Source organism: Panicum virgatum, chromosome 6K (assembly GCF_016808335.1).
Source record: "Panicum virgatum strain AP13 chromosome 6K, P.virgatum_v5, whole genome shotgun sequence".
Taxonomy (NCBI): domain Eukaryota; kingdom Viridiplantae; phylum Streptophyta; class Magnoliopsida; order Poales; family Poaceae; genus Panicum; species Panicum virgatum.
In genome coordinates, this window is record NC_053141.1 from 8,665,779 (window position 1) to 8,793,617 (window position 127,839).

The window sequence follows — 127,839 nt, forward strand, 5'->3', positions numbered from 1 at the left end:
GTTGATAAAGCTGTGGGTGCTCCCACTGTCTAACAGTGCAAAGATAGCTTTATTAGCTACTACTTCCCCTTTCAATTTCATTGTAGAAAGATTAGGATTAGATGAGGTTGCACACATGGACACAATGGCCTCATCAGCTTCAACTTCTTCTACTTGCACTGTATTCACATCCACACCCTCTACAACTGGTTCACTACTGTCACATACCTCAACTATGAAGTGGTACTGTCTACTAGCTCTATAATGACTTTCCGGTAGCATAGACCCTAAAGTAGTTACCGTTCACTTGATTTTATTCTTCTACTTGTGGAGTCCAAGATTATCTATTACCTACTGTTTTCATATTCTACTTAGTTAGTTCTAATGATCTGGTCTTCTCACCGGACAGAGTCACATGCTTAGTATGAAAGTCTTACGGTACAAGGAAGAAGTCAAGTCAACCACACATCAAGTTCAAGTCCAGTCGATTTCAATGAACAAATGGAGTTGGCGATGCCTAAGCCTTGCTTATCTGAAGCAGAGTAGTATAAGAACTTGGCTCTGTCTGTCATCCCTCTTCGAACTTTCTGTCAAATCAAGCAATTCAAAAGCAAGTGTCTTACAAATAGAGTAGTGAATCGGGTACATCTGCGCTAGGGTCAATCTTCTTGAGCCTTGAGTCATTCTACTACTATCGGGAAGGAGAAGGGTAAATAAGTTTTGGAGCTTGGCGCTTGGGAATTCATTGTAGAAGAAAGTCAATGACAAAGTACTCTACGAAACTCCGTGAACCTAACTCAATTCTGAATAATGAAGAAGAACCACTTTATTGACTCCAGCCGACTGAGACAGTCAAAGCGTAAACTCATGGGGAAGTAAACTTCTACTACTAGAGAAAAGAGGATAGCCATCTGAAACACTCTTCTTTGTTCAGTGCTTGACTTGAAACTACTGCTCTTGGGAAGATATTCAACTATTGGTTGTTCTACACTGCTTGACCAGAGAAGGTGAGTCCTTCAGGCAGAATTGTCCCCGTCAAACTCTTATCAATATTGGCTGTCAACTAGACTATATAGCAATAGCAGGATTTTATTGTTCTTACTCATTGTCTACAGAACTGATCTTTCTCATCATAGGACATCTAGAGCATCAGAACCAAGTCATACCAACTTGAAGGAGGGATTCTTTTTACTGCACATAGGCGACGTAGCCATAGATGCTAAGCATTTCTTCTCCTATATGTCTCCAAAATAGACAACTTCTACTTGATCAGATAGAAAGCACCCGCTTCCACAACCAGCTTGCACCAGATCATCCTATCAACTAGACACAAGGAAGATTCTGACTAGGAAGTTTCATTCTACTTCTCACATGTGCACCGGACGATTGTCATTCCTCTCTATCAATCTAGTTGAAAACTTGACTTCTTGCCTATTAGGACAGAAATAGCTGAATCAGTGAAATCAGTATTTCTAAGCCCTAGTTCAATCTAGAGGCCGTCACGAAGGGATCCCTCGGGTCAACAAGCAAGGGATGAGGCTAAAGCGCATACGTTTTCTTGCTGGGTAATTATTAAGAAAGTTTTTGTGTTGTTGATTCCTATTCCTAGGTGTTGTGCTTTTTCCCCTATGCCGCCTATTGGTACTAGTGGAGTAGGATTGGCCTGTAATACAGAACCTATAGGTGGTGTAACCTTTCGCTCAATACTAAAATCTACAATTGAAGCATCTGAGGCTGCATCAATCGAGGATACACGACATAAGGAATTGTTAGTTCACCTCACCTTCCCCAAGCGTGGCGTGGGTTTCCTTTACTAATTTGGTTCTCTCTATGCGAACCCCCTCTCTTTCTCGTAAGAATGAGGTGTAGGGCTAAAAAAAGAGACAAGAAAAAAGAGTCAAATCGCACCATCTCTAAATGCCCTTTTTTCTCCAGAGGTTGTCGGAATTATTCGAAAAAAATATTGGCTACGAAGAGGTCTTATCAAGAAAATTTCCATTTCTACGGGATCTAGGCATAATTAGCAACCCATTCTATATAGAATGATTGATTTTCATTACTTCACAAAATAACATAAAAACAAACAAATTCGATTCTTATAAATAGATCCATATGTTCTAAATGGATAAGAGAGATATGGGCTTTCCGCCCAGCTCAAATTGTCTCCTTTTCCTTCTGTTTGGACAAGGAGAGATATGAAATATTTGACTAAGATTGGATTTCATTCCACTTTCCTATTTCTCAACAACAACTTCTCTCATCAGCTATTTCGCGTTTTCAAAGTCATTAATTGTCCCATACCCTATTTTCTATTTCGATTGTATGGCGTAGCGTACGTTATGCAAACAGAATTCTAGGGTTATTATGGAATAAGAAGAATTCTTCCATTCTTTTTCTCTTTGGAGAAAAACCAAACTCAAACTTTTCGAGTTAGCGGAATTCCTAGTAAAAAAAAGAATCCTGGATTCTTCCACTTAGATGAAATAGCTTAGATGAAATAGTAAGTAATAGTTCCGCTCGTATCCATGGAAATGGGAAAGGAATTATTCCAATAGAACCATGGAACCCCCGAGCGGTTGTGGTTGTACCTGTACTTGCAGGGATACGAAAACTCGCTATTCACTCAGTTTCTGGTCAATAATAAGATTATGTAGGAGAGATGGCCGAGTGGTTCAAGGCGTAGCATTGGAACTGCTATGTAGGCTTTTGTTTACCGAGGGTTCGAATCCCTCTCTTTCCGTTTCTGTTAATTCACCAACGTTACCGACCACAATGTATCAAATCAAATAGATTTCCGCAATAATACCTTTATTTGATAGAAATTCATTATTCTAAATTAATTACTTGGGTACGTAAAATACAAATGAGCAAAAAATCCAAAAATCCTTCCTACTGTAGATAGATCCATTTGTGATACATGAATGAGAAAATACGGATTAAGGCCCTTCCGCGAAAAGGGGATAAAATTCTATGAACCTTTCTTATTTTCGTTAGGTTCAAGTCTTACGAGAATAAAGAGAGAATCCCATTCTACATGTCAATACCGACAACAATGAAATTTAGAGTATTCACTAAGGTTGATCCGTCGACTTTCTAAATTGTGAGGGTTCAAGTCAAGTCCCTCTATCCCCAATAAAAAGCCCATTTCACTTCCTAACTACTGTACCAACCTCTATTTTTCATTAATGGTTCAAACAAGATTCACTATCTTTCTTATTCTACTCTTTCACAAACGGATCCGAACTTACTTCTTTGGATCTTATCCCATTCATACAAATGAACATATTATAGTATAGGCAAGTAATCCCTATTATTAAGTAAGTCATTCACAATCCATATCATTATTCTGACATTTACTAAGTCCAATTTGAGAATACTTTTTTCTTTTTTAGTCCCTTTAATTGACATAGATACAAGTACTCTACTAGGATGATGCACAAGAAATGGTCAGGATAGCTCAGTTGGTAGAGCAGAGGACTGAAAATCCTCGTGTCACCAGTTCAAATCTGGTTCCTGGCACAGAAAAAAGGATCTACCGAATAGGTATTGATACAAATTACTCGAGATGGATTGGGATACATATTATAGAATAATATAGAAGGAGTATGATTTTTGCATCTAAGTAGAGAAATCTCTAAATAGAGAGACTTCTTTTTCTTTAGGGTCAAAATCTCGGGTTCTTTTCTTTATGGTACAGAAGGAGGTGAGATTAGGTTCCCTTTTCTTCATTTTTGCATTTCTTATTCTGCTATTCCGAATATTTTTATATTCTTGCTTATCTTACTTTCCTAGTTGTTCTAAGTAATGCGCGCGGTACAAAGTTCGTGGTAGGGAACTTCTTTGAGTCATCGTATTTTTCTGTTTATACGAAGGAAATGAATATGTGATTTTCCAAATTGGAGAATCGAAATGAAGCCCTTTTTTGCTCAGTCTATCTGGACCCTTTTGTATAATAGGAATTCATTCTAATGAAAATATAGTAGGTATTCCGTTTCGTCTAGGAACAGAACGTAAAAATATTCCTTGACTTGAATAAAATCTGGAGTTGTGTTGTATAAGTGAGCATGAATTTCTTATCATTCAATGAGCATCTTGTATTTCATAGAAATTGGGGGTTATATAGTCCTTACGTAAGGGCCAGCCTATCCAACTTTCAGGCATTGGGATACGTTTAAGGCGTGGATGATTATCATAAGAGATTCCCACCATATCATAAGATTCGCGTTCTTGAAAATCGGCACTTCTCCAAATCCAGAAGACAGACGGGATTCTAGGATTATCCTTTTGGGCAAAGACTTTTATGCTGCATACTTCTTCTTTTCTATCGGTACCATACTGTATTCTCGTAAGATGATACAAGCTAGCTAAAGATCCACCAGGTGCTACGTCATAAGCACATTGGGAACGTAAATAATTGTAACCATATACATATAAAATGACAGCAATGGAATCCCAATCCCCTGCTTTTATTTGTAAAGTCTCTATTCCTCGGTGATCGAAGCCCAAAGATCTATGAACCACCTCATGTTTGACTAGCCAATTAGATAACCAACCCTGCTGCATTGTCTTGATCTCTCCCCCTTTGTATAAATATTTCACATTTCGAATGCAAGTTTGAAAGATTGCCCTGCTCTTTCTTTTTCTGCACAAAAGAGCCCTTCCTAATTCACTAATTTGTAGGAAGATACTGGACTTTTGGATTTGAAAAAAGTTTCAGAAGATATGTCTAAAGTAGACGGTGATTGATAGAGCAATTCTTGCTCGTAAGTTCCAGTATGAGTACAGCGCCGAACATAAAGCTTGTGACTGGTAGATCGATTTCTCTTTTGAGATAGAGTTCGATCCTCAACTATTTCTCGCGATATCTTCTTACGAAGTTTTGTTAGAGCATCTATAACCGCCTCCGGTTTAGGTGGACAGCCCGGCAAGTAGACATCCACAGGAATTAACTTATCGACTCCCCGAACAGTACTATAGGAATCCGTACTGAACATTCCCCCAGTAATACTACAAGCTCCCATAGCAATGACGTATTTTGATTCAGGCATTTGCTCATATAATCTCACTAAAGAAGGAGCCATTTTCATTGTTACCGTACCGGCTGTGAAAATTTGGTCCGCTTGCCTAGGACTTGATCTTCTTGGTACCAATCCATAATGATCAAAGTAGAATCGCGAGCCTGAAGCAAATTCAATGAAACAACAACAGGTACCATATAGAATAGAAGGGGCCATAAACTGGAGAGTCTTGACCAATTCGAAAGATCATTTGGTGTAGTTGAAATAACGGAATTGGAATCGGTCAAGTATAGGAAATTAATATAAGAATGAATAACTTTCTTAATGGTTTATTTTTTTGCTTTTATTTATCTTAATATTCATTCCATTCAGGCCATTCCAATGCTCGCAAGCAAGCACGAAAAAGCTTCTATTTCTAAACGGAAACGCCCAATACATCGAAACTCATTACCCATGGATAAAGCCAGTCGAGAAAAAAAAAGAAAACAAACATGGTTTAGCGGATTCGGAATTGTAACCAAGCATCCTGGGTTCTATACCCGATTCAACACTAGAGCATGCAGCCGATCCTGGATACAGAACTATAGAAAGTGTGCAGTGAGGGATCTTTATTGGTAGCCAGTCTTTCACTTCCGCCTCTCCACTCCCATGCCTTTCTTGGTCGGACCAACCCAACCGGCGATTTCCGACAAGTCTTTCTGCTTAGAGCAAGAAGCGGAACAAAAATCAAGCTTTCTTTATTTTCATTTATGGATAACCAATCCATTTTCCAATATAGTTGGGAGATTTTACCCAAGAAATGGGTACATAAAATGAAAAGATCGGAACATGGGAATAGATCTTATACCAATACTGACTACCCATTTCCATTGTTGTGCTTTCTAAAATGGCATACCTATACAAGGGTTCAAGTTTCGATCGATATTTGCGGAGTGGATCATCCCTCTCGAAAACGAAGATTTGAAGTTGTCCATAATTTACTGAGTACTCGGTATAACTCACGCATTCGTGTACAAACAAGTGCGGACGAAGTAACACGAATATCTCCGGTAGTCAGTCTATTTCCATCAGCCGGCCGGTGGGAGCGAGAAGTATGGGATATGTCTGGTGTTTCTTCCATCAATCATCCGGATTTACGCCGTATATCAACTGATTATGGTTTCGAGGGTCATCCATTACGAAAAGACTTTCCTCTGAGTGGATATGTGGAAGTACGCTATGATGATCCAGAGAAACGTGTGGTTTCTGAACCCATTGAGATGACCCAAGAATTTCGCTATTTCGATTTTGCTAGTCCTTGGGAACAGCGTAGCGACGGATAATTCCGAATCTACATAGGTCTAGTCCAGGGGACAAATCAATAGGAAATGCTATTTGCTTCTTAAGAGCTTGCACGTCTTATATTAACTGATTAATTATAGTACTAGAGCTCAACCGCTCAGACTTCTTACATGCCATGTCTAGAGGGAATGCCTCAAAGAGCGAGCGGTGTTGTCCATGGTAGATACTGAGAGGATGTTTTGGCTCTAGGTTGCAAAACTTTTTGTTAAATAGGTGTGTGCAAACAGTACCTTAGTTGCACATCTAAATAAGGCTGTGTTTGGGAGCGCTCCGGCTCCGGCTCCGCACGTCACTTCGGCACCGGAGAAGCCGGAGCCGCTCCTGGGCATCTGCAGGAGGAGCTGGAGCCGTTTTTAGGCTGCATCGGTGGAGCTGCAAATAGTAGCTCAGCGGCTCCGGCTCCGCACGCGGAGCCCTCAGTGAGTAGCCCTCCCAAACACGGCCTAAATATGTTTGAGTCTCTTGAACAGGCTCTAGTGGTAGCGGTAGGGTTAGTTACTTAGTTTTAAGTAGTCCTAATTCACCCCCTCTCGTCCTTTTAGAACTTTGGATACCGATTCCTTTCGTACGGTAAGTAGTGCATGAATAATTTAGTTGATCGTCGAAAGCTGTTATGCCAATGGATTATGGCGCGAGTTTCCCATTTAGGGCTAGTTTGGAAGCCCCAAATCCCGTTGTGTTTCCCGTGATTTCCCCGGGCGAGAAATCCGCGGGACAAGCTCCCCCGGGCAAATTTATTGCGACATTTGGGAGCCTGCGAGACGTGGAATTGCAGCCCGCATCCCTGCGTTTTCCACGGGGAAAAAATCCGCGAGGCATGAGGCCGGGAGCGCTTCCCCGTCCCTCGGCTCTCGAGTCCCGACGCCGCGATATCTTCGGCTCTTCGCTCGCGAGTCGCGACGCATGGGCGAGACCGCCGCCGCCGCCTCCCATGCGACCTCCCTCTCCGCCACCATGTCTCCATATGAGACCGCCACCATGACGCCAGCACCCGCGCCTTCGCAGGTTAGTCCACCTCTGCCCGCATCTCCTCCCCCAAGTCCGCCACGAATGAGATACCTGCCGCTGCCGTGGATCCACCCCCGCCCCCTGCCGCCCTGCGTCGTCACATCTGTTGCGCCTCCTTCGCGAGCCAAGACCTCCGCCTCTGCTTGGGGACTCCAGCACCTTTGCTTCCGCCAGCATCACCTTGCCTACTAGGGTTTCTCCTCACCTCACACCAGTTCTTGTAGGTATTGAGGAGGAAGATTTGCAGGCCTGCAGCCACAAGCGGAGGACGACCAAAAAGATTTGGTCCTGGGCGTGGGCATTGACTTGGTACTGTGGTAGTGACGAGTCACTATCCGTGCCATGGCAAAGATGCCTTCAAGTTTGAATTTTATTGTCTTGTTTGCTTTTTACTGCGGCTGTGCTGATGGTTCGTCTTTTTGATTCCTGAATCTGATTGGATTTAATTTTTGCATTCATGTTCATGAGTAGTATCAGCAACTGTTGTATCAGTCAGTACCTAATTATTTTTCTAATTTTCTTGTCTTTTGGTTCCAACACACATTATGATGAAGTTCCTTTCATTAGGCTTGCTCTTATTGAGCCATTAACTTACAAGTTCATGTTATTCTCCTAGAATATGAATATTATATTATCCTCATAGTGATATGTAATCCTATTGTTTCTTTATAGATATCATTGTTTGAGGAATGTGGGATGCTAGACAGAGCACTTGAGGAAATGCAGAAGAAGGAGAGCAAGATTGTGAGTCCTAGCCTAAGGCTGCTAGACCAGTTGGTCGACACACGCCGGTGGCACCCTCGCAACCGGAGTTCGAGTCCCCGTTGGCTCAGCTCGGCGTGGTTTCCGGGATTTTCCCAGGCGCGAGGTAAAAAACCCTCCTCTCTGTGCTCGCCCGCAAGGGCTTGGCCCAAGTGGGCATGGGCCAGGGTTGGGGGGGTTTCTCAGTCGGGTGCCGAAAGGCTTCCTCTTAATGAAGAACGGGTGGGGCCGTTTCTCCCACCTCCGGCCAAGTTTTAAGATTGTGAGTCCTATCCTTTTGTATTTGCTTGTATGTGATGGTTCTTAGGAGTTTCTGAACAAGATATCTGATTACATCTTTTGTGCTTGTTCATGTTAACTTTGTGTGCCAAATCACCCGCGTCGCCCCCGCGCTGGGCGGCTCGAGCGGACGCCCCCCAACGCCGCCGCCGGTCCTCTCTTCCTCTCCCCGTCGCCGCGCCGCCACCGGAGCCGGCCGCCGGAAGCCCGTGCGGCTCGCGAGGACGGCGGCGGCGGGGCCACCCTTTCTCCTCCTCCTCGCCTGGCGGGCGCGGCCGTGCGGCGTCGGAGGATCCCACCGTGCGTGGGGCTGCTGCGGCACCGGCGGGAGTGTCAAGTTGTAGAGTTCCCCGTGTTGACGTCCCAATCCAACCGGGTGTATCTTTTTTTTCGTTTCTTTCTTTTTCCTGCCTATAGTCTCCCAAGACTGTAGTCTTGTATTCTTCTACTATATCAATAGAAACTCGCACTATCTTGTGCGGTTCGTTCAAAAATGTTAACTTTGTGTGCTAGGTTGACAAGCTATCATTTAAAGAACAAATGGCATCTATTTTGTTCAAACTTGGCTGCTTTGATGAATCTGAGAGCATTTATAGATCACTGCATTTCATGAAACCCTGATAACTACAAGTGATCACTGGCGCCCTTTTTTCATACATACATTCAGCCTTAATTTTGGGCCACAGGCCACTGCATATAAATGGGTATCAGATGACTCGTGTTGTTTCCTTGAGTATGTTCTGTACTTTGGTTTATGCAACCAATCTTGCCAGAAGTACAGAGCATTTGCTATGAAATTTTTTGTACAATGTTACCCATAGTTGGCCTAGAGTTGACTTGAAGAAAATGCATAGGGTCTGACAGAAGGACTATAGCATTACCAAAATTAGTAAGGCTGTTTTAAGCACGAACCAAACACTACCCTCTAATGGCATGTTTGTTCTTAACTTCTTATCAACTTGGATGTGTTCTTCAGCACTACTTCTTCCACCTGGTTAGTGTTCTCTGACCAATACAGCTATAGCAACTATGGATAAGACAAAACCCTTGTTGTGTGATAACTTTCTTATTTCTTGATAATTTACCAGCTACCAGCAATGAGACTTCTTCAGAGGCTGATTGCTCTAATTGTGTGAATTGTTGTTATTGCTATCTGAAAACATTGGATTGTGCAGGCTGCATACTCTGCTAGGATGCATCTTTATTTCTAGCAAATAATACTATTAGACTTATATAGATTTGTGTGCAGCTTGTTTTGCAGAACTCACCATTAAATTCTGTTGGTACAATGGCGGGAAGTGGTAACACGTTGATTTGACAAAAGGTATCACCACTATCTTGGATATAGGACAAAATTATCATGGATACATGAACACTTTGGTTAAAGATGTGTTTGTAACTCATATCTCTTCTGCTTCAGCTCATCTTCCTTTTGTTGCTATATAAAGAAACATGCTTGGTATGGACTAGTAATGTGACATAGATTGAGCAGTATGTTAATTGATTATTGGTTGAGCTAAGCACGTCAGCAGAGTCTCTTTAGTTAACTCTGCTATTCATCGAAAGTATACTAGAACAATGTTTTGTGTGTGCATAATTGTTTACATGTTGGCTTGGCTGTCATCCTTGCACTGTACAATCGCAGTTTCCTTGACAAATTGTTTCATCTGCTAATCATTGTACTCCCTAGTGGGACACAAACAGTCGATCCATTTTACTAAGTACTAAATCCATGCTTTCTTTATTAACTGTCAAGTTATTTCTCACTGCGCATGTTTATACAGAACAATGACCTACAAGGAACAATCCCAGGCAGCATCAAAAACAAAGTGATGGTGGGCATCAGGCTCAAGTGACTGTACTTTGTGCTTGTGATTAGTTCCTAGTATTCTGCATAGAATGACCAGCTGGAGGACTAAATGGAGGGTTGGTAGTTGGTAGACTTCAAATTGGTTTATATCTCAATTCCTGGATGTATGCTGCAATAGAGTGACTTGTTTTGGCTTGATATGTAGCAAGAGGAATACTTGTTTGTTTATGATTACGAGATGTCATTCAGATCTGTAATAGCTTTAGACTATTTTCGTTCTCTGGTGTTTCTAACCATCTTGTGGTTTCCAAATAGCGATGGCAAAATATTTTCTCTGATTTTTTTGAGACTATTTTCGTTCTATGGTGTTTCTAACCTCCTTGTGGTTTCCAAACAACGATGGGGGAAATAAAACCCCAGCGGGGTGGGCAGCCCAGGGAAATTAATTGCCACAAAAATCCCCGTAGGGGCATCTCTTTCCTGGGTTTGCCTCCCCGCACTTCCAAACTAGCCCTACTTTTTGAACGTTCCGGCCTTTTATTACCTGAAGTGTTTCCAAATTAACGTTAGCTTAAGTGCAGACAAGGCTTTATTACCCTATGTATATATATACATACATATAAATGGACGCCGCAGGAAGAAAATTTCCAATTAATCCCAATTGCCACCAAATTAAACTCTCGGAGCAAGACGTATGAGGGGCGGAGTCGATCGGCTTGACCATCTTATTATATATATATGATATCCCGCGCGTTGCTGCGGGATCTTAAACAAAAATTTCAGGTGAAATTTGAAAGTAGAAACACTAAGGTGACTGCATAGCAACATTCTTTTACATGGATACTATTAGTCACAAAATTTTGCATAGAAAAAATTCAGAGAAGGAATGACTGTGGTGTATAGAAACTACTACTAACCTGAGGCTTCACAATCACGAAGAGGTAGTAGGCCTGTTCCAAATGAGATCTGGAATGCAACAGTAAACTAAATTAGAATTCAATTAGAAATAATCACAGAAATCATCGGCACTAACCTCAATATGGTAGATGGAGGAAAAATTGGTAGGATGTCGGTGACAAATCAGGGTTGGTAGATGTACAAGACCATTCCAAAGGGAAAAAATCATGGGAATTATAACATGGTTAGAAATATCACGGAAGAATCATTAGCACTTACCTCAGCACAGTAGATGGGGGAGAAATTGGTAGACTGCCTATGCCAAATCAGAATACGTAGATGTAGGTGGCCATTCCAAAGGGTAAAGAAATAAGGGGATGGGGAAGATGGAGGAGAAATTGATAGACTTCCGGTGCCAAATCAGAATACGTAGATGTAGAGGGCCATTCCAAAGGGAAAAATTAGGCGAAGGGAAATGATCGAGATGCATTGGGGAAGAAAATAGAAGAATGGTTTTGGGAAGACAAACGAAGGGGATTGGGCGGAGAAAATCGAGGAATTAAGAAGCAAAATGAAATGGCCACATAAATAAAAAGATCATGCCGTCAATCATGACAGAGGAAGGCTGCTGAGACGTTGTGGAAATGAAGAGCTGCATTAATTTTTTTGGAAACTATTGTGGCCAATGGGATGGGAGCCTACATGAATGCTGGACATGAATGCCAAGAACGGCTCCACCACGCACGGGCGGAACGGCAATAGAGCGCAGAACCGCAGAGACAGTCAAGGAGGCATCACATGAGGTTTATGCCGTTGGATCAAAGATTGGGTGGCTAAAAAATATTAAGGTGACATGGCTGCACCACATGCTAGAGTAATAGCAATTAATGGATTGTAGTGGGGAGCTTTTTTATAACTGTTATAGATACTCATGTTTGCAGGCAGCCCACTGCCCTGCCTGCGATCCCAAATGCGAGTTGCAGTCACCAGCTGAATCTTCAGTGATGGAAGATCGCTCCTCAAATGTAATAACTGCCAACGGTACCTTAATTTAAATGAGCTATTGAGGTTGTGTTGAGGAAACAATGTGATGATGGAAAATAGGAAGGGTGGGTGGGGGTGCACATTCGGCCCAATGATGATTGTTGATGGATGATGGCAGAGCCCAGCAAGGGCGACACCCGTCAATATCGGTCATATGGCTCTAGATGCTTGTGTTGGAGTAGGGTCCGGCCAATGACTTTTGATTGAAGTGTGTGGAAAAAAATTGTTTGATTTGTGTGTGGATGCATGGATTACTCGGAGGCCCAGCTTATGAATGCTATCTTGTGATGCGAATGCTATGGAATCTGGGGTCTTTACAGTAAAATCAGTGCGAATTTTCTCTGATCTAAATATGAATATAAGTCTACTAAATGACCCGCACAATGAGATTCGTCTATATAACCTCCTGAACTATATGTGAAACTAGGCCTGCTAATGGGTTGGGTTGAAATGGGTTTTATGGGGTGGGTTTTGAAATGGAGTGTGTTTGGATGATTTAAAATGAGTTGTATTAGTTAATGGGGTGGGTCGGGGCGGGTTCTATATAAATACGGGTTGAGGCGGGTTGGGGTGGGTTGAAATGTATATTTTTTACAAAATAGTATAACTATATATAAATGTGGGTCCCACGTGAGAACGGGACTCTGAAATTAAAACCACGTGTTTATACCAGAAAATTTTATCGAAATTGACTGAATTTTGTTGGAGATGACTCAGTACGACTGGCAGCTATTTTGTGCAAAGCAGTGTGACTAGAACTACCTGTGGGCCCCACATGAAGAGCCGGACCCTGGAATTAAAACCTCGCGTTCACACTATAAAATTTTATCGAAATTGACTGAAATTTGTTGGAGATGACTCAGTACGACTGGCAGCTACTCTGTGCAAAGCAGCGTGGCTAGAACTACACGTGGGCTCAACATCAAGAGCCGGACCCTAGAATTAAAACCTCGCGTTCACACTATAAAATTTTATCGAAATTGACTGAAATTTGTTGGAGATGACTCAGTACCACTGGCAGCTACTCTGTGCAAAGCAGCGTGGCTAGAACTACACGTGGGCTCCACATCAAGAGCCGGACCCTAGAATTAAAATCTCGCGTTCACACTATAAAATTTTATCAAAATTAACTGAAATTTGTTGGAGATGACTCAGTACGACTGACAGCTACTCTGTGCAAAGTAGCGTGGCTAGAACTACACGTGGGCTCCACATCAAGAGCCGGACCCTGGAATTAAAACCTCGCGTTCACACTATAAAATTTTATCGAAATTGACTGAAATTTTTAAAGATGAGTCAATATGACTGACAGATACTCTGTGCAAAATAGTGTGGTTAGACATATATGTGGTCCCCACATTAAGTGTAGAACCACTAAATTCCTCTGCATAGTAGAACACATGGGTTTTTATGGGTTACCCGCTTATAATGGGGCGGGTTGGTTAGAGTTGAGAAATTAACTAATTGGGTTGGGTGGGGTTGGGTATCTAAATATGTTAATTTTGGGTGGGGTTGGGTATGGGGCGGGTTCCTACCCATTAGCAGGGCTATGTGAAACTTGGTATTGGCATGGTACATTACATAAATGTTGACATAGCAACAAAAAGTGACATGTGAATAATCCTCCGTATTGCTAGCTCTACCTTGTGTCGTGGTGATTATCAGTGGTGGAGAACAAACATTGATGTGCGGAGCGGTGTTGTAAGCCAACATGAGTATCTTTGTCCATGTCATCGTACCACATCAGCAAAACCACCAACAGAAACCACATGGACGGTCTTACACTACACGGTGAAGATATGTATTAGCAAATTTCTTATAGTGACTTGATGTTGACATGCTCGTGAGTATATTGACATGCCCATAGGTGGTGTCTTCGGGTAGTTGGTTTGGGTGGCATTTCTTACTTACGATGGATGTTTTTTTTAGCGACCGTGCCTAGACATATTTTTCATTGAGATGGAACTTGTGATGCATGATTTGTAAGGCACGTGGGCATAGGATATAATACTCTATACCCACAGGTATTGTGTCCATCCTGTTGTCATTTATATTTTGCACTATATCAAGTAGTAAATATATATTATACTTTTGCACTCCTATTTTATCCAAAATATTCATTCTTTTGAGCATTCTCACTATACACCAATTCAAATAGTTCAACATAATCTGGACCTATTTTTTGAGGCATTTTTTCATCATATTACCTATTTTGATCCTACTAATATTGGATTAGTAAATTACTTCTTTTGCTAAAATTTGTATGCTCCATGACTTCCACACACCAACTCCAGTTAAATGCCTAGGTGTCAAATACATCAAGGAAGCCTGGTCATTTATTTTACACACTCCATTTGCTTATTCATGTCTAAAACAACTTTATATTGGGAATGAAGAGAATAACTCGATATTGTTGGCATTGTATGGGCACATCAATCCATAGGAGTGAGCATATTTTTTTCCCGAAAACCTATGACCGAATTGAACTGAACTGGATTGCATTGTTAGTTGTTAGGTTTTTTCAGTCGGTCTTGGTTTGCAATTTTTTTTTTCAAACTTGGTGGTCAGTTTCAAGATTGGATTGGCATTACACCAAACTGAACCAGACGAAAAAAAATGAATGCCAACAAAGGGCGACAATCCAACTTTGAACGTGCACCTCGGCGCAGGACTGTTTGTTTCAATCAGCCAATAATATTTTTCTTTCACACCAAACCAGCACCAGCCACCAGCTACCAGCCAGTCAGCAGTGCTTTTCTCTCACAACAAATCAGCACCAGCCACCAGCCACAGCCAGCCGAACACACCCTACAAACTATCAACTTATTCTCCCACCAACACCCCCTATCTCGGGCTGGAGACTCCAAGCACTCTCACATCACACGCCACCTTCAGCATTACACATGGGTGCAAGCGGGCTGCGGGCGCCGGCGTGCACGAGAGAGTGGTAGCACATGGTGTAGGCGTGCGCTAGTGGCGGCATGCATAGTGAGCACGCATAGCAAGAGCACTGAGCAGCACCATGGCACACCGAGGATGTCTGAAATGAACTTAGGTTATGTTCGGTTCCACTGAAAAACTGAACCGGAAGTGTTGGTTTTTCGGTTTCTAGAGCACCGATCGGTTCTTGATTCTAGAAAATTGAGATTTCCCGAGACAGTAAAACTCAACTGAATTGTCATTTTAAACCGAATTCCCTAGTCCTATTAATCCATTATATTTAAACCATGTGTTGGGGATCGCCCCCTCCTGAAGGTGGTGTGACCCGAAGGATTGCCGAAGGTACCCGAAGGTCCCCCAAGGGTATGCCGAAGGTTTAGCGAAGATGACGAAGCATCAACCCAAAGGTTCTTCGAAGATGACGAAGCATCGAAGAGTTCGTCGAGGTCCGGCGCCAGAAGGCGGTGCCCTGAATCGCCGGGAAGCTTCGGGCAGCGCAGAAGCGAAAGATGATGAAGGTGAAGTCCCTCGAAGCTTGTCGAAGGTCGTCGCTAAGGGTCGTCGAACATCACGGAACCCGGAGGTTCCGAGGACCGTTCAAAGCCACACTCTCGAATGTTATGACAAGAACCTTCGGGTGCGGTGGGCGACTCAAGAGTGGCGAACGATGAAGGCGATGCCACACGAAGCTTGTCAAAGACCACTACCGAAGGTTCCCGAAGGGCAAAAAACACGTGATTCGGGTAGGAGTATCCAAGTCGGACTGTCCAACCTAGAGAAATTACCAAATACCCCTATTGTAACCTCTTGACCTTCGTGGGGACTGGAGGGGCATTTCTGGAAAGATGTAATAAGATTGGGTGTATAAATACCCCCTCCCACCCAACGTTGTACGGGTGGGGAACATTTCGTACGAACTATAGTGCAATTTCTATTGTGCAATTCGTGTTCTAGTGTTCTAACCTTCGTCTGAAGTGTACTTTCTCTGTCTGGTGATCGGGCCGAAATCCCAACAGACGCGCCCACCCGTGTTCTTAGCTCGAAAATCACCTTACGATGGCCCCACAAAGAAAGAAAACCACCAACCAGGGCATTTCTAACGCCGAAGGTTCAAACCTTCACGAAGTCCCCATCGGACAATCTCCTCCAATCGAACCAACCCCCGCCCAGCTGGCTGAGAAAGAAAAGCGTGTCCAAGCAGAACGTGCTATTGAGGCAAAAAAGGCCGCGGCAGCAGGCAAAAAAGCAGCAGCAGCAACAACAACAACAACCGAAACTGAAACACTAAACAACCTCTACCAGCTTGAAGATGACCAGCTTGAACAAAACGCGCACCATGAGCTCAACCTTCAGCTTCGCGCACTAGAAATGAAGAAAGCTCACCTGGCCAGTCAACTGGCGACCAAAAAGAGAGCAGCCGAGCAAGCTCAGAGGCTGGCTGAAGCAAAACGCAGAGTTGCAGAAATGCAAGCAGAAATCCAGAAAATGCAGGAAGAAGTTGGGCAACCGCAAGAGCCCCCAAACACCCACGCAGTTGCTGGACATTCCAGACATCACGAAGGTCAAGACCTTTGCCAGGCAACTCAAATATATCAAGATCAACATTTCCAACCAAGCCCTCCATTCGACTCAACATCACCGCTGTCAATTGCCTTGCAGCGAACATCCTGGCCATACGGCTACAAGCCAGTTCAACTCCCAAAATATGATGGATCAGTCGACCCTTCACAATTCATAATGACTTACGAAGCTACAATCGCCTCAGCTGGCGGAGATGATCCCATCATGGCAAAGTCCTTTGTCATGGCATGCGAAGGCCCGATCGCAAATTGGTACTCCTACTTTCAACCCCTCTCAATTCAATGTTGGGTGCAGCTCAAGGAAAAACTCAAGCAAGACTTTCAAGTCTTCAAAAAATTATCCATCAACACCTTGCAACAATTCAGCTGCATACAGATGGACAGAGAGCCACTACACGAGTACCTTCGGAGATTTGTGCAGAAAAAAGCGCAGACTCCAAACTTCTCTGAGAAAGACGCAATAGCAAAATTCATCGAAGGTCTCCTCTCAAGCCAATTGGCATCCCACCTCGACAGAGAGCCACCAAGAAGTCTGTCAGAATTGTATGCGGAGGTAGAGAAATACGCAAAGTCCGAAGCAGACCACAAGCGAAGGGTCGAACAAAGAAAGTTAATGAGGCAACAGCTGAGCTGGCAACAAAACAATCAAACAAACACCAATCAGCAAAATCAGTACATACTCCCTGTTGAACCTTCGCAAGATATGGATCAACCAGAAGAATTCGATCCTTACATAACCCCACCACCCACACAACCCCCGAAGGAGCAAGACAACAACAACTCCAAAGAACACCATCAAAGGGGCAGGTCCAACAGGGGCCCAGGGAAAGGAAGAGGCCGAGGCCGAGGCCGCCGACCTTCACAGGGCCCGCAGAAATTGTTCTGTCACTTTCATGGGGAAGATGCTGGCCACAGAACTAACCAGTGTCCTGAAAAGAAAATGACACTTGAAAGAATGGAAGCTGAAAAGAATGCCAAACTCGTAGCGCAAACCAGCTAGCCTGCTCAGCAAACACTGCAATTCCAACCTCCGCAACCAACTTTTAATCCTCCTTTCCAAACAGTGCCAACCTTCGGCTATAACTCATATCCCATCAACTGGCAACCCCCGCAGCAAAACCAACCAAGGCTGCCTCCCCCGCCCACAGCTCAAGCAACTCAAGAAGAGCTGCCCCCACCTCCGCCAGGCCCCCCACTCAAGCAAGAAAACCAAACTAACCAAAATGCGCAGCCTACAGCACTACCAACCTTCGGCAGGATAATGCCAATATCCGGAGGGTCATCCCTAGAATTCGAGAACAAAAAACAAAGAAGAAACTACTTTCGACAAGTTCATTCCATCATGGTGGATGGACCCGTCCAGAAAACACAATGGTCTCACATGCCCATAGTGTTTTCTGAAGAAGATGTAAACCTGCTCAGCTTTCCCCACACAGATGCACTAGTCATCGAAGCCAATATACAAGGCTGGACCATCAGAAAAATTCTGGTCGACACGGGAAGCTCCGCAGACATCATCTTTTCAAGTACCTTCGACCGCATGAACATCGACCGCAACCTTCTGCAGCCAGCGGACATCCCGTTCATTGGCTTCGGGGGCAAACGAGTTAACGCCCTTGGAAAGATAACCCTTCTAGTATCCTTCGGGGATCTCTCAAACCCAAGGACCGAATCTATCACCTTCGATGTCGTGGAAATGAATTACCCATACAATGCAATCTTCGGCCGTGGCCTCATCAACAAATTTGAGGCAATTGTCCATCAGCTCTATCTGTGCATGAAAATGCCTGCAATCAAAGGAGTAATCACAGTCCGAGGCAACCAACAATTGGCCAGAGATATCGAGCGGGGTGTCGCTCCCGGACAAAGAAACGTCCATTTGGTCGAAGCTGACAAAAAAACCCCGCCACTCAAAGAGCCAAAAAGGGACAAAGAAGAAACATTCCAACAAGAGTGCAAAGTAAAAAAAGTACCACTTGACAAGCTCTTGCCGGACCGGCAAGTAACAATCAGTGCGGCCCTCGAGCCAGAAGAAGAGTGCGAACTCTTGGAGTTCCTAAACAAAAACAAGGATGTCTTTGCTTGGTCAGCAAACGACCTTCGCGGCGTCAGCCGAGACATCATAGAACACAAACTGGACATTGACCCGAAGATAAAGCCCAAAAAGCAGAAGCTTCGCAAGATGTCTGACGACAAAGTCGCAGCAGTTAAAGCAGAAGTCCAAAGGCTTCTTGATGCGAAGGTCATAAGAGAAGTAAAGTATCCCACTTGTATGGCCAACGCTGTGCCAATAAAAAAGAAAAATGGTAAATGGAGAATGTGCATAGATTTCACTGATCTAAACAAAGCCTGTCCGAAGGACGACTTTCCCTTACCAAGGATCGACAAAGTTGTCAATGATGCATCAAACAACCAACTGATGTCACTCTTAGACTGCTTCTCTGGATACCATCAAATCTGGATGAAAAGAGAAGACGAAGAAAAAACTAGTTTCACAACCCCTTTCGGAACATACTGTTTCGTCAGGATGCCCGAAGGTTTGAAAAATGCTGGACAGTCATTCTCACGAATGTCCTCAAAATTTCTGGGCCCTCAACTCAGAAAAAATGTGTTGACCTATGTCGACGACATAGTGGTCACTAGTGCAGAAAGAAAGAAACATATGGCAGATCTGGCCGAAACCTTCGCGAACCTTCGGAAGGCAAAGCTAAGTTTGAATCCTGAAAAATGCGTCTTTGGAATAGACAAAGGCAAAGTCCTCGGATGCCTTGTTTCAACAAAAGGCATAGAGGCAAACCCAGACAAAGTCAGAGCACTTCAAAACATGGAAGAACCACAATCCGTAAGAGATGTGCAGAAACTGACAGGCAGAATCGCAGCATTGAATAGATTCATCCCTCGATCAGCAAACCGAAGCTCTTCATTCTTTAAAACTCTCCGAAGCTCCAGTAAGTTTGAGTGGGGAGAAGAACAGAAGAAAGCATTCAGAGAATTAAAGGACTACTTAGAAAACTGGACCAAGATGACCTCACCCAACCCCGAGGAAACTCTTCTGCTCTATACGTCCGCTTCACAAACAGTTGTTAGTGCAGCCCTGGTGGTGGAAAGAACAATCGAAGGTCGGCAAAAACAACTGCATGTATACTTCGCCTCAGAGGCACTCTCCGGTTCAAAGTTATTCTATTCTGAGCTAGAGAAAATTGCCTATGCCGTTGTCATGGCATCAAGAAAATTGAGACACTACTTCAAAGGTCATAAAATAGTAGCAATTACTGACCAACCACTGCATGACCTCTTCCATAACAGAGAAGCTTCGGCAAGAATAAGCAAGTGGGCTTCAAAACTTTCGGAGCACTACATTGACTTCGAGAAAAGAACAGCCATTAAATCCCAGGTCCTGGCAGACTTCGTGGTGGATTGGACCTCGCCAACCTTTGATACAGAAGCACCAATTGAACCTTGGACAGTACGCTGTGATGGTGCATGGTGTAACGAAGGAGTTAGCATTGCGGCAATCATTTAGTCACCTTCGGGTGCGAAGCTAAGATACGCCGCGCGCCTCGAATTCAGTGATCCAGACCCCTACACAAACAACACCACAGAGTACAAAGCACTGCTGCTAGGCCTCAGGAAAATGAAGGCCTTGGGTCATCCAAACTTCGTCATCAAATCAGATTCAAAGGTCATCACCGACCATGTGGAAAAAGAGTCAGAACTCAGAAGCTAAGAAGCCAGAAATGAAAATGTACTTAGATGCAGTAAGAGCTATGGAGAAATATTTCAAAGGCTTCACTGCCATTCACATACCAAGAAGCCAGAACGACGAAGCTGACAAGCTAGCAAAAGCTGCTGCTCGCAAAGAACCACTACCTCCGGACGTTTTCTACGAGAAAATCACAAAACCTTCCACAAAACAAGAAAAAGCAAAACAAGTCAACGTCATAGCAAGCAAAGATTGGCTATCACCAATCATGGCATACCTTCGGGGACACTTCGAGCCTGTGGATGAAAAGGAAGGAAAAAGAATGTTCCAAAGGGCAAGAAGCTACACCTTGTCCGAAGGTGAACTCTACAAGTCTGGAGTGGTTGCCCCCTGGCTCAAGTGCATAACGACGGCCGAAGGCCAGGAACTACCGAAGGAAATACATTCCGGACTTTGCGGATCACACATTGGCATAAGACCTCTGGTCGCCAAAGCCTTCAAGCAAGGATTCTTTTGGCCATCTGCATTGAAAGATGCTGAGAAGATAGTCAAAACCTACGAAAGATGCCAAATGATGGCACCTAAATCAAACAGACCTTCGCAACCAATACAACTCATACCTCCGGCGTGGCCACTTCAAAGATGGGGCATGGACTTGGTCGGTCCACTACCAACAGCTCAAGGCAACTACAAATACGTTGTGGTTGCAGTGGAGTACTTCACAAAATGGATAGAGGCAAAACCACTAGTGACCATCACTTCCGAAGCAGTCAGAAAATTCTTCTGGTAAAACATAATCTGCAGGTTCGGAGTGCCAAAAGAACTAACCGTTGATAACGGGAAGTAATTCGATTCTCAACTGTTCAGAGAATTCTGCCACTCGGTAGGAACAAAGGTCATGTTCGCATCAGTTTATCACCCTCAGTCCAATGGTGCCGTGGAAAGAGCCAACGGCCTAATTTTCAACGCCATCAAAAAATGCCTGTTCGGACTGAAAAAGGGAAAATGGGTAGACGAACTACCGAAGGTCATCTGGTCCCACAACACAACTGAATGCAGAGCAACAAAATTTACCCCATTCAGATTGTTGTATGGAGACGAGGCTATGAGCCCAGAAGAACTCAAACACAAAAGTACCAGAGTTCTAAACAATATCGAACCTTCAATAGAAGCAGATCTCACAGAACTCGACATCTTGCAAGCTTCGGAAAATTTAGAAGCATACCAAGAAGAAACAAGGAAGTGGCGAAACAAAAAAGTAGCCAACAGAGAAATTGCCGAAGGAGACTGGGTTCTAAGAAGAAAGCCAAACGCCGAAACCATCGGCAAGCTTCAATCCAAGTGGGATGGACCATACATTGTGTTATACTCCAACAGGCCAGGATCTTACCACTTGGCGGACATTGAAGGAAACGAGCTGCAGCATTCCTGGAATGCTGACAGTCTCAAAAAGTACCATGTCTAGGGTAAAAGTTGTAAAAGGATGAGCGGCAAGAAAGCACGCTCATACCTTCGCGTCATTTTCCCTTTCTTTTGAGTCTAGGACCGTACTCTTTTCCTCACAGAAGGGAACTCCAATTCGGAGGTGAAGTTTTTAATGAGGCGGTTCCTATGTAAATTCCCCAAATTATATGAACAAATCCCTTTAGGAAAATGTCTCTTGTCGAAGCAATCACAGGGTCGCAAACATCGACCTTCGCATTTGCACCAAGGCTGAAAATAACTAAGTCAGTACAACTCGTAACCGTAACAAGTTGTACATACTTATCTTAAAGTGTATGCTATACACTAAGAAAGCCAAGGGGTCGTCGACTCGAAACACGAGTCGAAGCCAAGAAACCTTCGACTAAAAATAAAAGTATATGCTATACACTAAGAAAGCCAAGGGGCTGTCGACTCGAAACACGAGTCGAAGCCAAGAAACCTTCGGCCAAAAATTAAAGTGTATACTACACAATAAGAAAGCCAAGGGGCTGCCGACTCGAAACATGAGTCGAAGCTAAGAAACCTTCGGCTAAAAATTAAAGTGTATGCTACACACTAAGAAAGCCAAGGGGCTGTCGACTCGAAACACGAGTCGAAGCCAAGAAACCTTCGGCTAAAAATTAAAGTGTATACTACACAATAAGAAAGCCAAGGGGCTGCCGACTCAAAATACGAGTCGAAGCCAAGAAACGTTCGGCTAAAAATTAAAGTGTATACTACACACTAAGAAAGCCAAGGGGCTGCCGACTCGAAACACGAGTCGAAGCCAAGAAACCTTCGGCCAAAAATTAAAGTGTGTACTACACAATAAGAAAGCCAAGGGGCTGTCGACTCGAAACACGAGTCGAAGCCAAGAAACCTTCGGCTAAAAATAAAAGTGTATGCTACACACTAAGAAAGCCAAGGGACTATCGACTCGAAACACGAGTCGAAGCCATGAAACCTTCCGCTACAAATTAAAGTGTATGCTATACACCAAGAAAGCCAAGGGGCTGTCGACTCGAAACACGAGTCGAAGCCAAGAAACCTTTGGCTAAAAATCAAAATGCATAATAAACAAGCCAAGAAGCCTTCGGCTAAAATGAAGTACAAACTACCAAAGTCTTTAGAGCAAGACTGCAAGGGAGGGGGGAGACGCTTCCGCACAATATTGCAGCCTTCCTCCCAAAGACTTCATCACATCAAAACAATGAAACCCCGGAGAAACAAGAGCTTGGGAGGCCTCCGGGAAAGGCGAGGGCTCAGCACCGAAAGACGCCAAAGCCTTGCGGTATTCCTCGCGGATGGCCGCGCTCTTGTTTAAGATGTCCTGCGAGGCGGACTCCCACATCACGCAGTCCTCCTCAACCTCCTTCTCAAGCACTAAGATCTTGACATTCTTTCTCTCGACATCGGCTTTGAGTAGGCGAACCTCCGTTTGAAGGTTAACAACCTTCGCAGCATATTTCTCTACCACACTTCGAAGATTCTCAAGAATACCTTCGTCTAGGCTTATTTTCTCATGCATCTTCGAAATGGTCTCTTCTTGTTCAGATACCCTCCCCTTCAGGAGCTCATTCTCCGACGTCAAAGAACCGCGAAGGTTCTCCAAGGCCTCGTTTTCCTTCTACAAAGTGCTAATCCGCTCCAACAGGCGAGCCTTCTCAGCAGAGTGAGCCAGAAAATCATGCTCATCCTTCCTCGCGCTACCCACAACTGCATGGCTGGCAAGCAAAGCCTGAAAAAGAAAACCAGGCTTAAAACCAACACCGCCATTCAAAGAAAGCTTAACAACACACGGCACAAACCTTCGTGCACAATGACGCCGTGATTCGGCCAAGACTTCCGGTCCCGTAAACTCCCAAACCCTTCATAAAACCTACACACGCCAAAACACATGACAAAACTGCACAAAACACAAGACCTAAAAGAAGACAAGGCCAGAGCGCCATACCCTCAGCATCAAAACTCTCGACATCCCCGGGGAGAGCTGGCTGGTCCCTCGACGCGACCCCAGCAGCCTCATCCTCCGAAGGTTTCAGCTCCAGCAAATCCCCGAGCTCCTTCATCACGCTTGCAACATCTACTTGAAGGGAGTACCGAAGATAAGGGTCAATGTCAGGCCCTTGGAAAGCAAGGCGCCTAGAGATCGAGAAGGTACCTAGTTCAGAAAACCGATCTTTCACTTCAATCAAATGGCCGTCAGCCCCCGCGGTCCCTTGGGATTTGTCGTCTTCGCCGGCCTGAAAAGCAATCGAATCCTTCGGGGCTTCCATGAGATCATCCTTCCCGTCAGCACCCTGGGATCCTCCAGTGGGAACCTCCTTCCCCCCTCCCTATCATCATCCTTCTCTGGGGATGACTTCTCTTCAAGCAAGAGCTGGGGGGTGCTCCACAACTCTCTTAGGCTGAACCTTCACGAGAACCGAAGGTGCCTCCTCGTCACTTTCCTCGTCCAGAAGATTCACAACCCGAAGGGAAGATTTGACCCCCTTTTGCACTGCCGTCAAGACAGCACCTACAGTGTCTGACTCTGCATGGAACGAACCAAATTGATCAAGATAAAGGTGAACCCTTTCACCAGTGCGCGAGCGCCAGGGAACGCTACTCTCCGTAGTGCGAAGCTCCCGCATAAAAGCATCGCTACCCAAATCCTCCCTAGCAATATGAAAAGAGTAATCACAAGGAAAGATACCTTTCCCCTTGAATCTTTCGCCGCGCCCGACGCAGGCCTGATCCTGGAGGTGCCCGAAGGTCTCTCAGTGACTACTTTCGGAGCCCTCGCAGACTAAGCAACAACGGGCTCGGCCTTCTTGGCCTTCTTGTCGGTCGGACCTTCGGATAACCTCGCGGAGGGCGCAGAAGTATTTGCCCCCCTTTTCCTCTCACGAGGAGCCTCGCGGGGGCTATACACAATGCCCATCTTCAGAAAACTCCGGTTCACCCTAACCTTCTCGGAGCAAATAGCTTCAAATGAGTCACGCTCCTTCGACAAAAAAGGACCGGCAATAGCAACTGCCTCCTGCTCGATCTCTTCGACGATCATATCATCAGAAACACCTTCGGGTTTCCGCAAGCCAAAATCTGGGAAAGGAAGCTTATCTTTCAAGCCAGCAACTCGAACCTTCGAAAAGGCCCCTAGTAACCAATCCCTCGTCAACGGCCAGACCTTCGCGGCCAGATATTCTTCGATCAGATCCCGACCGCTCACGACACGCGCCGCAGAAGCAAACGCGGAGCAGCACTCCTTGTAGCTGGCCGCTGTCCTCCGGAAGTCTGCCTTGGTAGTGTGCTTGAACTCCGCAACCTTTGAGGCAAGGGGATAGGAGACTCCTTCCGAAGAATCAACACTAGGAAAACCAATCTTGGCATAAAACTAGTACTGCTCCCAATCATCTTCCCACTTGTTCTTCTGGCAATAAGATAGCTCTATCCTGTCGATTCCTTGGGTCTTGTTGGTCCTCCTTGGGTGGAAAGAACAACACCCACTCTGAGCAGAATATACTTGTGGATCTTCGCCAAAAGATACCTTCCGCGTCTGTGGATGCATCTCGTAGAGTCTACAGAAAGCATCCACGTTAATCGGCCCATCGAAGGTTTTGACCGCCCAAAAAAACTTCGACAGCTGCACGATGGCGTTGGGGGTAAGATGGTGCATCCGAAGACCAAACCGGGCCAGAATCTTCGGAAAAACGGGGTCCAGCGGAAAACATAGACCGACAGCAAAGAAGTCCCGAAACACAACACACTCTCCATCGTGAGGGTCCGGTGTAATCTCATCACTAGGGGCACGGCAAACTCCGGGGCCAAAATACCCTTTCTGCACATAACTCTCGACCAACTCCCGGGTCACCCACAACTGACCAAAAATGAGAGTAGCAGGAGGCTTCTCCCGGGACCCCATCAGCTCCGAAGGATCAGCGTCCACGTTGGTCAAATCTTCCTCTCCCTCAGACAACTGCCTTCTCTCCTCTTCCGAAGGCTCGATGTCCTCGGATCCAATGGGCCTTGCAGTAACCTTCAATCGAGCCATCCCTAAACAAACCAAATGTTCAGAATCGTAATGAACAAATCTCGAAGACCCCAGCAAAAAAGTTGAAGCAAAAACTCACAAAGACTTAGCAGAACAATCCTTCCCTTTCCACAACCGCCGCGAAGAATGGGACGGAACAGGTCGCTTTCACAACCCGAAGAATGGGGCGAATCGGAAAGCGCCGCGTGTCAAAATTCGACAAGCGGGCGAAAGTTCGTAAGGAATGAGAGCGTGAAAACGACCTTTCCTTCCTGCCCCCTTTTATAGGGGGTAACTTCGCACTGTTCACACAACGGTAAAAACGAGGAGAAGTCAGAACGACGGCAAATCATACCGCGACACGTGTAACAACATACCTTCGGGTCTCGCCCACCTCCGACCTTCAGGGGAGACGCTTTCACATAAATGTCTTGACCGATCTTTGTTTTTTCGAGGGTTCGGCCGGCCAGAGTCGGACCTCGCCCACGAGGGGCTACTGTTGGGGATCGCCCCCTCCCGAAGGTGGCATGACCCGAAGGATTGACGAAGGTACCCGAAGGTCCCCCAAGGGTATGCCGAAGGTTAAGCGAAGATGACAAAGCATCAACCCAAAGGTTCTTCGAAGATGACGAAGCATCGAAGAGTTCGTCGAGGTCTGGCGCCAGAAGGTGGTGCCCTGAATCGCCAGGATGCTTCGGGCAGCGCGGAGGCGAAAGATGATGAAGGTGAAGTCCCTCGAAGCTTGTCGAAGGTCGTCGCTAAGGGTCGTCGAACATCACGGAACCCGGAGGTTCCGAGAACCGTTTGAAGCCACACTCTCGAAGGTTATGACAAGAACCTTCGGGTGCGGCGGGCGACTCAAGAGTGGCGAACGATGAAGGCGACGCCACACGAAGCTTGTCAAAGACCACTACCGAAGGTTCCCGAAGGGCAAAAAACACGTGATCCGGGTAGGAGTATCCAAGTAGGACTGTCCAACCTAGGGAAATTACCAAATACCCCTATTGTAACCTCTTGACCTTCGTGGGGACCGGAGGGACATTTCTGGAAAGATGTAATAAGGTTGGGGGTATAAATACCCCCTCCCACCCAACGTTGTACGGGTGGGGAACATTTCGTACGAACTATAGTGCAATTTCTATTGTGCAATTCGTGTTCTAGTGTTCTAACCTTCGTGTGAAGTGTACTTTCTCTGTCTGGTGATCGTGCCGAAGATCCCAACACCATGATTTAATAAATTATATGCCAACATCAGCTAGTAATAAGGTTCCTTGTGGTGGAACCTGCCCACCAGAATTTGAGTCCTCGACTCGGCGCTAGTGCTCGCATATTTTTTGAATTTATTCCAAGATTTAACTGGCGTTATTCTTTCAGTGGTAGGCGACGTACCCATCCGGGGTGCTCATTGCTCATAGTCATAGGGGTACGATTGCATGAGTGTATTTATAGAGATGAATGTGAGTGCGTTTGTGAGCGTCTGCGTATATATGTAATGTGTTTCACAAAAAAAAGACTTAATAAACTATATTTAAAAATAGAGTAAGGATATATGAAAGTAGCCCATATTACTTGACTGTGTGCCACTTGATTATTAAGAAGATAACATACGATCAGTTACACTTTGATTGCCAAGTTAGATATATCTGACACCTTATTCTCTGATGAACCTGAAGAATGAATCGAAGTCTTCAAGGGTCCATTCCAGATATTCAGCTACATATACATAATACTTCAGTAATGGAGTGCTATATATGCTCACTAGTAATTGTGAGTTAGGATTTCATTAGTAGAACTATCAGTAAGAGTTCCTGGATCATCATCATATATTCATATATACGATGTCTGCTACCGGAAGGCTGCACCAAATGGTGACCAGAAGTCGACCGGGGTTTCGTTGGCCACTCCGAAGGTGCTCGATATAGGCACCAGGCACAGCCCTCGGCCGGTGAGGTCCCCCTTCGCCGCCGCCGCCGCCTCCTCTCCGCCATCCCTCGAGACCTGACCGCCGAAGGAAGGCACATGGTTGCATATATGTTAGTTCACAAGCATCCAGAGTATGTATGAGGCTATTGGCAGTGCATGTGTACAGTATCAGTATGTACCTTCAAATGGGGCACTTGCTGCCTGTTCTTCAGGTAAGGAGCACTGAGTGACTGCACATACAAGCGCCCATTCAATTATGAGCAAAATGCAAGTTGGTAGATCAAAGTTTCTGTATGTATATGATTAAAGGATCGACGATCAGGGCTGCAGCTAGATGCATGCGCACTTACACCAACTTGCTGATGCAGGAACCTGATGTACTCGATGGTCTCATGGAGCACCGATGCCGTATCAGTCTGCGCAGCACGCACGCCGAGGTTGATCCATCATTGTTTTTTTTTTTTGCAAAGAGAATTTGTTAAAAAGGTGTGGGCCTTTGCAGCGAGACTTGGGGTATATATACTGGACTCTGAAGTTTCAGCTTCCAGAATAATATGTAGTGCGTGTAAGTGCAGGACCCTTAACCAAGTTAAGACCTTGATCACTCACCTTTCCAAAAGGGGAGACTAGTTGTTGAAGTGCTGTGATTCTGTCACCTAGCTTCTCTTTCCTCACCTGAAACATATAAAAAAATCAGTGTGGAGCGTACCTGAATACTACTTTATGAAAGAGAAATCCATATTCACTTCATTATCATTCCGGCCGGCTTATTTTGGAGCACAAGGATTTCAAAAATTCAGAGGAAACAAATGCCAGATTTCCAAAGTACTTTCAGAGACGAACAATTCAAATACCTTGAAGGTCGGCAGTGGTGATGGTGTCCCTGTTCTCGCTTTCTTGAGCGGCGTTGGATCGGTGTTGGCCTTCTTCGTGATGATAGAGCTAGAGTCCCCAGCACCTTCTAGTGCACTCTGCATGTATGCGAGATCAAATTAAAGGCTACTACAGCTCGATCAGGACTTATAAAGGAATTGGAAATTTCCAGGCATGCAATTATTATCGTAAATTGGCAAAGCTCTGCGTGCAACTGACAAAAAGATAGAAGTTTTCAGACAACTGAAAGTTAGGAAAACTGCAATATCATCGATGTATGTAATAATACTGTCTTTGCTATATATGTGAACCTTGGCTGCAAGACTTGCCGGCCTAGATTGCCCCGGCGACGGTGGTCCGGCGGCACTCCCTAAGCTTGCCGCCCCCTCCGCCGCCGCAAACCCGGCGGAAGGGTTCCAGAACGGCGTGCTGTTGGTGAACTGCAGAGCCTCCCTGATGGTGCTTGGCGCCTGGTTCATCGTCTGCTGGTGATACTGCTGGAACCCCAGCGACGGCTTCGCCGCCGCCGCCGCCGGCTCCGTGAGGCTTCTCAGCAGCGACGAGGACCGGAAACCGCCGGACGGTGAGGTCGGCGACGAGAGCAGCTCCAGTCCAAGGTTGGACAGGAACTGGTGGTTCGGGTCATGGGGATCTTGAAGCATTAGGCTGTTATTATTCGATGAAGGGCTCCTCAGGCCGAGGTGAACCTGATCGCCTCTTGATGAGCTCATGTAGCCATGGAAACCAGATCCGTCCCTAATTATCAGAATTTCAGACATACATATGATCACAAATCCATCAGAGAAGTACTTGATTTTCTTATATAAACAAACAAAAAGAAGAAGACATGAGTAGAATTTCTTACAAGTAGTAAGGCTGGTTCCAGCCGCCGGCGAGACCGGTCGCGACGGCGCCCGGATCGGCGACGCCCGCGGGCTCTTGGAAGGTTATGGAGCTTCCGCCGGTGGCGAGCGAGTTGGACCCCGGCGACTCCGAGGAGGCCGCGTTGCCGGACCTCGACCTGTTGCTGCCGTCAGCCGGCGCCGCAGGGGACAAGCCGGAGCCGAACCCGGGCAGCTGGTCCGGCGAGCACGACACGGCCGTGCTCCACCAGTCCCCGCCTCCGTGTCCGTGGCTCGCTCCGCCCGCGCCGGCGGCCGCAGCTGGATGGATCACCTCCTGGTGATCCGCCATATCTATCTATAGCTACAAACAAAGATCTGGTCAGATCGTAATAATGATGGCCTCTGTTTATATGGGAATTGGGATTGATCTCCCTGTGGCTGTATTCTTGGCGGTTTTGCTGTTAGGTATGTGTAGCTAGAGCTAGCTAGATAGCTGTGGAAGAGATCAGGGCGGCGCCGGGCATGCGATGCAACACAAGAGTGGTGTGGTGGCGATCAATGAGTGTGGCTTGTGTGGTAGTGCGCGGCTAGACAGCTATGTAGTGTGGTGGACTACTGGTGGGCAAGTAGGGATTGAAGTCTAACTAATTAATCGAATGTGGATTATATTCAGAGCTGAGTGCAAATAATGGTGGCGCGACATATGGTTTTATGTAAACCGTCGGAATTAAAGAGGAGGAAGAAGAGAAGATGGCGACGGCGGCGGACACAATCTGAGGTGAAGATCAAGGAGGAGAATTCAGGGGTTTTCTGAATGGTCTGAGATGGTGACCATGCATTATCGCATGCTATGTGTAGCGCAGCTGAGTGTTATAATCAACAGTTAGTTGATCACTGATCGGTCTCTCATGGGAGCTTGACCCAGCAGGTAGATCCACGTGTGTATGGAACACGCTTATGTTCCCTGGGCTGCTGTTCAATTCCTCAAAATGCACTTAATGTTCAATTAACATGGTAAATGATCTGCATGCATGTTTTTCATTGGATTTGAACAAGCGAGAGAAAGGATCTGCATGCATGATGGTGAATTATATTGGAGGTAGTGGTAGTAGTATTGCACCTAACGCTATTATTAGATGTTTGTGTGCTGTGGTCCTCTCTAATCTAATCTAACGGAGAGGTGTAACCCTAGCTACTTACCTCCGGAGAGAGTCATGTAATAACCCTACCCCTCCATCTATGTGCATATGGACTTGATCATGTATTCTTTTCCTAGTGTTGCATATCTCCAACCTAGATATAGCTAGGGTTTTAAACCCATTAGTGGATCGATACACAAATTACTGCATAACTTAGATTAATCGCGACAGTTGCGCAATTGATTCTTTTTTAGCAAATTAACCAGCCAAATGTACATAGTAAATAATATATTTTCACTGGTGTAAAAACTAATTCGATGGATAGTATATAGCTAGGTATTTCCCAAACAATTATACGGTATATGAAATTAATAGAAATAAACCAAGCGAGCACTATATGCCAAGCAACTATTTCTCCCAGCATGTGCTTTACTCTGCCACGGCAATCTAAGAATGTAAACCTCAATAAAAGAAACCCAAAAAAATAAACTTATGGCCATACTACCTCTCATGGATCTAGCTCACCTATATCAGTGACGACTTTCTCCTTGTCAAGTCTCCGAATGTGTACAGTGTACCACATGTACACAAAATTATGATAAACCGTGTACCTTTTTTTATAGGAAAAACCGTGTACCTTTATCCGTCCATATCCATCGCACATCCAAGGGGCCCGGCCTATATATCTTTGGCGCCACGTATACCACCAAAAAGAGTTGTTCAATTGCTGTATCCCTAACCGGCCCACTACAATCTCACTTCAGGTCTCCCTGTCATACCCTATTATGGTCGAGCTAGTTTTTATCAAAATCACAATATATATCCGCTCTAATATTAAATAATACAAACTTCGATATATTTAGAGCATAAGGGTGGCATCTCACACTGCTAATGGTTTGGAAACCAAACCAAAACCACACCAAACTATTTCATTATTAATATACTTTAGAAACTAAACTAACTCCATCCACTTGCTATTCCACCCAAAACAACCCAAACTACTTGCTCTCTTCCTCCAAAGCAAACCAAACCAATAATTTCAACCCAAACAAACGGGTTTCAAATTACCACGTCAAATTCTCTCCAACTGGTTTAGTGGCTCCGCTCTTGACGTGGGGTCCACATATAGTTCAATTGCTTTATTTGCCTTTAAATAATTCTACAACTACAATACATTCATGTTATTTGAGTTCATGTAAATATCATGCATAAATGAATGCTCTCGTATTTTTCAATGCAAGTGAAGATGTACGTGCCACAGGCACACGTATTTAATTTTCTTTTCATCAAGCAACGATGTCATTTTTTTCTTCCAAAAATAATACACGTCTTTTTTTACTTTCATAAAACAATGATGCCAATTATTATATCTTTCCAAAATAAATAACGAAGCGAATTATGGGTGAGTGCATGTGCAAAGAGAAGTAGAGTGCGCTAAAGAAAAGTAATATACGGGTACAAGAGGTGGGTAGATGAATGCTTGGTGTAAAAAGTATTAGAATTTTGGTGGAAATATTTTCCTTCTATCAATTTCATGAGTCTACACCATTTTTCGTCAAACCTTTGGCCTGACAAGTGAGACCTCCACTACTAGAGAATAGGGCTTTTGTCCCGGTCTACAACTGCTTTTTATCCCGGTTTCTTAACCGAGATTGGGCGTCCGGGATAAATGGGTGCATCTCTTTTGTCCCGGAAGCTATCGAACCGGGACAAATGCTAATTTTTGCGAACAAAAACAATTAGGTTGCTAGCGCCCGCGGACGGGAGCCAGCTTCTCCAAATTCAAAATCAATTACAATCACAAATCAATTATCACAACTACAAACGTATTTTTCACAAATTAATCCATTCACATATACATATTTGACAAAAAAAACAAGAACAACAGCGCCGCCCGCCTGGATCTGGCGGCGCCATCCCCGCCGGCGCGACCGAGCAGAGCTGCTGCCACTACGAGGGCCTGGCCGGGGCGCGAACCCAAGCCGACCCCGCCGGGGCCTGGACGCGCCGGCAACCGCCCCCGCCGGACCGAGCTTGTGCCCGCCGCCGGGGCCTGGCCACGGCGCGGACCCGCGCTGGCGACCGCCCCCGCCGGGCCGAGTTGTTCCGCCGCCGGGGCCTGGCCGCGGCGCGGACCCGCGCCGACGACGCCACCGGGTTGGAGGCGCTCCAACGGGCCCGAGCCACCCTGGCCGGTGCCCGCGCCTTGGCCGCGCCCTGCCTGCGGCTCACCGGCCCCGCCCGCATCGGGGAGGGAGCTGAGGGCCAGAGGGAGGGAGGAAAGAAGGCAGCTGAGGAAGGGGGCGGGACTGCGGGAGGAAGAAGATAAGGCAGAGGGAGAGAAATGAGAGGAGAGGAACCAGCGACTTGGAAAATATCAGGAGGGAGACGTCGGTCGCTTTTTTGTCCCGGGTGCTGGCTCCACCCGGGACAAAAAAGGCTTCCTTTTTTCCCGGTTGGAGCCACCACCCGGGACAAATGGCCCATTTTTTTGTTTCGGTTGGTGTCTCCAACCGGGACAAAAGGCCCCTGTCCCCCGCTGGCCCGGTTAGCCATTGGACCCGGGACAAAAGCCACCTATTGTCCCGGGTCCAAAAACAGTCGGGACAAATGGCCTGGAACAAAGGCCTATTCTGTAGTAGTGCTCCGTGAGGGATACGGTGGGCCTAATCTTGGTGATAAAGGGTTTTAATTGTTTCAACTTTTATAGTATAGATATATATACACATAGTCACACACAACATTTAACATGTTGTTTTAGACGTACGTGTTGTACAGCTCGTTCTTTTTTCTTATCATTGACGAGTTATTTCCTCGATTAGTAGAGATAGTAGTAATAGAGGGAGGGAGGGAGAGAGACTTAGGCCGGGTGACGTCACGCTGACGAGCGGCTAGCCTACTCCTCCGGGGGGCCAGGTGGGAGATGCGTCGACGTCACGGCCGCGGGCCCCGCCCAGGGGTCGTCTCGTCTGGCACGCACGGGCGTGCCCGCGGAAAGCGAGCGGCGCACTCACAAGTCACACGGAGTTCGAAAAAAGAAAAAAAGTCACAAGCGTGCTACGCGTACTGCAATGCCAATGCCTGCGTGGACCTGACATCCAGCAGCAACAATGCCACGGCAAGCAAACCTAACTTGCTACATACTAGTAGTCTGCCCTTGAGAGAGCAAATTCATAATTCTCATAAAAACTTTTGCTCGCAAAAAAAGGTATTAATTCACATAAACTTTGGTCAAAGGGTCAGATACTTAATTCTCTGCCCCATCAAAACAAAAAACAAGATTATTATAGCCAGGGCCGAAGCTAGAGCTGAATCGAGGGGGTGCCCTGTCCACGGTTCTGCTATTGGCTCTCCAATTTATGAAGTGAAAATTTAATAATTAGCACTGAGTTTTCATTTCGGCGTGGGTGCCTGGGCACCCCAACGTAGCTCCGCCCCTGATTATAGCAAATGCCATCAAAACAAAACACAAGATAATGAGTGGTGCCATGTGCTCTCGCTGGGCTCAACGTAGGTCCGCCTCCGGATACATGAACCATGGTCGCCACGTTTGTAGGATAAAACTTTTTGGGACTTTTTTTTTCTTTTTTAGTTTTTCAAAGCCACGATTGAGCTTCTTTCTAAATTTGCGGTCTTATTTTGATCAAGAAGTCCAAATTAATGAATGACCATTGGATATTGAATTTAATTTGGTTAAGCCCGGTTCTCCTTTTTAATTACATGCATGGTGTCTCCCGCTATGTCTTCGGTTGCCTAAAGTTTAACCAATTATTGCAGGTTTTGACATTTCCAAATAACATGTACTCCTTCATCCTAAATTATTAGTCGTTTTGGTTTTTTTAGGTACATAGAGAGTCGGATTGGGTGCGCTGACATAGGTTCTTTCTAAATCTCATGTTCCAGTTGTCTGCTTAGAGTTCAATAATAATAATGCTCCTCAGGTTTAGTCATAGCATGCACGATCTCAGTGTTTGCTGTGCATATTTGGCAACAAATTAAAGTGGGAGAGAAGGATGCATGCACCAAAAAATCTCATAATGCAAAAGGTCGAGAGAGAGAGAGACGGTAGGTCCGTCCGGCCAACGTTGACACGACGCAATCTAGGAGAGTGTCAGGCCGACGACTTGGTTGGCCATTATTGCCCCGTGGACTAGCAGCATTGGTCAGCACGCGGATCCAACCTTTTGATCACCGTCTTTTGCGGTTTTGCTGTGTTCATCGTGACACCTGTCCGGCGTCGGGAAGAAATGTTGACTTGCTTGATTAATTCCTTTTTGGACTCTAGTGCTGTCTGTCAATCCGTGGTACCTTTCTATACCCTAGTAGTACTCAAGTCACCGCGTGTTGAGAAGTCAACTTCTCGGAGTTTCTTGATGAAAATTCAGTTGTAGTCGTCTTTAGAATTTGTTTTGTTGCTAGTCTACGGAGTATCTTCTAATATCGAAAACTGGGTCGATTCCGCGGGTAGGTAGCGGGTCCACGTCGCCCGTTAGCCCACGAGCCGTCGGATTCGCCCAGCTCGTGATGTCGACCGTTCGATCGTGTCAGTCCGAGCCTCTCTGTCCGTTAAGCGGCGGATCCGAACACTCGTGAACCCACTCGTCCCCTCCTCTCGGCGCCCACGAGCAGCACTCACCTCCACCACCGGCGCCGCCGCGATGTCATGGCCGGAGGTGCTCATGCCTCTCCCGCCTTCGCGCCATGCTCTCCTCCCACTCACGCACCCCCCATTGTCTGACCCTCCTCCTCGCGCTCCCACTCTCTCCGGCAACGTCCCTACTCCTCCTCGATTGGTACGCGTCCTCCTGCCCTGCGCTCTTGTTGTCCTCCCTCTCGCTTCGCCCCACCCTCGCCACCGCCGATACGGACCGCGCGCGAGGCCTCCTCGACTTCCTCCCGCCCTGCTCCGTGAGTCCTTCCTGGTGTCGTTCCTCCGCTCCCTGTCCCCCCGGGGCGCCCTCCACCTACTCGACTAAATGGTCTTTAGACCTCGCAGGATACAGAGCTCACCCTGGACATCCAGCGCGGGTGGACGGGCGGCTTAACCGGCGACATGGCGGAGCTCAGTGCCAGCTCTAAAAAATTGTCCTTGACGTTTCCTCTTCCGCTTCACTCCCAATTCTCATCCAGTAAAAATCACCATAGCCCCTTGCACTCATCCTTTCAATCTGGATTGGATTGAGGGATCCATGGCGCCCGGCAATCATCGGAGAGACGCGACCACACGACAGCAACGGTGGCCCTATTGCCCTTCTGCTCTCTGACCGTGGGCAAGCACCTGGTGCTCACGCGTGCATCTGTGCCTGCAAGCTCGGAGATGCTTGAGTGCAGGTGCACAGGTTGAATTGATGTCAATACAGGAGATGCACAAGATGTGCTCGATGAATTGATTATGAGAGATGACGCCTAGGTTCTCCTCCCCATGTCCCTTACAGTGTAAGTGTATTAATCGAATTATTTGTAATTTACTGTATGCAGTGACAAATATAGCAGCAAGTGCCGATGAGACTGATTATGTGCTACATGAAAATCCAGGTCGAGTGCCACCAGGTTCAAGCAAAGCTACAGGGCGTTCAGCTGTCTTCTTCCTCAAGATAATGGCAAAGAAGTTCTGATGATCCCCTGCCAATTCATTTGTTCAAGGTTGATTTCTGCTTCTGCATCTCGTCCATTTCACTTGTCTCTGCTAACAAGTTCAACTCGTGTGCCCAAATAGGAGACTTAGAGAGAAGCGATTGGTTTGGCTCTCACCTCCTTTGGTGCTCTCTCCTTGAAATGTGTTTGGTTTTAAGTTGGTGGAAGCAAAAGAAAATTAGATAGCAAAGAAAAACTCTGTATGGCATATGAAATCGATTTGAGTAATTATCTGTCCTGCTTAGCGTCGTGAACTCGTGATAGTAAGAAATGCACTGATTATAATGGATTTTGTTTCCAAGATGAATCAGAGGGTAGCTAAAACTATAAGCATACTGAAGTTAGTCCAAGGATGCAAGTACATAGTTGTTCCATGGATAAATATGATCTATGTTTGGTATTTTCCATACATAAATAGATTGTTCTTTACCTCATCACTAACTTAGATCACTAGAGCTCCAGCACAATGTATTAAAAGCTTTTACTAATAGTTTAATACTCAGTTTGCTTCAAAAACAGCAATCCAAGACGCAAAGAAGAACATAACAAAAGGTGCTAGGAATCACCACCAAGTTTACTGACGTCTGCATTGTGTGACAATATCTATTGCAACTTAATTGGCAAACAATTCAAGTCTGCTCCGTGTGCACAAAGCCATATACGTAGATGTATTTTCAGTCTAAAATGGAAGTAATTATAGATTCAAATCCAAAGAGATTGTTCAGTTAAAATTTCCCGGTCTTCAGATTTGAAGCTGCGCGCGAACACCGGTCTTCCCGCAGCAGTGGTGGCCGAGTTCCGCGCTGAGCTCCAGCGCGCCCTCCCCACGGCGATGACCGATTGCGCATCGTCCGCGGCAGCATCCAAGCTCCACACGCCCTTTCTGTCACGACCACGGTGGTGGTGCCAAGGCTGGCGGTTCCGGCAGCTACCGCCGCCGATACAGGGGCGACAATTTTGAGACAACTATAGATGCAGAGTAGTAAAAGGTTTAATTTGATTGGGTTCAGTTTTTGGCTATAAATCCTAATTTATTGCTGCATTTTCCTTTAGTTGATTCAGTATTATGATTCATGCCATTCTTTTTTTTTCATTCCAGCGTTTGTCCATGTGCAGACTTGGATTAGGCTTCCAACTGGTGCACAGATGCAGTATACATCACGTTGCTTCTTCTATCAACAACAAAGACTGACTATTTTGTAATTGCAGCTCTGCATCCTACGGTGCTTGCTGATGCTGAGGTCCTCTGCAAACATATAATGGAAAGATCATCACCAGATACGGTCAATGCAATATGCACAGGTGGTTATCAACGGTTCCTCCTCCTCCTGGTAATTTGTTGAAGCTAACCGGCAGAATGATTTTTTTTGGTTATTGAGACAAATGTGACTGGATTAAGTTTGTAGCTGTAAATGTAGAGCGCATCTGGCTACCTGCATGGGCCAAGATCACACTCCAAGATATGGTCGCATGAAAGTACTGGCAACATATCTGTTTGGTAGAATGGCACTATATAAGCATTTCCTACCATATCTGTATGGTCCTAAAATCTCATAACAATACGCATCATTACGCATTTACGCTCTTGATTGCTTTGCTAAACTTCAATGTCTCCAACTCTTGGGTATTCAGACACCTGTAGGTAAAATAGATGAAGAAGATCTGACGTACCAAAACAAATGGACCAGAAAATGGCCCAGCGCGGCAACGCCGCACGTTCTTTCTAGTGCGGACCGGAATCTCGGTCTAGTAGTCTAGACGTCTAGTAGTAGTTTGTAGATTTTTTGTTCTAAGCATACATACGGATGAGAGGTATCTCCGGTTAATATTCCGTCCCATTTCACTATGTAATCATGCATGTTCATGTGTGATGTGTATGTGTTCCCCAATGTACAGAGATCAGCGACAAACTTCATTTATATTGATATAAAAGGAACAATAAAGCAACCTAAAACTAGGTGTTCAACACCGAAACATGGAAATGAACTTAAAAAGCTCTGCTTGTGCATTTGCTATTCCTTCTCCAAAAGTCGCAATTTACAGTTTGTGTGTGTAATTTGGCCACACGAGTTCAGTGATCTAACCTTGTTTGCATAGTGCTGTTAATAAAGCAATCCAAGGAACAGCAAATGGTACTTGTACACCATTCGTCAGACAGTCGTCAGACCTTGGCTCTGTCCTCTCTTCTGTTCACGTTCTTGTCTGCGTGCACATCCACAAAAGACAGCGATGAACTCCAACTTCAGCTTCGGATGGCACCAGCAGTTTCAGCAACAGACAGAAAGGGAGACAAAGACGAGCTGCAGCATGTACGCATGTGGATTCAGTTTCTTCAGTGTGCAGTAGATAGGCATTGCAATTTTCTCCCCTCCCTTGGACAAGTATCTCTGTATCTGCTTCTGAAGTTGAGTCCGAAACATATTGCATGACAGTGTAACACTTGGACTAGGTGCTGTAATGTTGCTTACCAGGCAGTATGTGCAAACAGAAAAAAAAAGTGCAAAAAGGGTAAGGGTGACAAAAAAAAAAGGACGTGTAGTCTGTCAGAAAACTTCTGAACCACCCTGACTAGGACAAGCCAGCCAAGCAGGAACGATCCTCTACAGCTGGAGAATGGCACCGACCGGAGCATCCTAGCCGTTAATCACGCTCTGGCCCAGAGGTTCTGGCTCATCAACCAGACTTGAGTGCTTGCCTCCTTTTTGGTAAAGGATGAAGCGGTACGAGACTATAGAACAGTGTAACACTTGGACTAGGTGCTGTAATGTTGCTTACCAGGCAGTATGTGCAAACAGAAAAAAAAAGTGCAAAAAGGGTAAGGGTGACAAAAAAAAAATAGGACTTGTAGTCTGTCAGAAAACCTCTGAACCACCCTGACTAGGACAAGCCAGCCAAGCAAGAACGATCCTCTACAGCTGGAGAATGGCACCGACCGGAGCATCCTAAAGCCAGCCAAGCAGGAACGATCCTCTACAGCTGGAGAATGGCACCGACCGGAGCATCCTAGCCGTTAATCACGCTCTGGCCCAGAGGTTCTGGCTCATCAACCAGACTTGAGTGCTTGCCTCCTTTTTGGTAAAGGATGAAGCGGTACGAGACTATAGAACAGATCCTGTTCAAGTAAGGTCGTGCCGCGTCGGCCAAGCTCCTGGGTTATAAGCTGTGCCATCGTGTTCTAAACGGGCGAGGTGGTGCTAAAGCATCGGTTGGTTACTTCAGTCCTCAGCCTTTCGTTTTGCCAGAAGTGGGCCGGCCCATGCAAGCTGCCGTGGAACGGAATGGGCCAGTTCATTCTTTGCCACGGCGCAAGTTTATATAAGAGGAAATGTTATGCGAAACGAAATTTGCAAATGTTATGCAATTCAGACTATTGTCCAGCAACTGAGTGTAGCAGAGATGCGGATGTTACGATGGTTTTGCGGGCACACAAGGAGGGATAGAGTCCGGAACGAAGTTATTCGGGATAGGGTCGGGGTGGCACCAATTGAGGAGAAACTTACCCAGCATCGGCTGAGATGGTTTGGACATGTCCAACGAAGGTCTCCTGAGGCGCCGGTGCGTAATGGGGTTCTTAAGTGGGTCGATAATGTAAAGAGAGGTAGAGGTAGACCTAAACTGACGTGGGATGAGTCGGTTAAGAGAGAACTTAAGAATTGGAATATCTCTAAAAAGATAGTTTTGGATATGAGCGCTTGAAGACTAGTTATCAATGTGGCTGAATCTTGAACTCTTTCGGGTTTCATCTCTAATCTACTCCAATTTATTTGGGAAAAAAACTATGTTGTTGTTGTATGCAATTCAGACTATTCCGAATGCAAAGAGTACTGCGCAAAGAGTACTGCTACATGCTTGCTCAGGCTGAGTCGCGGCGTGTCTGCATGATGGGTTCAGTTCCAGACTTGAGTGTAGACAGGGAAGCTGCCAAGAGGCCGGACAGTTGTCTGCCGCTGCCCAGTCTGGAACGAGGGGACCTGAATGCTGAACGTACACAGTGCAAGGTTCACGCCTGTTTCTTCCTCTGCAGAGTATCTCCTGCTAAAGTTCAGAACCAACCGGGAGGAACAGTGATGTATTCTGAACATTTGGCTAAGGTCTTGTTTAGATCCCAAAACACAAAATATAAATTTTTTATAAATTATTTGTATGGTATACTAAATGTAATAAAAAAATAAATCGCATTATACAAATGGACTGTAAATCGCGAGACGAATCTAATGAGCCTAATTATGACGTGATTAGATACTAAATTGCTACATTAATGCTATAGTGAATATTCTCTAATTATGAATTAATTAGGCTCATTAGATTCGTCTCGTAGTTTACAGACAAGATATGTAATTAGTTTTGTGATTAATCTACATTTAATACTTCAAATATTAAAGATTCCCTTCTAAAAACACAAAATGCAAAGTGATCTAAACACACCCTAATAATGCAAGCATGTAACTGAACTGCCTGAAGACGTTGCGAGACAAGTTGTGCAAAAAAAATAAAGTACAAAAAATGTTAGGCTCATTAGGCTCATTAGATTCGTCTCGTAGTTTACAGACAAGATATGTAATTAGTTTTGTGATTAATCTACATTTAATACTTCAAATATTAAAGATTCCCTTCTAAAAACACAAAATGCAAAGTGATCTAAACACACCCTAATAATGCAAGCATGTAACTGAACTGCCTGAAGACGTTGCGAGACAAGTTGTGCAAAAAAAATAAAGTACAAAAAATGTTAGGGCGTCCTGGCCGTCAATCACTCTCTGGCCCAGAGGTCCGGGCTCATCAACCATACTCAAGTGTTTGCCTCCTTTTTGGTAAAGGATGAAGCGGTACGAGCCTATAGAACAGATCCTGTTCAAGTAAGGTCGTGCTGCATCGTCCCAGCTCCTGGATTATAAACAGAGTCAGCGCCTTCTAATCACCCGAGGTGGCGCTAATCTTCTACTGGTGCCTTACTGCCTTGCCCCAGTGGGCCGGCCATTCCACCTGTGTTCAGGCCTCCAGGCCCATTCTGGTGATCGCAAATCGGAAATGGGTATCAATGAGACTAGTGATGATGTTTGGAGAGACGACAAGGACGTCCAACTCCGCCTCTCAAGTCTCAATGTCAGCAGTCATCTTTAAAGAAAATATATATGTCAGCAATCACGAGGCAAGTGGTCGCGTCTATTTAGAGCAGCCTGATAATAAGCAGTAATAATTTTTAAAATAGTCATTGAAAAAATCAAAGACAGATAATATCTAATATACCCCAGCCGGGCTGTCGTGGATTAGAAGGTTCTGACTTTAAAAGAAACGAGGAGCCGAAGCAGCCACATCCTATATCATTAGCGTTGTTCGGAACCAATAGCACGACTCCAATCGTCTATACTAAGGCTGTGTTTAGATCCAAGAAATTTATTCTAAAACTCGTCATATTGAATGTTTGGATAATTACCTGGAGTATTAAATAAAATTTGAATACAAATTTTTTTACAAAGATGAGTTGTAAACACGAGATGAATCTAATGAGTATAATTAATTCATAATTTACAACAATGATGCTACAGTAACCATTCATTAATTATGAATTAATTAGAATTATTAGATTTATCTCGCGATTTACAACTCATACATGCAAAAAGTTTTGTAAATAGTACTCTGAAATAGTAAGATTTTTTTTAAAAAATTACATAAAAAAACTAAACACAGCCTAAGTACTTGTTGCCGGAATTTGAAGATTAGCATAAAAGGAAAGTAAAGTTCGGATAATTCAAGATATGCAACTATTAGGCACATCAAATGAGAGAGTTGCTGTGGCGCAGAGTCTGGTTTTGTGGATACGATATATGCGAGCTGCCAAGCTTTTTTTAGCTGAAAAAAAACGCCTGACAGGAGGAGACCCCACATGTCAGCCAGCCACCGTCCATCCATCCGCGTCCGGATAACTTAGCATCGAAGTCAACTGCGATGCGCATCACCTTCCACATGTAACTCTGTTCGGAGTGGTGTATGAGAAAAACACTACTGACTAGTTAGTGGTTAAAGACTGTTGTTGAAATAGTTTGAGAGGAAAACACTGATGACTAGTGACAGAGCAAAAACAGCTTAAAAAAATCCCAGCGCCCTCCTTGCCTGCCTTCCATTCACACGGGAGCGGGGATCTTTTCCCCAAAACATTCCCCACAAAACACCCTGACGAAATCTTACCGTCCCAGATATACCCTCTTCCAGCACCTTTTCGCAATTTCGCTGCAGCAGGAGCCCGTATCTCCGCTACCAAAAAATTCCAAGGACTCTCTTGCAATTTGTCCCGCACATATTGCCACAAAACTCCCCCCAACGAGGAGGGGGGAAGGAGGGGGGAAGGGGGAGAGGAGACGCCACCGCCGAGAGGGGGAAGGAACGCCATCGCCATGGGGGGAGGAGTCATGCGCACCGCCGCGAAGGTCGGCATGGCGGGGGGCGCCGCGGCGGCGGCGGCGGCGGCCAAGGGCGGCCGGTTCCGCCACGCCGCGCCGGCCTTCGCCACGGCCCCCGCGGGCGCCGAGGCCGCGCCGCTGGTCTCTGCCGCGGGCGTAGAGGCGCCCCCCACGGCGGCGCAGTGGGCGGCGTCCTGGGAGATGGACGACTGGGAGTTCGCGGACTGGAGGGACGACGCGGCGGCGGCCGTCGCGGTGGCGGAGAGGGAGGCGGCCGCGAAGCCCCGGCTGGTCTTCGCGCCGCCGTCGAGGGAGGAGGCCGAGGAGGCCACCACGGAACTCAGGGACGCCATAGAGAGGTGAGAGATCGCGTCTTTGGCAGTCAATTTGTCGAATTGATTGGAAAGCTCGTTTTTTTGGGCGGGGGGGGGGGGGGTGGAATTAATTGGTTATCAGAATTTCGATCTCCTCTATTAGATGGAGGAATTCTTTGCTATCTGGTCGTCCTGACCTGCTTTCATGAAATTTGGGAAGTGTCCGGTTCGTCTTTTAGGGTGGGGTGTTGGGATTCGAATTCGATTCCCCAGCTAGTGATAAGAACCCTAGACATCACTGCAGCACAATAGACTGATTTGCAACTGCAAGGGGAATCCAGTTGTGGATATTTAGGCGCCCACTCAAGTTGTCCACTCAAATTGTCTCATGGTTTATCATCCATGTCCATCTAACATACCCCCTCAAATATGATGGTGTGTGGATTTGAGGCGCCTGTACCATTCAATTCTCTGTCTTGATGTCTTCAATGCGACTATCGCTTTCGACTCTGTTGAATCTTTAGACTGTAGTCATACTTTCTGTGTAGCATTTAATTCGGATGTATTAGTATTAACTCAGTCCGCAATCGGCATAAATTTTTTTTTCCAGGGCTTATTTCAATGAGTCGCCAGTTGAGGTTGTTAAGGAACAGGATAAAGAGATCAATAAGCTGGCAACGGATGCAATAATTCCTTCTATGCCCGGACATGTGGTCCAGGCATTTACACTGCTGAAATCAAGCCCTGAGGCTCAGGTTTGTGACACTATTATTGACCCATGTAAATAGACTGCACAAAATCAATTATTTGACACTCTAATAGGTATCGCTTTCAGAGAGAGTCACTGCACACATTGCCCTTGATAAAATGCCACCGAGTTTACTGCTTAGACTGATTTGTTGTGCTACTGTATCTGCAATTGTTATGAACTTGGAAGAAAGCCATTGATACATGTTTGTTTGCTGCTTGTGTTTGGTCAGCATCAGTCAGTTTTATATGTAGTCTTTGTTTTGCAGTTACAAAGTCTCAATAAGCAGGATAGCCTGCATGCATGGTTTATATTAGTTGATCTGTTATACAATGCTATGGTCATGAATCACTTAGATTGATCTATTCTGATATCTTCTGTTCTGTTAATATCACTAAAACTGATTTGCCTTGACTCTTTGATCTCTAGAGTGTTGTCGCCTCCCTTGCATCAGATAGAAATGTCTGGGATGCCGTATTGAAGAATGAGAAGGTTATGGAATTTTACAAGACTCACCAGACAAGTATGTACCTCATAATTTCTTAGCCAGAATTACTACATCATAATCATCATCGCTGCCAACATGTCTGGCCATTCTTATTGTCTTCTCCTGTGTCGCAGCTCTAGTTCAGACATTCCCTGAGGAAGTCACCACCGTAGAATCACCGGAGAAGTTTGAAGATGCCACCTCTGAAAATGCACCCACCGCTTCACCTTTCGCAGACTTTGTGGACAACGCAAAGAAGACAGTGATGGATGTCATCGATAATATTACCCACTTCTTTCAGGACTTGTTCGGTCACCCGACGGAGGCCCAGGCTGGAGCAGGCTCATCAGCTGAGAAGGGCCCTTCTTTTGGAGAGATGGCTGTCGGCGGTTCCTTCATGGCTCTAACCATAGCAGTCATCCTAGTTGTTCTGTTCAAGAGGGCATGATGGCTCATGAGGGCCTATCCTGGGACCTATTGGACTTTGAATCTGTCGAAAATTACTTGGTCAAGAACTACGAATGTAATGGACAGCTTGTGTCCTTGGTATCATGAGTTGTGGAGACAGTACAATAAAAGACTATCTATGCTATAACAAGCTTGTGAAATGTGTGGCTTGAATGTTTGATGATGTCTCTTAGTACTGGGTAAAGAAACTGTATTCTGTATGATAGTGAAGGGCTGTCCGAAGTGTGTTTTGGTAGCTGCACAGGATAAAAATGAGAAAAAATTAAGAAAGTTTAGGTAGTCTCTGTCTGACAACCTCAGAACCACCCTGACTTGGACAAGCCAAGTAGGAACGATCCTCTACAGCTGGAGGAAGGCACCGACCGGAGGCATCCTAGCCGTTAATCACGCTCTGGCCCAGAGGTTCTGGCTCATCAACCAGACTTGAGTAGTGCTTGCCTCCTTTTTGGTAAAGGATGAAGCGGTACGAGCCTATAGAACAGATCCTGTTCAAGTAAGGTCATGCTTGTTCAGCTTAGCATCAGCCTTATATGTTGTGCTTGCTCTGCATAAGCTGCCGAGGTGGCACTAATTTCCAGCTCAAGCACTCAAGTCAGTAGCTGGACTACTGCTTGTGCTGGGGGAGTCCCTATGCATCTTGTGGAAGATCATTAATCAATGCATCTTTAAGCCCATTTAGTCTTTTTAATTCAGCCCACCAATAAACAGGCATGCGCCATGAACATTTTTTTGTATCTTTATGCATTTGTTTGTACTAATATTTAAAACTAATTGAGGATGCGCCATAAACAGCCCGCTGATGTTGAAATGGTGGATTGGGGATGTTGAAACACTAGATAGTGAAATGTTGAATGAGTTTAAACGAAATGTTGAATCAGTTTAGAGGTGATGTTGAAATCAGTAGGGTGAAATGTTGAATCAATTTTCATGGAATGTTGACTCAGTTTAGAGGTGTGTTGATCAGTTCTAGGGGAATGTTGTGGCTCGCGCATGGGGTTCCGGGCGGCGGGCGGCGGGGTTCCGGGCGACGCGGCGAGGGTGGTGGGGCTCCAGGCGACGGCGACGAGGACGGCGGGGCTCTGGGCGACGGCGACGGCGACGAGGCAGGGCTCCGGGCGCGCGGAGAGGCAGGCCGGCGCCGGGGAAGGAGAGGCTGGCGCCGGGGAAGGAGATGCCGACGGCGGGCGGCAGGGTTCTGGGGGCGCAGAGACGACGAGGCGGAGAGTGCGGCGGGCGACGAGGTGGGGCTCCGAGCGCACGAAGACGGCGGGCCGGGCGTGCGGAGAGGCCGGCGGCATGTTGGGCTCACGGGAGGGAGAGAGGAGACGGGAGAGAGAAAGATGGAGGGAGGTTAGGGTTACATGGATCCCATGATCAATATAGTTTGCACGAATCTCAAACATTGGAAGATAGGTGGGCTTGTGTCGTTCCGGAAGATGGATAGGAATTGCGTGGTGCTGGAGTAGCCGTCTGGCGACGGCCCAGTGAATTTGAGAGACATAGAGCGCAAGCCCATCAGCCCATTCGGAAAGCAACCGCCTAACGCCGTTTCAGTTAGCATTGTTGGATCAACCGAGTTGACCATTCAAATCGTCACTTCATGCATGGATGATTCAGCCATCAGCGAAGTATGAGCAACCTTACAGAAGCCACCGTCATAACCCCGGCAAAGGAAGTTCAAGACGACAAAAATGTGTGCATGCAAGTCAATTTTGTGAGTGCAATATGCACTTTAAAAAATTGGAGCTGATGATGACTTATGAATTCTATTATTATTCATTAATTCATTGCTGCAAAACTGCATTATGAGTCCTTGGTTTATACATTTAAGTTTGTGGAGTTATACAACAGATACAAATTGGAGGAACAAACAGGTGAGCCACTAAAGTTACAACTTTCTTTTATGCTATGTGGAGCATAGAATCGGTAAGCTGTTAGCAAGCTCTCTATTGGTACACTTGACTATATCCCGAGAAACTCGATATCGCCCTCGTTGAGGAACATCTTGCCTCTGTTTGTATTGCTGGATCTCCGTTGGCCAGGCGGTTGCCCTCGCTGCGAAAAAATAGAATGTTACCAAATTGGGTGTGCAGTTCAGATGTTAACAGAATTTGAAATAACGAGTGCCGTGATACCTTCCGCAGGACAAAAGCAAGATAGAGATAGGAAACTTCCCACTCATCCTGGGACAGTGTACCTGCAATTTACGTTTTAGTGTTAAGGTAAGGCAAAACTGCCAGCGTTCAGGGGTAAACCATTCTACTAGTTTCGGATAAATTACTTTGGTCATGCCTTCCATCACCAAGGGCACCTAACCTCCGCATCAGTTCAGTAAACTCTGGCTTTTGCAAGTACTCATGTACGAATTCATGGAAGTTCTTCATCAGAACCAGCTCGAGATCATACTGCAGGACATTGAGAAACAATATGTAACAACCTCCAAGCATTAGTCTAACCATTTGGGGCATAGGCAGCATGGAAGAGAAACAATTCAATACCTCTTCTACCAGTAATTTGAAGAGATGGAATGGAACAACCCATTCTGGACAATCGACAGCATCCTGCACGTTGCAGAAGAATTTTATTGCAGCACATCTTTTTATTCAGAATCTATCAATACAAAAGAAACTGCAAGGGAAGTCAATCTGGGAAAATACTAAAGATGCACCAGAAACTATTTGAGCATATACTCAAGCTAGCTAATCCATATTTAAGTTCAAAAACTAAGAGAAACTAGTGCCAAGATTAATGACCCTTTGTAAGCATATTCAACTAACAGGAAAGAGGCATAAATTAAGGAAAAACTAGTCCCAGTGTTACCTCTAAGTGAAACTTGTACTTGATACCAAAAGGCCTGGATGCAGGGAATTTCTATACCATCATCAAAACAATCAAATGCATCAGTTTCTAAACCAAAAAAAGGAACAATGTTAATAAAATATTTTAGCCGAAGTTACCTTTTCAGCATACTCTTCACCAAAGCTAATCCAATAAACACTGTTCCCAAATTCCAACCCTTCAGCTGAGCATAGCAGAAGAGTTTATATACTTATCACACAGCTTACAGCAAGTACAGTGTGATAAAGTTAACCAATATAAGATGTTGGTTTGTTTACAGCAACATACATTCTCGAAGCCTTTTAATAATGACATTAGCATCAGGCATTGTCCCAATAAAAATGCCTCCAGGGCGAAGCAATGCAGACACATTCGCCAAGGCTTGTCTAGCGCGTGCTTCAGTTGACCATGAATAATGTAAAGCGAACTGAAATATAGACAAACAATGGTTAATAATGGAGCTTGTAGGAGCAAAGAGAATTCCTTGTTCTGACATCAAGAAAGCTCTTTATACAACTTAATTAGTCAACTTCTACTTAGATTTTCAAATATTTGATGATGAATTACCAATTAAAAGGAATTTAATCATCATAAACTCATTTTCTTTAAGGAACATCATAGTCACATTTTGTTTGTTGCGCAAAGCAATTGATACTAAATGTTGAACCATATTCTTCTTGAAAATTATCTAACCAGTAACTGTCTATTATGAACACATCCATGACCATTTAGATTTAAGGTTCAACAAATACAAAGCTGCAATGGCAATTAGGTATGGGATACAGCGAAGCCCACATCTCTCAACAATAGCAGTGAACAATTGAAAGACTAGAAGCACAAAGCAAGATCACTCACCTGACAGCTACATATGTCAAATGGGGCATCCTCATATAAATACTCGTCCAGACGAGCCTAAGTTAGAAAGAAAAGAAATTGATCAGTCAGGTACTTCATTCTCATTTTCATCTTAATAAGCAATGTGTGGCGGGCTGATTTTCTTTCACTTGGACCTCACATAAGAAATCACAGTGGACTCCCATGAACCTACAGTAGGTCTGCCCTCATAAGCATGAGGAGAAAATAAAAAAGGCAATGGAACTATGAGGTACACTATTCTGCTTAGTGATATACAATGATATAAGGCAATATGAAGGGTGTGAATAAATTCAGAAGTGTTGTATGCAATGGTCTATGTTTGCATATGATTTGACATTACAGACGATAAGCAACTGTTCAGAATAGCCTGCGGCTCTATGCTTGCAACATGTTCATTCTGTTAGTGGGTTTGTGAATGCAAAAGTGAACCATCCAACATGTAGCTTTTTTCCACTCTATATTACCTCATAACAATCAGTGCAAATAAGTCGTGCAGGAAAACTGAACTTCTTCCTGCGCTGTTGATCTGTATCACCATTGTAGCGAGTCATGCAATCCTTTATCTGAAAGTGTAAGGGCATTATATGTAAATGCTCTGAAGTGATGCAAATACATCAAAGTATGTTGCAAATAAAATGAGTCTATAACAGGAAGTGTTAAATCTATCCATCCCTTTTTGTGACCTATAAGAGGCAGAAAAATGTAAAAACAGAAGAGAGCACCAAAACAAAATAAACTTCGGAGGCCCAGCATGCTCAATACAATTTACCAGGTATCAAGGATATAAAATTTTAACTGAAAACACAAGGATGCAATTCATGGATTAGTTGTAGTGTAGTGAACATATAGCATGAATGTCTGTGATAGAAACTAACCGAGCCTTCGGCAATATCAACACCCACATAATAGCCAACCTTGGCTTTGTCCCACTTTATCAAATCACCTCCCTGCAGTACAGTACAGACCAGCTTACGTTAACGCTACAACCGCTCTTTGTAGTACAAAGTAACCGCGATGCGCCACTTACCTTCCCGCAAGCGAGATCGAGCACGCAGTCGCCCGGGCGTGCGTATAGCTGGATCAGAACGCTCTTTATCTGCTCCCACACACACAGATTCAACGGTTACTCGATTAGCACATGTCAGTATGTATCGAACATCACGGGCTCCTCATTTTATCGGGCGGAAACATGGAATCGAGACCCACCCAGTTGTTGAGCTTCTTGAGGTGGATGATGGGGCTGTTCTCGCGCTCCTCGAGCGTCTGGTTGGAGCGCGCGCTGTAGTGGTCCGCCACCCGCCGCGCGCTGCTACGCTCCTCCGTGTAGCCCTGCTGCGCGCCATACCCGCCGCCTGCCACGCAAACCCCCGAACCCTAGTTAGCCACCCAACCCGACCGGACGGCGGCGGCCCCCGCCCCGCCCCGCCCCGGACCGGCGCCGGGCGGGGCGGGGCGGGGCGGTGGGAAGGAGGGAGGGAGGGGGACGAGGCCCGCGCGGGGAGTACCTGCGCCGTAGGGGCGCTTGGGCTCGGAGGCGAAGGAGGAGGACGGGTCGTCGCGGGGGCGCTTGTTCATGCCGCCGCCGCCCGACGGAAGCTTCTCCGGCGGCTCGAATTGGGTAGGGTGGGTTTCGGCTCCGATTCGATCCGGTGTGGCGTCTCCGTGCTCGAATTGGGGGGAGACAGAGAGAGAGTCGTGGGGCCCGGCCTTGTGGGGTTGGGCTCGACAAGGGCCTGGTGGCCCCTACCCACTAGTGTTTGGCGGTTTTGGTTGGTCGGTGACGTCACAGGTAAAATCCTCCGTGCTGTCCACGAGACCAGGAGTGTGTAAACAACCACGTATAGTGCACTAGTGCGGGCTAATTTTGGAATGTGATCCCTATTGACATTTGATAACTTGTTGCAATATTTGTAGCCATGCTACGAGGGATAAACGATTTTATTGTGCATCGGGTGTGTTCAAAAATTTCATCGTCGAGCACAACGATAATGTGCAAAGGGTGTTGCAAAGGCTTGTAGACTATTCTTGGTACGAGATACGTTAAGAGCATAATTTTAGTATCTGCACAAGGATTGTCCTTCGCTCATGTCAGAATTGAAGTAATTCATCACCGGCTAGCAATTGTGTTTTCGGCTCATTTGTTGGATATGCTAGCATAGAGCTTTTAGAATTTATGTGCAAAACCTTCATATCCCTAGATTAGTAGGTTTTTTTAGATTAAGAAAAAGTTCCGGCAGATTACTATGTTTGTACCTCAATAATTTGCACAGCTCAAGCAAGAAATACCTCATTACCAAGAGATGCCCTCAAAGAGTCAAAGCGCATGCAAACAAAAGATCCATACAATACTTTTTTTTTGGTTACTAGATCCATACAATACTTATGCGTAGGGAACTATTGCACCAACACCATAATTATAGACTTCAAGTGATATCCCAAAGATATATCAAAGAAAATGAGACAACATGTACATATGTTATTTAGAGGATAGAGCCAATTTATCAATTAATTAATAATAACTACAATAATAAAAATGAAAATATGGCATTAAAGACATAATATGGTCTATAAAGAGCTAATACTTAAAAACATAGCAAAAACAAATCCAATGCATCATTTTAATTTTATTTATTTTTGTGGAGTCATGTAATATATGGAAGGTTGCAGGAGATGACAAGTTCGATAATTAACTATGAGTCATTTTTAGTCACCTATTTTCTCTAATAAACTTTGTGTGCTCAGGTGTTTTTTCTCCCTTTGTACATCCCATCTTACTAGTCTAGTCAATACATATATAAATCAATTTGAGTAAATTAGAGAACTAGTCATATATATATATTCTTAGTATAATTATATTCACTTTTCACAAACATCCTCATCACTCAGTATTCAGTAGATGAAGTAGATAATATCACAATGATTTCTTGATTACCAACCTTATTGAATCCAACCTATAAACCTTAAAATATGAATGATAAATTTGGGTTTCCTATGTGTATTTTAATCATATAGCCAACACAATTACACAAAAAAAATCCATGTATGTTAATTTCACAGGAGAATACAAGGACTTCATATGAAGTACATTCCAATTAGGTGGAATTTGCTAGTTTGGATTTTTTTTTTGAGGTGTGCTCTTAGATTATTTATCAACCATATGATATCACAATAACACACTTATTTTCTAGTTTCTACTAGAAATGAATTAAGTTACTAGGCAACCTTTAAGGCTTTAACCATGCCAATGATGCTTCAATATGTGTATTCCAAAACTATCATATCTGTTCCATAGAAGCCATGAGGAGAATTTGAGAATGGTCGAAGAACTCCAAACTTCCACACCTCACAAAAGTAAAGTTAGAATATAACACTATATAATTAAGGTATTCATTCATGATTTTAAATAGCGGGGTATAGCCCTGCTATAGCTCCGCTATAGTCTTTTTAAAGAGTCCCCACTATGCTATTTGTATTTATGCCGCTATGACAGCTATGGGCGCTAAATTGCGATATAGCTGCACTAAATGGCGTAGCTTTAGCGCCGCTATAGCCTTATACTTAGTTTAGTGCTACTTTTTTGGTCTTTTGGACAACTGAATATTTGATTGTATGAATTTTGTTGTACTATCAACTTACGTAATGTTCCCGTAGCCCTAAAAACATATTTATATTTATGAAATTCGCTAATTACTATGTTTTTATGCATCTATTACTTGTATTTTCATGATTTTATAGTAAACCGCTATTTGGCATAGCCCGCTATAGTCTCCGCTATAGCCTCTTAGCCTCTAAAAAAAATACGCCGCTATTTACCATAGCCCGCTATTTAAAATCTTTTCATTGTAAATACAACTATGTTTCGATAGAAAATTTTAATAGAGTGGCTTGAAATTTTGTTGCAAACGAGACTACCTCTCACATTACTATAGATATTGCCACTATACTTATTTGGTTTCTAACCTGATCGCACCTTGAGTCTAGGAGCCCTACTTGTAACATATTAGTTTGTCCTAATTGTTTTAATGAAGAGACAATTCCAGAATAATTTCTCGTTCAAATTTTATATTGTGATGTACATGAAACTACCAAATCTACCAACGAGGTGACAATAATTTATGGCCAAGTTTGGATCCACCCCCAAGATCGTGGACTCCAACTTTCACAATCTTATCCAAACACTAACTTTGAACCCAACTTCTATAATCTACCAATTCAGATCGTAACAATCCCACAAAATGCCTCCCCTAAAATTTACCAACTTGAAGACTGCAAGAGACCAAATACCCATTGACTTTATTTGAAAATTAACTTCAAATTCTATTGGCCCCGTCTTGGGAGGCATCATAGACAATTAATTTAATGGAGCAATTTAACCTTTATAATCTAGGGAATCAAATAGCTCCAAGTTTTTACAATCCATCTTTTAACAATTGAGTCTATACAGTCTAACGTTCGCAAATTGGGGGTGTATTCAAACATGGCTATGAAACCAATCTTGCATATCGCCTCCACATGTACCATACCACGTTAACTTAGGTACCTTCTAAAGGTGTTAGGTTCATAGAAAATAATAATCTGATCATATGCAAAGAAAATACACCATCAGTAAAAAATGTCCACTCCAAACTTTGGTCTGAAATACTTGCGTACTTTCAAACCTTATTTCACCTTAAAAAAATATTCAAGTTGAATATAATCACGGAGAATTAACAACCTTAGTGATTGTTTTAGGTTATGTAGCAACAATCTCCTAACTTAAAATCTTATTATGCTTGTATATCAAACAACTAAATTACCAACAACAAATTATGCGTCCTATGCTATGAACCTCACAGATCATACTGTATTACTCAGAACCTCCCAAAAAATACAATAAAAAATACACTAAATTGATGTAGAGTAAAATAACACTAGTCTATTGTTTACTCCAAACTTATACCTACATTACTTCAGTTCTTTCCAACCCTATCGCGCATTGAGCCTAGAAACTCCGAATCTATTCATGACAAATTAGCCAACTCATTAACAGATTATACCGTATTAACTCAGGCGCCTTCCAAAAATGTCGGTATTCAGTATTCACGCAAAGTAAATCACCACCAATTAACCACTCCAAACTTTGACTTGCAATACTCTCGCGACTTCCTAAGAGCATCTCCAAGAGTTTACCATATTTTACTTGGCATATCTTGTGTTTTGGCAACTTCTAAAAAGATATGCCAAGTAAAAAAAGAGTTTATCTCCAACAGTTTGGCATAATTCACTTGCCAAATTCAAATCTAACTTACATCAGGAACCCTGAGAGAGAAACAAAATTATATTTATACCCTTCCACCTCTTGAAAACTTAAATCAGGAACCCTTCTCTGTTATTTATTTCTTTTTTTCACCCTCCCACCTGACTAGAAACCACGATGCTAACCGCGCGCCGCGCGCGTATATTTACGCGCTGGAGGCTGGTTTTTCCCAAGTTGCCAAAAATTGCCAAGTCTTTTGCCAAACTGTTGGAGGAGTATTTTTAACGTTTTTGCCAAAAATCAAAGATGACAACTCGATTTGGCAAACTGTTGGAGATGCTCTAAAGTGCCAAATATATTCACAGCAAATTAGCCACCTCACTGATCATCTTATGAATAGTAACGCCGCAATCAATATCCACCTTCGAATCTTATTTTGCTTCTCAAAAAACCGCCAAATCCACTTAGAAAACAAACTAGGCTAGGTGCGGCCTGGTGAACCATACAAATTATACCGTATTTACCCCGATTTATTCGAAAACATCATGCCCATTAGTGAAATACTCTGCAAAACCTCCACTATTTTTTTTTTTGAGGGAGCAAAACCTCCACTAGATCCTCGGAAGCTAGCTAGGATTGGCATAAACAAGCATACCAGGGAGTACGGACCAGTTTGCAAATACGGCGGGAACTACCGGTGCAATCCGGAAAATCGTTGGCCTGTAAAAAGGGCGAATAAAAGACACCTCCCCTCCTGCGGGAGAGGGATAGACCCAGTGCTCTGCGTCCCCGTCTTCGTTCGTTTCCACCCCCCCCCCCCCCCCCTTCCCATAAGAGCGAAGCCGCGGAGGAGGCTTTACGAACAGACGAAGCATTAGCCCCCAAAGCCAAGCACCCACAAACCCAGGCGATAGCGAGCGCGCCAAGGCGACGACGCGCGAGCGCGAGGCGGGGGCGTGGGGAGCCAGCCCGCCCCCAATCCCGGGAGAGAAAGCTCCCGGCGCCGCGCGTGGGGGTTCGCGGGAGCTCGCCGCCGGCGACCGAGCCTCCGCCGCCGCGGATCTCCCGATCTGAGGTGCCGCGCGTCAATTCCCCGCAGGTACGCGCCCCGATCCGCGGCCGCTTCGATCCGGCCCGGTCCCCGCCCGCGCCAATTCGCGCCCGCTCCCATTGCTGCCGCCTGATTTCCGCGCGCCGCCCCCCCTCCTTGGCTGACTTGCTACTGCTCTGTGATTAGGGTTTTGCGGCACCGGCGACGGATATGAGCGTGGAGAGCCCCGGGGAGCAAGGGTTCTGAAGCGCGGCCGTGTGTCACAGCGTGGCGGACGGCGGGCCCCGGCAGCAACCTAGGTTTTCCATGGGAGATGGGGGAGTCGCGTGCGCCGTCCGTGCAGTCGAGGGCTTCGGTGCCAGCGCCCTCGTGAGGAGAGGAGGAGCGGGAGAAGCGATGCCGGACAAGGGGGAGAAAGGCCACGGCCACCAGCACCAGCAACATCACCAGCAGCACCGGAAGAGCCAGCAGCCGGCGTCAGCTGCCGAGCTGGAGGAGGGGGAGCTGCTCAATGGGGAGCCTGAGACGAACGGGCTGCCCGAGAGGAGCATGCCACCTAAGAAGTGGCGGAAGGTGCTGGCGGCCTCGACGGCTGCTGCAGAGGTGGAGCCTGGGGAGATTGTCAGTACCAAGCAAGCGGTGCCGTTGAAGAAGGCAAGGAGGAACGGGGAGGTTGAGAAGGGGGAGTTGGTGCCGGAGCGCCAGAGGAAGGACAGGTCTTCCGGGAAGAGCGCCAGCACCAGCGCCACCGCCAGGAAGTCGAGCAAGGATGAGGTGGAGCCAGGGGAGATTGCACTGCCTGAAAAAAGGCGGGATAGCAAGTCCCAACGAGGCGATGATAATGGCAGGAAGCCAAGTTCATCTGTCCAGAAAGGCTCCTTGCGGGACTCTGATGAAGAGCCTGGTGAAATTAAGCCAGAGAGCAGCAGCACTGGTAGTGCAAGGAAGAGCCGGCCGACAGAGCCTCAGAGCATTAATCACAAGCACCAAGCTGACACCTCTGACCAATCAGGGTCAAAAAATCGCAGGAAGGAAGAAGGGAGGAGTTCGTCTGCTGGGAGACATTTGTCTGGGAGAAATCGTGAGGTCTCACCGCTAACGCGGGACCGACATGATAGGCACGAGAGGAGCCCAGGAATCTTGGGCCGTTTTCCTCATGATCGATTCCGTCATGACAGGTACGACAGGAGCCCGAGCCGCTTGGAGCGCTCTCCACATCGAGAGCGTGCTCGTTATTACGATAGCAGAGACCGCAGTCCATACATTTCACCTCGTCATAGAGCTCGTCAGCCCCACTTCAGGGATAGCACGCCAAGTCGTGTTGATAATTCCCCTCGTGGGAGGGCTCAGCATGAGAATTTCAGAGACCGTAGTCCATTTCGTCATGACAGATCACCTTCTGAACGTTCTCGGGCTACTGACAGCCATGAAGCAATCAAGAAGAACAGAAACTGCAGCAGCTCAGAAAAACCACAGCACAAGAGCAAATCAACGAAGCAATCTTCAAAGACCAAGAGTGGTAGCAATGGGAAGACCAATGAGAAAATTTCAAAAGAAAAGGCAACTGAGAGCACTCACACTGAGCTGCCACCGCCACCCCCACTACCGCCGCCGCCGCCTCCACCGCCGCCACCTCCACCTCTGCCACCTGTCGTACCACCTCCATTGCCTCCACCACCAGAACCGGAGCCAAATGGAGTTCTTGCAGAAGATATGATAGAAGACATGGATATCTGCGACACCCCACCTCACACTAGCGCGGCACCTGAACCCGCTGAACCAATTTGTGATATAGGGAGGTGGTTTTATCTTGATCACTTCGGTATCGAGCAAGGACCTTCCAAGCTTGCTGACTTGAAGAAACTGGTGGAAGATGGATATCTTCTTTCTGATCATCTGATAAAACATGCTGATAGCAATCGATGGGTGACTGTTGAGAATGCAGCTTCACCACTGGTCCCATCCGACTTCCCCTCTTTATATTCAGATGCTTCAACACAACTGGTTAGCCCACCAGAAGCTCCAGGAAATTTGCTTGATGAAGCTCTGGAGGCGGCTTCTAACTTGGCATCAGGTGCTGAGGATAAACAAATGGAGGAAGCTTGTGGAGAACATAGTGAAGATTTCTACATTGATGATAGAGTTGAAGCACTGATGGATGGATCAATTTTGGTACCTGGCCAGGAGCTCGAGATCATTGGAGGTAAAAAAAAAACAAACAAAAGCTTCTTTGCTATTTGAACATATGATTCAAATATTTCTGCTGACGTCAGTGGGCCGGGCTGGACTTTTTTTTTGGGTGGGTTGGGGGGTGTTCTCTGTTGTTTTGGGATTCCTTTTGGAGTTGCATCTATTTCGGGGCTCTTGGCTATTTGTTTTTTTGGCGGGGAGGCAACCTCCCCAGCGTGTCAGATGTTGAGCTGATAAGATGTTTTATGTCCTTTCACCCGGGTTTGGGCCGTTTGGGCCTACTACTTGTTTTCTTAGTCTTGTTTTGGGTACAGTTTTCTGTTGCAGTATCTAATGGCATCGACCTTGGATTTTCTCAGAATTTAGTTTCTTCTTCTGTTTTGCATATGCACCCCCATGAACCTTTTTTTTATCTGATGGCCATAAAAGTGGCTATTTCCACAACTGCCCTTTAGGAGCTTTATATTTGAATTTTTGTATACTTGTACCAGATCTATTCATGTTTTGAAGCTAGATTTTTGATCTGGCCTTTACTAGAAAAACTGGTTTGTATGTTTGATTGCACAATTCACTTTTTAGGGGGGTTTAAATGCAAATAAAAATTCTATTGTTTTTGTACTTGGTTGATTTGAGTAAATTGCACGGTACCTTTCTGGACTTCGGTATTTTTCTCCCCCAGCTCCTAAATCCCTGGAGCACCTCATGGTTATACTGATGCTGGTGCGTTTTGCCATTTGGAAATTGCAGAGCTTTTAGGTGCAAATTTTAAACCTGCTGATTGGGAAAGATGGAGTCGACCTGAAGGTACTGAATCAGTTTCATTTTCATTTGGCCTTAGCATCTGCACTTTTTCTCATCTAATTTCTGGAAATGGCTATATATGTAGATTGTGTCCAACTTTAAGATGCTGACTCTGGTCATGTTTAATCATTTGCTATTGATTTCTTCTGCCAGTTTATTAAAAACCATTCCCCAAAAAACTACGGAAATTATTCTCTTGTAGTTTTGTCATGATACCACCACTCCACCGTATAGTGCTTCGATGGCCTTTATTCTATTATTGCCGACATATTTGATTTTTGTATTATAATGTCAGATTTTAGGAGGTTCCAAATACATCTTGGAGGAGATGATGGGATCAATAGAGGCACAGAATTCCTAGACAACAGACCAACAGACACTTACGGCCTGGTTTCTGTGGAGAAGAACAACTTTCACCATCATGTTGAATCTAGCGAATGGTTTTCTGGGAGATGGTCTTGCAAAGGTGGTGACTGGAAGAGAAATGATGAATTGAGCCAAGATAATCCATTCAGGAAAAAACTTGTTCTCAATGAAGGCTATCCTCTGTGTCAAATGCCAAAAGGTAGCCATGAGGATCCTCGCTGGCACCGCAAGGATGAGCTATACTACCCTGTACGTGCTAAAAAGCATGACCTACCGTTTTGGGCATTCTCATCGACAGAAGAGGACACTGACAGTGCCAGTGACACCTGTAAAAGTGTTGTGTCTGGGAGGCCAGGTCAGAGCAGACAACCTCCTAGGGGAGTGAACGGGATGATGCTTCCAGTGGTTAGGATAAATTCTCGTGTTGTTAAAGACCAATCATCTGTTAAAGACCAATCATCTGTTGAACCCCGTACAAAACCCAGAGGAGCCGATCGGCCACTGTCTAGATCTTCACGCTCCCATTCAATTGGGACTGAGAGAAGTTCTGTCCATGAAGGTTCATCGCATTTCAAGAAGCATCATGACCATGATTCCCAAGGTTTGCACAAATCCAAGTCTGTTCCAAACATTCCAAAGGACCGTGTATGTACTGCTGATGAATTGTCAGTTAATCGGGGTGACTGGTATTACCTTGATGGCACTGGGCATGAGCATGGTCCATTTTCTTACTCCGAATTGCAAGAATTAGTTAAAAAGGGCACTATTGTTGAACGGAGCAGTGTTTTCCGTAAGATTGATAACACATGGTTTCCTGTACTTAAGGATTTAAAACCTCTCTGCTCTGTACCTAGTGTGGCACAAAGTTCCAATTCTACCGCTGCTCATATGCAGTCAGATCAATATAATGTTGGTGTGAATAAAGGATCAGGTTGCTTCCATGAGTTGCACCCCCAGTTTGTGGGTTACACACGTGGTAAATTGCATGAATTAGTCATGAAATATTTCAAGAGCAGGGAACTTACTTTAGCTATAAACGAGGTCTTGGATCCTTGGATTTCAACAAAGCAGCCCAAAAAGGAATTTGAAGCATATTTTTCTCACAATTCAGCATCTAGGAATTTCCTGCCAGGTACTGTGGTCATGTCTTAGATAACATATCTTGTAAACTACTTTCTGCACTTCAATTTTGACTTTCAGCTTATGTTAATGCATTTGGAGTCTTGAACCTTAAATATTGTCCACTATTGCATGCTGATTTAATCCTTCCAATTAAAAACTCCCTGTTTTAAAAAACGTTTTAAAACTACGTTTAATCTTGATTAAACTCTAAACTTTGGCCTAGCATTGTGTTTAATCACAGTGTCGTTTAATCACAAAAGACGTTTAATCTACGTTTAATCACAAAAAACTCTAAACCATAGGCTAGCGTTCACCTAGCGTCTAGCATTTTTTAAAACCTTAAAAAACTGAACATCTTTTATGGACATTCATAACCTTTCTTTTTCTTTCGGGGCATTGCAGAAGATGGTGGGTCTACAAAAAGGGCAAAGTTGCTGCCTGACCAAAGTGATGAAGATATTCACTTGTCGGATGACATTCTTGCCAGTCGGAAGGAGGATATTTGTTTTGAAGAGTTATGTGCTGGATCTGCTTCTGTCGATGACGATTCTGTGAATCCTAGCACAGAAAATGGAAGTTGGGGTCTCCTAAATGGCAGTGTGTTAGCAAGAATCTTCCATTTTATGAGGGCAGATGTGAAGTCACTTATTTCTTCTGCAGCTACCTGCAGGAGCTGGAATGCTGCTGCCAAGTATTACAGGAACATGTGTAGATTTATTGATCTGTCTTCTGTTGGCGCTCTTTGCACTGATTCTGTGTTTTGTGATATTATGGTATGTATCTCGGCCATCTGTTTGAACTCTGAGAAATTACTTTTGTTATCTTCTAACCTTGGACTGAAAATCATTTATCTCCCTTTCAGGGTGGTTATGTGAAGCAAAATATTAGGACTCTTGTTTTAACTGGGTGTTCGAATCTTAGCTCCCATACCCTTGGCAAAGTACTTGAGCAGCTTCCGCACATATCTTTTGTGCACATCCAAGGTTGCAATCATCTAGGGGATCTGAAAAATAAATTTCAGCATGTAACATGGATCAGGAGCTCGTTGAGTTCTGAGGAGTCACACCAGAAAACGAAAACCATGAAGCAGATAAGTGATGGGAACAACTACCCATCGAAAGTTTCAAGGAACTTTACTAATCAGCTGGACGGTTCTGATGAGCTTGATGGTTATTTTGCTGATATTTCAAATAGAGAGAATGCTAATCTTTCATTTGGACAAGGTTTCTACAAGCGATCAAAATTGCTTGATGCTAGAAAGTCCTCTGCCATTTTGTCAAGAGATGCACAAATGAGGCGTTTGATGCAGAGGCAGGCTGAGAACAGCTACAGGAAGATGCAAGAATTTGTCATAAACAGACTCAGAGAAATCATGAAGAGTAACAGATTTGAATTTTTCATTCCAAAGGTACCATATATGTGACCATTTTGTAATTATTTGAATGAGTCTTTTGACAGTCTAATAAGATGTACTAATACTCCACACCCATACCTTTTCTATTTTACAGGTTGCTAAGATCGAAGTTAGGTTGAAAAATGGGTATTATGCTCGCCATGGCTTTCATACCATCAAGCATGACATCCGTTCTATGTGCCAAGATGCATTGAGGTAAAATGACTTTGTCTAACCTAATTAAGGATTTCTAGAAGGTTATGAAATCTTTGCATTTTCTAACATTTCCTATTCTACCCCAGATACAAAGATGGGAATGATTCGGGAGATATAAAGCAAATTGTTGTCTCCTTCATACAGCTAGCCAAGAGGCTAGGGAACCCAAGGTTCATTTCTGAGAGAAATGGAGCAGCAGCCCAGGACAGCCTGGATATTAGTCAGTATTCGTCTGACACAAAACTCAAAAAGAAACAAAACAAAATGAGGGGAGCAAATTCGGTAGCTGTTGGAGTAGATCCATCTCGTGCATTTGATCGGGAAATCAAAAGAAGCCTATCTAAATTAAAGAAAAAGAATGTCGACTCTGGTAGTGAAACATCTGATGATGATGATGGCTATTCTGAAGGTGATGAAACTGAGAGTGAAACTACTGTTTCTGATACCGAGAGTGACGTAGATGTACATTCCGGAGCATGGGATTTAAAGGGAAATAGTCTAAAGTTACTCGAACCCAGCGAATCCGTGACTGATGATCGTATCTTGGGTGGCCGCATGACAAAAGCCAGCCTTGTTCCTCCAGTTACTAGGAAGTATGAAGTTATCGAGGAGTACCTTATTGTAGCAGATGAGGAGGAAGTACAACGAAAAATGCGGGTTGCTTTACCTGATGACTATTCTGAGAAGTTGCTCTCGCAGAAGAATGGCACTGAAAACTTGGAGCTTCCAGAGGTTAAGGATTATCAGCCTAGAAAAGTACCAGGAGATGAAATTCTTGAGCAAGAAGTATATGGCATAGATCCATACACACACAATCTACTGTGTGACATTATGCCTGCTGATCTTGACTTGTCACCTACTGACAAGCATATCTTTATTGAGGAGGTAATTGGCGCTAGATTACAGTGCCTCCCCCTTTCCTTCTGCCCCTATCTCTTATCTCAAGCCTTTAACTTATCCAAAAATATTCTGAATGCAGTTGCTTCTGAACACGTTGAATAAGCAAGTTAGGCATTTCACTGGTTCGGGAAATACCCCTATGACTTACAATCTCAGGCCTGTCATTGAAGAAATCCAAAGGTCTGCAGAGGAATGTGGTGACAGACGAGCTTCGAAGATGTGCTTGGGAATGCTGAAGGCCATGAGGAATCGTCCTGATCAGAACTGTGTTGCTTATAGAAAGGTACGCCTTCAGCAATAGTTAACCCATCAATGCAGTGTCATTTTCTTGCCTAAGGCCTTTACTAATGCTCTAGTCTTTTCGACATGTTTGCTGCATCTTTTCCAGGGTCTTGGTGTTGTCTGTAACAAAAAAGGTGGATTTGGTGAAGATGACTTTGTTGTTGAGTTCTTTGGGGAGGTATGCTTTAATTTTTATATTAATCCGTTCCACCTAACGAGAGGCAATATTATAGCCATGAATATGTCAATTTGTAAACATCGCAGGTTTACCCTTCTTGGAGATGGTATGAAAAGCAAGATGGTATCAAGCATATACAAAACAACAGTGAAGATCAAGCTCCTGAGTTTTACAACATTATGTTAGAAAGGCCAAAGGTAGTGTTCAGCCTCTGGACTCTGGTTATAATCAGATCTATCCCGTGTCCTACAATATTTCAATTCATGGTTTTTCTATCTTATTAACCATCTACTTTTGTCGTGATGAAAGGGAGACCGAAATGGATATGACTTGGTTTTTGTTGATGCAATGCACAAGGCCAACTATGCAAGTAGGATCTGCCACTCCTGCAACCCGAACTGTGAAGCAAAGTAAGCTCCTCTTAAGCTTAAGATCTGTAACTTGTGAATATTACCTGTTTCCTTGCTTCTGTGGTTATATAATATTCTTTGATTGTTCTGCTTTTGATATATTTGATAATGCAAAAGTTGGCATGAAGGCTATGCAAGTGTGCCTGTCAAGTCAACAATGTTGATAAATGTAGCATTCAACTTCACTTACAAATTTTCACTTGAAATGTTCTTGCCTCTGTTGTTACTCTATATCCTATTTGCTGATTTCTGCTGTGGGCTGTTAGATTATTTATTTGATACTCTTTTCAAGATTCTTTGCATTCCATAATAATATCTAATATTTTGTTATGCATGGACCTGGAATTAGAGCATTCAGCAATATAATGTCCCAGTTCTCGCATATTCAGCTTCATTCTTTTTGATGGACCGCAGTGCTATTCTGAGTTTCAGTTTATCAAGTTACTTAGACAAGTTCAATGTCCTGTTGCTTCGTTATTTGTATGCTAATCAAACTGATACTCGTACAGTTGATGATTTGAATACATGTATGTGCCAGCATGTTTACGTCTCCGCGATGTTTGGACCTTTTTCTCTTTCTGTCAGACTAATATGCGCCGATTTATGTTTCTAAATAAAAAAAAACCCAGAGTGACAGCTGTGGATGGGAAATACATGATTGGAGTTTACACTCTTCGACCAATTGCAGAAGGCGAGGAAATCACATTTGATTACAATTCTGTAACTGAGGTGAGCACATTTCTGGTTCCTTTATCTTTTTTCTCGAACACGCAGTAGAACTATTTCTTGTTCCTTTATATCTTTACACTCATAGCATTAAGAAGGAATTATTCCTTTATGAAATTCTGTCTTAAACTGCAGTGTCTTATGTTTGCTTACTTATTTTGCTAGAGCAAAGAAGAACACGAAGCTTCGATCTGCCTTTGTGGAAGTCAAGTATGCCGGGGCAGCTATTTAAATTTTTCCGGTGAAGGAGCTTTTGAGAAGGTAGACTCTCGGAACCATTCTGGTGGATAGTTTTGGAAGGAATGCTTGTAGTGCAAATACTCATTGATCATTTGCATCATCTTGACATCCTCACATCTGCTGATGTCATCATGAATTAGGTGTTAATGGATTTCCATGGTGTGCTCGATCGGCATAGCCTGCTGCTACAGGCGTGTGAAGCAAACTCTGTCTCTCAACAAGACTTATTCGACTTGGGTAGAGCTGGTCTTGGTACCTGTTTGCTTGCTGGTTTACCTGGATGGCTTGTTGCTTACACGGCTCACCTGGTAATTGGAATAGCTGTCCTTTGTTCAGTTTCTGTTCTAGTGTTCTGACATCGTAATCAATTTAGCTTGGTCTTCATATCAAGTTTTGTTGTAAAAGGTGCGGTTTATATACCTCGAGAGACAGAAACTCCCTGATGAGATCTTGAAGCACAATGTGGAGGAGAAGCGCCAATTCCTTATAGACATAAACATGGATTCTGAGAAGAATGATGCTGAGGTTCAGGTAAATTAGCTGATGGCTTGGTCAGGCCTCCTAATTGTTTTTTCCCCTTTCTGACTTGAACCTAATTCTATTGTTACTCTCAGGCAGAGGGAGTTTTAAATTCAAGATTACAGCAAATAGTGCATACACTTGACAAGGTGAGTATTTTATGTTTGATCTTGAGCTTGTTCGGTGATAACTAACTGCCATTCATATTGTACCCTTAGTAGCCATGTTCCCGTTTCCGTTCCCGGAACCGGAACGTTCCCGGAACCGGAACGTTCCCGGAACGAGGAACAGCGCTTATGAAGGTTTTTTACACTAAATTGTTCCCCGAACGTTCCTGTTCCGGAACGAGGAACGTGGCCACGTTCCACGTTCCCGGCTTCTATGATTGTACCATTGGCTGTATCCTTATTGGCTTCTCTACTAAATCCTCAGGTGAGATATGTTATGAGATGCATATTTGGGGACCCAAAGAATGCTCCTCCTCCTCTAGTAAGGTTGACTGGGAAAAATCTAGTATCTGCCATCTGGAAAGGGGACTGTTCAATAGTTGCTGAACTCCTTCAGTCGATGGAACCTCATGTTGAAGAGGAGGTACTTAGTGATCTCAAGGCCAAAATTCGTGCTCATGACCCTTCGGACTCTGAAGATATTGAGGGAGGCATCCGGAATTCTCTCCTATGGTAAATTTGGAACCTGATCAGTTTTCCTTGTATTTGCACTATGACTACCCCCTCCCCCGTTCAATTTCTTATGGAATCTGATCCTACTTCTACAGGTTGCGTGATGAGTTGCGTACTCTTTCATGCACTTACAAGTGCCGTCATGATGCTGCTGCAGATTTGATTCACATGTATGCTTATACGAAGTGTTTTTTCAGAGCACGGGTAAGTGAAAGCAAGTGAAAGCTTACAACTTTTTATATTGTGAAAACGATAGTTGTGGTTTTGCACTATTCTTTAGAGCTGACTCAAGTATGATTGCTTGCAGGAATATAAGACAGTAAAATCTCCACCGGTTCATATCAGTCCGCTTGACTTAGGTCCCAAATATGCTGATAAACTGGGACCAGGCTTCCAGGAGTACTGCAAGACATACCCAGAAGATTACTGCTTAGCCCAGCTTATCTATTGGTATAGCCAGAATTCAGAACCTGAATCTAGATTGACAAGAGCTAGAAAAGGTTGCTTGTCTTTACCAGATGTCTCGTCCTTCTACGTGAAGTCTGCAAAGCCAGGACAAGAGCGAGTTTATGGCAACAGGACCGTGAGATTCATGTTATCACGCATGGTAAGTGCTACTTGGCACGTTATGGGTACTTCTGGGTGACAGTTATGCACATGGACTTAAAAATTTATTTATCTCATCTGTGATGTAGCATGTGTATTCCATTTCATTGCATCACATTGATCACTTTGTCTCAAAAGTGTGAAATGTGAAAACTGACATCTTAGGAATAGTTTCCCTTTGACTGTTGTAGTTTCATTTTATCTTGTGTATAATGAAAATCTGAACGGTTGGTTACAGGAAAAGCAGGCACAGAGACCATGGCCGAAGGACAGAATATGGGTGTTCAAGAGCGACCCGAGATTCTTTGGTAGTCCTATGATGGACGCCGTGTTGAATAATTCCCCGCTCGACAAGGAGATGGTGCATTGGCTCAAGACAAGACCAACCGTTTTCCTAGGCTAGTAAAAAGGATTGTAGGCAGAGAAGATGTCATTTGGTTGTTTCTCCCTTTTGGAGATTTTAGTCTACAGGATTCTTTTTCCGACTCACACCTTCCTACCTGATCATGGGGAGTTTAGCTTTAGATAGCAGGGTAACAGCCTCACCACCCCCATCTGTACATTCCCCTCTCCCTAGCTTCCTTGTAGAGATGTATTCTGTTAGTAACTGATAGATCGGTCATTGATTTAATGTAGTGAATTTTCCCCATAGGATTGGTCCCTCCTTTGTTTCATGTAAATGCAGAACAACTGCAATCTTGAATTTAGTAATGTACTACAGAATGTAGCTAGTGTGGTGCATTTCTGCGGATCAGTTGGGCTGTTTCTGTTTCACAGTCAACAAAATTTTAGGGGCTTAGGGGTTTTACAGGAAATGATATATGCATGAAAGTTGACGGATGAAACTGTTGATGAGTTCTGTTGCAGCTGTCAGTTGTCCTATCATTTTACACAGGTGGTGATGGGATTTGCTCCACTTTGTGTTGTGCAGAAAGTGAGCGTGCAAACATATAGATCGGCAATGTCAAATAAAATTGTAGATCCCAACTTCTCATTTGTGCTCCCACTTTGGGGAATAGAATGCTGTTGTTTCATGTTTGATTGGAAGTCGAAGAAGCTGAGTGGCCTCTTGGATGCATATAGTATTTTTCGGACGCAAAATTTCCTTAAAATACCCAGATTATCAAAGCTGCGACAAATTTCATGAAAACTTATGAACAGCTAGCTGTCCCAGCAGCCAGCTAACAGACAGATACTATGCCTAAATACCACAGGAAGATGACCGGAAGAGAAGATCGAGAAGGTAGCAGCACACTTAGATTTCCGCAGCCAATGTTGTACTCAAATTTGTGGTTCACTTGCAAATTGAGGAAATTAACCATCAATCAGCCAATCCCACCTCCTTGAGGTAGGCCCACGGCCGCCAGTCCATGCGGTCCTCGTCGTAGTCCTCGGGGTCGGTGTACTCGATGTCGGCGTACCCTTGGATCGCGTACTGCCTGCACATCTCAGCATGCCTGTCGACGTCCCTCTGGGCGTCGGCGGCGACCTCCAGGATGGAGCGGCGGACGGGGTCGTCGGCGTAGCGCGGCGGGAAGGGCATGGGAGGAGGCGGGAGAGGAGGATCCCTTCTTCCTCCGGGACCCCGCCGCCGGCGGCCTTGCTCGTCGAGCGCTTGGGGATGCCGCTGCCCAGGACGGCGTACATGTACATGTACTTCTTGTCCAGGGTGATGCTCATGCCGCCGGGCGCCGTGGGGTCGTCCCGCACCCGAGCGAACCCCAGGTCCGTCTCGAAGGGTTTCTCCTCCACCTCGGTCTTGGGAGGCATGGTTGCGCCGGCGCCGCTGCCCTCCGTGACGTCGCCGCCGCGGCCCTCCTCGAACTTGGCCCGCAACCGAGCAAACCGCGACGCCGACGCGAGATCCGCCTCGGTCTTGTTGGAAGGCTTGGTGGCGCCTGCGCCGCTGCCCTCCTCGTCGTCCTCGAACTTTGCCCGCGACCGAGCAATCCTCGACACGAGTTCCGTCGTGCCCTCCATCTCTCTCCCCTCGATGGAAAACCTTAACTTCTCCTGCGACGACGCTCGTTCGGGCTCGTTCATCTCGAGTGGCTCTCTTTGTTTTCCGGGCCCCACGAGTCAGTGACCTGCTCCCGTGGCCGCTTGTACTTTATTATTTTATTTTATATACTATATAGAACCGTCACCCTCCCTCTCTCTTCCACCACATCCAGTTCAAATTTCAAAATCCTTCTCCGACCCACGCCGACGCCGCAGCCATGAGGAAGGCGAGAGCGGCGGCCGCCCCCAAGCCGAAGCCGAAGGCGAGGCCCAGGGCGGCGCCGAAGCCCAAGGGGACGCCGAGCCCCGCCTCCCTGCTCTCCGGCGGCTCCTCGCCGTCCGCCGCCGGCACGCCGCCGTCGCCCGCCGCCGACCTCAGCTTCCTCTCGCCCTCGCTCTCGCCGGAGAAGCCCAGGACCAGGGGCTCCCCGTCCCCGATCGCCTCCCCCGCGGCGGCCTCCCCGCTCGCCGCCCCCGCTGCCCTGTCCACGATCGGCGACCTGCGGAGCCTCGCCGCGTCCCACCTCGACTCCCTCAAGCGCCGCATCGACGCGATCCACGGCGACTCCGTCCGGGACCTCGAGGCGTCCCACTCCCGCCTCTCCAAGCGCGTCAAGGTGGGTGGCCCCCGGCTCCCCGTTCCGCGCCGCTCCGATCCCCCTCGTCGCTTACCAATTACCATGAGCTTGTCAGATGCGATGCGGTTTCAATTTCACCTGCTTCTGCCTGCGTGTTCAGATGCAGACGCATGGCTGCGTGCAGCTGGCGGAGGAGGCGGACAAGGAGCACAGGAAGGTGGCCGACAAGATTGCCGAGCGCGCCGAGGTGGTGAAGGTACCTCCGATGACCGATCTCGTCCTCTTCATCTCTGCTGTTTGTCGTAGTCGTAATCGATACTGTCATCGGTCATCTGTCGGTCTCAATTCTGAATTCCTGATGTTTTTGGTGAATCGCAGAACTCGTACAAGAAGTTCGTGGCTGAGGTGCAGGCATCTACATCTCGTGGTACATCTCGTGGTCACTCTCTCTGAATGTTGATTCTATTACGTCTGTTTTCTCATCGACCTATTGGCTTCTGATTTTGTGGATGGTGCATGGCCAGTGTGCAAGGTGACTGTCACTGAGATGGCAAAGTCGGCGGAGAGGGCTATTGATGGCTTGCGCAGTCGCTATAACATCTCGGCTACACTCGCTTAGTCGGCAGTTCATGCTCGTGGTAACGCTCACTGAGTAGGTAAAATCATTTGTCCACATGCTGTTACACTTCCATACATCTGATATTTCCATGACCGTTGAGTGTCGAAAGGAAAAAGTATGGGATAGATATGGTTGCTATTTGCATAATTGCATTTGCTGCCATTTGAGCATGTGTGGTGCTAGATTGTCTTTCTGGGATACTGTTGTGATGTTCTGACACTATTATTTTGTTGTTTGTATGTTTGTATGCTTGAGGAACCAATATCGGGTTACCAACTATCTGCAGTTACTTTACTTATATGCAATAAGCGCTGCTGGTTCATGTACCATGCGCTGTAACGGTTTATGATCCGAAACGGAGTATGATGTTGGCTTGGCTGTTTAATATTATTTCTCAGAACACCATTAAAATTTTTGGTTCAGGAAAAATAACTACTACTAGCTAGTCTCTCAAATAAGAATTTCTCTGACTTCATCTTCTAGTAAGAATTTGGTCAAGTGGGAGGTGAGGAACTTAGTATCTATGTGGACATGGAGAATGTTCTATATTTTAGTTTGAGGCATGATCATTTTTTTTCTGAATCTGAACTCCTGTGCTGCAATTTCATAAATCAGAGCAATGTCTTTAACTGAATATATTAGTTGTACTGTCAACTATTTCAGCATGATAACACTGTAGAAAGCTAGAAGCCCTGTCCTGAGCCCTGAACTACTAGTGTTGTAATGTACTTACGAGTACAATTTCCCCATATAAAATTTCTTGGAGGTATCATTATGCTAATGATGGTGGAACTGTTTTGGTTGGGAAGTTCTGTTTTCCAAATCAAATTTTCTAACAAATGGGTATGGGAAATGTTGCTACATACCTTGTCCCCCCTCATTGCCAATTTTATCAGAACTGAACAATTATATGGAAATGCTTTCAATGTTGCAGTTCACTAGTCAGTCCTTACCTAGCTGATTCTTGTCTGTTTTTTTTTTCTTGATCAGGCACGGTGCGCCGTTATCTGCATCAAGTGGGCTCAGCTGTTGAATTCTTCGGCTTCACAGAAGGGGCACGCACATCTGTACATAACAGTTGAATGACACATCATATAGTTCTTATGCTACGGTCTCAGTTTTAGATATGTCAAAAAATCGATTCTCGGGCTTCCGATCCCTAGAACTTGCTTCTGATTCGCGACGTTTCTTGTGCATCCTGTAAGGTTCTACTGTCGGTGTAGCTCCTAGGATGTGAACCTCGAAGGCTCGAAGGGTTGGGTCAGATGTCTTCTGAAGAATGTTCAAGAATCGCTGTTCTCAGTTGGGAAGGGGCCATCTTCTGCTAAGATGTTTGAGCTATGTTACACGGATACGGATACGGGTATCGGATACGCGGATACGGGTATCGGATATGCGGATACGCCATTTCTCGAAAAACACTAATACGGGGATACGGCTAGGATATTTGTAAAATTAATAATTAGAAGGCATTTGTCCAGCATTTGATGGATTTGCATCACTAATTCATATATTTATATGTTCATTTGTGAGAAAATAGAAGTTCTAGGGACTAGAATGTGAGAAGAGAATATAGAAGTTTCAGGGGCTAGAATGAGTTATAAATTCGTATATTCATATGCTCTATAATTATTAAAAAGAGAAAGAGGCAAAACAAAAATAGACCAAACCTTATCTGTTCCACCCTCCACCCACAAACTGCTGCCTGGCGTCTCTCTCCCTTTCGACCTTCTCTCACGCCCTCCCGGCCTCCCCAATCTCTTCGTTCTTCTTCTCTCCCCCAAATCCCATCTGCCAAGGGCTCCCCGTCACCGTCGCCTGGCGCGTCACCTACCTCCTCCCTTGCGCGGCTCATCACCACGGGGCTTGCCGTCCTCGCCTTCCCCTACGACCTCCCGCGGGGCGCCGCCGGCGGGGCCAGGACCAGGAAGAGCTTCTGGGAGGTGGTCCGGGGGGACGTTGGCGAGTCCATGGCGACGAGGCCCGAGGAGGCAGCCGCGCCTCCACCGACTGCCGCGCGACCCTTTCGCTCTCGTCGAGATCCCCGTGCGCCTGCTGCGGAGGCCGCCTCGACACCCCCGCGACCGCCGTTGCCCTACCCGGCGCTCCCTCCCCGACGGGACTGAGGTGCTGGGCCGTATCCAATCTGGCCCAACCGCGTCCGGTACGCGTATCTGGACCAGTACGTATCCAGTTTTTTGGGATACGGCCAGAAACGTATCCAACACGTATCTATGGCGTATCCGTGCAACAGAGTGTTTGAGTTCCCATTGTAACATCTAATAATTCTTTGCTACATCTTCATCTCGGATATTTCGAAAAATCAACAACTGGTACGCTGATCCCTGGAAGGATAGGTACTGCGACTGGGTGTGTAGCTTCCACTTCCAGGATCAGAACATCTAAAGATCTGAAACTTGGATTCTTCTTTGCCTGAAGAATTTCAGTTTGTGTATCACAAGATTCACAACAAAGACGCGGCTCCTGTCTGTTCTACGCAGGAGTGATTTCAGTTTGTGCCTGCCAGTTGATTTGCATCCAGGCCGTGTTTAGTTCGAGCACAAATTTTTTTTTTCCATTGGAATCTTACTAATTTGAAGTACTAAATGAAGTTTATTTACAAAACTTTTTGCACAGATGGGTTGTAAATCACGAGACGAATCTAATGATGCTAATTAACCCATGATTAATCAATAATTAGCGGATAGTACTGTAGCATCACTGTTGCAAATCATGGATTAAGTAGGCTCATTAGATTCATCTGTCGATTTACAGCCCATTTATGCAAAAAGTTTTGTAATGCATGTGTCGAAATATTCGATGTGACAGTTTATTTTGCGTTTACGGGGTTTACGGATAAAGATATAAACAAGGACTCGGTTGTCTGAATCTGTTCTTAAATGAATCAGCACAGCCCCTGCTTTTATTTAAAAAAAAAGAGAAGAGAATCGCCTGTCAGGTGTCAGGTGCTCTGATGTTTTGGGTTCCCTTCATCTGTCAGGTGCCGCTTCCTTGCAATGAAGTTGGCTGAAGTATAATATCAAACAATTTATTTGTTTATGAGAAAATTATCTATTTGACACTAGATAAATGGAGTTTTTGCCTATTTGACACAAAAAAAATGAAATGCTACATCAGGGGCGTCCCGGCCAATTCGAGGCCCAGTGCGAAATGTTAAGATGAGGTCCTAGTAGTCTAGTAAAATTAAACAAAAGTAACAAGTAATATATAAATGAGATATTTTAAGAATTATCGTACTTATTCTTCACTTGAAGAACTTTATTCTTTGGGAATTTTTTGAAATAAAATCTTCAATGATGCGCTCCTAATCAATCTTCTCTTGCATGTCGCTCTCAAGTGCTATCATAGCCAAATCGTTGAGTCTTTCTTGTGTCATTGTAGAACGCAAGTAGGACTTTAATAGCTTCAATTTTATAAAGCTTCGTTCCACTGATGCAACAGTCACAGGAATAGTCAACATAACTCAATGTGCAATACTTGCATTTGGAAAGCAATCATGTCGCTTCAAAAATTTCAGAATTTCAGATCAAAATTAATAGATGTATTTTAATCATCAAGACAAAAATATCAACATAATTAAACAAGGAAAGAAGAAAATAACAAGGAATTAAGTCTTACTCTTGGAATTAAGCCTTCTGCATTGTCCATTGAGTGTCTCTCACTCTGCAACCAATTGCAATGCGGAGATGGAACAGGCAGCGGCAACAGCCTGCGATGGAATCGGATGGGCGGCAGGGGCTTTGGGCACTGGCACGAGCAGGTCGTACTCGCCGACGTCCGGACGCAGGGGCCGCGATGCTGAGCAGGTCTTCTACTTGGACGCGTCCGCGATGCCGCCGGCTGCGACGCGATGGCGTTGGGCGATGCCAGCCGCGTCAGAGAGGAAACCGAAGCGTCAGTTTGAGGTTTTGCGATGCGTGTGTGGGCCAAGAGGAATCGGGAATTGGAAGGCCACGATCGTTTCAACTTCTAGCAATTTGGACCTTGTTTTTCACCAAATGGGCTGCAAATTCATGAAATTAAAGCCTCATATACTGCTACATACTAAGATGTGCTTCATATTTTAGGAGCCCTTCAAATTTGGGGGCCCCGTGCGGTCGCACAGCCCGCACGGGCCCAAGGACGCCCCTGACTACATAGATGTCTCCAACCTGAGTTTTCTTTGCCTATCTGACACTGCCGTTATGTTCCGTTAAGAAGAATCGTTAGTTTGACACGTGGGCTCCACCCGTTATCCTCTTCCTCTTTCCTCCTCTCCCCAATCCATGTCTCCAACGATGCGTGGCGCCCGAGAGGCTGCGGTGCTGCGGTGCTGCCGAAAGCTCGTCGTTGAAGGTAGCCGGGTCGGCAGCCACGAAGCCATCGAAAGGCGCGGCTTGGTTGACCGTGCGTGCGACGGCTGCGGCTCGCTGGCGACAGCGGGCGACTCGGGCGCCAAGGCGTCGAGAGGTGGAGCCTGCCCGTCCATTCCAAAGGGGGGAGATCAGGGGAGCCCCAGGCGTCGCCGCCGCCGCCGCTCGGGGTCGTCGGCTGCGGGCGGTGGCATGTGGCCGCGCCCACTGCCTCGCCACGCCGAGCACCTCCCCCCCCCAGCTCACCGGCATCCATGGTGGTGCCGAGCGCCACTACAAGCCTAGCTCCCGTCGACCCCTCCCTGCGCGGCGCAGTGCCGAGTGCGGCTGTGGCCGGTGCCGGTGCGGCCGACGGAGGGACCCCGCGTGGCCGCGGAGCATCCGACGCGGCGCGGCCACCAGCCCAGCGCGGGCGCCGGGCGGCCTCAAGATCGGGCGCTGGAGGCCCCGGACGGCCAAGCACGCCCATGGCTCACCCCTCTGTACTAAGATTGGGCCCGCATGTCAGCGATCAGACTAACGGTGTTGCTAACAAAACATGACGGTAGTGTCAAATAGGTAAAAAAAAATTAGGTTAGAGACATATAGACAAGATATTATTTTTAGTGTCAAATAGGCAAATTTCATTTTTTTCTAGTATTAAATATGTAATTCTCTCTTTATTTATTTCTTGCAAACTATGGAAGTAAGTGCCGCCGCCACCATTTTCCAAAAATAAGTTTTGTTTGTGTTTAACAAAAAAATTAAGTGCTGCAAACTTCATTTTTTTAGGGGTTGCGAACTTCAAATATCCCCAAACAGTTTAACAATTTGAGCCTCAATGCGTGGCTACGACATTTTTTTCTTCCCGGCCCAAGAAAAAGTCTATATCATCCCCTCACCTATGGGGGTGGACTACATAACCCCCAAACTATAAAATAGTCTATATCACTCCTTAAACTTTCCAAAACCGGTCAAATATCTCCTAAAATAGTTTTGAAAAATCATAGTAAATCAAAAAAAATCATAAAATAAAAAATCCAATTGTGTTAGACTCCAAATGAGTAGATCTTTCCAATGAACATATAATATGATATGCTTTAGTATATTTTTTGTTATAGCTTTAGATCTATGTTTTTCTTCATAGCTATAAAAAATTGTACTAAAACATAACATATTATATGTTCATTGTGTAGATCTACTCATTTGGAGTCTAACACAATTGGATTTTCTATTTTATGATTTTTTTGTGATTTACTATGATTTTTCAAAACTGATTTAGGGGTAATTTGACCGGTTTTGAAAAGTTCAGGGGGTGATTTAGACCATTTCATAATTTAAGGGATTACAGAGTCCACTCCCCATAGGTGAGGGGGTGATATAGACTTTTTTCTCCCGGCCCATGTTATTTTTCTCTCTACGTCCTGAGGAGGCTCAGAGCCCATCCAGATCTCGCTTGAGCCCAGATGATGAACTGGGTCGGGCTCCCAACGAGCTCACCACCCACCAACCCACCCATCCAGGTCCAACCCTAGCCCTACCCGAATCCCCATCTCCTCCCCTGCTCGTCGTCCCTGCCGGATCGTGCGCCTCGATCTGCCAATCCACTCCAATTTCGACGACTCCGGCTGCCATTTCGCGGGGAACTTTTCGACCTTCCCGCAGGAGCAGTGGTAAGTCTTTCGGATGGTTCGCTGGATTGGATGGTTCGCCTGGTGGAACAGTAACTGCTGGGTCTACTCTTACGTTTGAAAACAGCGGCGGCTGGCTGCCAATTGCTGGTGGAAACAACAGCGGCTGGATGGTGCTCCCTGCGGGTGCCCCCAGCGCCGAGAGTGCGGCGGCGTGCGGCTTCTTCACCAGCCGTTCGGCTGGACCTGTGCAGCCGAACAGCTGGGCTGCAGAGCGGCGGCATCTGTTTTTTTGGTGGGGTGGGGGTGGGGGGTTGGTTACTGAGGCTTTCAGTCTTTGAGGAAGTTGGGAGCTTGGAGAGTTGGAGTCACTTAGAGGACACCATGTGTTAGCTTTTGTAGTTACTAGAACCTTCGGCGCGCGATGCGCGCCCTAGCCCTATCATACAAACAATCAAAAAGCGTGTACGAAAATAAAAGGCAATCAGCACATCCGAGCAGCTTATAATCGAAGGTGTTTGTTTGGCATTTAGATGATTAACATTACAACACATCCATCCACCTTGCCTAGGTGTTTGTTCGGCACTTAAATGATGAATATTACAGCACATCCATCCACCCTGGCTACCGTACTCATAAGATCCGAGGTGGTTGTCCGGCAATTTCAAACATAAAATTACAGCATATCCGATCACCTAACCATCCTACCGATTTTTTGGTGTTTGTGCGGCATCTAGAACATCATAATTACAGCACATCCGATCACCATAAATGGCATAACCAGTATCAATAGCTACTAAGCAGCCTACCCGGTAGCTTTTGATACTAACCTGAATCGTCATTGGAAGAGAAACGTAATCAAAATGCTACACATGTTGCAGGCACAGGCTGACGAAGATGATGCGTCGACACAGACAAAAGACACTTAAAAGTGGACTGCAACGCGGAGCAGCAAAATGAGCATGAGCTTGTCTGCTCATGCCTCCTTGCTGGGGCTGCAAAATGACAGAAGTTCAATTTCCAACATGTATCTACCATGGTGATGTAAAAGAAGCATGCAAAACACGGTGTAGGGTTCTCATCTAATGTGTAAATAAAGATACTTGCCATATTCTGCTATAATATGCTGGAGATATCCTGGACTACCTAGAATAGCTAGCTCATTCCAGGCTTAGCACATGTATCCTAGGAACATAGAATTTGCAGTGATGGACCTGATTCCAGGGAATGCATCAAAACAACTCTGAAAGCCCAAATCACTAATATTTATTCACATCGCTGAGCAACATGACTCTATCCTGAATAAACAACACAAGCTATGTACCAAAACAATTTATCATCTATCACAATTACCATGAAAGCCCCAAGACCCTAACAGTCTTGCAGTAGTATAGCAAGTACAGCCACCTAGGCTACAATTTTCAAATTTACATTTAACCTGACATGTCTAATTCACTTGAACATTCACATACCAACAAAGTATTCTAAGAAATTAGGCAGCAGCTAATTTGATCGGGAAGGAGCAGAGAAACCATCTGTTTCATAAACTCAGCAAGAAAAAAATGCAGGATGCATATGCCTATATCCATCTTTTGGTCTATAAATCAGGAAGGCTCATGGAAGCTTCGCAGATCAGCTTTCAGTTTGTTCATGAGCAAAGGTATGTGAGCAGATATATAAGACTGGACTACATGACTGGTTTGAAAGGAACATTAGCATATTTGCCAGGGTGCAGAGGCTAAGCCTTTGACTTAAAGAAGAGACATAGAAAGGGCACCTTTGCTGATCCGCAGAGGGTGCACCCCCACAGCTGCCACCGTCGTCTTCTTCGGCCTCATCATCAATCTGGAGCTTCTTGGCCACGTTTCCTTTGCTCGTTGGACGGGACCTATAAGCAGCATCATAAGCATTTGTAGAGAGGCGTGTGTCTATGTGAGAATTTGTAAGGATGGCTAACCTTTTCCTAGTGAAGGGCTTCTGTGGCACCAGAGCACTCTTAGAAGGCTTCATAGCAGGATTTTCAGACTTGTCCTAGGACAACAGATGCAAAGGCGGTCAGCAGTGTGTTCTGTAAGCAGCAGCATGTAGTTTATAACAAATTGAGTAGCGTGTACCTTGTAATTAGCCGTGCTCTTCACACTCTGTGGAGTCTGCGGTGCATCAGAGGTAGGTAAGGCAGGCCTGACCGGGGAGGCGTAGGAGGCATGGCTAGCATCAGAGCAGGCAGCAATTGGTGACATAGGAAGAGCCTGGCTCTATTGAGAAGTGCCCTGGTGAGAAGTGCCATGCATGCTGGCAGTGGCACCTTCTGACAGCATGAGTGAAGATGTCTGGGATGTTGCTGGCATCGCTGGAATGATAGAGCCTTCTTGACCGACTTCTCCGACCACTGTGTTGTCCTGAAGTGTAATGGTGCTAGAATCTATTGTACTATCAGTAAAGCTTACTATCCATGTGAACGTCTTCTCAAGCAGCTTTGTAAGCTCATCTAGAATGAAGTCAGCTGGGTTTTCAGCCACAAGGGTGTCAGCTGATTTCCTTGTCAGTCGCTGAGCTTGCCTCCCAAACAGAATGAACTCGACATTAGCTGTGTTGTCACCAGCTAGTATGGATAGCTTGAACCTATCGTTGATAAGATCAGAATAAGCAACATAAAGTATCTGGTCAAGAAGCATGATAAGTTGATATGCAGATAACTTACCTTTGATTGGGCATCCCAATGTAGTTGCACTTAGGACCTGTGCACTTGTAATCGCTGTGGCGCTTTGTTGTCTTCATGCATTTCTTGCACACATTGTACCACCAGTTGCTGCCGATCTTCCTTGCGGTCACGGTGACTATAAACTCAGTTTTCTGCATATAGCAACATGAGTCAGAAGAGAATGAAGCTTACAATAAATTCCTTAATGAGAGTACACCTAAAAGCTTCTAATAAAACCCTGATAGCAGAAGGACAGTATGGAAGTAGCATGGAATGCGTGAAGGGTTTGAAGTTTGTACCTGATACTCAAATGGATTGAGATCCAAAATCTCAGAGATTTTTTTTTCCTGAGTAGGTTCTTTTTGGACAGCAGCACTTGAGCCCTCAGACCAAACAATTGGCTTATACCCTGTCTTCGCGCTGTCAGGAAAGAGGAGGTAAGATGCTATTAGAAGCCATTGAATAAATACTGGGAATCTAAAAATGTGACTGTCTATATGAGCATAGCACCTAGCTAGAAGCTTCCTTGTGTCAGGAATGTCAGGATTGATGTACCACTTGCAAGGTGAACTCCCAGACAGGGACATCCCTCCAAAGCTTTTGACAAGAGTACCAACAAACAGTACTACCTGTGGAGAAGTCTGACCATCTTTGTGGACTTCATCCGCTGGGAAAGCTGTGGCACACTCTGACCAAAGCACGACATCTAAGAGGATGTTGCTACAGCATCGATGAAAGGCTTAGTTAGATATAGCCATCTAAACATGTTCCTATAACTATTGGTGTGACAGGCTCTCTATGCTATCATAGAGTAGCAAAATTAGGCTGAAATGGCAGAATGTGAATAAGTATATATTGAGCAATAAAATCACCTTGGTGTCTGTATAGTGATGGTCCTCTTGGTGCTGTTGCCCTGCCTTAGCTTTGTTTGTGTTGTCCCATTGAAATGGCAGTTATGACTCCAATAACATCTATGTGGAGAAACATCCATCGGTTAAACAGGGCATGTATGGAGGAATATACCAGTGTCAATACTGTAAGATGAATACACACACCAGGAAGAGGTTTGTTTACCTGTGAACTGCGTCCTGGTGTCAATACGTGCTTGAAGCTGTTCTGGTGAGGCAAGTGAGTAGGCATACATTGGAAAAGCAGGAGGAACAGCAAGAACTTCTTCCACTTTGGTCCATTTTGTGAACACAAGCATCTGGTCATTTTCTACTGGCTTGTAGTAGATGTTGGAGGTTCTGACCCGAAAGTAGGAGAAGGTGTAGACACCTCCTTCCTTGACGCGGGTCCTGAACAATTCATCAGCTGGAGGGTAGACCTGAGCATGGATGCTATTACCCTGTTGGGGAAAAAAATAAGAGTTCCATAAGTACTAGTTAACAACAGATAACAAGGACTGAAAGGGTATATTAAGGAGCAGATCAGAGCTGCACCTCCTCATCAATGAGAACCATGTCAGCGTGAAGGAGCTTTGTTTCGTTATTAGTGTCATAGAAGTTCCAGGATCTGGAAACGCGAACGCACACGCGATCGCTGCAGTTCCCAGCCAAAAGGTTTGGAAGAAGCAGGTTTGCCATCTGCAAAAGACAAGAAAAGAGTTCGCTGTATGTGAACATAGGCAGGCAATATGAACAGAGCATGGGCAATAAATACAAAGGACACCATCCAATCAAGAACAGGACCTTAGCAAAATGCAAAGAATCATTGCCTATTGGTATTAGGCATAAATCAGCAAAAGGTAGAAGGGTTTCTTGCACAGCAGGCATCTCAAAATAGAAGCATATAAGCCCACAAAATATATGTACAACAAAAGACATTGCAGTGCGAAGGTCTAGGCTGCTGCCGCATCAGCGGCAGCAAGAACCTCTCGATACACCACATTCCGAGTCTGCAATCCACACGTTCCATCATCGTTCTCGATCAAAATCCTAAGTCCGCTTCTAGACGTGGCTCTTGAAATCGCAACATACAACTGCCCGTGCGTAAACACAGGTTTTTTTAGATAAAGGCCTACCCTTGATAGGGTTTGGCCCTGGCTTTTACTAATTGTCATCGCATAGCACACGCATACAGGGAACTGCCTGCGCTGCAAAGTGAATGGCCATTTTACATCAGTTGTGTTAAGAGCTGTCCTAGGAATAAGTATGGTATCTCCGACATGCGTCCCTGTTAGCATCACACACTGTAAAAGGCGCTGACCAGGTTCAGTAACAAGGAGCCAAGTCCCATTGCAAAGGCCCATACTTTGATTTAAGTTCCGCAACAGCATCACTATGGTTCCTCTTTTAAGCACAAGTTTATGTGTAGGGAAATTATTTGCTTCAATAGAGTTTAGAAACTCAACGGGATACAAGATGTCAAAATCAGGAATCTGCTCGGATGTTTTTGATATGGTGTCGCAGCTTATATATGTCATAGCATCGCCAGGTAGCATGGAGACAATGTAGCTATTGATTTCATCAACTGTTTGGTTATTTGGGCACACAATGGCTCGGGAAGCTAAATATGTAGGATCACGATAGCATCTTAGCAAACCAGGATAGACCTCGGATACAAGAGCAACAATCTTGTCACCCTCGGTGTGAATTAGTAGATCGTCAGGAATAGTAACCCATGAGGGCTCGCGTTCATCCCCTATCCTCTCGGCATGGACAGTACCGTCACCAACGGCTAGGATCCATTCACTAAAGCGCTGCAGCTCATCGCGCTGGTGCCCTTGCAATGAAGGGTCCCGCAGCTGCATGTTGGTATGCAGTTTAAGCAGAGCCACATGCTTCCATAGCCTAGAGTTCGTAATTGATGCACCAACCACAGCTGCACGCGAACCCTTTCGCACCACTGGTAAGATTTGGCGAAAATCGCCGCCAAGAATGACAGGCTTGCCTCCAAAAGGAAGCATGGCATTGTCGGGTTTATGCTCGGACAGGATGTCTTTCATTGTTCTATCCAATGCCTCGAAACAACGCCGGTTGGTCATTGGGGCCTCGTCCCATATAACAAGTGATGCTACATGTAAAAGTTCGGCAAGCATAGTACCCCTTTTGATGCCACATACTGCAGTTTCAGTTATGTCAAATGGTATTTTAAATCTTGAGTGTGCAGTGCGTCCTCTAGGTAACAGCAAGGAAGCCACCCCAGATGATGCAACAGCGAGCACAATTTTTTTTTCAGACCGGAGTTTCGCTATAACAGCATTCCATAGAAATGTTTTTCCAGTCCCCCCATGACCACACACAAAGAAAAAAACCAGCTGTCCCGTTTAAAACGCAATTCGTGATCCGTTCGAAAATGTTTTTTTGGTCAGAGTTTAGCTGCGACAGTAAAGATGAAGCGTGCATGGATAGCATCAAAGGCTCGGTATCGAGCTCATCGTTAATTAGTCGGTTATCATACAGACCATAGGTTTGTATTGTCAAACTTGGCAAACCGTATGTGGCTATGTTCCCCCACAGTTTGCAAACATTTTTGTTAGTTTTAGTATAAGAATGTTCATCAGTTGCTCATGTGGAACAACGTATCCAGGGTTGCCAAGTGCATTTATCAGTCCTTTGCGTATGTCATCGGTAAGGTAAAGCCAGTACTTATCAAATAAAGCACGAACATTGCCGACAGAGCAGTGAAGCACAACAGTGACAAACAAATGCCTAAGCTGATTGGCTGATGCTGAGACTATAGCCTCATCAAACAACAAGATCCACTCATTGTCACTCTCTAGCAACCCTCTTGCCTCGTATGCCTCTCGGTATGTGTTGTACACCCTACCATCGAAGGTTCGCACATCAGCGTAGTTTGTCGCACCTTTAACTATCATCAAGAGAATGCGCAAATAGTAGAGCTCTCCAGCGGTTGGATGCACGTAATACATGCACCCAATTTTGGCACAAGGTGCCCTTTTCCGCCAGTAACGGTCAGAAGCAACCCAAGTCCATTCTTTGGGGAAATCACAATAGGTCAGGTTTCTAGCATCACTGTATTTTGCATTAGCATCAAACCACGCAGTTAGCATCGTGCTTTTTGCTACTGGGCTAGAAAGCAAAGCTCGCAAATCAGCCCCCGGCTCATAACGGACATGGTTCATTCCAGGAAGATGAACACACATCCGCTCTACTGGAGGTACTCTGTAGTGGATATCGTATTCAAAGGTACGCCATAAGGCCTCGCAAACAGATAGGTATCTAGCATCTATGTATTCTTGAATCTCATTGCGTGGAGCCAAGCCAAGGCCAGGAGAGGCATTAGCTGTTTTCGAAGTAACCTCGAAGTAAATTTTTGCTCTATCGCTTCCCTTAGTGACATATTTGAACAAGTACTTAATCATATTCGATTTATTGCACCATTCAACATTGATGTGGACATTGTATTTCTTAAGAAGGTTCATGTTGTATGGTACAACATTTCTATTATCGAGTCTAACACCATTCTTGATCACATGTCTACCAACTTCCCTACGTCGGTAGATAGTGAAGCCAAAGTCATCTACTATAGTTTCTTCTTGGAAAGCCTTAGGGAAATTTTTCGAGCACTTATCATCCTTCATGCACGGGCATTTTTTATTGACATTGCCACATGGGCCATGTATCATGAATTCATCAACTAATGCATAACCAAGTGGGTCAAGCTCTATGTCAGGTATCTCTGCACAGATAAAGTTATCAATGGTGGAAGCGTTAAAGTGTGAATCTGAATCAGCCAGCCATACATACAAGGCAATGTATATGGGGAAGGCCACACTTTTGGAACTCTACCGTGTATAGAACTGCAGGATTAATAGCGCTGGTTAGGCATGCTAACAAGAAGCATAGAAATTTGGCAATAAGTGGCAGATCATATGGACGCCTACCTGCCCGGACAGCGCCAAAGGTCCTGCCCTCTCTTATATCTTCTATGAACTCGTCAATTTTCATATGAAAAACTCGCACAACTAAATCAGATCGATCGCATGGTAATTGGCCTGGCTCATAACGAAGGGCATCAACTATTTCTCTCCATTTTGTATTGCATGTAAAAGTCACAAAAAGATCTGGAGGTCCAAAGACTCTGCATATGGCCATTGCGTCCTGATAGTTCATTACATGGTACCTTCTACCCCCAGTGAAGGTTGCAGGAACAACTGTTACACCGCCAACAGAGTCCGCGGAAGTTAAACCTTTGTCAATCGCATCAGCTATTCCCTGAACAGACTCATAACGCAGTTCCTTTTGGTGGTCAGCTATCCATTTGTTGGCGCTCCTTAAGTACCCATTTTATTATATAATTAGGAGTTGTTTTGGTAAATTCTTCGGGATGATTCATGTACTAACCCGCCACTTGGCACCCGAACTTGACCGTTTTCGATTTTGTCCTGGATTTTGGAGCATGTTGCATTTTGACAGGAAATTGGACATTTTCGGAGATGTTTTGACGCATGGTTACAACTGGGCTAAGATGAGGAATAAGAGGAAGATTCAACACGCGAAAGATGGGACCGAAAGGGGCCATAAAAGGCACAGGCCGGCCGGCCTGGAGTCCTTGGGCCGGTCGGCCTAGCCCTTTTCGGAGCCCAATCGGTCTCGGTTTTCTTCAGCACGAAGTATGCATCAACCCTAATCTATGTTTTACCAAAACCACCGACCATATCTGCCTATAAATACCCCGAAGCCGCCGTCAAAGAGAGCACGGTAGAGGGATCGCGGAAGGATCGCAGAGATCGCAGAGAAAGAGCATCCAGAGATACATTCGAGTTAGACACAAGAGAAAGGCGAGACCGGAGGCCTCATCGTCCCTCGGCGCCGCTGCAAGTTGGAGGACAACAAGGGATCCATCCCTTGCCGGAGATTTCACCACCATGATCGACTACGCTTCGCTTAGCTTCATGGGGTAAAGTCCTCGTTTGTTCATGGGGTTGTAAGGAGATCTTGAGTTGTAATTGCCGAATCTTTTATGAGATTGATCTATCACGATTCTTGTTGATGATGCTTTGATGCCTAATAGTTCGCGACTTGGCTTTGGGTTTGCTTTGCTCTTGCATGGTTTACTTAGATTACATCAACTATCATGTTCTTGTTGATTCGTTACCGATTATCCTCGTGTAGTGACAGTATGCGGGAGGGAAAGGTTTTGATCTTGGAACACACCTTTGGTAGATTAGATCCGTTCTTCGTTGCTTGGCGATTACATCTCTAGTGATCCTAGACCCTATGGACAAATGCTCTTCATATCTTGTGCACACATCTATCATTGCTCACTAGTCTAGATTAGATTAGATTGGTTAGATTAGATCTATTTCATACTCATACACTCAATATAGATCTTTTACCAACATCATTAGTGCTTAGTGAAGCATAGTAATACACTTGTTCCGTGGATTGATAAACCTTGGGGGAATACTCTAAGGGAAAAGCTACACGATCCGTGTGCTTGCGGTAGGTAAATTGGCGCTTTAAGACGCGTCAACAAGCTTTTCTGGCGCCGTTGCCGGGGAACAAACGATTTTGCTATGTTTAACTTTGTATTAATTTTGTTGGTTACTAACACCTAACCTTTTTCTCTAGAAAATTTTTGTTTTTGTTTTTGTTTTGATTGTCTAGATGGGCCATCTCATTCAACACGTGGAGGAAGGAAAAAAATCACTAAGGGATTATGCAAGCCCGTGATCGGAGGACTTCGACATGCAAAAATCAGATTCGGTGTTGCGAGCCACCGAGTACGAGATCAAGCCTCAAATCATCAAGATGGCGGTGGCAAACCCCTTTAGAGGAGATGAGACGGACAACCCATATAGACATATCAAGTGGTTCACAATGCTATGCAATATGGTACAACAAGACGGAGTTCCGCTAGCTTAGTTTAGATGGAATCTTTTCCCATACTCACTTGCGGAAGAAGCGAGAAGATGGTTTGCACTTGCATCATTCGAGATAAAAGGAAATTGGGATGACTTGATGAAGAAATTTTGCGAGTGGTTCTTTCCGTTAAGCAAGGTTCAACATATTCGGAAGCAAGTGATCAACTTCGCGCAAGGAGAAGAAGAAGGGATAGATCAAGCATGGGATAGATTCAATGGATTGATTGAACAAGGACCGAAGCTCGGATTTTCCGGTGAAGTACTCTTGCATACTTTTTACTTTTCCCTAACCCCCGAGTGTATGCAGTTTGTTCAAATGTGTGCAGGAGGAGATCTCATGGAGAAAACACTCACGGAAGCCGCCCAACTCCTACAAAAAATCAGCAAGGGTGCGGCCATGCGAAGAGATTTTGAAAAATGATGTTCGGCAAGCTCCGAGGAAGAATCTCAAGTGCGGGTGCTTGCTGGAATTTTCAGAAAAGAGGTATCAGAAGTGAAGGAAGAACAACCGAAGCATGGGAAAGTCATAGAGACAAACCACGATGAAGAAGCATCAATCCGGAGTGCAACAAAAGACGACCCGGAAAAGAAAGGAAGAACCATGGGCACCGCCAAATCGCTAAGAGAATTCGAGCAAATGGATTGGATACCAATTGACTTCGGAAGATTATTCGACAAAGCAAGACCGCATCCAAATCAGCGAGGAATGGCGAAGGTGATAGCGGAAGACTTCCCGCCGGATAATCACACGGGATATACATTTGGCAAGGAATCGGCTGGTGATATTATTCGGAAACTCTTTGAAGAAAAAGAGGAAGAGATTGACTTAGACGAAGTGCTGGAGATCAAAAGGACCCTAGGAGTGAACTCGGAATCGTCACCCTACGCGCACATAGCCCAAGTATATGCGATTGGAAGCGATCAAGGCGAAGGTAACCCATCACACACACCTCGTGTTGATTGCATAATAGAAGGAATAAAATGTTGCAATGTTTTATGTGACGTTGGCGCCCATGTTAGTGTGATGAGTTCCAAAGTTTATGTTGAGCTTTTTAACGGAACATCAAACCTAGATGCCACAATCATTAAATTGATCATGGGAGATAGTAGATTAATCAAACCGCTAGGAGTGCTTAGAAATCTAGATGTTGCCATAGCGGGTAAAAAAATTCCTACCGACTTTTTTGTGATTAATGCTAGTGATGATGAGCATGAAGGCATAATCCTTGGAAAACCCTTTCTCAAATTAGTAAATGCTGTTCTAGATGTTGGAAAAGGGATTGTCACTTTTGATCTAGATGGAGAGAAGCGCACTTTTGAATTTCATTCAAAACCGTCTTTTGCTTCACCTCTACCTCTTGATAATGAAGAGGTAGAGAGCATTCGTTCCATTGATTCTTTCAGGGATCCTCTCCAACGCGCTTTGGAGAATGGAGACGCTCAAGATGATCAAGACGGAGAACTAGTGGAAACAATGGAAGAGTTGAAGCCGCAATACGGGAATTTGGAGAAAGAAAAATTTGAAGACATTGGAGAGTTAGATCAAGAAGAGGATGGTGCGCCCGACATTGAGATGAAGCCACTCCCCAAGGGATTGAAATATGAATTTTTAGGAGATGGCAAGACTTTTCCGGTGATTATTAGCAACGAATTGAGCCCGGAAGAGACGTAGAAGTTGCTGAATTTATTGAAGAAGCACAAAAAGGTGATCTGCTACTCGATTAACGACTTGAAAGGTATTAGCCCCGCTTTTTGCACACATCGTATACAACTCGAGGAGCAATACAAGCCGGTCGTAGAGCATCAAAGAAGGTTGAGCCATGCTATGCGTGATGTGGTGAAGAAAGAGGTTATCAAATTGTTGAATGCCGGAATAATATACCCCGTGCCACATAGTGAATGGGTAAGCCCCGTGCATTGCGTTCCGAAGAAAGGAGGACTCACGGTTGTGAAAAATGAGAAGGAGCAATTGATACCGCAAAGAACCATCACGAGATGGAGGATGTGCATCGATTATAGAAAATTGAATAAGGCAATGAGGAAGGATCATTTTCCACTACCATTCATTAACGAGATGCTAGAAAGGTTGGCAAAGCATTCACACTTTTGTTACCTTGATGGATACTCGGGATTCTTCCAAATACCTATTCATCCGGATGATCAATATAAGACCACGTTTACTTGCCCGTATGGAACTTTTGCATATCGGAGGATGCCTTTTGGATTGTGCAATGCGCCCGCTTCTTTTCAAAGGTGCATGATGGCTATATTTTCAGATTTCATAGAAGAGATTATGGAGGTATTCATGGATGATTTCTCGGTGCATGGTACTAGCTTTGATAATTGCTTGGGAAATTTAGAGAAAGTTCTTAAAAGATGTGGAGAGGTTGATCTTGTGCTTAATTGGGAGAAGTGTCATTTCATGGTGAAAGAAGGAATTGTTCTCGATCATGTTATCTCCGAGAGAGGGATAGAGGTGGACAGAGCAAAAATAGAGACCGTGGAGAAGTTGCCACCACCTACGGACATCAAGTCTTTGAGGAGCTTCCTCGGTCATGCCGGATTTTACAGGAGGTTCATAAAGGATTTTTCGAAAATCACCAAGCCATTGATACAACTTCTCCAAAAAGATGTGGAGTACATCTTCGATAGTGATTGTCTTCACGCATTTCGAACACTCAAGCAATCCCTCATAAGTACTCCTATCATGCAACCTCCGGATTGGAATCTACCTTTTGAAATCATGTGTGATGCAAGCGATTACGCCGTAGGAGCCGTTCTTGGACAAAGGAAAGAGGGGAAGGTAAATGCTATCTACTACGCAAGCAAGACTCTCAATGAAGCCCAAGTTAATTATGCAACAACGGAGAAAGAATTGCTTGCCGTGGTATTCGCCTTCGAAAAATTCAGATCATACATAGTAAACTCTAAGGTGATAGTTTATACCGACCATGCGGCAATCAAGTATCTCTTATCCAAGAAAGATGCTAAACCACGCTTGATTCGATGGATCCTATTGCTACAAGAATTCGATATGGAGATAAGGGACAAGAAAGGGGCAGAAAATGTTGTGGCCGACCACCTATCAAGGATGAACCATGGAGATGATGGAAAAGAACCTATCGAGGATCAAATGACAGATGATCACCTATATAGAATTCTCGACAAAGATAGTTGGATGAATGAAATAATAAGGGCAATAAAAGGGATGCCCTTGGATCACATGGACAAGAATGCAAAGAGAAGAGTGATCACGGAAAGAAGAAAATACTATTGGGATCCACCATACTTATATAGATATGGAGAAGATGGAGTCCTAAGAAGATGCATACCAAGGGAGGAACGTGAAGAAGTTCTAAGGAAGTGTCACTCGTCGGGATATGGAGGACATTATGGGCACTTTAGAACTCAAGCTAAGGTATGGGCTAGTGGATTCTATTGGCCCAAGATGCATGAAGATGCGAAAAGATTTGTTTCGACTTGTCCGGAATGCCAAAGGACGGGGAATATCTCGCAAAGGAATGCCATGCCATTGAACTACAATTTGCAAATAGATCTATTTGATGTCTGGGGAATCAATTTCATGGGACCATTTGTGAACTCACATGGGTTTGAGCATATATTGGTGATGGTGGACTATGTTTCTAAGTGGGTTGAAGCTATGCCATGCCAGAAGGCATCAACGGAGGAGTCCACACACATGATTAAATCGGTAATCTTCCCTCGATATGGCGTCCCGAGAATCTTGATAAGCGATGGAGGAACACACTTCACGGGCAAAGACTTTGGTAAATGCTTGAAGAAATTGGGAATTGAACATAGAGTGTCCACGGCTTATCACCCCCAAACAAACGGACAAGCAGAAACTTCGAACAAGCAATTGAAGGAAATTTTAAAGAAGACCGTGGTAAAAGGAGGAAAAGATTGCCCGAAGAGACTAGATGATGTACTATGGGCATATCGTACGGCACACAAAACCCCGATTGGTATGACTCCTTATCAATTTGTTTATGGAAAAACATGCCACTTGCCGGTTGAGCTAGAACATAAGGCGTATTGGGCGATGAAGGAGATGAACTTTGATGCAGAAGCCGCTGGAATTAAAAGGAGAATCCAAATAAGCGAATTGGAGGAGTTAAGATTGAAAGCGTACAATAGTGCATCAATTTACAAAGAAAGGATGAAGAGATGGTACGACAAACGATTACAAAACAAGGAATTCAAAGAAGGAGACAAGGTCCTACTCTACAATTCAAGATTCAAACTTTTTGGCAAAGGAAAATTGCGAAGCAAATGGGATAGACCATACGTCGTACACTCGGTTTCACCCACGAGAGCGGTGACAATCATGGATGCGAAAGGCGACCAATATGTGGTGAACGGACAGCGACTAAAGGTATTCTTGGAGCCCGACGTCGTGCCCCTTTATTACATTGACATATACACCATGGATGAGGAACCGGAACGTCAAGCCTAACGACGTTAAGCAAGGTAAGTTTGTAAATATTCTCTTTTAGATTTTATTTTCATAGTTTTATTTCTATTCTGGATGAACTTTGAGTAAAACATAGGCTTCTAATTTATTGGTGTGCACCTCGAAAAAAGTTGGAGTCCAGGGGGCTGAAAAACCCCTTGGGCCGGCCGGCCCAACACCCCTAGGCCGGCCGGCCTAAGCCTCCTCGTGTGAGAATCGATCTCAATTTTTGGTAGGTACGAGATAAGGAAATTTCAAACCTGTGCCTTATAGATTTCGCATACCAAAACCGAAGAGATATTGGACTTCTCGTCCAAGTCTTTTCGGGACTTAAATAGAGGTGCGGGGTAGATCTATTCTCTCATACTTTTCAATCTACACCACCACCTCGTGAGAGACTTCGACAATGGCCGGTCCAGCGAGCGCAAGAGCCATGATTGCAGCAATGGAGATCGAGGAGAGGGGTTGGACGCCCGACACCCCCACGCCAAAGACGCCTAGCCCCATCTCGGCAACCGGTGCGCAGCCCCTCCTTGTCGAAGCAAAGCGATGTGAAGCGAAAGCCCCTCCGAAGAAATTCAATACTCAAGCAAGGATGAGCGTCGGAGGGAAGGGCCTTCAATGGTACAATGAGAAGTTAGCTCAAGCCCAAAGGGTGGTCGTCGTCATCAGCGACGATGAAGACGAAGGCGAGAAGCGACAAGACAAAAAGCCACCCGCACCTAGGCGTTCCTTGTGCCTCCTCGGAGTCAAAAGAAAGAACTACATCGAGCACACCCCGGAGCCGAAGGATTATGCGGGGGACAGCGATTGGGAGAGCATCATGAGCCCTGGTTCATGGGGTGCCACCGGTCGTGACTACGATGATGATTGGCCGGGGTGGGCCGAAGAGGATAGAAAAGAGGAAGACGACCCCTCCGGAGGTGATAGCGGCAAGAAGAAGAAGGATGATGACGAACCCGAAGACGACAGCGCCAACCACGGCGGGCATAACTTCGGGTGCTGTTTCAAGTGCCGCAATGAAATCGCAGATCTCCGCACCACCATCGATAGGTGTCACGATCGAATCGTGGCAATGGATCGAAGGATGGACGACATCGAGAGCTTGGTTGAGAGAGACTACAACTTCCTTGTCCGCAACATAAGGAAGTTATTCGGGATGGTCAGAGATCTACAAAAGCAAGGAGGAGGGCGTCCAAGATGCAATTGCCCGAGGTGCCGTTGAGAATACCGGCGAGCGTCACACCCGTCTTTTATATCATTGCGACGAGGACGCCACATAATCTAAGCATGGGGGGAAGGTGTGATGACTCGTAGATTGAATTTTGTTAGTCTTTGTTTACTCGAAAGTTCGTCGTGTGCGTGTCTTTAATTTCGCATGTGTGAGAGTCATAGTCTAGCGTTGTGTGCTTTATTTTTCGCATGTGCGAGAGTGAGTCTTAAATTAGTGTTGAGTCATGAAAACAAAATAAAAAGAGTCTTTCTTTTTGTTTTTACTTTATTTTCTTTAAAGCAATTGTTCACGAGCGTTGTCATGAAATTTATTTCATATTTGTGGAGCTTAGTAGATTATTCGTCCATGTTAATACCCACACTTGAGCTTTGATCTAGCGCTTGGTTTTGATTAAGCTTGCGAGTAAGGCATGATTTGGAGGACTTTAATTTCATAAAAATAATAAAACCCCTACAAACATAAGGTTGATCAAGTTCTTGGCAAGTTGAGAGTAAAAATCCTATCATCCACAAGCTATATTCGTTCCACCATAAGTATTGGATGTACATTGAGTTGAGTTAGGATTTCTTTCTCTTGGGAGTTTTAATTTCGAGCAATGATCATGTCCGTATTTTTCATCTCTGAATTGCTAGCCCCGTCAATATTCGGTAATGAGAATTCCTCATTGGAACAACTCATGAGATCTACCGGATTCCAAAACCCGAACCCGAGATTATCTTGTTTATTATCGTCTTCCTTGACCACAACCCAATTGTGAGGATACGTTCTATTTATGCGCATGATTTGTATAAAACATAACTTTGGGATGAAGAAAGGAAGGAGTTCTGGAAAGACGGACCGAATCCGACCTGGGAAAGCCCCAGGCCGGCCGGCCTACACCCCTTGAGCCGGCCGGCCTAGGCCTCTCTGGTCTCAGTTCGGGCTCTAAAAATTTAGGGAGACACTTTGGAGATTTGCCTATCTATGTTTTATAGAAAGTGTCCTATGAAAAGGTTCGGAACAGAGAGAGAAAGTTCGGGAGAGAAAAAAAGAAGAAAGAGAAAAGAAAAAATGTATAAGAGAAGAGAAAAAATAAATGAAGGGATTATATGGTTAGAGAAGTGCAAAGAGATATCACCTTGTTGTTTGAGAACAATATCCTCAATTCCAACCATGTGCAATCCGACAACGAGGACGATGCTTGTGCCTTGAAGTCAATCTTTTTGTATGCCTTTGCACATGTCCACCATTCTAAATCTTCTTACCCTTGAACCCTTTTCATTATGGAGAAACTCTCATGATCATAGGCTCAGAAGGTAAGCAATCATTAGAAGGTTTTCTTAATTTGACAATATATGTATATACTTTGCTAAGCCTCACCTATAGCCCCACTTTATACTTGAGAGACTTTTGGGAGATGAGAGTTTGCAAATAATAATAGGATAGCCACTTTTATCGAGAGACATGAAAGGACTTGTGCAAGAATTTTTGGTCTAACCTTTGTTGCAGGGTATTTTATTTCTTAAAAAAAAGAGAGAAAAACCTCCAAGGATGGCAAGAAAAGCAAGTGTTGTCGATATTCGAGTTGCCGGCTAAAGGTAAGAGTTGTGGAGTAATATTGGATGAGTTTTTAAACGCCCATGATATGATTATCCTTGCTGCTCCTCTGACCTTTGTTTGAAGAAATATTGTTAGACTTGTTTGCATAAGTAAATTTTGCAGTTCGAGAACTCTTGAGCAACCCATGGAAGGATTTGATGATTTGATTTGCTCGAGGACGAGCAAAAGCTAAGCATGGGGGGAATGTTGGCGCTCCTTAAGTACCCATTTTATTATACAATTAGGAGTTGTTTTGGTAAATTCTTCGGGATGATTCATGTACTAACCCGCCACTTGGCACCCGAACTTGACCGTTTTCGATTTTGTCCTGGATTTTGGAGCATGTTGCATTTTGACAGGAAATTGGACATTTTCGGAGATGTTTTGACGCATGGTTACAACTGGGCTAAGATGAGGAATAAGAGGAAGATTCAACACGCGAAAGATGGGACCGAAAGGGGCCAGAAAAGGCCCAGGCCGGCCGGCCTGGAGTCCTTGGGCCGGCCGGCCTAGCCCTTTTCGGAGCCCAATCAGTCTCGGTTTTCTTCAGCACGAAGTATGCGTCAACCCTAATCTATGTTTTACCAAAACCACCGACCATATCTGCCTATAAATACCCCGAAGCCGCCGTCAAAGAGAGCACGGTAGAGGGATCGTGGAAGGATCGCAGAGATCGCAGAGAAAGAGCATCCAGAGATACATTCGAGTTAGACACAGGAGAAAGGCGACACCGGAGGCCTCATCGTCCCTCGGCGCCGCTGCAAGTTGGAGGACAGCAAGGGATCCATCCCTTGCCGGAGATTTCACCACCATGATCGACTACGCTTCGCTTAGCTTTATGGGGTAAAGTCCTCGTTTGTTCATGGGGTTGTAAGGAGATCTTGAGTTGTAATTGCCGAATCTTTTATGAGATTGATCTATCACGATTCTTGTTGATGATGCTTTAATGCCTAATAGTTCGCGACTTGACTTTGGGTTTGCTTTGCTCTTGCATGGTTTACTTAGATTACATCAACTATCGTGTACTTGTTGATTCGTTACCGATTATCCTCGTGTAGTGACAGTATGCAGGAGGGAAAGGTTTTGATCTTGGAACACACCTTTGGTAGATTAGATCCGTTCTTCGTTGCTTGGCGATTACATCTCTAGTGATCCTAGACCCTATGGACAAATGCTCTTCATATCTTGTGCACACATCTATCATTGCTCACTAGTCTGGATTAGATTAGATTGGTTAGATTAGATCTATTTCATACTCATACACTCAATATAGATCTTTTACCAACATCATTAGTGCTTAGTTAAGCATAGTAATACACTTGTTCCGTGGATTGATAAACCTTGGGGGAATACTCTAAGGGAAAAGCTACACGATCCGTGCGCTTGCGGTACGTAAATTGGTGCTTTAAGAAGCGTCAACACCATTTTAGCCTGGAGCCCTCAACAGTCGAATAGAAGTCAACAATTAGCTGATCGCTCAGTCTACCATAGCAGGTATATGGATTTGGTTCGTTCAGCCTGTAGTGCATATGAAATCTACCATACTCGAGCATGGTAACATATTTACGTGTAATGCCTTCCTCGTCTGCATCTGTGTATCTAATGACAAGGTGGAACCCATGCTCGCCATAGGGAAACAGAAGTGGGTACTGAAGGGACATGTAGCATGGGTGCAGGCAGGAAACCCGTTTCAAATAATTGTTTTTAGTATTGACAAGAATGTCATAGGTATATTCATCGGCCGAATAGTCACCGACTATTATAGCTGCTATTTCACCACTGGTCGGCTGATTGTATTGGACATCTTGTTTAGAATTACATCCTAGCAACCTTAGAGTTAGTGCCTGGTCAACTGCATCCTCTAATCGTTCTCTAGCGTATCGAAAGGCTTTCACAAGGCTATTGTGCTCATCCAACATTTGTAAAAGGGATAGCGCTATCGCTGGGTCGGGCTGGTTAGCCGAGCTACCATCATCTTCGAAAAGGGATAGCCGGTTCTGTGCCTCATGTTGAGCATCATATACGTACAGCTGGGCAAATTTAGGCTCAGCACCTCGTGAGGGCACCAAAGAGCCAATACGGTGGTGGACAACCCCATTTATCTTAAAGACATAAGGAGCAGTACCATTGTTTATCGTTTTATCAACACGCGCACCTAAAGAAGTGAATGCAAATAGGGAATTGTATGATCTTATCTGCCTAAGGAACCATCTTGAATGCGTATCACCATCGAATCTGAGCAAGCTAGCTAGAGGTGGAGGAGGCTTTTTGAAAGGTTTTAGGTCAATCTTTCCGGCTCTACAGCAAAGGTTGTACACAACTTTTCTTTTCGATATGTTTGACACACTCTTCACTCGTTCTTGAAACTAAAATACAACACCACATTTCAGACACTCATCAGATGGGCCACCGTAGTACGATCTGCCTGGATAAGCCTCTACATGAGCGGAAGGTAGGATCAGGGTCATATGGTTAGCAGGTAAAAGAATAAAAAGATGGTCTAAAAGGATAGATGGAAGACCTTTTAGTTTGTCCACAGAGGCCTTATCAGGAGGAATTGTCAAAGCAGCAGCAGGATCATTAGCAGAGCATCTCTTATAGCGCATCCTACTGATTCGGTAACGACGGTTTTGCGTAGCGACGTTTGCAGGACAATCCATCAAGGATCGTTTTCCTAATCATTTTAGTTTAGTAAAGGATCGTTGTTGAAGCTCGCTGTTAATTCAATGGATCATTTGTGTGTGAAACCAACTCACTTGTTGTTCTTGGTGGAACCGGAGTCTGGCGACAAGGCTGGCCTAAGCGCACCAGATATGGCTGGCTAGATGGACCAAACAAGTCAGGCTCGCAGGAATGTCCACTGCTGCTAGCAAAAGCAGGTTCGCTAGAAAAGCCGAAGGAAGGGGCAACAGGGTAAGCAGGCTGGGCACTCTGTAGGGCAGGCCTCCTTTTTTGGGCTTTGGCACGACAACACGCCACTCTCTCACTCGCAGACCCAGCCATGTCTAAACAAAAAGAAGATCAGAAAGCACATAGTTCATATTGGATAAAACATGTGGATGCACTGCTGCTACTCAGATAAATGTGCATAGGGAAATGATCGAACATATAAGAGGGGAGGTCTAAAAGAAGCAGAAGAAGAGGAGAGAGGACTGCACATGGAGAAGGGAAATCAAGAAGAGAAAAGGTATAAATCAGAACCAAGAAAGGGAAGAGGAGTAAGCTAGAGAAGCACAAGGAGATGAGAGAGAACTGCACATAGAGAGGGGAAATCAAGAAAAGGAAAGGTATAAATCAGAACGAAGAAAGGGAAGAGGAGGAAGCTACAGAGGAGGTTTGGCTATCTAGAATTAGAAATGTCCTGGACACAAAACCTATAGAGAAGGCCTACACTGACAGCGGTATAGAGCTGGCACACAGAATTACAGGCAAGCCTCACATGGAGCAATGCCAGACAAACACCTAGGCTAATGCAGCAAGGTAAGGAGATCAATTACAGGCAAGCCTCACACGGAGCACTGCCATCTACATAAGAGCAAGAAAGGAGGACAAACACCTAGGCTAATGCAGCAAGGTAAGGAGATCACAAAGCTACAGATGGGTCTTTCCCATGTGGGCAGCAGAGCACATGCATCAATAATATCAACACTCCATAATAAAAAAAACAAATAGGGCATATAAAAGAATAAGAAAGCCAAATAGCAACAACTACACAGAAAATTTTGCGTATAAAAGAGCTGACATGACATGAAAGAAAGATGAACAAGGCGTACCTTCACAACCACTGGTTGCAGCAGCAGGAAAGCAGGGACCAGCCTGTGCCCAGCAACAGCAGCCTAGCAACCATATAGCAGACCATATATAAATTTTTCTTGATATTTACCAACCATATATAAATCAAACTTGATAGGATAAAGCACTCCAGCAAACTTGATAGGCTAAAGCACTCCAGGTCGTAGCTAGCTTAATCAGCAACCGCCATAATGCTAGGAGAATAAAAGTTGCACGAGGGATCATGAAATGGCAGTCATCTAAGCATGAAAGATACAATTTGGCATGTTGTCTAAAAACTCCATCTCAATTACAATACTTGCCATCTGACTATCCTAACTCACGACAACGACCAACTGTTCACATAACAGTAAAGGAGTCCAAGTCTACAGGAACACCAGCAGGCAAATATTGTCTGCAAAAATACATCCTAGAGATTTAAACGCTGTCCATGACAAAGTGCAGACTAAATAAATATTAACAGGCCAAGCTAGCAACAATACCAATAGATCTAAAGAAACAGCCTCATGTTCCCCTCAATGGTATTCAATTCAGCCAATCAAAAATAACTATACCAGAAATTGTAAATGTAGCTCAGAATAGCAAGCACACTAACTCCAAACATGTCAAGCAAGTGCATGCCTGGCATGCAGATGTGCAGACATTCAACCTGAGTAGACATCTCTAACTCCATAGAGCTAGAGTGTAACTTCTTTGCAGCATCCATTCAATTTAGACTCAGACTAATGCAACCAGTGGAGAAGTGAAACGAAGAAGAGGAAAGGTATAAATCAAAATCAAGAAAGAGAAGAGGAGCAAGCTAGAAAAGCGGAGATGACAGAGAATTGCACATGGAGAGGGGAAATAGCAGACCATATATAAACTTAACTTCATATTCGCAGACCATATATAAATCAAACTTGATATTTGCAAACTGTCCTGTAGCAGGCATATAACAAACTTTTAAAAAAGACCACCACAATAGCAGGATACAGGAAGAAAGAAGCCTCAAAGTTGCAAAGGCACAAACTGTGGACACGTCAAAGCCTATAGCCATGAACCCTGAATGCACATGGAGAGGGGAAATAGCAGACCATATATAAACTTAACTTCATATTCGCAGACCATATATAAATCAAACTTGATATTTGCAAACTGTCCTATAGCAGACATATAACAAACTTTTAAAAAAGACCACCACAATAGCAGGATACAGGAAGAAAGAAGCCTCAAAGTTGCAAAGGCACAAATTGTGGACACATCAAAGCCTATAGCCATGAACCCTGAATATCTCAATGCAAAGTTACAAATCTGTTCTATAGCAAGCATATAACAAGTCTTTAGGAGACACCAGCACAAGAGCATTATACAGGGTTAAATACACACCAGCGACAATACAATAAGCAATCAAGCCATACTGGGAAACATATGAAAGAAACCACACCAAAGCAATTGTTCAAAGATTGTCACAACATAAGCTACACATACAACCACTTGCACAACTTTTGCAGAGGTGATCCTCAGACAAGCTTTTCCAAACGAAAGATCCACCAAGAACCACATATAACTAAAAAAGAGCAGAGCACTGAGCAGCAAGATATGATAGCTCTCTACATAGCACTACACATACATCAGCTCCACACAAACATCAAGCTCAAGACTTTAGGACCTCAAAGACTACGCGATGTGCAGGTTTCCCATCGGCAGGAAACAACAACACAAATGAAATCATTTAAACAAAGACAGAAGTTTAAATGGACAGCGAGTGTACCTTGAAGATCTGGAGCACAGTCGAACCAAAAGGGAAGACAGCTTTCCTAACAGTAGGGAATCGAAGGGATGGCGCAGCAACCTCACAAAAAAGCATCGCCGTTAGTGAAAATCGCGAAACAACCAAGACAAGGCATGGCAGTAGAAAGCAAGAGGAGGTAGTAGAGGATAACCAACCTCTCCCAGCAGCTGGAGCTCCAAACCCTAGGTGATGTGATCCATGGCCGCTCCAGTTCCTGCAGAGCATCAGGATAAAAACAGATCTCATGCTAGGATGTAGCAATGCGCAATCAAGGGTAAGATCGGCGACGGCAAGAAGAGCATGGGCTCACAGATCCTCAGACTGCGGAGCAGGCGAAAAAGAGCAGTCGGATGAAGAACACCAAGAGAGAAGCAAGACGGAGAAGAAAGGGGGCAAGAGGAGGGAGAGGAGAGGGAAGGGGCGCGACTCTTATCTCGGCGGGATAAGGGCCGGGTCTCGAGCTCCGGGAGCAGGCCGACGTGACGGGGCGGTCTCGGCCACCGGCTCCGACGGGACGTCGCGGCCGCAGCGGAGGGCAACGCGGACAGGCGCCGCCTGGCTACTATTCCGGCGTGGGGGGCGGGGGCCACTGTTCCGGCAAGGGGATCCAAGGTAGATCCAAGGCCGGGTAGCCGGAAAGGCCCCGCCTCCCCCGCTGCCATCCTCAACAGCCGGCAAGGCCAGGCAGCCGCGGTCACCGGCACTGGGGCTCCACGTGAGTTCGGCCCACCAGACAGCGGCGGCGGGTGGCGTGGTGGGGGGGCACTGTTCCGGCGTGGTGAGGCGAGGGAATCCAGACGCAGGAGCGCGGGCGCGCGCTGCGTCCCGAGGCCGTGCTGACGGGCAGGTCAAGGCTGGCCACTTGTGCACCGCGCCGCGCAGCGCCCCGTAGGGCTGGACAGCAGCCACGCACAGCCGCAGCAGCCGACAGCTAGGCTCCATAGGAGGGCACCCCACCAAACAGCGAGCGCAGGCTGCTCCCGGTCGCATGCGTAGGGGACGCGGCCAGCGCGCGGAACCCGACGGAGCCGCAGCTGCGCACCCGGCCGCCGCTCCCTTCCATGCCACAGACATACGGGCTCCACAGCCGGGCGTCCCCACTGACCAGAGACTCGATGACCGAATGCCGCGCACGCCGCTCGCTCCCGCCGCTCCGCCTCGCGGTCTCCCGCCGCTTTGCCTCCCACGCCAGCTCAACGCCAGCCGCACGCAGCCGCTGCCACCGCCAGCCGGGCTCCACGGAGCGCAAGGCCCACCGGGCAGCGAGCGCAGTCTTCCGCACGGAGCGCTCGCTCGCTCACACGTCGCGGCACGCGCGACGCGCGGCGTGGCAACACGCGCCCTGCAGCAGGCAGGATGCGCGCGGAGCGCTCGCTCGCTCACACGCTGCGGCACGCGGCGCGCGGCGTGGCGACACGTGTCCTGGAGCAGCCAGGAAGCGCGGACGTGCGAGCACGAAGGAGTAGGTGTTACCAATTCTGATATGTCTGCCTGAGTTGCAGCAATTTCAACTATGCCTTCATGTAGATGTTTTTTTTTTTGGCCATCGCTGCATGTTGTTAAGAACCTTTCTAGGTGTCTATCCATTCTGCAGCTTAACCACGTGCCATCAAGAAAGTGAATAATATCTCATTGTTATCTGCAGAAATGGATCACCTGGATGAGCATGACAGTGATGAAATGAAAGTAGGGGCAACCTCTGATGGCACTGGCACCAAATTGAGAAAGAAGAGGTCTAAGATCTGGGATGAGTACAGGCCCATCTTTGTAGATGGAGCGATTCAGAGTGCGGAATGCCTCTACTGCCATATTCACATGAGTTGCAGAGGTGCTGATGGGCAGTCCAACGGAACAAGCCATTTGTGGCGGCACCAGAAAGTTTGCCGAGCAAAAGATGGGTTCGGTCCGGGCCTGCTGCAACAGGATGCCAACTTGCCTTACGGTATGTTTAGCTACTGGCTAGCTCTTAAGAGAGATGCCAAATTTATCCCCATGCAACTAATACAACTGTAGACTCTTCATAACAGTTTTCTGTATTCTTATGTATTTTGTAAGCTGCATTCATGTATTTGGTAAGATGCGCCAGATTGAGAATCAGATGTTATCATTTTTGTGGAAGTTTATAGTACTTTTCTCAGCATTCTTAACTAGTTGGGGAGCTTTTAGGCCTTTATCATTAGTTTGTATTACTCTCTGCACTTGTCTGTTTAACAATGTTTGTTCGTTCATCTTGGGAACTGTCATTTCGTGATGATTACCATTTGAAGGATCAAGAATTTTGTTACACTTTTTTTGACATTTAATTCTCTACCCCCTACATTAGTGTTGTTAAGGGTATTTGGTTAGTGTATGTCTCCCTAGTCTGTTTGCATGGTGGACTTAAAAAAGAAGCATTGTGAAACGGAGTTGCATACAATAGATTCTATACAGCTCGTTGATCAGTTATTTTGCTTTCTCATAAATTTCGTTGTTTTCTTATTTGTATGCTGTATGAAGCTATGCTCCAGTTTCTAGAAAATTGTATGTCTTTCATATTTTGTGCATATTCTGACTGAACTGTTCATACTCTATGCATATAGTGGTGAATGAAGTAGAGCCAGTGGACAAAATTCTTCCAGATTCACTTAATGAGATAAACTTGGTGACCCGTAGTGAGAATAGCAAATTCAGGTCAAAGGTATGGAAGGATTTTATACCATTCTATGTTGAAGGGAGAGTCCAGGGTGCTGACTGTGTCCATTGCCACAAGCGACTCAGTGCAGATAAAGGTAGAAGTCATTTGAACCGACATACTCAGACTTGTCCAGCAAGAAGTGGAAATAGCATAAATCATCAGAAGGGTGTGTTGTCCCAGTCCAGTGTACCAAGTTTTAAATCTAGGCTTCAAGATGAGCTTTCACCAGCCTTGACAAATGGTAAGGTTCAGATTGCAGAGTATGCTAGTAAGTTCCTCATGGGCAGTTCTGGTGATAGAAGCCCAGTGGAACGTCATGTTCTAACTTTGCCAGCAATGGATGAGATGAATTCCACAGAACACAATACCACATCAGCTCAGACTGCTGCAGGTATGAGCAGGAAATTTGACCAACAAGCATCTTATCAAGAGCTAACTAAATTAATTATTTCACATGGCTATCCCTTGTCAATTGTGGAACATGAAGAAATGAGAAGGTTTGCAAAGAGCCTGAACCCTGCATTTAACATGGCTTCAAGCATTGACATAGAAGAGTATTTAACTCTTTTATTTCAGAAAGAAAAGACTGATCTAAAGGAAAAAATTGCTCTTTTATCCCATCGGATTTCCTTATCAGCAAGTGTGTGGGCTCCTGATGGAGCTGAGGCCTCAGTGAAGTATCTGAAGGTAATCGGGTAGGCTACGCTAGCATCACTACTGCATATACCCAAGATACTTGCGAGTAGAAGATCATAGATCGTTACCACTAGACGCGCAGCGCAGCGGAAGAAGTCGCGCGTCGATGTAGAGGAAGTAGTCGATCACGTCCCACGAACCGAGCTCTTCGTACTTGATCCCAGCAGCCGATCAGCGCAGCAGTCGCAGCAGCGCCTCCACGGAGTCCACACGTACGGGGATAAAACGCCGGACGTCGGTGTGCTAGCACCGCACGCACGGCATGGGCGGCGGCCGAGAGAGAGAGGGAGGGGCGGCGGCTAGGAGGTGGCGCAGCTCTCTGGTTATCGCGCCCCTAGCCCCTCCCTCGTATATATAGGGTGTACTAATGGGCTTCTATCTCATAGGTCCATTAGTAACCCTAATCCCTCTTGGATCAATATCCTCTTTGGCCTTTAAACCGTATTGTGATGATGGGCTCTTGGGCATATCACCAACAATCTCCCACTTGCACTAGAGACAATCATACAGGCAAGCTTTTCAACATTCCAAACCCCTTAAGTGTGTGACCCGTTAGGTTCATGTGTAGGTGGTCGTGATCGGAAATCATTTCCGAATCACAAGTCAATAGCGGCACCTAGCAGGGCATAGTGACTCACAAATACACATAAAGATCATATCGGCCGAACCATAGATATACTCATACACCGATCCCTTTGCCACACGATACCAGTCAAGCTCAAAGCGAGATGCGTGCCACCTTTGTGATAGCTCGACCATTCTCTCGATCTAATAGTGGATTCTATTCATAACTAACCTTTAGTCATCATGATTAACTCTATAATCACTTTGGCATGGCCATGCACTTTCAAATCCAACTATCTCGAGGGGCCCAGAGATATCTCTCCCGTTATCTAGGAGGGGCAAATTCCATCTTGATCCGCTCACATCCCATTCCATGTTTCATGACACACCTGTAAGCTACTTTTGCAACTATCCAGTCACGGAGTAGCGTTTAGTAGCCCCAAGATGCACCACTACATACAGTGAGAAACAATGACGATCTCAGGTCTAAGGATCCAGTAGGTATAACACTCAAGAACAACTGATGGCACATACAAAATAACAATCCCAACATTGTCTTGGAGTGGGTCAATCCAACACCATGTTCACCAACATATGTCCACATCATTAATCCGATATCTCCATATCCATGATCGTGAAACATGATCATCAATTAATGCATGTGCTAGTCTCAACGTCATTGTTGTCCCACACAATGACATAAACTAGGGATAATTTAGAATCATATCATTGTCAACAAAGAGTTTCACGAACAAGTCACATACTTGATAATCAATGTAAAATAATCATCCATGGAACAAATAACAATTATTTATCATTACATAAACATACTCATGACACAAAATCTCCCACGCACACTAGAATCACTGATGTAAGTATCTAATACCCATAGATCTCATGTGCGCCTCATGCTTTGGTTGTGGGAGAGGCTTCGTCAACGGATCAGCAACGTTTGAATCCGTGTGCACCTTGCAAACCTTCACATCACCTCTCTCAACAAAGTTACGGATGAGGTGATATTTCCGCAGTATATGTCTAGACTTCTTAGTTGTTCTAGGCTCCTTTGCTAGTGCAACGGCACCACTATTATCACAATAGAGGTCCACTGGACTGGACGCACTAGGAACAACACCCAAGTCAGAAACAAACTTTCTGATCCAAACAGCTTCTTTTGCAGCTTCGGAAGCTGCAATATACTCGGCCTCTGTCGTCGAATCAGCCACCGTATCTTGCTTGGAACTCTTCCAGCTCACTGCCCCACCATTGAGGCAGAAAACAAAACCGGATTGCGATTTGGAGTCATCTTTATCTGTTTGAAAACTAGCATCGGTGTAACCCTTTACAAGGAGCTCATCTTCGCCTCCAAATATTAGGAACATATACTTAGTTCTTCTCAAGTACTTAAGGATACTCTTTACAATTGTCTAGTGAGGTTCACCGAAATCTGACTGATACCTGCTCGTAACACTTAGAGCAAAGGAAACATCTGGGCGCGTGCAAAGCATAGCATACATGATCGACCCTATGGCTGAAGCATAAGGAATCATACTCATCCTCTTTTGCTCATCAGGTGTCGTAGCACACTGACTTTTGCTTAGAGTAATGCCATGTGACATTGGCAAGAAACCTTTCTTGGAATCTGGCATATTGAACCGATTCAATATCTTGTCAATGTACGTGTCTTGGCTTAATCCAATTAGCCTTTTTGATCTATCTCTATAGATCATAATACCCAGAATATAAGCCGCCTCTCCTAAATCCTTCATCGAAAAAGTCTTTTTCAATGAGGTTTTAACGGCTTCAAGCATTGGAATATCATTTCCGATCAGTAATATGTCATCCACATATAGAACCAGAAACACAAGTGCGCTCCCACTAGCCTTTTTGTAAACACAAGGCTCATCTTCATTCTTGATGAAGCCAAACCCTTTGACTACTTCATCAAAACGAATATTCCAACTCCGAGATGCTTGCTTCAATCCATAGATGGACCTCTGAAGCTTACATATTTTCCCATCATTTTTAGGATCGACAAAACCTTCAGGCTGTGTCATATACACATCCTCACTTAGATGTCCATTAAGGAAAGCGGTTTTGACATCCATTTACCATATCTCATAGTCATAATATGCGGCAATTGCTAGGAGAATACGAATAGACTTTAGCATTGTGACGGGCCAAAAGGTTTCCTCATAGTCAATACCTTGAATTTGTCAGAAACCTTTCGCCACCAATCGTGCCTTATAGATGTGAACATTTCCATCCATGTCTATTTTTTTCTTAAAAATCCACTTACAGTCGACAGGTCTTACACTGTCAATCTGATCGACCAAGTTCCAAACTTGATTATCATGCATGGATTTTAACTCGGATTCCATGGCTTCAAGCCATTTGTCGGAGTCGGGTCCCATCATTGCTTCTTTGTAGGTCAAGGGCTCATCATTTTCCATCAATAATACGTGGCGCTCCTCCGTAATAAGGAGGTTGAGCTTGTCAGTAGCGCGATGTGCCCTTATAGACCTTCGTGGGGCTGGTGCCTCAACTACGGGTTGTGCAACATCTTGCACATCCCGTGGATCTTCAGTGGGTGCTGAAACAGTTTCGGGTGTTTCCTGAATTTCTTCAAGTTGCACCTTGCTCCCACTAAATCCTTTTGAGAGAAACTCCTTTTCTAAGAAAACACCATTGCGAGCGACAAACACTTTGCCTTCCGCCTTATTGTAAAAATAATATCCTTTGGTTTCCCTAGGATACCCCACAAAGAAACATTTGTCTGACTTTGGAGTGAGCTTATCTGACATCAAACGTTTGACATAAGCCTCACATCCCCAAACTTTGAGAAAAGATAATCCAGGACGCTTCCCAGTCCATATCTCATATGGTGTTTTCTCAACAGACTTACTTGGAACCCTATTCAGTGTGAACGCAGCAGTTTCAAGAGCATAACCCCAAAATGACAATGGAAGATCAGCTTGGCTCATCATGGACCTAACCATGTCCAACAAGGTTCGGTTCCTCCGTTCGGATACCCCATTCCATTGAGGCGTTCCGGGCGGAGTTAGCTGCGGAATAATTCCACATTGCTTCAAATGATCACCAAATTCAAGGCTCAAATATTCTCCTCCACGATCAGATCGCATAAATTTAATTGTCTTGCCTAACTGATTTTGTACTTCATTCTGAAATTCTTTGAACTTTTCAAACGATTCAGACTTGTGCCTCATTAAGTAGATATAGCCATATCTACTAAAGTCATCAGTGAAAGTAATGAAGTACTGAAAACCACCTCTGGCTATTGAGCTCATTGGTCCACATACATCGGTATGTACAAGTCCCAACAAGTCACTCGCCCTCTCATTCTGACCAGTGAAAGACGCTTTGGTCATCTTTCCAAGCAAACAAGACTCACATGTGTCAAATGATTCAAAATCAAATGAGCTTAACAATCCATCTTTATGGAGTTGTTCAATGCGCTTCTCATTTATATGACCTAAGCGACAATGCCAAATAAAAGTGGGATTCAAATCATTTGGTCTAAGCCTCTTAGTATTAATGTTACAGACAGATTTATCCTCAAGATCAAGAACATATAATTCATTCACCAATGGACAATGAGCATAAAAAATACCATTGCAAAAGATAGAACAACGTTTGTTCTCTATTACAATCTTAAAATCACCAACTTCTTCCAAACATGAAGAAGAAATAATGTTCTTGCTCAAAGCAGGAATGCAATAACAATTATTTAATTCCAAAACTAATCCGGAGGGTAGAGACAAGTGGTAGGTGCCGACCGCCAACACCGCAACCTTTGCGCCATTGCCGACACGAACGTCCAACTCGCCTTTTGCAAATCTTCTAGTCTCACTTAGACCCTGCAACGATTTGCAAGTGTGAATCATCGATCCAGTATCAAATACCCATGATTCACTAGAAGATAATGCAATATTTATTTCTATAACATTTATACCTGAAGTGGAAGTCTCACTTCCCTTCTTCTTCTTCTTTTCTTCCAAGTACTTCTTGCAGTTCCTAGACCAATGTCCCTTTTCATGACAGTGGAAGCATTCATCTTCAGAAGTAGGGCCAGATTTGGCCTTAGGTGCTGGCTTTAGCTTAGAGCCCGAGGACTCACCACCGGAACTCTTTTCCTTGCCTTTACCTTTGGGATTAGGAGGCGTCCAACGCTTCCTCTTTTTGTTCCCCTTCTGAATCATCATCACATGATTGGGATTCTTCTTAATGCTCTCCTCTGCTGTCTTTAGCATCCCATGCAACTCACTCAATGTTTTATCCAAGCCATTCATCTGAAAGTTCATGATAAAAGGCTCATAGCTCGTCGGGAGTGACTGGAGAATAACATCAGTAGCCAAGTCTTGGTGAAGTTCAGAACCAAGTCTGTCCAAAGTCTCAATGTAACCAATCATTTTGATCACATGAGGACTGACTGGGCTACCTTCTGCCAGCTTGCACGCAAACAAGGACTTTGAGATATTGAACCTCTCAGTCCTGGCTTGGTTCTGAAACATCCCACGCAGCCCCTCGATCATGGTATGAGCATCCGCATGCTCATACTGCTTCTGCAGATCAGGGGACATGGTGGCGAGCATCAGACAGCTGACATCAAGTGAGTCATTGCAGTGCTTCTCATAAGCTCTGCGATCAGCAGCAGTTGCATTGTCAGGGAGATCATCAGGATATGGCTGCTCAAGAACATACTCCTTTTTCTCTTGCCTGAGAACAATTCTCAGGTTGCGGTACCAATCAATAAAGTTTGTTCCATTCAACTTTTCTTTCTCAAGAACAGAACGCAAATTGAAAGCGGAATTGTTACTGGCAGACATGATCTACAACATTAAAGTAAAGCAAAATTTCAGCACTAAGTTTATGTAAAGACTTTCATTAACTGATTTAACAAAAGACAACCTACTATATCAAAGTCATCTTCCCTCTAATGACATATAGTGGTTCAAGATCCATAATCACTAAAATTCTAGTGAGCTTTAGCATCACGGCTAGAAAAGTAGTGATACAGGTAAGTAACAAATTACTAATCACATCTCTATGCGACTCTTGTTTGTTGGGTGGCATCCAATGCCCCGGCCCCAACCCTATGCCTTAAAGCCCAAAACTGTTTTGATAGCTTTGCTGAGTAAACCAATACTATGCTTGTGAATGTCCGACATCCACCCTATACAAAAGTGATAGCTGATGGTACTCTACTTTGGTAAACATACCACACAACGATCAAAATTTATAGGTGCAGTTATTGGTAAAAGGCATCAAAACTCAACCTTTTCTGATGGAAGCTATTCTATCCTGATTAAAGCATCCACCATATGTAAAAGCATGAAAGAATAGTATGACAGGAAAATAAACATCACAGGCATATAATCATATTATATTATGAATAGTATGGCCTCTTGCATCACAATGGGCTCCATCGCCATGGCTCCAAGGTGACCTCCATTGCCATCCGTCCTGTCTTGTGGTGATCATCATCGCCATCATGATTGAAGCCTCCATGAAAAGATACTAAGCTACTACATCTAATAGCTAGTGAAATAATTACATGAGGATTCAAACATCACAAGTCGACACGCAGGTCGTTATACAATAATGGTGCAACCTCAACCCGGTTGTGTTAACTTGTGACACGCAGGCCGCACAAATCATCACATACATCATCACATGACATTGAGGCCATACCATTCACATCACACCCTGCAAAAACAAGTTAGGCGTACGACGTGTTCTACCAAAGTAGCGCTTGGGAAACCGCTACAGCGAGAAAGCAACGGCGGTCCCTCAAATCCGAGCCATTCATAATGCCTCAATTTTCACTAGGTCAATCACCTTGACCGTGCAAACTTTGCACTTGAGAAGACTGCATCTACACATGACCTCGATCTGTTGGTTCAATCTGCTGACTATGCACACAGTTAGTCCCGATGGTGATTCCAGCCGGTAGGGACATGTCGTATGCATAACAGAGAAAGAACACAAACTAATCTTTTGTCACATGACGCGCAATCAACTCGCTCCAGTTTTAACCCCTTATGACCAATTGATCTAATCAAACCGTGCAAAAGTAATAGATCCAATCTACTACAACAACATATCACCTATATGCAAAAGATCCAGACCAAAAACTACACAAGATGGCTCTGGTACCACTGAAGGTAATCGGGTAGGCTACGCTAGCATCACTACCGCATATACCCAAGATACTTGCGAGTAGAAGATCATAGATCGTTACCACTAGACGCGCAGCGCAGCGGAAGAAGTCGCGCGTCGATGTAGAGGAAGTAGTCGATCACGTCCCATGAACCGAGCTCTTCGTACTTGATCCCAGCAGCCGATCAGCGCAGTAGTCGCAGCAGCGCCTCCACGGAGTCCACACGTACGGGGATGAAACGCCGGACGTCGGTGTGCTAGCACCGCACGCACGGCATGTGCGGCGGCCGAGAGAGAGAGGGAGGGGCGGCGGCTAGGAGGTGGCGCAGCTCTCTGGTTATCGCCCCCCTAGCCCCTCCCTCGTATATATATGGCGTACTAATGGGCTTCTATCTCATAGGCTCATTAGTAACACTAATCCCTCTTGGATCAATATCCTCTTCGGTCTTTAAACCGTATTGTGATGATGGGCTCTTGGGCATATCACCAACAGTATCTCTGTTTGGCAGCGCATTTTATTGATTCTGAATGGAAACTTCATAGGAAAATCATCAAATTTGGTGTGTTTTGGTCATCACCTACTAGTTTAGAAAGGATGATACATTTTAAGGATGCGTACTGGATTCAGATAGTGGACCATTTGAAGTCATACAGGAAGCTATAAGAGATTGGAATCTTGATCAGAAGCATTTCAGCTTGACATCTGTCAGTGCAATTAGAGGCGATGAGGGTACCTCAAAGCTGATTGAGTTGCTCATCCAAAGGAAATGCCTTCCTATTAGAGGTGAGCTGTACAATGTGGCTTGTGTGGATGATGTGCTTAACAGCATTGTTTCGAAAGGGCAACCAGTGCTTCATCATGTTGGTAACATACTAGAGAAATTTATTCAGGCACATATGTCCTCATCGCTGACTCGGCAGCAACTTTTGGAAGTTGTTACACATATGGGATTGAAGTGCCCACAAGAGGATGCAAAATGGTGGCATAAAATTTACTTCAGGCCTGAAGTTTTTCTGCATTTCAAGAAGGCATTTCCATCAGAAGAACTGTTATCTGCAGAAGATACTAAAACTGTGGAATCTGTTTGCAGGATACTGAGGGCTTTTTATCGTGCAGTTGAAGTAATTTCTGGACCTGTTTGCCCCACAGCAAATATATACTTCAATGAACTATGGAAAGTTAGAACAACTTTGCAAGAAGAAGCATCTTCTGATGACAGTGAACTTGCTAACATGGTTTGGGTGATGCAAGAAGCGTTCAATGAGTATTGACAAAATTCATATGTGTGGCTGTCAATACCCATTGTTCTTGATCCGAGATTCAAAATTACCTTTATTGAGTTCCGTCTAAAGCGAGCTTTTGGTACTGATGCAGAGAAGTATGTATCTGCCGTGCGTGATGTAATGAGAGAGCTGTTCCATGAGTATTGTGGTCCTCTTGAAAAGTCAGGGGCTGACACATCAACTCATGAAGCTCCTATTGTTGAGTTTGATGGATTTGATAGTGATTCATTGGAAGATTGGGATGAGCATCTTAATGCACAGACACGGAGCCAACTATTGACTGAACTTGACAACTACCTTGAAGATGGTCTTGTTCCGAGGAAGGATGATTTCGATATTCTAAACTGGTGGATGAACAATTCTACAAAGTATCCAACCCTCTCAATAATGGCACGTGATGTCCTGGCAACGCCAGCTTCTGCTGTTAATTGTGAGGCTGCATTGAACGTTGACGGAGATAAGATTCATAAGCAATGGATCACATTAAATATCAGCACAATTGAGGCTCTTGTATGTACTCGAGATTGGATTAAATAGAAAGGTAAGATTTTCACCTTGGCTGTTCTTTTAGTTTTCTTATTTCAGTTTTCTAAGCACCTTTTTATTGAAATTTTGTTTATATTTGACATGTTAGTCCTTGATAAATTTTCATAGTGTACTGTTGGAGCATTCCAAATTACGCCCACTTTATTATGTTTTATTAGCTAGACATAGTATAGGACCATCACAACATCCATTTTTTTCTTACTAGATAGTTACTGGAAAAACATCAGTAAATCAATGGGTGCCTTAACTAAAAAAATGTTTTGCTCTCAACTAACAATATTGAAATGGCATCACTAGAAAATTACCGAAACATAAACACCAGTACATCAGTAAGATCTGCATTAGCTTACAGAAAAATGGTTTGCTCTCAAGTCTCATCTAAAAGTATGGATACTGCATTTCTGTTGTGATGAGCATGCACTCTCTGACCTTACAAAATAGGCCCTACAAAATATAAGAGCACTACCGTTACAGCTAGTTACACTTGTGAGGCAATACCAGACTTGCAGCTCAATGTTATCAGGGGTTTGTCGTAGAACTTACCTTGCAAATCATTGTGCCTATGATGCAATGTACTCATGATAAATTTCTGTTCCTGAAACAATATGTAAATACGAGTAATAGAGGGGATATTTGAAACAGTATGCACTTTATCCTTATGGAGAAACTTTGTATTTTGAGTTTTAGCACCATGCCAATAATGCAAACACAAGTAATAGAGGTAAAAAATATATTGCGTGTATTGTGCTGAATAGAAATATTTGTCAGTTTATTGACATGGAGCGCTCTCCAGGGGTAGTGGTTCCTTGTACAGCCCATCTATCATCTACTGCTAACTACCAACGAGCTGATAATCATGCTTCCTTTATTTTTTTTGTTATCAGCAGAAATTACAAGCAGTTCATAACCATCGTGCTTCTAACTCAGGAACCTAGGATGACATCGCAAAAGAGTGCACTGCCCATTGCCATGCTGTATCAGACATTCGGACATCTTGCAGCCACCAGTATACTTGTATATTTGTGTGTAATTCAGAAGCTACAAAACGAGAGCTTCTGGGTGCTCACATGTATTACGCATTGTTGCCTAGGATTGTGGTGCAGATTATTTGTACAGTGCGAATGATGTGCTGCTGTTTTAACCTGGCAACTGATTTGATATTTGTTCATGTTATCACAGTGTTATGGGTGTTTTCCCTTGCGCCCCCCCCCCCCACCCAAAAAAAAATGAATTTGAGGACCAATGCCCATCATTCCACGCGAGAAGAAAACGTGAAAGATATCCAAACGTGCCTGAATAGTGATGCAGGCCGTTATACACTCTCTTTGCTGTTGTAGCAAGGGGGAAATGGGCTGGGATGGAGCCAGCCATTTCCCCTGTGTGAACGCCCGGTAGCGCATCCCCAGCCCATTTAAGCCCAGATCACAAACTGGGTCGGGCTCCTCTGGACCTCACCTCACCCAGCCCACCCAGTCCGGACAGGGTCCCATTTCCCACACCACACCACTTTTATTTTTTTTATTTTTTATTTTAATTTTTTTTCAAAAAATATACATATTTGAAGATCTATAGCTGAATGAATCGGCAATAGGTGTACTGTAGCAATCTTACCACCGTTTCATCCGACGAAATTTTCCTTCAAAAGTTTATAACTAATTTATATGAACTGGGATGTAGATAAACTTTATACTAAAATTGTAAATCTCAATGAAATCTATAACTTTGTAGTTCAATTTTTTTTAATTAGGAGCCATCTTGGGGCTCAAATAATTGACACAAATTTCAAATCTAAAATTTAAATTTGAATCTGAACACTAGACAACTCACTTTCAAAAAATAATAACTAATTTATATGAACTCGGATCGAGACAAACTTTATATGATTCAATGCCATATTGGTGCTAAAATAATCGATACAAGCTTCAGATTCATAATTTAATTTTGAATCTGGAGTTTGTATCGACTATTTGAGCACCAAGATGGTGCCGAATGAAAAAAGTTTGAACTACAAAGTTGTAGATCTACAATTTTCGTATAAAGTTTATCTCCATCCGAGTTTATATAAATTAGTTATATTTTTTTGAAAGTGACATGTCTTGAGAAGGAAAATTCCGCTGAATAAAATGGCGGTAAGGTTGCTCCAGTGTAGCTACCGCCGATTCATCCAGCTATAGCCATTTCATTCGGCGGCGGTGGTATATATCTGCAGTATATTGTTGAAAATTCATAAAACAAAAAATAAAAAATTTCATCACACGTAATGGTCCGCAGCCCATTAGCCTATACAGAGGCCAATCATGCCCAGATCAAGAACTGGGTCGGGCTCCTAGTGAGCCCACCAGACCACCTCCATGCCCTAACTCAATCGATCGATCCCCACATGTGCTAAAAAAAAGAGGGTAAAGTCTGTTTTTCAACTCTAAACTATCACGATAGTCTGATTTTGACTTTTGAACTACGAAACCGGACATCCTACACCTTCAACTAACGAAACCGTTTGAAAAACAACCCTGGCTCAGCCAAAGGCGGTTTTGCTACAGTAAAATTTCCGGATTTCTAGAATTTCACACCTCTCTCAATTAAATAATAAAGAAAGTATAGTTAATATTGTCTAAAAATCATGATATTTTTTGGGAGGTAGATAAAAAGACAAGGAATTTATTTTGGCTAGATGTGATACATTAAACATAATGTAATTTGAATTATAAATTTTTTAAAATGGGTAGAATTCAAAATTTCTTCAATTTTTGGGTCAGCTAAACCTTTGATAAAAATGAACTAAAAATATGATAATACATAATTTTGTATTTAGTTTAATAAGGTATTTTTTGTTGGCCCAAGTTTTTATGAAAGTTTTTGAATTCCTTCACAACGCTCAAATTTGAATCAAATTTGATTCCTCAAATTGAATTTATGAATTTTCTATAGAAATTGGGCTAATAAAAAATACCTAACTAAACTAAATAAAAAATTATGAATTATCATATTTTTAATGTATTTTTATCATAGGTTTAGCTGACCTAAAAAATTCAAGAAATTATGAATTCTACCTATTTTTAAAATTTTATAATTCAAATTCCATTATGTTTAGTGTATCACATCTAGCCAATATAAATTCCTTGTCTTTTGATCTACCTCCCAAAAAAATATCATGATTTTTAGACAATATTAAATATGCTTTCTTTATTATTTAATTGAGAGAGGTGTGAAATTCTAGAAATTCGGAAATTTTACTATATCAAAACCGCCTTTAGCTGAGCCAGGGTTGTTTTTCAAACGGTTTTGTTAGTTGGAGGTGTAAGATGTCCGGTTTCGTAGTTAAAGGGCCAAAATCGAACTATCCTGATAGTTCAGGGTTGAAAAACGGACTAAAAAAAACGATCGATCCCCACACTCCCCCAATACTGCTACAGCTCCCCCTTTCTTCGAAAGACTTCTAGTGCTGCAGCTGCCCGCGCGTCCATCCTTCGATGATTTTCGCTTCGCTTCGAATTTCCGAGGAACAGTAATAATCGGTAAGGGATGCGATTCTTCTCAGTCCGGTTGTTTTGATACCCTTTTTTATAAGTTTTCGGAGAATGAACTCCTCGGCTCATCGAGCGTTGCTCGTATTCAAGAACCGAACTTTTTTTTAGTGGTTCGAATTTCTTTTTCTTTCGGAAGTTTGAGTCTTTTGGTGAGCTGGGAGATTAGTGAGCTGAAATGTCGCGGGAAATGCTAGATTTTAGCTGCCTTCAGTTGTCTGCACTAGGAAGGTTGCAAGAAGCCTACCCGCAAAAAAAAGAAAAAGGTTGCAAGAAACCGAAGCAGGCCGAGTTAGCATTATAGGTTTAGTTGTTGACCAAGAGATAACGGCATTGATTCCCTGACCCAACACGGTGGTGGGAATTAGTAGAAAAGGTAGTCTTTTGCAAATCCTGGAGGTCTAAATTCTGAAAGGGATTTTGGAAAATTTAGTCTTGGGCAAACCTGGGTGGGTGAAAACCCACCAATTTCAGAAAAGAAAAGGCAAGGTCGGATCAAGACTTACCGCAGTCTGCGCTTCACTTGGCAGGTTCTTGTTCATGTTATGATCAACGTTTCCACCTATTGTTTGCTTGTGCAAATTCTGCTCCTTTCACATCTTGTTGGGGGTTCAATCTGCATGTGAGGTTGCCTGGTATGTCCAACTTTGTGTAAAAGGTTGTTCTTGCCCATTTGTTTAGATTGGTGTTTATACAGTCGGATTGCAGTTAAGCCACACCTCATCTAGGAAGTTCATTGTGTCATAATCACGTATTGTTGTCCGCAGTTATGGATTACATGGATGAGCAAGACCGTGATGATATACAAGCAGGGGTTGCTTCTTATGGTTCCTTCAGATTCAGAAAAAAGAAATTTATGGCATGGGAGTGGGACAAGTGCAAGCCTCGTTATGTAAATGGAGTGATTCAGAGACCGTCATCAAAGGTATGAAAGGCCTTTATACCACTGTATGCCGATGGAAGAACGAAAATCATGGCTGCTGAATGTGTCAGTTGCCATGTGCGACTCAATGCAAATAGAAGCCTAAAGTACTTGAACCGGCATATTAGGACTTGTCCAGCGCGAGGTAGAAGTAGAGCTAGCGTAAATCAAGATGAGCTATCACCTGTGTTGACAAATGTTGAAGTTCAGTTTCCAGAATATGGCAGCAAGATCCTCAAGTGCAGTTCTGGTGATAGAACCCCTGTGGACCCATGCGTTTCAGCTTCGCCAGCACAAAAAAGAATGGACCCCAAGAAGGATAGGAATACGTCATCAACTCAGACTCTGCATAGTATGAGCAATAGAAGTAGAACCATCATAAATCAAGATGAGCTATCACCTGTGTTGACAAATGTTGAGGTTCAGTTTTCAGAATATGGCAGCAAGTTCCTCAAGTGCAGTTCTGGTGATAGAACCCCTGTGGACCGATGTGTTTCAGCTTCGCTAGCACAAAAAGGAATGGACCCCAAGAAGGATAAGAATATGTCATCAGCTCAGACTCTGCATAGTATGAGCTATAGAAGTAGAACCAGCATAAATCAAGATGAGCTATCACCTGTGTTGACAAATGTTGAGGTTCAGTTTTCAGAATATGGCAACAAGTTCCTCAAGTGCAGTTCTGGTGATAGAACCCCTGGGGACCGATGCGTTTCAGCTTCGCCAGCACAAAAAGGAATGGACCCCAAGAACGACAGGAATATGTCATCAGCTCAGACTATGCACAGTATGAGCAGAAAATTTGACCAAGAAGCATCTTTTCAAGAGCTTTCCAAAATGATTATATTGCATGGCCATCCGCTGTCCATTGTCGAGCATGAAGAAATGAGAAGTTTTGCAAAGTTCCTCAATCCAGAATTTAACGTGGCTTCAAGCATTGATGTAGAAGAGTATTCAACTACTTTGTTCCAGAAATTAAAGGCTGATCTACATCAAAAGATTGCTCAATCCCATCGGGTTTCCTTATCAGCAAGTTTGTGTACTCCTCATGCCCTCATGGATCTGAGTCCTCAGTGAAGTATCTCTGCTTGTCAGTGCATTTTGTTGATTCAGACTGGAAACTTCAAAGGAGAATCATCAAAATTTGGTGCGTTTGGGACCTCAACCACTAACTTGGATCGGATGATACATCTTAAGGAGGCTCCTGTACTAGATTCGGAAAGCGGGCCATTTGATCTCATATCGGAAGCTATAAGTGATTGGAATCTTGATCAGAAGCTTTTGAGCTTGACATCTGTTGGTGACATTAGAAGCAATGAGCGATTTTCAAAGCTGAAGGACTTTCTTAACCAAAGGAAATGCCTTCCTATTGGAGTTAAACTGTACAATATTGCTTGTGTGGATGATGTGCTCAACAATATTGTTTCAGAAGAACAACCATTGCTGCATGTTGTTGGTGACATCCTAGAGAAATTTATTCAGGCACATATGTCCTCATCTCTGAGTCAGCAGCAACTGATAGAAGTTATGAAAAGTATGACATTGAAATGTCCCCATGAAGATGTGAAACCGTGGCACAAAATTTACTTTGCGCTTGAAGTTCTTGTGCACTTCAAGAAGGCTTTTCCCTCTGAAGAATTGTTATCTGCAAAAGATACTGAAACTGTTGAATCAGTTTGCAACATTTTGAGGGCTTTTTCCCATGCTGTTGAAGTACTTTCTGGTCCTGTTTGTCCCACGGCAAATATTTACTTCAATGAACTATGGATAATTAGGACAACTTTGGAAGAAGAAGCATCTACTTATCATACTGAACTTGCTAGCATGGTTTGGGAGATGCAAGAAGCATTCGACGAGTATTGGCAGAATTCATATGTGTGGTTGTCAGCACCTGCTGTACTTGATCCCAGATTCAAAATTGCTTTTATCGAATTCCACCTGAAACAAGCTTTTGGCACTGATGCAGCAAAGTATGTATCTATGGTACGTGATACAATCTGGGAGCTGCTTCTGGAGTATTGCACTGCTGTAGATGAGCCGAGTGTCGACCAATCAAATTGTGACTCTTGTGATGTTCAGGTGGGCGGATTTTACAAGGATTCATTGAAAGATGTTAGATAATTACCCATGCTCATGCTTGCCTTTCTTTCCTGGTAGTAGTAGTAGCACTTGCACTTTGACCAGCCAAGGCTTGCCACTTGAATTTGGGCGGCAAAGACTGGTGCATATAGTTGCAGCTGCAAGTAGCAGCATGGTAGCAGTAGCAAGTAGTAGCAGCAGCAGTAGCAAGTAGTGGTAGAGGCTGCAAGACACTATAGAAGCCATACCTTGTAATTTAACTCACCTTGACTGGCTTGGCTATATAGAGAAGAGCAGCTGCAGCTCAGAAGTTTTTAAGCAGCAACACTCCTCGTGTCTACCCTCTACTTCTCTTCCTCTCACCAGTTCATACTCGACCTCTCGTGTGTGTGTGTGTGTGAGTTCAGGGAGGCTAACAAGTGGTATTCAGAGCTTGAGTTCTTGAGCCTGGTGGCCATGGCCTCCCTTGATCGTGAGTGTGGGCGCGGGCATTCCCCGGGGCGACGTCGTGGCGAGACGACATACGTTGTGAAGAAGACGGTGCGGGACGTCGGCAACGCGCAGTACCCTATGCTCACCCACACGAACTACGCCGAGTGGGTGGTGCTGATGAAGGTGATGCTCAAGGCGAGGCGCCTATGGGCGGCGGTGACCGTGGGCACCGCCGACGAAGAAGACGACTAGTCGGCCATGGAGGCCATCCTCAAGTCCGTGCCGGCAGAGTACTTCGTCCCGCTCGGCGCCAAGGACTCCACCAAGGAGGCCTGGGAGAGCTTGGAGACGATGCGGCTGGGCGGCGACCGCGTGTGCAAGGCGAAGGCGCAGCAGCTCAAGCGGGAGTACGAGGCGATCGCGTTCCGCGATGGAGAGGCCATCGAGGACTTCGCGCTACGGCTCACCTCACTGGTAAGCCAGCTAGCGCAGGTCGGCGTCGACATCGGGGAAGAGGAAGCAGTGGCGAAGTACCTGCGGGTTGTGCCGCCCCGGTTCGCGCAGATTGCGCTCTCGATCGAGACGCTGCTCGACATGAGCACGCTCTCGATCGAGGACGTGACCGGGCGGCTCAAGGCCTCCGAGGACCGCGCGGAGGCCCCCGCCCGCACGACTGCCAGCGGCCAGCTGCTGCTCATGGAGGAGCAGTGGGCGGTGCGCCTGCGTGAGAGGAAGCAGGGAGAGGGCTCCTCTGTTTCGCGTGGCGGTGGTAGAGGCGGTGCGCGCGGCAGGCAGCGCGGCAAGTCGCGGCGGAAGGCTGACGGCGGCGATAAGGAAGGCGGCGATCACGTCGCCGACAAGGATCGTTGCCGAAATTGTGGCAAGATCGGGCACTGGGCCCGCGACTGCAAGGAGCCGCGGCACCAGGAGCGGGCGCATCTCGCCCAAGATGACGAGGAAGAGCCTGCGCTGCTCATGGCGCAGGTCTGCGCCATCAACACCGAGGCAGAGGACCGCGGCGGGCGCGTCGTGCTCGACGAGCCGCGCGCGCGGGTCAACCTCGGGCGAGCAGAGGAGGAGACAGAGGAGCTGTGGTACCTCGACACCAGCGCGAGCAACCACATGACCGGGAACCGCGCGGCCTTCTCCGAGCTCGACACCGCACGGCCTTCTCCAAGATTGGTGAAGTTCGGCGACAACTCCGGCGTGGACATCCAGGGATGCGGCACGGTCGTGTTCCAGTGCAAGTCCGGCGAGCACAAGGCTCTGACGGATGTGTACTACATCCCCAAGCTCCAGAGCAACATCGTCAGCATTGGCCAGCTCGATGAGCGTGGCTGCCAAGTGCTGATCCACAGTGGCGTGCTCCGGATCAGAGACCGCGAGCGGAAGCTGCTCGCCAAGGTGGAGCGCAGCAAGAACCGCTTGTACACCCCGGCGCTGCGCATTGCGCGCCCGGTGTGCCTGGCGGCGCAGTGCGACGATGAGGCGTGGTGCTGGCATGCACGCTTCGGCCATTTGAGCTTTGATGCTATGGCACGGATGGCGCGGCAAGGCATGGTGCGCGAGCTGGCGCTGATCGAGCACGCCGGCGAGCTCTGCGACAGCTGCCTTGCCGGGAAGTAGAGGAGGCTGCCGTTCCCCAAGAAGGCGAGTTACCGCGCCGGCGACATCCTCGAGCTCGTCCACGGTGACCTCTGCGGGCCAATCACGCCGGCAACGCACGGCGGGCGGCGCTACTTCCTCCTCCTGGTGGATGACTGCAGCCGCTTCATGTGGCTGCACTTGCTGTCAAGCAAGGATGAGGCGCCGGCGGCGATCAAGGAGTTCCAGGCGCAGGTGGAGACGGAGACGGGGAAGAAGCTGCGCGTGCTGCGGAAGGATCGCAGCGGCGAGTTCACCTCGATCGAGTTCGGCCTCTACTGCGCGGGACAGGGCGTGGAACGCCACCTCACGGCGCCGTACTCGCCGCAGCAGAACGAAGTCATGGAAAGGAGGAATCAGACGGTGGTCGGCATGGCGAGGAGCATGCTCAAAGCCAAGAGGATGCCGGTGGCGTTCTGGGGCGAGGCGGTGAGCACGGCGGTGTTCATCCTGAACCGCGCGCCCACCAAAAGCTTGAAGGGCACGATGCCGTTCGAGGCGTGGCACGGGAGGAAGCCGGGCGTGTCCTTCCTGAGGACGTTCGGCTCTGTCGGGCACGTGAAGAAGACGAAGCCCAACCTCTCCAAGCTGGAGGACAGGAGCACACCCATGGTGTTCCTGGGATACGAGCGCGGCAGCAAGGCCTACCGGCTCAACGATCCGCAAGCACGGCGCTTGGTGGTGTCGTGCGATGTCATCTTCGACGAGGCGGCGAGCTGGAATTGGGAGGAGGAGTGCGGCGATGGGGAAGCAGTGCGCGGTGCCTGGAGCGATTTCATCATCAAGCACGTGGAGTACCAGGACCTGGAGGACGGTGACGGGGAAGCAGCTGCGTCCCCTGTTTCGGAAACAGGGGAAGTCGCGCCAGCCCCGGATTCGCCTGCCGGGCAGGCATCACCGGCCACACCTCCGGCACCAACACCGAGCTCAGCCGCGCCGATCCACTTCGTCACGCCTCCATCGAGCACCTCCATGAACGTCGACGCCAAGTACTCCTTCGAGCCACTTTGGTTCTGCGCGGTGGACGACCTCGTCGGCGATTCCAGTCCGCCAGGGCAGGCGGCCCGGGTGCTAGATGACCTCGAGCTGCATCTGGGCAGCGCAGAGGAGCCGCCAAGCTTCGCCGCAGCAAAGCAGGAAGAGTGCTGGCGGGCGGCGATGCTGGAAGAGATGGCGGCGTTGGAGGAGAACCGCACGTGGGAGCTGGTGGATCCGCCGGTCGGCTGCCGGCCGATCGGGCTCAAGTGGGTCTACAAGGTGAAGCGCAACGAGCGCGGCGACGTGGTGCGGCACAAGGCGCGGCTGGTGGCCAAAGGATTCGTGCAGCGCGAGGGCATCGATTTCGAGGAAGTCTTTGCACCGGTAGCGCGCATGGAATCCGTGCGCATGGTGCTGGCTCTGGCAGCGACGAGGAACTAGCGCATCCATCATCTTGATGTGATGTCGGCCTTCCTCAACGGCGAGCTGGAGGAGGAGCTGTACGTGCAGCAGCCGCCGGGATTCGCCATCCCTGGCAGCGAGCACAAGGTGCTCCGCCTGCGCAAGGCCCTGTGCGGGCTGCGGCAGGCGCCGAGGGCTTGGAACGCCAAGCTGGACGCGACGCTGGCGTCCCTCGGCTTCACCAAGTGCGCCACCGAGCATGCGCTCTACGGCAAGTCCACGGCGCACGGGCGGCTGATCGTCGGCGTGTACGTCGACGACCTGATCATCACCGGGTTGGAGCAGCGTGACATCGACGACTTCAAGCGTGAGATGAAGGGTCGATTCCGCATGAGTGACCTCGGCCTGCTCACCTACTACCTCGGCATTGAGGTGGAGCAGGGGAGGGACGCAATCACGCTCCGCCAGAGCTCGTACGCCCGGAAGCTGGTGGAGAGGGGTGGTCTGAGCGGCTGCAAGCCGTGTCAGACACCCATGGAAGAGAAGATCAAGCTCTCAAAGGAGAGCATGGCGGAGAAGGTGGACGTGACACAGTATCACAGCATCATTGGCGGGCTGCGTTATCTCACGCACACTCGGCCGGACATCATGTTCGCCGTCGGCTATCTTGGCCGATTCATGGAGGATCCACGTGAGGACCACTCTGCCGCTGTCAAGAAGCTCCTCCGCTACGTGGCAGGGACCATTGGGTACGGCATCGTCTACCCAAGGCGGAGAGGGGCTGGGCTGGAGCTGACTGGGTTCAGTGACAGCGACATGGCCGGGGACATCGACGGTCGAAAGAGCACAACTGGTGTTCTGTTCTTCCTCGATGGCTGCCCTATCTCCTGGCAGTCATAGAAGCAAAGGGTGGTCGCGCTGAGCACTTGTGAAGCCGAGTACATTGCAGCGGCGACGGCGTGCTGCCAGGGAGTATGGTTGAGCAGGCTGCTGCAGGAGGTGATCAAGGAGAAGCCCTGCACGCCTGCACTGATGGTGGACAACAAGTCCGCCATTGCTTTGGCAAAGAACCTTGTCCTCCATGACAGGAGCAAGCACATCGACACCAAATTCCATTTCATCTGTGACTGTGTCGATGGAGGACAGATCAAGCTCGAGTATGTCGAGACAGCTCGACAGTTCGGGGACATCCTCACCAAGCCACTTGGGCGCGTTCGACTCACAGAGTTGAGGACCAAGATTGGGGTTGAGGAGATCAAGCAAGAGGAGTGCAATTAGGGGAAGAAATGTTAGATAATTACCCATGCTCATGCTTGCCTTTCTTTCCTGGTAGTAGTAGTAGCACTTGCACCTTGACCAGCCAAGGCTTGCCACTTGAATTTGGGCGGCAAAGACTGGTGCATATAGTTGCAGCTGCAAGTAGCAGCATGGTAGCTGTTAGAGTATATTAGGGATATCTCTATATTAGGTAGATTAGGATTGTATCCGTATCCTACCAGATCTGTAGGAGAGGCTTCTTGCCCTCCAAGTCATGTACCCCTATATATTCAGCCCAAAGGCTCAGGCTAATACAATCCATCCATTACACCAATTCTATCCCTTCTACATGGTATCACGAGACTAGAGTTCCTAATCCTAGACCTAGCTTCCGCCGCCGCCGCCACCGCCGCGCGCCCCTGGGGAGATCCATCTCTGCCGGGGGCAGCGCCCTCCTAGATGCGCGGCCGGTCCCTCTGACCGCCGTGTTCGTCATCGTCCTTGAGTCTGCGGTGGATCCATCTGATCCCGCCGCCTGTCGTCGTGTCGTCAAGCTCCAGCAGATCGAAGACCTCATCGTTGTGCCGCCGGTCGCGCCCCTCCTTCACGCCGCCGGCTGGGCCCTCCCTTCCGCGCAGCCGTCGTGGTGGCGGCTGCACTCCTCGCCGCCGATGCAGCGCGCCACCGTGGTGGTGGCCGCACCCTTATTCATGGTGGAGGAGGCCTGGACGGGTCCTTTTCGCCGGTGGCCGTCGCTCCGTCCTATCCGCGTCGCTCCACCGTCGCTTCGCCTGATCCGCGCCACCCCATCGTCCGCCCACGGACCAGCGCCCTGTCGCCTTCCCGGTCGGTTGCTGCTGTTGTTTTCTTTTTCCCGATCTGTGATCGGGTTTGCGTCCCCATCGCCCACCGCCGTCGACTCGCGCATCATCGACATCGGCTTCGACAACACCGACTTCCTCATCTCCTTCGACTGTGTTGCCGGCGTGTCCTTTGGCGTAACCGGAACGCCTGCCTGTGCCGTGCCCCCTCGTCTGCACGTCGACCTACGTCGGCTCGTCTTCGCCACCACCGATCGGGAGGCTCCACCTTCGACATCGCCTTCGCCATCGTTGTCTTCGCCTCGCACGCCGTCGGCCTGATCAACCGATCGCGCGAACCACCCTCCTGAGACGTTTGTCGTCTATCGCACGATGCTTCGCCAAGCAAGAGGGCTGCCGCTGCGTCGCCTCCTCGGGCAGCAACGTTGCCGCCTATCGTCGTCCTCGCCGTTGCATCTACATGCTGTCGGCTATCGGTGCACGTCTTTCGCGCATGGTCTTCGTCAAGCTGTACGAGTTCTTCGCCATCTCCTTCGAGCACCGCCGCCGCGTCATCCGGATCACTCGGCCTTGTGCTAGAAAGTCTGGATTCCCCTCATCGCTTCGTCTAGCACAACCACGTCGCCAGCGTCGCCATCTCGTCCCCGACTACTTCGTCTACTCCAGCAATAGCAGGCGTTGGCATCTTCTACCTCGCCTTCTTCTGTGCCTGGGACTGCCATGGAGGCCTTCTCTGCTGGTCCCCCCGGCGACAGCGTCTGGTTGTGCATCCTCCCTTGCACGTCCGGTATTGGCAACACCGGTGCGTGCCCATCGTCCCCGATGCGTTCCCGAGCCTGGCAAACTCGGGTATGTCGCCCGATGGCCTGACTGCTTCGACTTCGGCATCGCTCCCTCTACGACTGCCTCGACGCGTCGCTATCTTCGTCTCCGGCGTCTTCTCCATTACGCCACCACCATGGCGCCTCCTTGTGCGCCCGCGGCTTCATGTGCGGCTACCTTGTCTTCGGCAACCTCGACATAGCTACATCGACCACGGCTACTCTACGTACGACATCATCGACCATGGCTACTCGTCCTCACCTCGGCTACCTCGACATCGGCACAAAGGGCTATCATCTGCTTGAGCAACCTTGTGGTTTTCCACTCTAGCCACAGCATATGCGGCGCACTGACCGTTGTGATTGCGGGGGGATGTCAGTTTATCGACTTCTCTCCAGTCTCACCGTCTGCGACGCTCCCGCTGTGACTGCGGGGAGATGTTAGAATATATTAGGGATGTCTCTATATTAGGTAGATTAGGATTGTATCCGTATCCTACCAGATCTGTAGGAGAGGCTTCTTGCCCTCCAAATCATGTACCCCTATATATTCAGCCCCAAGGCTCAGTCTAATACAATCCATCCATTACACCAATTCTATCCCTTCTACAGTAGCAGTAGCAAGTAGTAGCAGCAGCAGTAGCAAGTAGTGGTAGAGGCTGCAAGGCACTATAGAAGCCATACCTTGTAATTTAACTCACCTTGACTGGCTTGGCTATATAGAGAAGAGCAGCTGCAGCTCAGAAGTTTTTAAGCAGCAACACTCCTCGTGTCTACCCTCTGCTTCTCTTCCTCTCACCAGTTCATACTCTACCTCTCTTGTGTGTGTGTGTGTGTGTGTGTGAGTTCAGGGAGGCTAACAAAAGATTGGACTGAGCATGTTAGTGCACAGACAAGGGGCCAAGTTTTGACAGAACTTAACAACTACCTTGAAGATGGCGTTGTTCCGAGGAAAGATGATTTTGATATTCTCAACTGGTGGATGAGTAATTCTACAAAGTATCCAATCCTCTCGATTATGGCACGTGACATCCTGGCAATCCCTGCTTCTGCTGTTCATTGCGAGGCATCGTTAAGCAATGAGGGACCTGTGGTTCATAAGCAATGGAGCACATTAAATAACAAAACGATTGAGGCTCTCGTATGCATCCGAGATTGGATTAAATAGAATGGTAATACCTTCATTTTGGTTGTTTTATTGGTTTCCTTAGTAGCTTATTTCAGTTTTTATAAGGATGAATTTTTTTTGTGTTACTGGATGAGTGCTTATATTGTGCATCTTAATTCTCAATATGATTTGACAGTACACAATTGGAATGCTATCTCTGACACATGCATTATTATATGTTGTTTGTGACTTGTGACAATTGGACTGTCATTGAGCCAAAGCACCCATTCTTTCATTGTACACAGTTGCAGAAAATAAACAGCAACTTATAAATAGGATTTGTATTAACTCTAATGCACATGCAATTAGTATCTGTACTTTGGTGAGGTATAACTGATATGCACATAGTTCATTTGCAAGGGAGGTTTTTGTTACCTTGATGCAATTTTACCTATGACATGTTTCAGTTGTACATCCATGAGGTAATATGTATTCTTCATGTTAATTGAGGATTTTTTGTATTACAACATGGTTGCATCATGGCTAGACTGCAAATATGAGTAATAAAAAGATGATTTTTTGTTTTGTGCTGTATTGGATTGAAATTTTCTGGCTTCATTCAATTTTGGGAGTAATATTCTAATATGGGAGGTTCCTAAATTATCTTGAAACTGCTCTTAAAAAATTATCTTGAAACTGCTTTCTCTTTTGATGAACATGCATCGCATGTCTATACTTTGATGATAGAAGTAATTTGCACATAGATACAATTTGTGAGGGAGGTCATTGTTAAAATGTTATATATGATGCAACTTAATCATGATGTGCTTACTGTTATGCATCTATGAAATAGTATGCACTCTTCCTGTTAATTGAGGACTTATGCATCATGTCCTGTTTGCATCATGGCTAGACTACAGTATGACTAACAAAAAAAGGTGGCTAGTTCACTGAATTGAAATTCTGGGTTCATTTAATTATATTAGCCAGCACACTCTGGGGTGATGTTCTGATCTGGGAGGTTGCCGTCAATAATTTTGCAGGCTAATTGTGCTTTGATCGGCCAAAGCTTACAAGCAGTAGGTGTATCCACGGTGCTTCTAAACTAGGAATTGAGGATGCTATATATTGCAAGGACTGCATCATCCATTTTGTTTGCTGTATCAGACATCTTGCTGCTGCATGTATGTCTGAATATCTAGATGTTTATAATTATCTAAGTCGTCATGCCTTTCAGCAATGGATTATTTGTAAATGTGTCTATGCATCTCTAGTATTAGGATTTAGGCCTCAGTTGCAGATTGTGTGCACAGTGCCGATGATGCACTGTCCTAACCTGGCAAGTTCTTTGTGAAGGTCATAGAAAGGCATTTGCTGGTCTATCTGTTGATGATGCCTGCTGCGTCAGTCGGCCCACCGTTAAAGCAGTCCACATCAAGTGCAATCCCAGTCCAAATTGGGGAAAAAAAATGTGTGTGTGTGTGAGAGAGAGAGAGAGTGGCGGATGCAGCAAATCATTGTAGCGGGGCTGAGCTCCTTCTCTCTCAATTTTTTTTCTTTCCTTCCCTCTTTATTCTTGTTGTAAAACAACCGGACTGTATATAGAAGGAAAGGAGGACTAGAAGTCCTAGTCCATGTCCGGTTGCTTGTGGGCTCTTACCAAAACTCTAGTCATAGGTCGGAGTATATATATGAGGGAGACTTTCATTGTAAATGATCAATACGAGGAATAAAGAGAAGCTCCACCTACATTGTATCTTGTCTACTTGTGTTCTTGTGCTTATCGTGAGAGGCGTGAGAGGGAGAAGATCCAACCGTTGACGACGTGTTTTACAACACGTTATCAGCACGACCGCTCTTCATCGACTACACGCGCCGAAGGAGTCGTCATCAAGCTCGACGCCGGCAATCTCGCCGTCGTCCACGCCATCGGCTACTTCGACGATGTCGACTACTTCAACGTCGCCAGCGATTGGATCTGCTCTGACTCGTCATCACGCAGGTAGGTCCCCCGGCCTTGCCGAACTGTCCTACGCCACGGCTTCGAATCCGTTCGTTGAATAAAGCAGCACGGTATAAAATTTTTTTAGTAGATTAGATCTGTGAATCCAAGCATTGAATTGGAAGATTTAATTTGCTAAACTTAATAAGTCGTATACTTAAATTGATCTCCATGATCGACACGGACACGGGACATGTTGCTGACTTTACGTCAGTAATATATAAGGGCATGAAAAAAGGGTGGAATTTTGTTTGTGCAGTGCCACGTGCATGATGGCTGGCAGCTAAAACGATCTTGTCATTGCCTTAGGCATGATAGTTCTGAACAAAGATCATGAAGATCACTCGCACACAAGCATCTCGCAGATACACCATTATGCAAATCCTCGGCTTGTAGCACAGCTCATAGCCTGAAGTCAAGTGCAGCTTGAACCCGGCACAGAAGGGCAGTCTTGCAGACGCCACCATCGTCCAAACCTCCAAGGCTGAACCTAACGGACAAAATGCCGAACTCGCTCTAATCAAACTCACCTGCAGCTGAGCTTCCCAAATTCACCCCGACCCCGGCGATTGCGCCTGCATGCGCATACTCGCCATCGCCGCCTGAAGCATCATCCGCCCGAATTTTATCTCTCGCCTGCAGACGAACTACAGTTCCATAATGCCCGTAGCCATACGCTGCACGAAGCAGAGCAGCTGGTGCCATCCGAACAAATGTGCCTGCACTAGTGCTAGCTCATAGTAGAGATACAACCCTGCATTGCACCATCGGTCTATTATCATGAAATCGTGATGCTAATTCCGACCGTTTACAGAAAGCGCATGCACGCGCACGTGCATACTGCCTTGCAAGGCCGCAAGCATCAAATGGCTCCCATCGTCGGCCTGCAGCCGCATTCTCGGGATTCGTTTGCCTTCAAGCGACAGAGTGCATGCCTCTTTCCGCATCCCACGTCACCCAACGCTGCACCCGGGTGAGAGGGAGACAGGCGGAGGAGACGATTTTTGTGACGTGCGTTGTACCTGGCCAAGCAGCCTGTAATAGGCAACAACAGCAAACAATCCATGAAGGAGAGCTCACGAATATAAAATAGTGTAGTCAAGTATTTAGTGCAGTACACCTTGAAGGCAAATGAATTGGAGATCAGTATAAATATTACGACAAACCCCATGGCATTTTGGTTTTTGAAGTTTTTTTTTCTAGAAGAAAAACACCTCAGGATAATCCGTCTTGAAGACAGATTAGTTACACTCGCATTCTGTAATTTGAGATATTCATGCAATCTTGAAGAACCTTAGACATAATACCCCTGAGAGTATTATTTTATATGTTTTCCTGGCAATTGTATGAATGAGGTAAATATTTTGCTAGAAAAGTTCTGGGAAATATCTATCGAATAGATTAACCAATCATAATTTATTTTACATTTACTTCATGCATTTAAACACATGAAGTGTGCTTGTAGCAATTGCATAAATAATGTAGAACGTGACATGAAGTCTATTATTTCTGGAAGAAATATAATATTGGTTTGAAGCCTACACCATATAATTTATAGAAGAGATGCTATATAACTCTTAAAGTTATTTTAGCTTATTGGTCCAGAACACATTTATTTTCCAATATGGCATTATGATTTACTAGCAGTAAACTCTTGAGAAGCAAATTAATTATTTGAGCTAGACATAACATGAAGTTATGCGAACTTAATATGTTTTCTTGAAGAAATATATTGTTTGTCATGTAGACATTTTTGCAATTCGAGAAGAATGTGCATAAGCTCAATATAAAACAATATTTATGCAATCATAAGATGCATAAGCCATAGAAGTGGAAGGAAATAAAATACATTCCAGAAGTGATGTTAGTCTCGGGGGGAGACGCAATGAGACAAAGAAGTTCACACCTTTAAACCATAAATAAATAGAATTTTTGACATAAGTTGCATTATTAATTATATTCACAAAAAAATTGGTTATACTCATGAAGAGTAGGCTATTATCGTTTGCTTTAAAACATGAAGTATAGCATTAATTTAAGTATCTTTCCCAGACTAGAAGGGCAAATTCAAGAGATGGTGTTTCTTACCTCTGCATAGGTTTTCCCACCTTATCTTTTGTCCACATGCTTGTAGCATATTTTACCTGTAGTAATCAGTTTAATCTTATGGAATAACTAAAGAATTACATGCTGGATATCATAAATAATTGCTTTATATTGCCTATTAAATATTCATCCGAAATGATATTTTCCACAAATCCTCAAGTAACCATGAAGGTTAGTGTGCACTACTACCTTGTAGGTAGAATGGAAACAGAATTTTCCAAGAAGCACATGAACAGTAATATACACGCTTCTTAATTTATCCTGAAGGATTTAATCTGGCGATGAACTGATATATTACTCAACTATGTATTGAATACATAAGCCCTATAACTTGAAGTTTATTCTACTCACCGCATTATTGTACATTGAATAGTACAACTAATATATGAATTTCATACCATATTATATATACTAGCAGTATATTTAATTCTATGAAACTTTTTCATAGATCATGCCTGAAGCTTAACATTTCCTGAAGTGCAATTATGGTATGAAAAGCGGGAGACATTTGGTCTATAGAGGTCTATGAAGAATATGGATAAAGTATTTTTTTAAAAAAAATTAATAGGCATATCCCTAATCCTGTAAGATTGTTGGTTCAAAGCCTCATCCTGTTAGATTGTTGGGACAATCAACGTGCAAGTTGGCCCGTAGCCATAGTCACTGCAATGACTAAGCATGTAGCTCTGCATATACTTTTGTAGTCCATATACCATTGTGTCACTTAGAATGACCAATTAATAGTTTTTTTCACTCCAATGTAAGGACCAGCATGTCATTACATTGACTAGGAACCCTTGCACGGGTATCACATTAAAATTCCGCTCTACACTGGTTATTTTTGTATTTGCACTAGCTTGCATGCTATGCTTCACTCAAGCTTCTCCTGTTGAGTAGCAGCTCCCACTTTATTGAGATGGCTAGTAGTCCATCGTAATAATCTATC

General features: G+C 45.3%; 8 protein-coding genes, 3 long non-coding RNA genes, 4 other non-coding genes and 2 pseudogenes across 17 annotated transcripts; 11 read left to right on the forward strand and 6 right to left on the reverse strand.

Annotated features, from left to right (window-relative positions):
- Positions 1 to 2,632: 2,632 nt before the first annotated feature.
- TRNAS-GGA lies at positions 2,633 to 2,719 on the forward strand. The gene has a single exon. It is a non-coding gene; the product is annotated as a tRNA-Ser (tRNA).
- Positions 2,720 to 3,156: 437 nt separating this feature from the next.
- LOC120711588 (NADH dehydrogenase [ubiquinone] iron-sulfur protein 3) lies at positions 3,157 to 6,384 on the forward strand. The gene has a single exon (XM_039997179.1). It carries the CDS (start codon positions 5,747 to 5,749, stop codon positions 6,317 to 6,319), a length of 573 nt encoding a protein of 190 aa, XP_039853113.1. The 5' UTR covers positions 3,157 to 5,746; the 3' UTR covers positions 6,320 to 6,384.
- TRNAF-GAA lies at positions 3,426 to 3,498 on the forward strand. Its single transcript has one exon. It is a non-coding gene; the product is annotated as a tRNA-Phe (tRNA).
- Positions 6,385 to 27,385: 21,001 nt separating the features above from the next.
- Positions 27,386 to 30,148, reverse strand: LOC120711589 (transcription factor bHLH112-like). Its single transcript, XM_039997180.1, has 7 exons — positions 29,499 to 30,148; positions 28,945 to 29,389; positions 28,615 to 28,731; positions 28,370 to 28,435; positions 28,111 to 28,176; positions 27,940 to 27,990; positions 27,386 to 27,835 (listed from the first exon to the last, which is right to left on the reverse strand). The coding sequence occupies exons 1-7, from the start codon at positions 29,825 to 29,827 to the stop codon at positions 27,683 to 27,685; spliced, it is 1,227 nt and encodes a 408-aa protein (XP_039853114.1). The 5' UTR covers positions 29,828 to 30,148; the 3' UTR covers positions 27,386 to 27,682.
- A 5,041-nt stretch (positions 30,149 to 35,189) lies between these two features.
- On the forward strand, positions 35,190 to 37,853 carry LOC120711590. The gene is made up of 4 exons (XR_005690331.1): positions 35,190 to 35,525; positions 35,614 to 36,053; positions 36,153 to 36,260; positions 36,998 to 37,853. It is a non-coding gene; the product is annotated as an uncharacterized LOC120711590 (long non-coding RNA).
- Positions 37,854 to 38,788: 935 nt separating this feature from the next.
- On the reverse strand, positions 38,789 to 39,022 carry LOC120639381. Its single transcript, XR_005661385.1, has one exon. It is a non-coding gene; the product is annotated as a small nucleolar RNA U3 (small nucleolar RNA).
- Positions 39,023 to 39,097: 75 nt separating this feature from the next.
- Positions 39,098 to 39,381, reverse strand: LOC120639379 (annotated as a pseudogene).
- Positions 39,382 to 40,911: 1,530 nt separating this feature from the next.
- LOC120639382 lies at positions 40,912 to 41,117 on the reverse strand (annotated as a pseudogene).
- Positions 41,118 to 42,579: 1,462 nt separating this feature from the next.
- On the forward strand, positions 42,580 to 44,829 carry LOC120711592. Its single transcript, XM_039997181.1, has 4 exons — positions 42,580 to 43,008; positions 43,574 to 43,718; positions 44,141 to 44,234; positions 44,333 to 44,829. Exons 1-4 carry the CDS (start codon positions 42,644 to 42,646, stop codon positions 44,644 to 44,646), a joined length of 918 nt encoding a protein of 305 aa, XP_039853115.1. The 5' UTR covers positions 42,580 to 42,643; the 3' UTR covers positions 44,647 to 44,829.
- Positions 44,830 to 44,946: 117 nt separating this feature from the next.
- LOC120639380 lies at positions 44,947 to 45,169 on the reverse strand. The gene has a single exon (XR_005661384.1). It is a non-coding gene; the product is annotated as a small nucleolar RNA U3 (small nucleolar RNA).
- Positions 45,170 to 46,419: 1,250 nt separating this feature from the next.
- Positions 46,420 to 50,049, reverse strand: LOC120711593 (mRNA cap guanine-N7 methyltransferase 1-like). Its single transcript, XM_039997182.1, has 13 exons — positions 49,886 to 50,049; positions 49,587 to 49,732; positions 49,408 to 49,476; positions 49,256 to 49,327; positions 48,845 to 48,943; positions 48,360 to 48,416; positions 47,793 to 47,931; positions 47,624 to 47,688; positions 47,487 to 47,537; positions 47,165 to 47,227; positions 46,948 to 47,071; positions 46,802 to 46,863; positions 46,420 to 46,721 (listed from the first exon to the last, which is right to left on the reverse strand). The coding sequence occupies exons 1-13, from the start codon at positions 49,953 to 49,955 to the stop codon at positions 46,629 to 46,631; spliced, it is 1,110 nt and encodes a 369-aa protein (XP_039853116.1). The 5' UTR covers positions 49,956 to 50,049; the 3' UTR covers positions 46,420 to 46,628.
- A 4,323-nt stretch (positions 50,050 to 54,372) lies between these two features.
- On the forward strand, positions 54,373 to 66,050 carry LOC120711594 (histone-lysine N-methyltransferase ATXR3-like). The gene is made up of 21 exons (XM_039997183.1): positions 54,373 to 54,715; positions 54,854 to 56,870; positions 57,605 to 57,661; positions 57,954 to 59,156; positions 59,549 to 59,919; positions 60,009 to 60,554; positions 60,655 to 60,755; positions 60,842 to 61,640; positions 61,735 to 61,938; positions 62,044 to 62,115; positions 62,202 to 62,312; positions 62,425 to 62,525; positions 63,155 to 63,254; positions 63,417 to 63,512; positions 63,632 to 63,799; positions 63,897 to 64,022; positions 64,106 to 64,159; positions 64,443 to 64,690; positions 64,786 to 64,894; positions 64,998 to 65,297; positions 65,535 to 66,050. Exons 2-21 carry the CDS (start codon positions 54,974 to 54,976, stop codon positions 65,697 to 65,699), a joined length of 6,828 nt encoding a protein of 2,275 aa, XP_039853117.1. The 5' UTR covers positions 54,373 to 54,715; positions 54,854 to 54,973; the 3' UTR covers positions 65,700 to 66,050.
- Positions 66,051 to 67,372: 1,322 nt separating this feature from the next.
- On the forward strand, positions 67,373 to 69,822 carry LOC120711595. Of its 2 annotated transcripts, none has more exons than XM_039997185.1 (5): positions 67,373 to 67,914; positions 68,036 to 68,131; positions 68,254 to 68,302; positions 68,400 to 68,531; positions 69,485 to 69,822. In XM_039997185.1, exons 1-4 carry the CDS (start codon positions 67,516 to 67,518, stop codon positions 68,492 to 68,494), a joined length of 639 nt encoding a protein of 212 aa, XP_039853119.1. In that variant the 5' UTR covers positions 67,373 to 67,515; the 3' UTR covers positions 68,495 to 68,531; positions 69,485 to 69,822. The 2 variants fall into 2 exon arrangements, with proteins under 2 accessions (XP_039853119.1, XP_039853120.1); XM_039997186.1 differs by having other exon boundaries at positions 68,400 to 68,513.
- Positions 69,823 to 74,280: 4,458 nt separating this feature from the next.
- Positions 74,281 to 100,232, forward strand: LOC120713201 (zinc finger BED domain-containing protein RICESLEEPER 1-like). The gene is made up of 3 exons (XM_039999206.1): positions 74,281 to 74,519; positions 98,505 to 98,801; positions 99,439 to 100,232. Exons 2-3 carry the CDS (start codon positions 98,507 to 98,509, stop codon positions 100,230 to 100,232), a joined length of 1,089 nt encoding a protein of 362 aa, XP_039855140.1. The 5' UTR covers positions 74,281 to 74,519; positions 98,505 to 98,506.
- Positions 100,233 to 107,467: 7,235 nt separating this feature from the next.
- LOC120711596 lies at positions 107,468 to 109,968 on the forward strand. Its single transcript, XR_005690332.1, has 2 exons — positions 107,468 to 108,795; positions 109,688 to 109,968. It is a non-coding gene; the product is annotated as an uncharacterized LOC120711596 (long non-coding RNA).
- A 2,731-nt stretch (positions 109,969 to 112,699) lies between these two features.
- On the forward strand, positions 112,700 to 115,674 carry LOC120711600 (zinc finger BED domain-containing protein RICESLEEPER 1-like). 2 transcript variants are annotated; one of them, XM_039997190.1, is made up of 2 exons: positions 112,700 to 112,959; positions 113,092 to 115,674. In XM_039997190.1, the coding sequence occupies exon 2, from the start codon at positions 113,298 to 113,300 to the stop codon at positions 114,318 to 114,320; it is 1,023 nt and encodes a 340-aa protein (XP_039853124.1). In that variant the 5' UTR covers positions 112,700 to 112,959; positions 113,092 to 113,297; the 3' UTR covers positions 114,321 to 115,674. The 2 variants fall into 2 exon arrangements, with proteins under 2 accessions (XP_039853124.1, XP_039853125.1); XM_039997191.1 differs by having other exon boundaries at positions 112,706 to 112,959; positions 113,092 to 115,673.
- Positions 115,675 to 120,204: 4,530 nt separating this feature from the next.
- On the forward strand, positions 120,205 to 122,288 carry LOC120711604. Its single transcript, XR_005690333.1, has 2 exons — positions 120,205 to 120,246; positions 122,150 to 122,288. It is a non-coding gene; the product is annotated as an uncharacterized LOC120711604 (long non-coding RNA).
- The last annotated feature ends 5,551 nt before the right edge of the window (positions 122,289 to 127,839 follow it).

Bases quoted from the DNA above. Each gene is read 5' to 3' on its own strand.
- LOC120711593 (XM_039997182.1), bottom strand. From the start codon at position 49,955: ATGAACAAGCGCCCCCGCGACGACCCGTCCTCCTCCTTCGCCTCCGAG. The intron at 48,417-48,844 runs GTAATATAGAGT...TTTCTAACTTAG, and splicing joins TTTGCACTGATTGTTATGAG to GCTCGTCTGGACGAGTATTT. The intron at 47,932-48,359 runs GTGAGTGATCTT...TCTATATTTCAG, and splicing joins TTGACATATGTAGCTGTCAG to TTCGCTTTACATTATTCATG.
- LOC120711600 (XM_039997190.1), top strand. From the start codon at position 113,298: ATGGCTGCTGAATGTGTCAGTTGCCATGTGCGACTCAATGCAAATAGA.
- LOC120711592 (XM_039997181.1), top strand. From the start codon at position 42,644: ATGGGGGGAGGAGTCATGCGCACCGCCGCGAAGGTCGGCATGGCGGGG. The intron at 43,009-43,573 runs GTGAGAGATCGC...TTTTTTTTCCAG, and splicing joins CTCAGGGACGCCATAGAGAG to GGCTTATTTCAATGAGTCGC. The intron at 44,235-44,332 runs GTATGTACCTCA...CCTGTGTCGCAG, and splicing joins TTACAAGACTCACCAGACAA to CTCTAGTTCAGACATTCCCT.
- LOC120711588 (XM_039997179.1), top strand. From the start codon at position 5,747: ATGGATAACCAATCCATTTTCCAATATAGTTGGGAGATTTTACCCAAG.
- LOC120713201 (XM_039999206.1), top strand. From the start codon at position 98,507: ATGGATCACCTGGATGAGCATGACAGTGATGAAATGAAAGTAGGGGCA. The intron at 98,802-99,438 runs GTATGTTTAGCT...CTATGCATATAG, and splicing joins GGATGCCAACTTGCCTTACG to TGGTGAATGAAGTAGAGCCA.
- LOC120711594 (XM_039997183.1), top strand. From the start codon at position 54,974: ATGGGAGATGGGGGAGTCGCGTGCGCCGTCCGTGCAGTCGAGGGCTTC. The intron at 64,023-64,105 runs GTAAATTAGCTG...TGTTACTCTCAG, and splicing joins AGAATGATGCTGAGGTTCAG to GCAGAGGGAGTTTTAAATTC. The intron at 64,895-64,997 runs GTAAGTGAAAGC...GATTGCTTGCAG, and splicing joins AGTGTTTTTTCAGAGCACGG to GAATATAAGACAGTAAAATC.
- LOC120711595 (XM_039997185.1), top strand. From the start codon at position 67,516: ATGAGGAAGGCGAGAGCGGCGGCCGCCCCCAAGCCGAAGCCGAAGGCG. The intron at 67,915-68,035 runs GTGGGTGGCCCC...CTGCGTGTTCAG, and splicing joins GCCTCTCCAAGCGCGTCAAG to ATGCAGACGCATGGCTGCGT. The intron at 68,132-68,253 runs GTACCTCCGATG...GGTGAATCGCAG, and splicing joins AGCGCGCCGAGGTGGTGAAG to AACTCGTACAAGAAGTTCGT.
- LOC120711589 (XM_039997180.1), bottom strand. From the start codon at position 29,827: ATGGCGGATCACCAGGAGGTGATCCATCCAGCTGCGGCCGCCGGCGCG. The intron at 28,436-28,614 runs GTATTTGAATTG...TATATGTTTCAG, and splicing joins CACCACTGCCGACCTTCAAG to GTGAGGAAAGAGAAGCTAGG. The intron at 28,177-28,369 runs GTGAGTGATCAA...CGTGCTGCGCAG, and splicing joins TAGTCTCCCCTTTTGGAAAG to ACTGATACGGCATCGGTGCT.